A 109751-nucleotide genomic window follows, 5' to 3' on the forward strand; every position below is an offset into this window, starting at 1 on the left:
GACGGTCGGCTTCCTATGATTTCTTGGCTTCTTCTTGCCTTTCTTGAGTCAAGTATCCGCCTTGCTCTTTTTAGTCTGTGCCTACAGGAATAATTGAAGCAGATACTGAGTAGCTACAAAAATGACAAAAAAGAATTAACCTTCAACCACGAGACAAAAAAAACACCGAAAAAATTTTTTTCACCCATCCATATCATTGAGTCGCAGTAAATTCTTTAGTTGTTTGTGGTACAGTCTGAATATTGATTTATTATTAACCTGGTAAATGCAGGATACAACGGTAGGTAAATACCCTTTTTTAATATATATGTCGCAGATTCCTTTGGATTAAGATCGGGCATTACGTTATCTATCATGTTGTTTTAAGTCGATCACTGCCCACGACCGGCGCGGTCGCTAGCTTGAAGATCGAAATCGAACTCTCTAAGAATAAAGTGATTCACTCGATTGTATGAAACGTGCAGTCATTGATAGGTTTACAGATGACGGCTATTATCTTATAAAAAACCGAGAAAGCTGAAATCCACTACGTTTTATGCAACTGTCCGCTTTCAAACTTAGCCGGATTATATTTCGTCGCCAATTGCCATACTAATACTACTTTTTCACTTATGTCAAATCACTGCACGTTTCATACTAAACTTAGTTTCAATTTTTGCTCAGGCAGTCCTGCCTTTTATTTCGTAGTATTTATATCCTCTATGACTGCGGCTTCGAAAATCTAAATTAGCGCTCTACTGATGGGCAGTTATAACTTCAATCATGTCACAGACATTGAGGTATGCACACTGACCTCTACTATTTACCACTGGACTGGCGGCTGTCAAAGTGCTTTTGTGCCTGTTTGATATTTACCATTTTGGCGCTTTGGCCATGTAGCGAGAGTATGCGGTACTAAAACTAGTGATGACAACATCAGCTAAACAAACATCGATAGGAAAACTATTTACAAAAGAAATTGTGTTCTTTATTATGTTCAATCCTGAAGTATAAATAACACGGAAAACGACCGAAATTAATTCAAAATACAAAAATATTTCAGAGTATTGTACGCTCCACTCGCAGCCATTTGTATTTTACGTCAAAATTAGTTCTCTGGACGCTCGCAAGTGGCGTTTCAAAAAGGCACAGAAAATTTGCTGTCAATCATATGGAACAACCTGTCCAGTGGTATTTATAGAGGTCCAGTGGGTACGCACGAGCTTCTCTATCGGATGATGACAGTGACAGCTTCAAACTGTCCGTAACAGATGACGTTCGCCATGAGTTCAGCCACAATATAAATAATAGAATATAATCATCATATCATATTGCTAAAATATTTACATCCTCCGACATATATTTAAATGTATCTTTTGTACGTCTAGGTCAAATAATGTCTGCTGTGAAGGAAGGTTGTAGGCGGGCTTTCCAAGCACAGCCTCAGAGATTGATGGCGGCCATGTACTCCTGCGATATTGTCGTGGATCAGAAGGTGCTAGGTAAGTTCTTATTTTTTTCATCAATTGCTAGGAGTTACTCACGATTTGTTGGTGTTGGTTCCGATTAGTTTTGGACTATTGGGAGAGAGTGGTCCGAAACTATTATCCGACAACGGTGACAGACTGTAGCGGGGACGGGCCCCTAAGATGTCAGCGGGTAGCGGGTTACGGCAGCCTCACGCGTTGCCCTTCCCCGCAACAGAACCCGCTACCCGCTCATATCTTTAGTACGCCATCCCCGCCATGGTCTGTCACCCCGTAAGACGGTCGCGCACGAAGTTGTTGTCGGTGAATAAAGCCGTTTGGCTTGGCACAACATTGTGCGTTATTTAAAACTAAATAGATAAAATTTCTAGGAGTCTGTATAAGACTAATAATGGTCTTCACTATTACACGGTGTGTTTGAAGCATTTAAATAATTAATACATAAACCTTAAATAGCTTAAATTAAACTGATAGTTTTTATTGCTTTAGGCATATGCCTATTATTAAAAACAAAATCGAACTAAAAATACGTATACTTAATCGTAAGGTGCACTGAAATGTTTGCTTAACTCTCAGATTTTATAAGTTTAAAGCATAATAATGTAGTAATTTATTTCCACGATTATGTCCTTCACATTTTAGGGTTCCTCACACGAAGAGTAACCGGCAGGTTTCCTATTTATTACTCTTTGTATGCCCAAAAACGTACTATATTACCTTATTTTGTCACTTAAGCTGTAATGCTCGATTATCTTGGGTATATTAGGTATATTGCATAGGTAGTATTTAAAATACTTTGAAAAATGATGGAAATGTAAATATTGATTTCAAATAGTGACATTATTTAACCGATATGTATAAATGAATTTTAAACTTGACTGTTTGATATTTTGAAGTGATAGCCCAGAAGTGTGCTTCTGGGATTAAAATTTAAAAATTTAATTTATACCGAAATAAATGGACAACGGGACTCGAACCCGCGCCTCTCGGGTTCTGACAAGCGCTCCTACCAAGTCAGCCAACCATCAGAGTTGCATCGACCAAAATTTTTGGGTATGTCTTGTTCAACTCTCAGCCACTCTCTCACAAGGCTCCAGGATCTACTTAACTCTTGATACCCTGCTCAACCCCAATAATTGCATAATATTAGGAAATTGACTTGAGACGTCGCACTTGCAAACACCTTTCTTGATAAAATTTTAGCAGATATAAACCGATTGAAACCACTTCGTTTTTTCTAGTCAAATTTAATCTCTCCTAATTACAAATATTGTAATTAACTTGCATATTTACACGGCAATTTCTCTAAATAAGTTTAACATAAATACTGCATAAAATTAACTTAAAGTACTATAAATGCAACGAACTACATCGTAAACCCTCCGTACACTTATCACATCGTTTGTGTAAATTTCACCTCAATATTATCTTAAAACTATTGGCTATTTCTAGATCTGGCAAACAGTAAATATTATAGTCTTACTTTTACATTAAATGCATTATTAAGTATGCAATAAGTATAACAACTGTGTATTAGATCATCCGGGTACCAAAAATGTAAAGCGTACATAACCAAAAGCACATCTACTGTGCTATTAATAAACGCCAAGTAAAGTTACTTCAAATTTTAAACCTGTACGGCCTCACAAATAAACCTCGTAGTAAGTTATACCTGAGAATAAACCAAGAATATACAAAATGTTGACTATATCATTGACAACGCTGTCTATACCGAATGTCAGGCAGCCTTGCAAATAAACGCACGAAACATTATACGTCCGAATAAACCAATCATAAGCAAAATGTCTATTTGTAAACATTTTGCATATTCTTGGTTTATTCTCAGTTATAACTTTATACCAAGTTTATTTGTAAGGTCGTTTGTCTTTACTTTTGTCACTACAGAATCACATGACAGGGAGAGGTAATTTTAAACTTGGAGTAACTTTACATCGCGTTTATTCATAAGACAGCTAAAGTATGTAGAACTTTTTTATGTAATGACATTATATTAGTATAAAATCATATATTATTATAGATTGATGTACCCATAGTTAGAGTTACTAGCACTTTCGGTAAGGTAAAGATCCGCCAATATTTTTAGTCTTAGCTCATGAGCTACAGAAGATAATTTATCCTGCACTAGGCCATTGAATTAAATCCGCTCTAAGTTTTATGAAAAATCAATAATTTTATGTTTCCCTAGGCTTTGATTAACATTAAACTGTATAATTTTAAATGTTTATAATCTTTTCGTCCTGGGCTATAGATACTATTCCCCTATGGTCCTTTTTGCGGAGTATGTCCAGAATAAGGTAGTATTTTGTTGAAATATTTTTAGCTTTATATGATAAAACAAGGGCTTAGTTGTTCATTCAATTATTTTGTTTACTATGGATTTTTTTCAGAACGGAGTTACCGTTTTCAAGTTTCAAATGATATTTGAGTTGGTATTGTTTGAATATGTCGATAACGTATCGTGGTACAATTTTAAATAATGTTTTTGCTAGAACAACTAACCGCTATAAATATTTATCAGAATTCATAATTGGAAACATTTTAACAACTATCATTTTACACCCGGTACAATGTCCTGGCCCAAGATCGACATAAATCGAGAGCGGATTTCACGAGAAATTTTATATTTTCTGTGCAACATTTCTAAACGAATAAAGTCTATTTGGAAGTGGCCCATGATCGTTGAATATCATAAATTTTATATTTTCATCTTGCTAATTTCGTACATGAATAGGCTTATGACTGTATTTAAATAAAAATGCATACTGAACATCTCATAAGTAATGATGTGATTAACATTAAACTAAATACTGGTACATGAAAGCTATAGCATTATTTATTACATCTAGTTAAAGTTTGCGTTGAATTCAATAAGGCGGATTTCACTAACAAGATAAGGCCTGCTTGAACCCAACATACTTTTCTTACAATACGGCTATTAGTCTTAATTGATCCAGTGTAAAGATCGCGCTAATTCAATTACTTTGTACCATGGGAAAGGGGGGTATTCCGAAGGTGCTCGACGAATGCGTGCCGCTCTTGTTCGCCTGTTGTAGTAGTTGTTGTCTAAATAGCTGTGGGTTTGAAATCGGTTGTAGGCAGGCTTGTCGACGTACGAGTGGGCTTGAGAATAGTCCACTTTGTAGGAATTCGTTGTGCTTTGAACTATGTTAGAGAATCGATTTGTGTTGAAACCTGTGAACAATACTATATTTAGTTTGCTGCTACGTATACGCAGACTACGTTGGTACACATTTCTAGCCTTACAAATAAATTTGGTATTAAGTTATACCTTAGAATAAACCAAGAATATGCAAAATTTGGCTATATCGCTGACAACACAGTCAATACAATTATAATTCTAAAGATTCAAGCAGCCTTGCAAATAAACATGGGAAGCGTTCCACAAAACCAATCCTACGTCTATTTGTAAGAATTTTGCATATTCTTGGTTTATTCTCTGGTGTAACATTATACCAATTTTATTTGTTAGGCCGATAGTATACAATTTATCTTTATTTCTTTGTTTTCGTTGGCTCTTGTTGGCGTATACTTATTTGATGAATATTGTGATTATATTTCAACTGCTTTTTAGATAATTTATACGTCTAGATAGTCTCTTGCTGTTATACAATCAACAAAAACAGGCCAGGAATATTAGTTTAGTGTCCGTGACAAGCTACGTCTTACACTCGCGATTTACAAATCGCGACGTTTTCAGAGCTTTTTTCGACGTTTTCAGAGCTGTCATAGTCTATCTAGACGTATAAATGATCTTCGATGAAAAATATTAGAACCTCTAACGGTTTAAGAATTTAATCATTTTTGTTTCGTCTGCTATAGCGGTGTTGGTTTTTAAAAGATATATTTAGTCACCTGAATGGTATGCCGTGGTGGGTCGATTGCACATCATTCCGTACACCCTAATGCCGGGTACGGAAGCGTACGTTGGTTGGTCGTGCGTCATTGGACCTTCTGAAAATGAAATGAAAAGTATTTAAAAAAAAATGAAAGTATAAAAAATATTTATTTCAGTAACAAAAAGGGTACAACCATATCAGTACGCATTACATTAATAGATGGCGTTACTAGTACACTTTTGTCACTATAACTTAATAACACTTGTGGCGGCGTCTCGTGCGGTAGGTTGTTCCCTTATCTAAAATGTGGTCGAGGGAGGCGATTGCTGGTCCATACGTCATGATCGTGATCGGGCGCAACTTGTTGTGGCTGGATGATCGAGTTATCGGATACTCTGCTCTTAATATTTGATATACTTATAGTTTTATATATTTTAATACAATAACTTCTGCGTTTGTATTTATAAATTAAAAATTTATTTTTTTAGCCGTAATCGGGAGATATACCCAATTCAAGCTTTCAACTTTTTTTGGGATTGAATGAACATGAATATTCCAAAACTCTGGAACAACGGTGTATTCCAGAAAGCGTAAATGGCTTCTTATGGGTGTAAAACAGAGACACAAATACACTCGCCATTTGACAGAGTGTGAGGATTTCACTGTAAATAGGATTAGGTTCATAGCAATACGAACACGTTTTCAGGTTAATCTTACAAAGTGTACATCTTCCAATAAAGCCGACAACACACGTCTTGTACCTGATGTCTGCAAGTGTGTGTCGGCGATTTAATCACTTAACACATTTTGAAAAAGATTGTTATTCGTTTTATACGATAGATATAGAGAATATTAAAAAATTGTCGACAGATGTGAAACCTGCATTGTGCATCTAAACTGCATGACACTTGATTTCAACCGCTATAAAATACATTACTATTCCATTACATTACATTCCACCTTCGCACGACACACCACAAGTTAGGATATCATCCTCACCATCTGGATGTGTGGCGGTCCTCCACAGTGCGGTTTTCAAGGAGCTTTCTTCCACGTACTACAAAGGGTGTTGTGTAGGTCGTTCGTCACATACAGGAGATATTAATTGCCTTACCGACTGAATCACAGTGTGATACAAGTATGTATATATTACTAGCTGACCCAGCAAACGTTGTATTGCCATATAAAATTAAAAAAAAAATTGGGGTATAAAAAATAGATGCAACCGATTCTCAGACTTACCAAATATATCGAACTACAATTATTGTATTCGATTGCGTTATGCCTCCTGCAACCTTATAGCGGATTTGTGGATGGAACAGAATAATAAAAATATGGCGATACAAAAATAGGTGTTGATCGTAGACGGATGAAAATTTGATGTTTGTTTTTTGGAATGCCGAATCATAATATTATAAAAAAAATATATACACGGGTGGGTAACCCTTATCATTTAGGGGTATGAAAAATAGATGCTGGCCGATTCTCAGACCTACCCGATATACACACAAATCTTCAAACTAATTGGTTTAGCTGTTTCGGAAGATTTTGGTAACAAACACCGGGATACGAGAATTTTATATACAAGCTTTTGCTAAGAAAGATCTTATCAATATCTTATATATAAAATTCTCGCAGCTCTGCGTAATTTCGCTTAAGATAAGGTAATTTCAGCAAATATTAACATAAACAATGAAAAATATACGTTGCATTACAGTAATGAAAACAGCAGATGCGTCAAAATTAATTTGCATGTTGAAAGAACCTGGATTATAAATTGAGATTTATACCGATTTACGTAATCCGTGTAATCGTTAGACCATTTCTTATACAGTTAAATACCAGTTTGAAGGCATGCTGAAAGCCTGTTCTAATACAAGTTGTAGTAATAATAACTGTACACTGGTAGACCTGGGATGTTATTTTAATTTCATTAAACCGCTTCTGTGTACGGATGCAAAAATAGGCTAATAGTTAGATCGATTTGCATTCTAGGACTGTTGTCATTTTTAATCAATTAGATTTTTTTTTATGAAAATAAGGGACGAGACGAGCAGGACGTTCAGCTGATGGTAATTGATACGCCCTGCCCATTACAAATGCAGAGCCGCTGCAGGATTCTTGAAAGACCCAAAAATTCTGAGCGGCACTACAATTGCGCTCGTCACCTTGACACATAAGGTGTTAAGTCTCATTTGCCCATTAATTTCACTAGCTACGGCGCCCTTCAGACCGAAACACGGAAGCAATAATGTGTAAGCATTACTGCTTCCCGGCAGATATAGGCGCCGTTGTGGTACCCATAATCTAGCCGCATCCTGTGCTAAGGAGCCTCACACCGGTAATATCTTTATTATATATAAAAATGCCTTTAAATTTTTTTTTTAAACTCTGTGCATAGGCTTGCGCTTCGAAATCCTGACATAAAAACGACATGCTCTCCACACGGAGTCATTTTTCGGAATATATAGGTAATTCCCGTGAGGATTCAAAATTTCCCCATGGATTTGTTAGCTTCATAGAATCAGTTGGTGTAGGTATGACGCTGATGGAGATCGGCGCTATAATAGTTAAGTTAGCTGTCTGTAAGGACAATTCTCCTTTAGGCCTAAAAAATATGCGCGCATATAACTATTTTATTATACTGCTATTAGCCGTACCTAGTATATGGTTTTCCGGACATCTGCTGATGACCAAGTAGTGCGATTTGCCAGTCCGTATGTTCTGCAACGCTAACAGGGACCAATCGAGTGGTGCTCCACATATTCTCACCTCGGATACTGTTTAACTATTATGTAACTGGAATTAGTCGTACCTAGTATATGGCTTTCCGGACATCTGCAGATGACCAAGTAGTGCGATTTGCCGGTCCGTATGTTCTGCAACGCTAACAGGGACCAATCGCGTGGTGCTCGACATTCTCTCATCTCGGATACTGCTTCGCACGTCTTCACTAATGTAACAGCTTTTTTTGCATACTGAAAATTAAATATCATGTATTTAATATACAAGAACTAGAGTTGGATTCAACGACTTAAGATGGTAAGATTAATTTTTTTAAATAAGAAATGGCTTAATCTGCTGTTTGTGGTTTGAGGTTTTTTATCCTATCACAACGAAATGCTTCTTAAAGTAAGCAAAATAAATTTAAAACATTCCATTTGATTCTATTTTTTTATTTAACTAATGCATAATTTTGTTTTCATTTGTCTAAACATCTATATTCAAAATTATACCAAATCGAAAGAACAAACTTTCACTTTTGATATTAAACTCTAGTACGCCTCTGTGGTCAAATTTAATTATAAATTCCTTAGAGCCGTTGAAAAGTACCTTCTTTTTGGAATCTGTGGTGAGCCTTGTGGTATGGAGGTCGTCGGCATTGAGACTAGCCGAGCACGGGTCGCGGTATCTGGCGGGACACGCGCACAGCGGCTGAGTGTAATTCAAACGTACGTAAACTGCATTACACACCTGGAAATTGAAATTCATTCAGAGGCCGTTGGACGCCATTAATCATTCTGACGCAGGAATTGCACGCTCATTCCGTACATAAACTATGAAATTGACGAGTGGAATGATGGTCTGACAGCCTCTCGCATTACCTCGCTCTTCGTATTGTGTTTAATTTCAAGCATTTTTTTTTATTCCAACTTAATCCAATAGTAAGTTTAAATTTTCATCCCCATCTTAATGAAATTCAACATTAGAACATTATAACCTTAATTAATTTCAAATTTATTGCAGTACTTTTGCGGAAATCCATAATTATCCAAATGTTTTGAGTGTTCATTAGTTCGAGTCTCGTGCCAGAGTTTGGCGAGTCAACATCTCCCGAGGATGCCTCGTGTAGAGGCGAAACACGTGTCGAATTGCTTAAAGACAAATATTGGCGGAATTAACACTAAAGAAAACTCAAACATTTAGATAATTAATTTCCCAAATCGTAGTAAACAAATATTTAACTTTTACGTGCAAATAATTCGAACGACGTTCAACAAGCATGAAATATGCTTGCACGATTCAGATACGAAGACAAAGTAGGAAACATTTAAACGAGTTTACCTGTTGAATGGCACATTCAGGCAGCAAATAAATGTGTTGATTGTGAGGATAATAGTGGTACTTCGTCGGCTTGGCTAATACTGAAGTGGAGCCGGCTGGCAACGGCACAGTCTGAAAGCAAAGACATAGAATGATTGATAGTCCCTTACTGAGAAACAATTTATTATTGGAATAACGTTGTTACTTTTGTCAGTATTCTTAATCACGTTGAAAAAGTTTATGGAGTTATTGAAAGAGCATTTGCTCAGCTCGCTATTAATTATGTGCACAATGATGGGAAAGTCGAGGTCGGCTGCGAACAAAGTCTCATTTGTCTCCCCTCTGAGAATTTTAAAAGTATGTCCTACTCAGCTTATTTTCCTTTGATGTTGAGTGCTTGACAACTTTTCTGTTATTGCATTTACTCTCTAGAGATCTTTGAGTGAGGCAATATCTTTTATCATAAATTCGGTTGGATGAACTTGAAATATGTTCGACATTTATTACGTATTCAGATAATTTGTAAATTAAAGACTGTCGGATTGAAAAGTTTCATAATTATATTTTTTGATTTGTGCTGATGGCATGGGGATTTTTATATAATAGCCTCAAGTTTTTTTATTTTTTAATTAGTGATTTAGCAGGTTAGATTTATTCGTTCTCCTTTCAAATGAATTTAAACTACTGTTTGCAAATTTAGTTTCTTAGCACAGTTTTCTCTATTTAATATTCAGCTGTGCAACCACATCACCACATTAACTTCTACGCAAATTAATTGTAAAGCCCAAAAATTTGTTGCTAGTCATTCCTTGGGACCTTGTGAAAAATCCAATAACTTCCAATCCAGATTTTTTTATGGAAGATAAGAACAATGTACTAGTGACTACGGTTATGCGAAATATTATATTATATTTATTGTAGGTAAATTTTTGATATAGTATAGTTAAAATTACATCTTCTACTAACAATTCCAACGTATTGTGCCCTTTGTCGCAGGCATCCGGTATAGTAGGCGTGAAGAGTAATTACGCCGCGCTACCGCCAACACTACAGAATGTCGTTTAATGAATTGAAGCGTAACCGTTACCAGAGCTAACTCTCGTTAACATTGCTGCAATTACTACATTTACCCGCAGCGAGGTTTAATTTTGATAAAAATCTACTCTCGACTCAAGCAATCACCGCAACTGCTCTAGTGACCCGTATCTTGACACCAATGGTCGTTCACAACAATGGAGTTTTTGTCAGCGTGCCGCTATTTTTTTCAATTATGTTTTTTTCACTTAAGCCTACAAATAACTTTATCATAAGATAAATATAGGATTATAGTTTTTGATTTTAATTCCAATATTACTCTTGCTTAGTTAATACCAAAAAGGCATAAAAGGCATTTATTTTCCCTGATTTGTTTAGAATTGATGTCATTTCTAATACTACTACTGCTTCGGAAACAAATGGCGCACTGATAGAGAAGAGGCGGCGCAAGAAATCCTCCCCGCATACTTATTTTGCTCTCTTTTTAATAAAATATACAATATTGTAATATCATTCTTATTGCCATAAAATCATCATCTAATCTCAGGCTGTCCGATCACTTAGATATTCAACTGTAGAGTAGTAGGCTTTAAGACAGAGCCATTTTTTTAACAAAACATTTAAATTTATTTATAGATAACGCCTGAACAGTGGCTGGAGCTATATAATTATAAAAGTGTTTAAAAAAAAACAAAACACTACACTTGTAACAGCTTTTAAATGTTTCAAAAATGTGCATGAAATTCAATATTTATTTTCTGTTTAACTGATTTGTTTTATTAAATGAAACTCCTGTACATTATTTGCATCAGTAATTTCGTTTCTACAATCAATACTACGAAGCCAGGTGAAACGTTAAGTACGTATTTAAGATTTCAATTACAAACCTCATCAGTTTATTTTTGTTTGCACCGTTTCTTAGAATCGTCTCATTCAGTTACTTTTTTGTATCCAGTTGGTCTCATTAACTTTTGCTTTTAAAATCTGATTGACCAAAAAGAAACCCGCTCTCTCTCCACTTTATCACATTTATCTGTTTGAAGTTACTTCCATTGTTCCACGCTTATTAAATCTTTCGCATGACAATTGATTTAGTTAATCAAGCTTTAAATAGAGCGTTAGGCGGGAAATTCGGCCCTACTTAAAATAATTGGCGTCACAGAATTGTATGGTTATAAAGACGCAGAGGTGTATAATGATGATCCTCCGTTTATGGTTTTTAGAAAATCTGCCGGATGTCACGTTTGAAGTTGAACGTTCTCTCGTTCGATGATTCCAGTTGAAATCCATCGATACCCTTAAACACAATCAAATGCCGTTTAGATATTAAATTTTATAAGTTGTCATTTTCTGTGAAGAAGTCTACGTTCCTATTACTTTGTAGACATGTTGGTGCAAATTTTGAGTCTGTTTATATTGTTGTCTAAGGCAATAAGTATGATTTGTTATACAGGCTGTTCTTTTGAGAAGGGCGGTGATGGCCAAGTCGGAAACTACGAGTCTTACAGAAAAGTCGTAATACATTTCTTTGCAAAGATTGATCCCTATCAGCAACAAAGTCCATTGGTCCAATAATACAGAATGTAATTTTTTTGAAAAATTATTTGGGTTGATTTTCGTCAAAAGTTCAAGAATTTTTAAAAAACTAAATATGCAGTTAATGTTTTCTTAAATAAGTCTAGGGCATGACTCCTTTCACGACTTTTCTCTAATACTCTTAGTTTCCGACTTGGCCATCACCATCCATCATAAAAAATTACCCTGTATATACACTATTTTAATTTGTCATGCATTTCTATAACACTCAGTATATCGTCTGAGATGTGCACCTTTTGAAAGCTCCCATTCATCATCATCATATCAGAAAGAAGACGTTAACTGCTGCACAAAGGCCTCCCCCAGAAAGCTCCCGATATTTCGCCGCTATTGACCATACACTCGAAAATATTATTGAAATTATTAAAAAGTATGAATGTCAAAATTATAAATGTTGAATTTACAAACAATACGCGATTGCTTGACTTACATGTAAAGAGGTGGCAAGAAACTCCTTGCCACCCTTTTAAATCATCCAATTGATATATTAAGAACAAACATTTCTGTTTTGCTATGGTTACTATTGGAACCCAAACTCGAATGGAAGTCACTGAAAAAAACAATAATAATTGATGTACTTGCTACATACAAATTACTGCTTTATACCTGAAGAAACATGATGTTATGTCTAGTTTATAATCAATTCTATCGCCAAAATGTTTACATTGTTAAATGAACAAATTTGCTCCCTTCACCATTGTTACGTATCTCTTCCGGGGGTAATACGTCATAACAGCCGACCAATCACTGCGCGTCATTTCATGGGACGAGGGTAAAAAAGAGCGGTTTCCAGCTCATTTAATTCAATCTCATGCCAGAGTTTGGCGAGTCAACATGTCCTGAGGATGCCTCGTGTAGAGGCGAAACACGTGTCGAATTGTTTAAAGACAAATATTGGTGGTATTAAAACTTAAGAAAACTTAAAACATTTGGATAATAATGGATTTCCGCAAAGTAGCGTCTACTTCAATAAATTTTGTTAATAATAGCTTTCGCCTATATATCTACACTGATGTGTTTATCACAGGTGCTTGATGCTTATAAAATGATGGTCCGACCGCGAAGCGAGGCGAATCGATTCCCCCGAAGCCCCGTTACGTAGCAAGGTCATGCAATGGAGTCAGATTCTACGATATGTTTACCTAAAATGTTAATCTCCAGTTTGCGATCTTGACATGATCTGAACTTCGTGCAACCTGTAACATCACGATAGTTGGGTTCGATGAACCCGCATTGTCTATGTAATATTTACGACGCTAAAATTTTGTAGCGCATTGAAACTTTAATAAATTTTACGTAAGGCGAGGAGGTTCATAGAAATGTAGTATCTTTGGGATGCACAGTTAGGGTATCTTATATAACTAACGTTCATTGACTAGGGTTTATAATAAGTATTAAAATTAATTAAATGAAATTGAAATGAAATGAAATTATTTTATTTGCGAGAAACATTGTACCTAGGTACTTAAGATATTAGCATAATATTATTAATAATCTAATACGTTTCGTCGATTGACAATCAAAATATGTTATAGAGTTGTCTACATGATAATTATTGACCCAGAATACCTACTTCCCTTTTTTGTAAAATTTCGCTAACTAGGTACATATTATGCTCAAAGTACCAACACACTACTGTCATACTGAAACATGTCGGATTTCACAATGCTATCATTAATATTAATAAATCGGTCCATAATCTGATTTTTTTTTGAATGAATAAAAGTGAACAACAAGGGAAAAAGGTAATAAAAATAAAAATAAATGGTCGAAATAAGAAGCTCCTTTTTCAGTTGAACATAAAAATAACGGAATGCCGGCTGATGAAGTGATAACGTGAACATTAACATTTTTGAATATTTGGGAATAATTAAAAAAAGTAATATCTAATAAGATTAATTTCATTACACTATCGTACACAAAAATGACAATTTGTATTACCCAATAAATTTAACACTTCGGAACTATTACAATTATTTTAAATTAAAAAGTTTATCTATTCAACGACTGTCTTACAAATTTTCGATCAGACCACGTGTCCTGACGCGAGTTTATCATTTTATACCCAACCCAAGAAAAGTGCTTAACGCCGCTAAAGAAGTTTTCACTTTAAGATTACGAAAGTATGTTATGCACCAAATGTAGGTAGGTATGTACGAATGAAAATATATTTCAAATCTGTGGCAAATAGAAATAGTGTTTCGTTATGTCACAAACAGCGCCTTCCGTGTTATTTCGATAAAGCTGGAACAACAATTTGTTCGTTGAAATGAAATGAGTTTTCGCTGATCGAAATCCAAAACGTGAAACCTGTCAGAATAGTTGAAATAGGATAAATGACACTGTAGCTTTTGAATGACACAGCCATCTAGCCAGCCAGAATGCATTTTAAATGATAAAAACAAATATTTCAACCAACAAATGAGCATAATGTGTTAGTATCAAATTCAAATATATTTATTCAAAATAGGATGTGATATGACTTATTAAAAGTCAAAAACTACCACCCATTCCAACATGAAGGCCTCAGACCTGAGAAGAATGGGCACAACAAACTCAGCGGGCTTTGTTTTCATCGAAATAATATGTTTACACAGTAATATTGTACAATTAAACTTATTATTTAATAGCCTGAGGGCGGTCACTCCATTCCCAATCTGTGGTTAATTAAGAAAGTAAATTAAAACCTAATGTTAGTACAAGATATCTTATAATCTAAGCCTTCCTAATCTAGGACAGGACCGACTGGATACGCAGTGGTTCAGGTACTGACAGTTGAAACTGAGCGAAAATGTCCTCTGAATACCATAATGCAATATTATTATATTTACAAGTGGAAGGCTCCTTTGTACAGGATGCCGGATGGATTATGGGTACCACAACGGCGCCTATTTCTGCCGTGAAGCAGTAATTTGTAAACATTACTGTGTTTCGGTTGTTGCTAGTGAAATTACTGGGCAAATGAGACTTAAGGCGACACTAAATGCCAGCGACCTTGAGCGATATGAGTTCACGGCTGCCGGCCCGCCATCTATGTAACAAAGCCAATATTTTCAAAATTCTTGCGTGGAAAATAGTTTATATGCTTACAATCCTCGTTGTTCACTAATAATCTGAATAAATTAACCTACACAAAAAGTACAAGCTATAAGAATAACTTTTCTGAGAGAAGTACCAAAAAAATGCGTCATGCCATGCCAAAAAACTTGTTAAACTTCAAAGAAAAGTGGTAGTTCAAAAAGGCTCGGCAGTGTTAACTATATTCAACAGCAAGCATTAGCAACCTACAAATAAGACTTAAGGATATTTGTAACAGGATTAAGTAAGTGTTCATATCTCGAAATGCTATACTTTCACCACAAAACTTGTCTAAAAACACCATGTTTGCGTGTTTTCTGCTTACTCTTCGCCTTAACACCTTATGTCTCAAGGTGACATCGCAATTTTAGTGCCGCTCAAAATTTTTGGGCTTTTTAAGAACCCTGAGTGGCACTGCATTGTAATGGGCAGTCTAGTGCCATATTTTCACTAAAAAAAAATTATATCAACCAACAATGCTTCAAGTTTGACTCGATTTGTTTGTTTCGATGGTGATCCAGGATATTTCAATAAACACGAAAGATGATATGTTTTATATCATTTAGATTACTGTTCGTTCACACAACGTTAGCAATAGGCGGGATACTTGTACAGGTTCAAAGTTATGCGCTGTAATAGCTTCCGACAATTTCATGATTTATTTGCAACAGATATAATGCTCTCCGACATAGCTTGTTACATTGAATCGCTGATGATACTAATAGGATGAGAGGCACTATCGGTATTTATTAACAGTCTCCTGTTTTCCTATAATATGATATTGTGGAATAAAATTTGTGCTAAGTTTAATTAATATTATGACGAAGCATATGTTTAATTAATGATTATTAGAATTATTGTGTCTAGAACAGCTGTAGGGTAGTTCAATATGTAATACGAGGCTAGAGAAGTAATGAAATTTAATCAAGTACAAAACATTTATAATAGTTAATTCCGTTGAGACACAATATCAGTTGGGTTATTTTTAATCGTGATTTTGTAAAGTACTTTACTTAGATACGCCTAGGTAGAGTCTCTTGCTGTTACACAACCGATTAAATCAGGCCAGGTTTAATACCTTAGTGTGCGTGACAAGCTACGTCTTACACTTGCAAAATTTGTTTGCCATTTTGTCTTAGTGTGAGTGCATTGCTCATAATAGAGTTTAGTTCTAAACTCAATTTTGTTCGACGTTTTAACAGCTGTCATAGTCTATGTAGATGTATTAATGAACTAAGGTACTTTAGAGCCTTATTTAACAACTTAAATTTTTCCAAGTATTTAATAATAAACGGATCAACCAATACATTAGGAGAGTTGGTAATACATTTATTATCGTCAAACTTGTAAGGTGTGATTTGAGTTGTTTCGTTTTAAAATCTTCTAATTAGCTGTGTGTTAGTTTTAATATGTTCAACCTATACGCAGTTTGGATGAACCTTCTGAAGGCTCAAGAAATGTAAATCAAAATCAGTTTATTCACGTAGGTCACGGAAATGACACTTGTGAATGTCAAAAAAAAATAGTTTTCTTATTGAATCTACCGCTACTTCGTAAAGGGTTGAGCTAATGAGAAGAAGTAACTCTTTTATATCAAGATTTACAAATCATTTCAATTACAATATAATATGTAAAATGATGCAACAAACATACTTAAACGTCAAATAGTCAATGTCTTCCACGAGTAAGTCAAAAAAGTAAATGTAAAGAAATGTATCCTACATTTGTCTGAATTGTAACTTAATCATTTGCAATGTGATGCTAATTGATGAGAGTATTCACAGAGTAGTTCGACGTAGACACTAACAAGGGAATTGTAACCTATCTATATGTGTAATATATAATTTGTAAGTATGTACTAATTGGGTTGTAGCGAGCCAAAGCAATAGTGCACTTTGGTTGAAACGAGGCGAAACTATTTCGGTATATTCTGACTCTTGATCATATATTCACTTGGTACTGATTTTAGTTCGATTTCATTTAGAATTTAGTTTGGAATACTTGGTAACGTTAGGAAGGACAGACGGGTGTTTCATAAGTTATAAATATCTTTTTTTTATGTTAATGAGGGACGAGACGACTGCGCTGGTCACCTTGAGACATAAGATGTTATGTCTCATTTGCCCAGTAATTTCACTAGCTACGGCGCCGACCGAAACACAGTTATGCTTACATATAACTGCATCACGGCAGAAATAGACGCCGTTGTGGTAACGATACTCTAGCCGGCATCCTGTGCAAAGGAGCCTCCCACTGGTAGCTTAGTATTAGAATCTTATATTATGTGCTTTTCTAAATGGCGAAAGAAGAACGCCTAATTACGTATGAAATTGAAGATTGAAGAGGTATGGCAAAATTAAAATTGCAATTTTGGTTTCATATTGTGAGCGCGCGACACTGAGCCATTAAACACAGTTAAATGGTGAATATTGTAGTTTTTGTTGGATATAAAATAATTAGAATTTGTTGACTTAATAGCCCAATGGAAGACCATCTCGTGACGTATTTAAACAATTTTGCACAGTTTGTTTTTTATGTTACCTACCCTTTATTTTCACATCATATTGTAATACTATAAAAATAACAATAATTCATTCACCAGTGGGAGGCTCCTTTGCACAGGATGCCGGCTAGATTATGGGTACCACAACGGCGCCTATTTCTACAGTGAAGCAGTAATGTGTAAACATTATTGTGTTTCGGTCTGATGCGCGCCGTAGCTAGTGAAATTACTGAGCAAATGAGACTTAACATCTTATGTCTCAAGGTGACGAGCGCAATTGTAGTGCTGCTCAGAATTTTTGGGCTTTTCAAGTATACTGAACGACACTGCATTGTTATGAGCAGGGTGCAGGAGGAACGTCCAGCTGGTCTTGTCCCTTATTTTCATAAAAAAAAAAACAACAAGTATTGCAAAAATTAAAAAAAGTATTGATCAAATGTGAACATGGAAGTTTTTAAATAGTTATATAATTCTATGCAATAATGTGTACCTAATCTAGCATGCATTTTCATGCACCCTTCGATACTCATAAACTTTTTTTTTTCCTTTTTACAAATTGAGTATATCAACGTGAACTACAAGTTTAACAGGTTTCTCTAGCGGTTCTGTAATTCAATAGTTGAGCTTCTGGTTCCGGCCTATTTGCAACTGGATAAATATTTTATACGTAGGCGCTAGATAGAAATATTGTTGCATACTTATGGTTGCCTTGTTATTTGATCAATTTACTACCTTTTTTTTTATGAAAATAAGGGACGAGACGGGCAGGACGTCCAGCTGATGGTAATTGATACGCCCTGCCAATTACAATGCAGTGCCGCTCAGGATTCTTGAAAAACCCCAAAAATTCTGAGCGGCACTACAACTGCGCTCGATACCTTGAGACATAGGATGTTAAGTCCCATTGCCCAGTAATTTCACTAGCTACGGCGCCCTTCAGACCGAAACACAGTAATGCTTACACATTACTGCTTCACGGTAGAAATAGGCGCCGTTGTGGTACCCATAATCTAGCCGGCATCCTGTGCAAAGGAGCCTCCCACTTCCTACATCTCTCTGATACTGGGACGCTTAGACATATTACTAATAATTATAAAATCTGATTTTAAAAAGTTTTAGATGTCAGGATTACAAATTATGAGCTTCGGCACGTAACATGGGATTCCGTAATATTATATATAGTGTTCCTTGAAGTCTTCACACTTTCAAAAATTTTATTGGGTTAAGACTAACCACGATTATATTTATTCTTTTGAATGTTAAGAAAGACTTCTCTGGTACTTAGAGAGACGGACATTAAGGTTTATTGATGTTGTTTTATAAAAACTTGACGAGACGTGCAGGACGTTCAGCTGATGGTAAAGATGGCCTTGCCCATTACAATGCAGTGTCGCTCAGGATTCTTGAAAAGCTCAAACATTCTGAGCGGTACTACAATTGCGCTCGTCACCTTGAGACATAAGATGTTAAGTCTCATTTGCCCAGTAATTTCACTAGCAACAACTGAAACACAGTAATGTTTACACATCACTGCTTCACGGCAGAAATAGGCGCCGTTGTGGTACCCATAATCTAGCCGGCATCCTGTGCAAAGGAGCCTCCCACTGGTAATTGATCATTATTAGTCTTTTTCTTTGTAAATACAAGAGAAGAAATGACAATGTTTTAATGATTGTAGGTTTAATGCTATATTTTAATATGGAAAGGCAGGAGTACTCTAGTTTATATAAATTCGCATTTGGAATGCTTTGTAAGATATGTTACATTGTTTACGATGATGTCAATAAAAATCGCGTGTTACCTTTGTTAAACATTGTAAGCGCTGGATAAGAGCTATATGCATATCTACAGTATACGACCGATACAAAACATGGTGTTTGCAGGCATAAATCTAATATTTTGACGTCTTCATACTGGGAAACTTGTACGTGAAGATAAGGTAACGATAACAATGAAGTACTCAATTTATGCGGTTATTTATTGTTACATAGGTACCTATTTATCTGCCTCGTGAAGACTTAGAACACCGTAAGAATATATACACCGTAAGATATAATGATGTATATTCCAAATTTAAATATTTTTATTCAAAATAGGATGTGACATCACTTATTAAGTGTCAAAAACTACCACCCATTCCAAAACGAATGCCTCAGACCTGAGAAGAATGGGCACAAAAAACGTCAGCGGGCTTTTATCAAAAAAAATATGTTTACAAAGTAACATTGTACAATTAAGCTTATTATTTAATAGCCTGAGGGCGGTCACTCCCCTCCCAATCTGTGGTATCATTAAGAAAGTCATTTATGTTATAGTATAGTAAGTAATTTTACCACACAAAAGTTTTTTAACAATTCTTTTGAATAACGTAATACTTTTGTTTGAACATTTTGAGGAATCTTGTTGTTAAAGCATATACATCGCCCCACAAAAGACTTACTAACTCGACTTAGCCGAGAAGTGGAGATATGCTTAAAAATAATATTAGAAAATTTCAACTCAGTCTGATTTTGTATCACTTCATAATTAAATTAGAATTTTGAAGATATTTATTTTCTTATAATATAATATATATAAATATAACAGGCACTAACGGTGGAGCCTCATGGATCGTGATAGGTGATCACTCCGATATATTATAACTTTGAATCCTGAGATTATTTACAATGTAAGGCTGAATATTATATATACACAGTTCACTGACATTCTTATTCGATTCGCGACGAAAACGTCATGTTTGAGTTTTTTCCAGTGCTATATCGTGATTAGGTAAATAGATTTTAGAAAGTTTAGGTCTTGATTTAGTGCACTACAGATTAAAAATATATTATAATTTGAACCTATTTACTTATTTTGCACAATTGTTTTTAAAACAGCGCGCCCGGCCACCGGCACCATCATTTGCTGATCAGTACTTTTTCCTGCCGCTTGTTTGTAAACATCGACAGCGTGAGCGACTCATACCGTTCAATTTTGTACTTACACAAAAAACGGAATACGCACTCGATAAATTTCTTAATAATCTTAAAGGTTGAAGATTTTCTTGTCTTGATGTTGCAAGAGAGTTTGATCAGCATTGAAGACTCGCCAACTCCCATCATATTATGTTCAGAAGATAGGGTTCAATAAAACCAGTTCAATTTCAAATGAAAATTCAATTTACACCACTATTACTAAGCCGCATAGTCTAGAACTTCACATCGTAAGTACTAAAATTAATTATGTTACGTAAAAGCATAGCAGTGCTGGATTTTAATATAACTCAAATGCCCTATAAGCTTAGTAGGAAGCAATTAATGGATTACATCGTATCTTGTACCGTAAGCGATTCAAACTAACGCGAACACTTCTAAAACTGGCGACAAGCGATGAGACTCTGATTACCACTTAGTTGCATACTGCTAATTAATTATCTACCGATATATCCGTACGTCCCGGAATTCTAATTAGTCCTGCAAATCATGCTCTTGATAAGCGCAACTACGATTTAAATTAATGAAGCAATTACTGAATTCGATGTTGCCGCAAGATGAATATGTTTTTATGTTTTAATTAGTAAAATACTAGTATTCAAATATCTTAGTACTACTATATTTATTCGTACATTCTATTTTCCTAAGCTGTCTGAGATAGTATAGGTGTTCTGTTTTCGTTTTTATAAATTTGTTTCATGCTCAATGGCTCGCCTATAAATATACTGATTTTTTTTTATGGAATAGGAGGACAAACGAGCGTACGGGTCACCTGTTGTTAGGTGATCACCGCCGCCCACAATCTCTGGCAACACCAGAGGATTCACAGGAGCGTTGCCGACCTTTAAGGAAGGTGTACGCGCTTTTTTTTAAGGTATTGAAGGATGATATCCTAACTTGTGGCGTGTCGTGTCGAAGGTGGAATTTGGCGGCAGGAATCAGGTTAAACAGCTCTATTAACAAATAACTCTAACAAATTAAATTATAACCGTCATTGAATTCGGAATATCCATTTTTTTATAATTCCATCCGATTGTTTACAAATCGCTAAATATATCATGATCATCATCTGCTGGAAGACGTCCACTGCTGGACGAAGGCCTCCCCCAAAGATCTCCACGACGATCGGTCCTGCGCTGCCTGAAGGATGAGTCCAATGTACTGACCAGATCGTCGATCCATCTTGTGGACTAAATGTATAATTATGAAAAAATAAAATAGTCAACCGAATCTAAACGCCTTGGTGAACGCGAAAATTTACGTCACAACGTCAAATAAACACACGAAGGGGATTGGTTGAATATGGACATTATCTTACTTCGTATTGGCTCTGACCAATGGGTTCGATTTTCAAATATTTGAGTTACTAAGAAATTGTTGCACTTTTTAAAAGTTAATTTTTCCTCTTGAAATCATTCAATAAAAAATGATATTAAAAAAATACTTATGTAAATCATAAGCATTTTATTGTTCAAATAAATTTTAACTCAGTCTGATTTTGGCGCACTCACGCCCATAATATCATACAACAAATAAGTCAACTATGATTTAACATTTAAGTAATCCTGAGCGAATATTTGTTTAAACAAATAAGCTGTTCCAATTGTTAAAAATAACGTTATAATAGTAGCGAGAAAAGTAACAAGCACTAAGCAATTCTACGATTATATGAGTCAGAATTTCCAGAGAAATACTGTATGCAATTACTCGACGAAGCCTTTGAGCATGAGCGAGTGTTGTCATAAATCTTAATATGCGAAATAGTCCTTAAAGAGCAGCGGTAAAATATAATAGATATTAAAACTTGCATAGACATCTCCGTAGTCTGCTAGACTTCGGGACTTAGTAATTGTGTTCGTTAATGGAAACGAAGTTGAGCTGAGACGTTGATCTTTATCCGGTCACGACTTATAGCCTCCGAACGGAGGAGAGCCTTAATAGTATTATTTCACATACTGTGGAAATGTTCGTATTATGATTAATACTCGGTAGAAATTGAGTTATCAAATCTCGGAACGGGCGGGCCAGGCTTGCTTGAATTTAAATTGAGAATTATTTATTGAAAGAACTGGATGAGAAAGTACTTGTTTGTTATTTTTATGTATATCTGGATCTAGATGTTATTATGTTATGAATATAGAACTCTTCAAATAAGGGACGAGACGAGCAAGACTGAGCGGCATTGCAACTGCGCTCGTCACTTTGAGACATAAGATGTTAAGTCTCATTTGCCCAGTAATTTCACTAGCTACTGCGCCCTTCAGACCGAAACACAATAATGCTTACACATTGCTGCTCACGGCAGAAATATGCGTCATTGTGGTGCCCATGATCTAGACGGCACCCTGGATAAAGGAGTCTCCCACTGGTAAAAAACTGGTCGTCTTCGTCCCAATGAAGTTCTTACTCTTGTTGTGTTGTAATAAGAAAACCGTTTTCTTAGTATCTTTGCACTCGACTATGATGAGAATATAATAGCGTATTAAATTAAATCACACCTTCATAATTGAGTATTATAAATCAAGGGTTATATCTTGTAATGCCTCCTTCCTTATTGAACAAATATCTTTCATAAGTATTTAAATAAATTTGCTACATAATATTGTTATTAAGTATCGACATCTTTATTGTTTTTTTTTTTTGTAGAAAATATGCCAATTGAGAGATAAAATTTAGATGTCTGTGTCTGATCCGTTTTCATTTTTTTCTTAAACGTTATTTTTATAGTTTTGCGAATAAATTGTAAGTTTTTCGCAGTTCTTTCTTTTGCAGCTTCAAACGTTATATCATATTCAGTAATATCTTCAAATTGAATAATTTCAGAGATAAACACCTGCACACTTACAATTTAAACATTTTCTTCGTGCAAAAGCAATTTTCTAGATTCCGCTGAAATATTTTTAATGTCACGATGAAGAATATATCTGTCGTAAATTATTTGTGTGGGCGCCCTACAAGCACAGGGAACGACATATTTCAAACAAATGACACCCACATAGAAATAGAATTGCAGACTAGCTATTACTCTAAACATTATAAGCGGTCGCTAATAAGATAGATTGAATGTTCTCTCTATGATCAAATGCTTTCCCCGTATCACGGCTATAACTTATTTAATCTCACATAAATAGAACTTCTCCTTGTAGATCTACTCTTATTCAATGAATAACAATGTTTCGGGTGTTTCCTACTACGGTTCCATTCTTTCCGAAGTATCGTCCCGAACGTCATTGTTTGACATTTCGAATTTCTAAACCTGAGAACTATTCTTAAACTTTTTTCAGAACTAAAACAAAATATCTTATGTACTAAGTTAACATGTTTCCCTTGCATTTGTAATACAGATAATTTTAGTTGTCATTAGTTACTGCCCATCGTTGACATGAAATAGAAGTCTTCAAATTAGTTTTTCGTTTCAATCGTTCATCATTCGTTCACGGATATTGTCTATGGTTCCGAACTTCGTCGATGTGTTTAAAATTATCTTGCCTAAAACTACGCATAGCCTGTACTATGGGTACAAGACAACGATATATTTAATACAATATACTTATTTAAACATACATTTATACATATAAACATCCATGACTCGCAAAGAAACATCCATTTTCATCATATAATTGATTCCACCTACCGGGATGCGAACCCGGGACCTCTTAGCTTAGTAGTCAGGGTCACTAATCATTCGGCTATATCGGTCGTCGAAGAGTAGGTAATTTTAAAATAATCATATTTCACACGACTCGATTCAATTGATAATATTTAGACATCGAATCAAATGATGGAAGAATGCAATGGTTTCCAGTAAGTAACTCAGAGATCAGTACAAGCTGGTACGCAAGGCATGACTTGTGCTTGATAGGGCGTAACTGATCGTATATCACGCCTATCCGAGTACCAGTCGCACCTTCAGATTTTGCCCGGCATCTCCCGTCTAATGAATACTTCGACTGTCCGTAATTGCCTTGCGACGTCGAATACTGGCCGTAAACGACGGCGTTTGATGGGGAATAATAAAGCCCCCGTTGTCTAGCAGATCCAATTTCATTCTGGATTGGATTTCTTTGTTAGAAATGGTTTGTGCCGGTTGGTCGTACTCTTACGGGAATCGATTGTTTTTATTGAAGCGGTTTTGGTTGGTTTTTATTAAAATTGACTGTTTACGCCTGCTTTGAAATAATTGTATTGATTTTTACGGATAATTACTAAGTTTTGAATACCAGTGGGAGGCTCCACAAAGTCCACAAAGGCGCCTATTTCTGCCGCGAAGTAGTAATGTGTCAGCATTACTTAGTTTCGGTCTGAAGGGCGCCGTAGATAGTGAAATTACTGAGGCTTAACATCTAATGTCTCAAGGTGACGCAATTGTAGTGCCTCTCAGAATTATTGGGTTTTTCAAGAATCCCGAGCGGCACTGCTTTGTAATGGACAGGGCGTGTCGGTTACCATCAGCATTACGACCTGCTCATCTCGTCATGGGACATAGGACGGGTCGTCCCCTTCCCTAAAATATGGTTGAGGAAAGCGATGGCTGGCTTATGCGTCATGCTCGTGAACGGGCGCTCCTTGTGGTGGCAGGATGATCTTGTTGCCGGAGGCTCGGCATCAGATTCTCAAAAATTATCTGAATATATTTACTTTTTTGCCTTACTCTATTAAGGCATTGACTATTTGACGTTTGAGTTTTTTTGTTGCATCACTTTACATATTATATTGTAATTGAAATGATTTTTAAATCATAGTAAATCATGGTATAAAAGAGTGGCAATGAGTTTCTTGCTACTTCTTCTCATTAGCTCAACCCTTTACGAAGTAGCGGTAGATTCAATAAGAAAAAATATTTTATTGACATTCATAAGTGTCATTTCCGTGACCTACATGAATGAAGTGATTTTGTTTTGATTTGATTGGACAGCTAGGACGAAAGGACGGCATCTTTAAAATCCTTTGCAATGATTAAAAGATGTTAAAGGGATTTATATCATATTAGTATAGTATAGTAGAATAGTGCCCTTAGGTATCCCGACGAAGCTCTTTGCAAATCCTCTATTTTAATGGCAGTACCAACATTTAATGCATTGTATGTTAATTTATTAATAGAAAGGCTCGTATGTACGCATGCATTGTACTACAGGTTGGCAGATAGTTTGTTATATCTGGCAACATCGATCCCTTTATTATTTGCAACAACAATAATTCTTATAGAATAAATTTATCCGCCTAAGCAATCTTCCAACACCAGGAAATTCTAAGAAGCGTTGCCTGCATTTATTTCGAGGAAAAAATATCTCGTACTTATGTTGTGGCTTAATCTTTACATGTAAATAAAATTGGAGTGTCTGTTTGTAATATTCAAATAACCGTTTCTTACTACATGTATATGAATATATCTACAGTACATACACCAAAATAACATTTTCTACAATTTTGTCTGTCTGTTTGTCTCGGCTGATCTCTGAAATGGCTGGACTGATTTTGACGGGGCTTTTATTGCCAGGTAGCTAATGTAATAAGGAGTGACTTAGGCTACGTTTACTTTAGAAAAATTCTTTTATTTTAGAAAAATAAAGTAATGTTGCAATGTCCAAGAAACGGTCTAACTCTAAAAATAATTTATATGGCAAAACAAAGTTTGCCGGGTGAGCTAGCAAAATATAAATCAATGACATAATTACAGCCGTTTTCAATAACATGTCTATCCTTAGTCTAACTTACTAGAGGTAGACAAATCTGTCCTCTTACGCTTACTTACATTTCAATAACCTGACGACATAAAGCATTGGACTATAACTATATTGGACATAACTATGGATAGATAAGATCTTGTCATTAAACGATGACAGCAATGTATCTGTAACTAGAGGTACGTTATTGAAAACGGCCATTAGTATGTTTAGAATACCCATAACTTATGATGAATTTTTATCTAGTTACTTAAGTTGTAAACTAAGCGATTTGTAGAATTATCATTGCCTGCATCAAATTGACATTGTTAGTGTAAAAGCTTTCATACCGCTAGTGCTTAAATTGGTTAAGCCCGGGTTTGAGATGAGAATTCTTGGAATGATATAGATGTGAATCTTCACGTTCCATCCATTTTGAGAGTTTATCTCAAATCTAGTTGGAAGCGTACGTAACTCACACGAATAGATCTCTGAGGTACAGACGCGTACTATTGATTATAAATTAGTTAAAAGTACATTAAAGACCATTCATTACGTTCTATCACGCCTGTCTCTCAGAAGATCGCCAATCGATAACGGACTTACAATTGCCACAGTCCTGACTATAGACTTAGAAAAACCGGTGTATAGACGACCCGATGATACTTGATTTTATTTTTCAATGTATGCGTAAAAAAAAACTAACAATATAACAACCGACTCCAAAAACACTATTCCAAAACAATAGATATAATGTGCACTATAAAGTATAAAAATTATTGCGTATTTTTATACAATCTAATTAATTAAACTAATTCTTGTAACGATTATTGTTATTTTTGGAATAGAAAAAAGATTATCGGTTTAATAATCACCAACTTATAAAGACCAAATTATAATAATGGGACCACACGGGAAGCACCAGCTTTCAATATAAAATAGTTCTGAGGTAACAGACATAAAAAGAAATACCGTCGAATTGAGAAACTCCTCCTTTTTGAAGTCGGTTAAAAAATTTAAAGAGCTAATTTCAAACGTGGCTGACTTCTTACGACTTGTCAATTAAATTCGGCTACAGTAATAATAGATCCGCTTTACTATTCTATCTTTCTCTATCTTTGTTAGAGATTTTCTTCTCTCCCGTGAGCTTTTTTATTCTGTACGCTAGTATATTTTAAGACTATTGTCCTCAAATACTTTTCTAGCTTCTTCCACTAACATCAATCTTTGTATACATGCTGCCTTGTTCTTGACACATTTGAACTGGCTCGATTTTGATCCATCTCCGACTTGGTCGTAGATTGTACGTTCGACCTAGACCTTTCCCATCATATCCATTATTTTCCTCATAAAGTTATGGAGTGATGAGTAGTAAAAAATATGACCTTCTATTTAAGATGTAAATATTTTTTGTATGATTTGCTTGAATATAAACTTATATACTTCCATAGAAAAAAAATGCCTTCAACGCCAAATACCATTGATAAGGCTAATTATTAGATTTAAAAAAAATATTACATTTGGTTGGCATTTTTACTTCAGCCATCAACGGACAAAATATGGCAGGCATGTGACCCTCTTCCAATATAACACAAAGCTTTTCGTTTCCCACTTTTTCCTGTACTATAGTCAATTATTTTATTTCCGTATGCTCTGTAAAATTACTTCTATAAAGTTTTCGAGGAATAACAAAATAGAAAGAGAAAATTTTAAGCGATATCCTACTGCTGTTTAGTTCACGTACATCCCGAGGTCGCTACACTTAGTAAAATAGACCAAAGCAAGTTCCGGAATTTATATTTACTCCCATCTCAGTTCGCCCCTATAAATTGTTCTCTACATACATCTTAAGATAGCGTTAGCTTTGTTTTTACATTGGTATTTCACTGGCCGCTCTTTGTATGGACCATCTCGTTGAGAGTTCTATAATGGAGCGTGCTTCTGCAAACTCGGGTATTGTTGAGAAAGTATTTCCAAGGCTAATGTAGGCGGTAACATTGTACAAAGCGGAATGTGTTCTTGCTAAGGAAATATATATGTCGGTAGAAAAGTTCCCCTTTCAAGATAGCTGTAGGCATGTATATATAAAATAGAGGTGTGTCCATATATTTAACTTTGCAGCTAAAACTGTACGTCGGAGAAGCATAGTGTTTGTATGTCGCAATAGGTACAAGGCTCCCATCGTGCACCATGGTAGTTGCTAGTTGATGATACCTATAAGGGTGTAGGAGATACGGGGGATGCAAAAAATATCTAGAATGATTTAGAGATTTCTAGAATTATTTGGAAAGTTTCCCAATGTAAGGCTATATTGTAATGAAATGAAAATTTTTTTTAGTAGAAATTTTGTATATGAAAAAATTGTGAAGTATATTGTGATAGATTATTAACATTAACAAATAACTATACAGTCAAAATGACCCAGCAAAGCGGGTATTCATTCTTACTTATACTTTTGCAATAGATGTATCATCGCGAGTTAAATTTACGTGATCAGGATTCCGTTTTTCAAAAAAAACAAAAAATAACGGAATGATCATCGAGTTGACTTTGAAAACATTATTTCTGCAACTAGCATTTCTATACTAGATGTATACGAGCATATGTTAAGCGAAGTCTATAACCTGCTTGCATAAATATCGAAAGCCTTGCGTATCTAACCTATCCATTACCCGTAGCACTTAGATGAAATCTGCACGCGTGGGGTCGGTACTGACCAGGTGAAGGCAGAGAAAATGTACCGATATATTACTAACGTTTTTGTTGAATATAGTTGGGAGTTCATAGTTTGAGTAGTACTATAATATAGTTTTTCTTTATATCAATCATCAAGCGATGAACATGGATCGTTTGATACTAGGTGATATAATTGAGAGAGATAATACCGAGTTCAGATCTTATTCTTTGTTACACTCTTGGCAGAGCGGTCGTGGTCATCACGAAGTGACATCTTTTGGGGCAGATGTGATTCGCCCCACGAGCAACCGCCACTTTTCCCTGCTGGCCGACAGGCTGGTACAGATACATATTCGAAAACTCATGGCGAAGTACCCAAACTCCAAACCGTTGAAAAATATTTTGGTAATTGGTAATAGTCATAGTATAGTAATATACTCCGCCTGGTATTCTCTTCTCACGATAGCCTTACGGCCGTTTTCAATAACCTATCTATCCTTAGTTTAACTTATGGATACATTGCTGTCACCGTTTAATGACAAGATCTTATCTATCAATAGTTATGTAAAATATAGTTATAGTCCAATGCTATCTGTCAATAAGTCATTGAAATGTAAGTCAGCGTAAAAGGATAGATTTGTCTACCTCTACTAAGTTAAACTAAGGATAGATAGGTTATTGAAAACGGCCGTAAGACTACGTCCCGATATAATATTTAATGTCATACTGACAGCTCGTCATTTCATCGCTATTGTCGTGTCGGTCACATCTATAGCAAGCCTATAGCGTTGTTTCACTCGGTAATAGTTTTAGAACAGTCATCGCAACTGATGACGTATTCTTAGGCCAATCACGTGACCCAAGCGGAGCTTCGAAACTGCATCCCTTAACTAAGTTATGGTATTACTAATATAAATTTATAATTGACATATATAGTTTATTGAAATTTGCTTTTATGCCTTAGTAATTAAATTTCCGCGCTATTTCTTTCACTATACACTAAATCCTTTTTACGCACTCTTTGGAATGTATCTGGACAAAATGATATCAAGTCTCCGACCTATACTATCATTTGCCAGTAATCGAATATTCGTGCGTGGCAAACCCGCGTCTGACGCAACATTATACCATAGAGTGCCGACCTATAACTAAAGCCCCTCGTGATATTGAAAATACAATCGCTTCAACTCTTTTTCTTGTCACCTAACATTATACACTAACTTTAGATTTTTGCTAAATAAATAACATTTTTGAAGGATTTAGTCGCGTACCATTAAAAAAAACAATGAATTTAAGTTATACTTCTTTAGGCGCGTTATGAAAAAATGATGAGAGTGAAATTGTAAGATGCGCGCGCATCACTGTAAAACATTTTCTGACGTTTGCGTCATTTGTTATTTTTTCTTAGTTTCTTCGTCCATTATTAGGACAGGCAAAGGGTTCAAGCCCATACAGCCGTATTCATTATTTAATAATTAATTGTCAAAGCCACCTTTGCAAGATTTTTACAAAATTGTTCTTTCTAAAAACGTAGAATAGCACGAGGAATAAATAAATCATTTTAATTATTTTTGCTTCGTTAGGCCAAAGAAGTATAACTTCTTGCGGGCATACATAAGTACACACACACTTTTTTCTTTATTCATCCCGACACTTTGCAGAGCCTGCTTTGGTATATTAGCCCGTATAAAGTTTTATATTTACATATGTGATGGTCGGATCAAATAAAGAAAATACTAGCTCTTCAGACAGTTACCTTTGCATTTGGATTTTTTTGAAGCATTGTGTCGTGAGCTTCAAATTCGTCTCGTGTAAGGAGCAAGTTTAATTTATTTAGAAGCAAATGCTAATAATATTAATATTAAAGTACAAAATGTGAATCTACCTAAAAGTGAACCTTATGCTCATATATTAGTGTCTCATATAAAAGATAAAACAACTGAGAAAGAAGCGCTCATAATGTATTACGTTGTCCCAGAGGACTCATAGCTACTTACCTGCCAAAGTAAGGACGAAGGTCGGCTCGGAAAGGTATTTTAATAAAGTCCTTTGTATTTGTGGAACAATGCAATTATAAACGTGTTTATTATTATAACGGCACGATTGTTGGGGCTAGAATTACCTAGTCTAATCATAAGTTCTGTTACAAATAAATATTACATACTTATTTAATTAAAGTCGCAGTTATAAATAAAAAATAGAAATCTATTAGAAATGGCTACCTTTAAGCTTTACTGTAGGCCCTTAATCAGTTTGGCCAAGAATGTATGGATTTACGCACTCTGATGTTGAGTCAAGCAGAACAACCTAGAGATTTCTTTATACGATTCAAAATATCGGCATATTGTTAAAAGCAAGCTATATCTTCTAAAACTGACCATAATTTGTAGTGAGAGGTTCAGATCTGAGCAAGATGAAGGCCAAGCCTCTTATGATTAAGCCAATCTTGAAGGTTGGGTATTTGGTGCCTTCAAAACGACAACGTTGCATTTTTCCCACGGCTTGAAAGCTTTGGAGCTATGAGAGAACACTATCATTCGCTTGTTTTATGTTCGTATGATAAATTTACGAGGCTTTGCAAACATCTAGGCGATGCAACTGAGTTTGTTGGTATTGATTTTTAAAAAAGCATCGCACTTATATTGTGATAATCGATGTGTTCCACGTCTGAATTAATTATTATAAATTACAAAAATATAAAGGAAACCCACTTAGACCAAATTGATGAACGGAATCGTCAAATTAATGAGACTATTAGTAATCATTAACCAGTGTTAGTATTTTTAAGATATTTCGTTATGTTTTGTTGGTAGACCAAAATTATAACATTAACTTCCGTTTGTTCACTTGTGTAAGTGTGATAAACTCCAACAGAAAGTAATAAACCCAAGCTAAATTAAAAAAGTTACATAATCCCGATATAATATTTCCTCATATTAAATTACTGCTGAGGAAGGGCTGATTAATTGATTCTGCGATGAGCGCACACTCTGTTGCCATTCTATCTTTATTTATTTAAGTTGTTAGAAACTGAAGCGATAGCTGTAATTCATGCTGCCAGCTCTGAAGTGCAATAAGTAACTAGATCCAATTCTCGCTCGACATTAAGTGCTAACGCCTTAAATAATTGACGGCGGAAAGGTTGCGGGATTGTTCTTTTAAAATGTACAATCGCAATAATGGAGGCAATTCCTCCAAGAAAATTATTACTCCCTAAGAATCTTGTAGCCCGTTTAAGTGTTTTAAACTTTGCTGCTATCGCCGGTTTTAAATTAGTTCGTAGCAAAACAAAATCGCCGCAAAAAACATTTTTTACAATCACCTACCACGTAATTTCGTTTTCGCTATTCTAAAATCTAGGCATAGTTTCTGTAGTAAATTACATACATTTGCACTCGCTAATATTCAGTTTGTTTAAATAACCGAGGCAGTGACATCCGCAGAGTCTTTTAGATAAATCGATACTTCCTGGAACTTTTCCTAGTCGTTAAGTCCCGTGTCGAGCTACCCGACGATGTCATTTGTGAAACAATTCTTCGACGTTCACTCGCTATCCGGACTTGATTTATTATGAAATCTTTGCTTTTGTTCAAAGTATAAATTTCTTATCGTAGATGACAAATGATCTTAAAAACAAATTAAATTTAGCTATTGTTTTTATTAAACTAACTATTAGAAAATGATTCGCGGATGTAATATAACCGTAATTATTATAAGTGCTATTTATAATCTAGGTCCTTAAGAATAATTGAGAGCAAAATTCAAAGAAATTAACATCTTGACTGCTGCTTCTCTCAGGCTACTAAATAATAATTTTGTACAATATTACTTAGTAAACATATTTTTTCGTTGAAATTAAAAAGCGCGCTGAGTTTGTTGCGCCCGTTCTCGGGTCTGAGGCATTCGTTTTGGAATGAGTGGTAGAATTTGACTTTCAATAAGTGACGTCACATCCTATTTTGAATAAAAATATTTGAAATAGTCCAACATATAGAATATTTATTCTCACTCACTCTATCTCACTCAGATTGTAACCCGCGGTTGTATTGTAGTAAGTGATATGGTGTGTCAAATTAAATACTATCAAATCCTACGTATACATAAAACACTCGATCTGGTATTATATTGTGCATAATATATGCGGTCGCTCTATCTTACGACGACTGGTAGCTACGGAACAAAAGCAAATAAAAATGAATGAAGTGTGGCTCAGCTTTGCATAGATGGGTATTGTAATGTTATTATTGTCACGAGAACTTCGTTATTGTGAATATGCTGCGCTAGAATCGTGTGAAATATTGTTATTTCACTCCGCCCCAGGAAACGGTCGTATTTCCACTGCTTCAAGTAAAAGTAGGGATAGGACTTCGCAATGTATTGTTTGTTACTCTTTAAAGTTTTGTTGTCTTTAAATGTATAATGTTCATTTCGTAAATTCAACCAAAATTTTTACATATTTTCTTGTGAATCACACCCTCACACTAATTGTATAGCCATCTTAACTTACATTACAACTTTAAGAGCTATGAAGTTTTATATTCCTATTATTTTACTTACTTATCTATACCTTTAAAAAATAAGTAGTCGCTCAGTGTTCAACATCAACATAATTTTGAGGGTTTGGAATTAATCATAACAATCTAATTTTATTTGATGACCAACAAGCCTCTGGTCATTTAGTGGGACAGTGAAAAGGAAACCAATTAAATAATCTAAGGCATTAAATAAACTTGTAACAGAACTAATGTTTATATTGTGTTTGCATTTTTTTTCTCTCTTCGTTAGGTAATTATTCAAAATATGGAACTCTTCTTTTCTCGCAGTACGATTAAACAGTTGTTAGATAGAGAGAACTGTTTTGCTTTTGGCTATTTATGCATATATTATGGGGTTTTTTGGTTACATTTAATATATATTAATTTATAGGTGTGGGATAACTATCAAATTAAGGTCCGTACATAGTTATTTTCTTGGTTACAAAAGGAGTAAATTCAACAAATCTATTCGCATTTTGTACAAAATCCTTCCCTTTTTGCAGCTTAATCTTGCACCTATCCAACGCCAGAGTTCCTCGTTACTTTAAGGAATACTTGTTGTTGATTGTATCTTAAGACTTTATAATGACAGTATTAGCGATTAAGTACCTTGGAGGTGAAAATGCGTTTTGTTTTCTTTCTATTTATTGGTGTCGTTAGTTTAAGGAATAAACGGGTTTCTAACATCCTCAAATGATCCTCATAAAAAATTAAAATGATTGTCTCCTTGATTCCGATTTGATTGATAAAAAACACTTCATTTTATATTGCATCGATTTAGCGATACTTTTCTCGTTTCGGGGTGAATTTAATAATTTTGCCTACTTCAGATAATTTAAAGTGTATGAAAACTAATTTTGACTTAACGGCTTACACTTTAGATAATTTTCTGTAACACATATTAATAACTAATATACATAACCGTATTAAAATACTAAAGCCAACAATTCTCTCAAATCATTCTTGTTCTCCCGAAACTTTTGAAATTAATATAGAAAATGAATGATGAACTAAAACTATATGAATAGCAGATTGTAATGAATATTGGTATTTCGGACGTGTGTAAACAGTTCTTTTTTCACGAAAGCTAATGAAGATAAAAGGGAATGTTTACTTTCTATACGATCCCTTATAATGGCGATCGCGGCACGTAAGTTGTACGTGCTTGCGTCTGAGTATTTACCGACGTACCTACATTTGGTGGTTTCATCTGACCCACTCGGCTTGCTGTTCGTTACGTGATGGAATTTGTTCTACATTGACAGAAATCACATTGTGAACCTATATCTTTTTTGCCAACTTCATGTTAATTCGGACATAAACTGTGATATTGGTTTTGGATCGTGTGAAGAAAATACTAGCTTCTCTTTATCAAACAAAGCTTTCTGTATAAAACTATTAATTATGCTTATGTTTATCTGACAGTATATTGTAAATTTGGAATCATCATCATCAGCCGGAGGATGTCCACTGCTGGACAAAGGCCTCCCCCAAAGATTTCCACGACGATCGGTCCTGTGCTGCCCTCACCCAACGTATTCTGGCGATCTCGACAAGATTGTCGGTCCATTTTGTGGGGGGCCTACCAACACTACGGCTTACGGTAGGTGGTCGCCATTCGAGGACTTTACTGCCCCAACGGCCATCTATCCGTCGAAATATGTGCTCTGTCAACTGCCGCTTCATTCTCGTAATCATGTGGGCTTTGTCGGTGACTTTGGTTCTTTTGCGGATCTCCTCATTTGATCTCGCAGGGAAAGTCCGAGCATAGCTCTCTCCATTGCCTGTTCTTCCATCCACTGTCTGTTGCCATATCAAATTGATACTCCTCTATTATGATTTCAGTTTTCATCTACGTCATAGGTCCTATTGTAATCTCCATCCATCAAACTGACTTCAATAGTTGGTTGTACAATTGACGATTTTAACTTTTTTGGAAAAAGCGCCAGTTTTTGATCCTGTATATTCTTGATCGTATCAAAAATTTACTAGCCATTATAGAGATGCGGACAGTTGCCGTCACTGTTATAGGCCGATCGTGCCTAACTGAGTAAGACAATACTAAGAGCAAAAACTAGGTCAAATACTTAAAACAGATATAAGTAAGAAATACAAAACATTTGTGTTCGACATTATGCATTCCTTTTACTCCTAATTTGATCAGATATTATCACAAAGGTAGCCGACTTAGCCCATTATATATACCTTTAAAGACACAGCTTTACTCCTATCAACAACATAAAATATTCATTATAAATGCTCTTACTACCGATACATTTTACTTTCTTTAACCAATTTATAGATATATTTTAAAACAATATCAGAGGGAAAGTTTACATAAGAGAAAGGGCATTCAATTACAGACTCGATACAATAAATATGAAAACGTGTTACACTCATTTGCTTCTACTAGACTATCATTTGTAATATCGAGTGTAAAATGGATATTCATTTAATTCTACTCAATTATATTAATAGAATATATTTAGATTTTAGAATTTCTTTGCTCATGTTACCGACGAGCGAAATCCAGCAGACCCGTTTTCTGATATCGATTAGCCGATTCAATTCCTACTGTGACATTTTACTATGTCGTTTTTTTTTTAAATTTGAAGTAATGTAGACATAGTAATTAGACATTAGAACAAAACCAAATATTTTTAGGTTGAAATTTCAGGTTCTACAAAAATCGCTTAAAAAAAGGATTTTCTTCCTCCACCTCTTAAAACTTTGATTATCTGTATCGAGTTTTCTATCACCTATATTTTACATAGTCACTCGTCAATACAAAGCATTCATTTGTATCAATAAGTTGAGTTTTAGGCATATGTTTATTCATTCGAATATTTTACCATTGTTGCAAAGGGTCCTTGTCTAGACGTGAAACAACTCTGCTTGTTGGAATTTTGTATTACTTCGATCCTCTAAATTTTACTTGTACAATTTTCAGAAACAGAATATAATAAAATATCTTCTTTATCGGGACTTTCGTTGTTATGATTTATAATGTATTAGTAGTTCAATACATTAAGTTATAACAAAGTCGAAGGAATTATTTTTACAAGGAAAACGATATCAAGACGAGCTTAAATATTTAGTTCAACCATTTGATTATTTTAAAAATACACAAAATGAGGCCATTTCCAGCTAGATTCATTAATTATTATAACTGTTTTGCATCAACTAACTTTAGCAATAACAAACATGTTAATGTACCGGTTAAGCAAAAAATATGTTGCAACCCATGATAATTTTTAGATGACGTCATTACTATGACTGTTAACCGTAACCGTCCAATCTTCGCCGGTTAAATTTATTGTTAATGTTAAATAGCTAAATAGTGACCTGTCAAAAGTTTCAAATTCTATATTGTCTTCATATTTCACTTTTTAACTTTAACTTTGCCAAGGAATACGATGGTGCAACACATTCCGCAGTCAATGTTAAAGTCAGCGTTACTGTTAACGTTAAATTTGACTTTAAACTTAACTATAACAGCTAATATGTTACAACCCAGGCTAAATATTCGTACGAACCAAAAAACTACTTAAATGTCATTTCAAACACCCATAGAAAGAGAATAATGCCTTATATTGTAATACATATATAATATGTTTGTCCCCAAATTATAGGTCCTACGAATACTAACCGACAGTGACAGAGTGCTCTTCATCTATTCTAACATACGTTATTACCCTCGCTTCTAGCATTTAGTCAACAAATTTAATTAATCTGCCACAACTAGAGATTTGAACAAACACACCAAGAATCATGCGTTATCCGTTGAGGGTTCGAGGGATATTGATTCGAACCATGCATCGTACACATATTTTGCTACAAATAAAAATTTTATACCTATACACTCACCATATAACTAAAGAGTTTATTAACATGCCAATATCAGGAAACGCTAGTCCAACGTTGAAAAATCCAATAAGCACATTTTGTGCCAAATATAACTAAAAACCTTAGTCGCTTAGGTATAGGTATACATAGGTGAAACCGCAGCGCAAGACAAGAGAAATATTAAAACTTTTAGCAGAAGTATTGTGAAATTAATCAATTTGCACTCGGATATTCATTTTTCCGCTTAAAATTAACGCTCGATTTTCGGTAGCCAAAAGTGAGAACTTTCTATGACGTGACGACTTCAACAATGCCAACTGACAAATTGCATTATAATGGTCCCTAATTGATGAACGCTCAACCACCGCGCTTCTTTCAATTATCCACGCTGTTAATATTACAATGATTGAGATGTGTTGTTCCCTCTGTTCGTATTTGTTATTTTGTGCTTCAAATTTTGTGGTTTTAAAACATTTTATAGCGATGTTGTGCTATTTTGACTTTGTTTTATTTAAATCTGGTGAGCTAAAGTCTTATTGGTCCTCTTTTACAAATAAATTTATTTTAACTTCTCAAAACATTTAATCATTTAAGACATACCAAAGTCTTATATATGTAGATGTAATGTCTTTAATTACTTTTGAACCTCGGTCGATATTAAATGGACGTAAATCCAGAAAAAACGTTCCAAACCAGCATCAAGAACTAAAAATTGGTCACGTGATTCATATCAACGGACAGACAAAAATGGCAGCCCTACTGTCACTCTATAAATTACATCATGACTTAGTAGCACAACCCACATGTATGGAATACACTAATATTTATTAAACTTTAAACACGAATTCCTTAAAATGTGATTATTGTGGCTTGGAACGTTTTTCAGGAACTACGTCCAAATATATTATTATAATAATTAAAGCTCCGGTTCTTATTAGCTTAATTGCCCCTTACTGAATCGCAATGGAGATGTTTTCTTTTTAGCTTTGTTTACTAAACAGCTGATTCACAGAACATCGAAAGTAATTAATGGTACGATCAATCAATTTAATAGCCTGATATTTGGTCTCATATACTTTTTAGTTACAGCGACATCGTACAAATAATTTGAAAGGGTATCTGGTTATGGCTGTTTGTTTTTATAGATCACTTATAGTAATTGCTCATAAACAGCCCGACTGTTAGGACATGTAGAATAATTAGAGATCTTAAATACGCAGTAAATTTTTTATACTGGGAAATAAAAGAATTTATACATATTGAACTTTTAAAATATTCAGCCTAAAATTATGGAAAAAAAAATTATTGATAAAAGTTTATCGATGTAGGAAGACTATCGGTAGCAGGGCAGGGGTGAGTAGCGCTGGGCCAGGAAAAAGCGATTAATTAATGAAATTCAGAACGAAAATGTTACACTGTAAGTAAATCAATGAAAGCAATGAGTTATTATTTTCATAGAATAATGTCTTATTAATAATAATTTTTGCTGTTCAGTAAATGTACTTAAAAACTAGTTTTTTTGGACATTTTCAAGTAACGGTAAATACTATCGAGGCTACCTGCAACTTTGTTAACAAATAAATGGGACCTCTCTATTCGAACCTAATTATAGGGCATTTAGAAATCGATCGTTATAATTTAACTACCTCCAAGGTTCGACAAAAAATAAGTTACAAAAAAAAAATTTGTCGACAATTTAACGTAATTCATCATTTTCAACCAAAAGACGTTCTCTGCTGGACAAAGTCCTCCGCCAATGATCAGCACGATGATGGATTCTGCGCTGCCTCCGTCTGACTTCTATCTGTCCTTGGAGCTATATGCCCCGCCCACTGCCACTTCAGTTTCGCTATCATGAGGGCTATATCGGTGACTTGGTTCTCTTACAGATCTCCTCAAGATATCAAATCAGTAATGTTATATGAGCGTAAAGCCCTCTTCATGGCCCTCTGAGTGAACATGATCGTTTTCACAAGGCCCATAGTTAGCGACCACGTGTGCGTTCCGTATGTAATCACTGGAAAGACATACTGGTAAAAAAACCTTCAATTTGAGACACTGTGGTATTTGAGACGAAAGATTTAACGAGCTTCTCGAAAGCTGACCCATTCAAGTTTGGTTCGATAAGTGACCTCTTTCGCGAAATTTGACCTGCCTAACTGGATTATTTGTCCAAAGTAGGCGTACTCGTCAACTATTTCGATAGTACAGTAGATACAACTGTTAAAGGAGTAGGTGCGACATGGACATTAGACATGATCTTCGTCTTATCCATGTTAATTTTGAGACTTACTGCTTGGGAAGCTGTATTGAGGCCATCGAGCATATGGCTTAAGTCTTCCATGGTCTCAGCCATGATTACGATATCGTCATTAACATTGACGTCCGGTCCATCGCAGTCAGAAGCTTAAATACTTCCAATGCAGCGGTGAACAGCTTTGGCGCTATGACTTTCAATTTCACTTAAATTCACTCAAATTATCATTGTCGTATAACGTTCACACTTATAACGTTTTAATCCACAATCGGTTGTTCCACATCCATCGAAGCGTAGACACAAGACAATGCAATTAAATATCAATCCCGCTGAATACAGTTTCATTTCCTGCCGCGTGGCAATAATGCTATTATTGACGGCACAGCCGATTGCTCATTGTAAGTATTTATTATCATCATAGGAACCTGTGGGAACAACTACAACAGCTAGTACAGTGAACTTGGCCTTACGTTTTTCTGCGCGGGATTCCTGTGTGACTGCTTTTTGTTCGTCAATATTACAACAGAGATTTGTTTTGCACAATTTACGCTAATAACATAATACTGAGGTTTTTTTTTAAATATTTTTGTTTTAATTAGTTTCACTTTATTAAACATTAACTAGACCTTTCGCTATTATACATCTAATGTTACCAGTGTAAATATGAGTATATTATTTGACGAGCCACATAGCCCTTTGGCTAGTGACTGCGCGCACGCAGCTAGAGATCCCGGCTTCGAATCCCGATAGTCACTTATTTGATGAATATGTATATATCGTATTAATTATTTAGTATCGTATTAATTTTCGGGGTATAAAAAATAGGTGACGATCGATTCTCAGACCTACCAACTATATCGTACATAAAATTTATCGTACTACAATAATTATTGTATTCGATTGCCATCTTGCAACGAGAATTTTATATATTAGATGATGTGCCTAGTTTTGGACAAGATAAATCATCTAATTGTGTCAGTATTATTATTATTATCTTCGGCTGTATAGGTAATTATGTAACGAGATCTTTGAACGTGATTTTCTTTAACTTCCAGACGTCTGTTGTACTTTATAATTTGCACAACGTATCGAGCACCGATCATTTGGTCTTGATATAACTTTAATTATTTTAATTATTATACGCGGTCGAATCTACGGGGAACAGCTAGTTCATAATATAATACAGTCTATCAACGATGATAACGCCAATAGAACTCTCTCTGCCTTGATAAATTCTTCGCAGATCGTTTTCAATCTCATTACCTATTCATGTAAATCCCACAGCGGCCGTTAGACCGTTTTTCATTTCATCGTTAAATAATGCGGTTTTCTTGCATCTCTTATCGCCTTTTTTTCCAACTTTCTGCAGATTATCGCAATTATCTGCTTCAGTCCAATCACTTTTTATTGCGCTGACCTTATTAATAGATGCCTTTTGTTGTTCAAAATGCTTGAAAATGTGATTGAAATTTTAGCATTGTGCATTAAGTTGTATTTGAAAATCTATCGTTATATAATGCTTATCAGGATTGGGACTACATATATATGTCAAGTATTTATATTTTGTTAGATATAATACTCAGCGTGACTTTTTTTTTAGCAACATTGTATTACAATGAATGAATGAGTCTTGTGGTGATCGCCAAGATATCATTTATGTTCTAATTACCTTTGGCAAACTATCGTTTATCTCTTCAGAGTTCCTAATTATTTTTAATTTCACAACGTAGCACTCCCAGTTTGCCCATTTTCTAGAATCTAGTTAATTATATTAAGATAATCCCTGAAAACGCGATCTGGGATAGTGCCGAAGCGTCGGGTTATCTAAAATAATAATAAAAATATAACTTCTACGCAAAAATCTAATGTAATATGATAATCTAAGTTAGTAAAACTTTGCAAATTAATTTTTGTGTGATGTGAAATAAAAATATGTCTATGTAGTAGCAAACTTTCACAATTACACGCATTTTAATCCTTCAAAAAGTGTTATATTTAAATTTTCTTTATTTTTATTTCACTCATTAACAGTTTAGCCTGGGGTTTCCATCTAGATGGTCCAGTTTTTTATAATGTATTATAATAATGGGAACTTTATTAAAAAAAGGCCAAAAACATCAAATATACACTTCGAGATATTTGCAATTTGCAACAGTTTTAATCCGTTGCGTCGTATTTTTGTTTTTATCTAGAATATACTCGAGTGCGTAAAATAATATCTCGATGGGTGGTGCATAATTAGCTTGCCAACCACTAAGCCCTATGCTTGTATCTGTTATACAATATGTTCAATTATAAAGAAAAACGTATAAATTACCTATGGCTACTATGCTATTAACTGGGTGTGAATAATCTCAGGAGGTTTTTCTTTATAATTTGCATAAGGTATCGATAAATCGGTTGGCACTACACAACAATGTTCCCATGCAGCAACCATATGAAGCTTCTAAAAGCGCATTTGCGTATATCGCAAAGGTCATCAGAAGTGTATGTTTCGTCGTAAGTCATTTAAAAGTAGCTAGGCATTGTATGTGGGTCGGTTCATTGTGGGTTAATGGGACGTTGCATCGTGAACTGCGCTTTCTTGCAGCGCAATGATCTGCCTCATTATATGATTTTGAGCTACTGTTAGGAATTATTACTTTTACTGCTTCATCTACAGGATCTACTTTACTGTTGATAACCTGCTCAAACCCAATATTTTCATATCAGGAAATTGATTTAAGAGGTCGTTCTTGCAAATCTAAACAATTTGTTATATTTTTAAAGTGATAACCCTCACTCATGAAGCAACAACCTGAGAGGTGAACAAAGCATACTAGATTTTATGACGATACGTGACTCGAATGGGTAGCAGTTGGAAGAGCACTCGCACGGAACTCGAGAGGTCGTGGGTTCGAGTCCCGCATCTTTCATAAAATTTTGTTTTCAAAGTTTATTTGTGTATTAATCCTAGAAGTGGAGGTTTTCACTTTAAAAACATAAATTGTTTAGACAAAGAATGTTTTATTTTATTGGAATTCTTACTTTTCTTTAGTAATTAAAAACTGTCGATCTATTCTTAAGTAACATTGTCATAAATCATAGAAGTGAACATTATTACAAGAATAAATTACCTTAAGGTACAGGCTCTTGCTCTTTACTACAATTAGTGCAACTGACTAGTAGAAGACCATTACAAATTATATTATTATAAACAATTTGTTATGTTTTGAAAGTGATAACCCTCACTTCTAGGATTAAGAAACAAATAAAATTTTGCCAATTTACAAATAAAAGCCACAACGTGAGAGTTGAACAAAGCATACAAGATTTTACGACGATACGTCACTCGAACGGTTAACTCAGTTGGCAAAGCACTGGCACGGAACGCCAGAGGTCGTGGGTTCGAGTCCCGAATCGTTCATAAAATTTTGTTTTCAAGTTTTATTTGTTATATTACTATGTTACTAACAACTGGCCACAGTCGAATTTGGATGATAAAAACAGTAATTCGCCAAATATGATGTCGCGGATACTTTGAGTAGGTTCTATAAGACCTGTTATTATCCGTGTCCTACATGAATTTGAAAAAAGTTTGTTGCATTTTCCCAATTGTATTTAATATCATCGAATTATAATTGTTATACACAATATAATATTGTAATTATTGTGACGGGTACTCACTATATATATTTTATTAATTTGATGCTCATGAACGGCAATACATCCCGCGGCTTGTTAGAGAAGTCGAAATTAAAAAGCATCCTAACAATTTTAATAGGGAGGATGGTTATAGTTTTAGCAAACATGGAATCCCGTGGTCTCTCTCTGCAGTACAAATGCAATAAAATATCCGAAAGTATGGACGTCGTCAGTAGAGTGTGTCGTGAATTAGGCAATCAGAGACCAAAACAAATTAGGCGCCAAATGGACAGATTGATGTACTATTAGTCTCAATTGTCAATGTGTCAAGAGTTTCTCGCCGTCTCCGCAGTCCCCCCGCGACCACGATACATGCAATTGGATCGAAATATAGGCATCAAATTAATAAAAGTTCCGCCATGATAAAAGTTTAAAAACACACAATAAAATATTTTTTGTAAATAACAGATATAGCTCTGACTGATCTGCGAGCTGACTTTACCCGAAATAGCGTTACATAGCCGAGCATTACAGCGCAGTCTCACTAAATAACCACAAAATAAAGTGTTCAGTTTGCCTAAAGAAGTTCACACTTCAATCATAATCTCTGGCTGTGAGAATAGAGATTCCTGCTCACAATTCTGGTGTAGAGATTTTTCCACATCTTAACCATAGAAATTATAGATTACAGATAAAGATAATTTCTATGTGCGCATTCTCACCTTACTTCTCGGCGAATTGGCACTCAAATTATTTGTACTGTTACGCATTGTGTTCAATGTAATTATTTGAATGGTATTGTGTAAGACCCTGCTAATCTATATATAGATTTATATTAAACATTTACTCGTAAAAATTTCAGATGTGTGTGTGTTTGTTTACTACACACAATATGATTTATGGCAATATTCAAATAAGGGGTTTTATGATTTTGTTTGTCAGGATGAAGACGTAACATTTGAACTTTTATATATGTATATTAGTGTATAGTGTTATGTCATACAAAGTATTCTATACATTATATCTGGAGGGTCTGTTTGTAATATTGAAATAACAATTTTTTACTACATGTATATGATTATATATACGGTACCTACACCAAAATAATATTTTTAACAATTTTTGTCTGTCTGTTTGTTCCGGCTAATCTCAGAAATGGCTGGACCGATTTTGACGGGACTTTTATTGGCAACTTAGGCTACGTGTATTCGAGAAAAATTCTTTTATTTTAGAAAAATAAATTCATGTTGCAATGTCCAAGAAACGCTCTAACTCTAAAAATAATTTATATGGCAAAACAACGTTTGCCGGGTCAGCTAGTAAATAAGACCGATAGTTGGTAATTAAAGCTATACAGTAACGGCCGATCCCAATATACTATCTACAGATAGAGATAAATTACTACCTTCTACTGTCAGTAATTAGCTGTCAATAATCTGAAGCTGTCCCAATATACCCGATAAGTCATTCTTATCGCCTAATATTGGGACGCGTGAATTGAAATTTCCATACAAATTTCTATCCCTGGTAAGCTATACGTCGTCAAATTGACAGACAGCGTGTATGGATAAGGTGAGTTAACGTCGATAAGTTTATTGGGACAGAAAAGTCCACGATAGTTACGATTTTTATCTCAATTAATAGACTGATTATTGGCAACGGCTGTAAGTTTGTCATATTTGTATCACTGTTAATTGTGCTCGAATATGACCTACCAATTCGTCTGTCATAATTACAGTGTTAATGCTCTCTTGTCAGAAAGAGATAGTTTAATTATATTTGCAAGTCTCCGATATTGATCTACAAGTATTGTTTGCTCATTATTTATAACTTACATCCGATTTATTGCTTTCGAATCGCGATTATATCGATTGGCGATACTTTCATTTCATCTGGAATTCGATTTATCTCAAAGGCTTTCATTGTTCGTATAGTTTTAGTTTACTATAAGTAAGCGACTAATATACATAACGATTGATTCGACAGTAAGAGACTAATCAAAAGCATATCTTATAAAAATATTCGTCATATGAATGAAATGCTTCTTAATGTATTTTCTTTTGACAAACATCTTATTGTGAATAGTTTTATATTGATTTGAAGAGTAGCATGATGTATTATGTATTTATATATTTTCTGTTCATATAAGACTACGATTTAAAATCACTTATTGAACGTCAAAAACTACCACCCATTCAAAAGAGACTGCCTCAGACCTGAGAAGAATGGGCGCAAGAAACTCAGCGGACTTTTTTATATAAAAACATGGATTAGAATGTGATATCGTACAATAAACATTTATAATTAAAGAGCCTGAGGGTGTTCGCTTTATTCCCAGTCCGTGGTGTCATTAAGAAAATCGTTTATGCTATAGTAACCTTTCCCACACAAACGTTTTTTAACAATTCTTTTAAATTTCGTAAACATTTGTTTTGTTCATTTTCTGGGATCATATTGTAGAAGCCTATATACATCGCTCAACAAAAGACTTACTAACTCGACCCAACCGAGTAGTAGGCATAACAAGTTTATGTTTGTTCCTCGTGTATGGCTTTAATTCCCATGTAACACTGGCAGTAATCTATTCATATAAATAAAATTGAAGTTTTTCGTACCTTTTAAGTAGGTAGGTATTTGAATTAACCAAATTTGAAAAATATATTCTCCTGTTTGTACTGGCTTATTTCTGAAACACTTCTATTATTTTAACTGTAATTTTACTGTTAGATAGCTGATACAAAGGCAAATATACCAGTGGAAGGCTCCTTTGCACATGATGCCGGCTAGATTTTAAGTACCACAACGGTGCCTATTTCTTCCGTGAAGCAGTAATGTGTTATCATTACTGTGTTTCGGTCTGAAATGCGCCGTAGCTAGTGAAATTACTGGGCAAATGAGACTTAACATCATATGTCTCAAGGTGACGAGCGCAATTGTAGTGCCGCTCAGAATTTTTGGGTTATTCAAGAATCCTGAGTGGCACTGCATTGTAATGGGCAGGACGTATCAATGGTAATTGATACGCCCTGCCCATTATGAAGGTAATCAGCTGAATGTTTTTCTCGTTTTTCCCCTTATTTTCATAAAAAAAAAAAAACTATTTTAATGGTCAGGTAGCAACGTAAACTAAATCGGGTGCGTGCATGCGTGTGACGTCGCTGGCGCCCACTAGTATAAAACACTTTGAAAAATTCTCAGATTATTTTATAAAAATAGCATAGTTACTTTATCAAACTAAAGTGTAGAATATTTTGTTATAATTAAACTTCCATTTAAGCCTGCAAATAAAGCCTCGTTAAACAGTTCATACAATGTCAATGACAAAGGTTTTTACGGTTTTATTGCTCACAAACAAATCTATTACAAGCAGTACTCATAGAACATCTGGGTCGCTTTTTAGCTGCGTAATTCTTCTAACTGGACTGTTTACCAGATTTTTACAGTTTTCTTTGTGGAATATTGAATCTTTTTAAAGCAAATCTTTCGGTATTCCGAAATCCGCTATTTTATTACGATTCACATCAAGGAGCCAGTCTCATGAAGTTTCTTAAAAGTTTGAATCCAAGAGAGTTTGTGGAAGTTTGATTCGTGTCATATTGAATTTAGAGGTGTTTGATTTTGGAAACGAAAAGGAGATCTGTCTAAGTAGTTATAGGGGTACTTTTGCTTTACACTATCAGTTACAATCACGCTAAAAATCAAATCTTTAAAAGTAATATTGAATATAGTTTATTGTAACGGAGTAGTATTTTTTTTTATGACACTTTCGGAGATAGGTTAAGTGTGTCCTAAAATCTATGGTAATATAAGTTATAGTAATAGCTACACTAGAACCAGGAAATTATTACTTTCTTTACTTAAATATATTTTCCAAATTTCCGTCAAACTGTTGCTAAAAATAATTCCATAAAACTAATTTTACAACGGAAATTTGGTAATGTAATCTGCTTAAGTGTCACCTAATCGTACATAAAGCGAGCAAATCGTTGTAAATATGTTATATTCTATACGTTGCGTGATTTAGTTGGGCGTGACGAGCGTTTTGTCGACTGCTCTGGCCGATACGGTCTACATGCTCGCGAGTATCCGTCTTAACCTTTGGTTTCGTCTGTGAGTTTTCTTCTCGCTGGCGAAAGTACGATTTTCTATCTCCACGTGCATGTAATTTGATCGCAATTACGCAATTTGAAAGGTTTGTAATAGATATTTCTTTCACTTATTATGTGACATCCTTTACAGGGAGCAAAGGCTAAGTTTATTCCTTTAACAATCTGTTGACTTGAAATGAAATTTATTTATGCGTCGAATACAGTATACATTATAGATCTTAAATTTATTGTAGTGTCTTCTATTCGGCTAATTTAAATTAGCATGCAAAATGTTTACTTAAGTCTAAAAAATCCTTAACACTATTAAATTTTTGTCGATTAACCATTTACACAGGAGTCCAGTCAATCGTTGCTGTGGTAAGTTTTTTATTTCTAGAAGTAGATGATTAACTAATTTTATACACATTGCGTCGCACTATTTAGGTATAATGGCTTGAAGATTGGTAATTATTACATCAATGCAAAAGTAAAAAACTATCTGTTCTTTGACGCCTTTTTTTTTTATTTGTTATCTTGAACTATAGTAATTAATTATTATTTTGCTACAGGTAAAAATCTTCCTCCAACGAAACCTAATCGGTCCTAAAACAATATCATCCATTGAAACCACATCTCAAATATTATGTATTGGTACAAAATTATGTTTTACGTGAGGATTAGCTTTATATTATATTTAACTTTTATCGTGGGTTAACTTATCATTATTAATTCCTTGTTCTTATCAAATAGCTTCGCTTGTGTGTAGAGTTCAAATATTTAGAAACGCAGGTCGCAATTCTTCAATTATGTCTCACATGTGAGGAATTCTGTTATATTCCGATTACTCTCCCAAACAATTATATACGTCGGACAATGCCTGTTATGTAAGTATAATTTGGCTCGTAATTTTTAACGATTGTTCACGTTATCTCGGTCCAATATCGAAGGTAATTTTGTTGATAATAATGATCTTGCAAATTGTGCTACTGTAATGAAAGCAACGATATTCAGGTTTGTTCTATAAATTGGTTTTTATCAATGGCAATATTTTGAATTAAAAAAAACTTATACAATGTAGTAGGTACCTATCCCATTTCATGTAATTCCATTCATCGAGTAAAAACCCGTCATTATTCTTTGTGATTTTGTTTGATCTCCGTCGTGTGGTTGATGTTGAGTATTATTACTCTTGCCCATGGAAATGCTATAGAAAGTATATTATAAATAATTCCTGTATTATAACTGAGGTTTTTGTTTAATTCTTGGACTTTATATCGCCATAGTACGAACCTGCTTGTAGTTAAAATAATTTTCTACTTTGAAAAGTACTTATATGTTTTTAATCATTAATTTTTGATGTATAAGAAAACGTATTAATAGTACTTACTTATAATTTAAAATTCTACTCTTACATCGCTTGATTTATAAATTTTAATTTGACTTGAATACTTCTTCCAAGCCATACCATACTTATAATATAATAAGCTATAAGTATCGTTATAAATTACTGTGTCGTCGAAGGAGTTTGTAACTATTGTTTGAATCAAAAGGCTTTTTGGATCGGTCAGTTACGATTCATTGTGGAATCATGACGGTACTCAGAACGGTATTACACCGTGCTTTGTGCCACGATTTAACCTAATTTCAAGGTCGCATTATTGTGGACACAGCGACGTCGATAATTTTATTTGAGCCGTGCTTTTGTTCGAGTAAAAGCAGATATTTATAATAAAATCGAACCTCGGTTCTAATTCTTATGTCGGTTCTGGTCATTGTTCTTTATAGACAAACTAGCTTACCCGGCAGACTTAGTACTGCCTAAATAAACTTAAATCAAAATGCAATACTTAGTACATTAATTTTATAAATCTCGTAGGGTTAAGCCTGCGTTTGCAATGTAAGCGGAAAAAATGTAATTATTTACGACATCACATTAGAAACCTCAAATATAACAGCATTTCTCGACCATTTAATGGATGTTATTATACATATAAACCTTCTTGTTCAATCACTCTATGTATTAAAAAAAACCGCGTCAAAATCCGTTGCGTAGTTTTAAAGATTTAAGCATACATAGGGATACTCGTATAGGGACAGAGAAAGCGACTTTGTTTTATACTATGTAGTGATTCTGTCTCGGAATTAAATCTGCAACGTTTTAGTTATTACTTGTACGGAGACACTTGGTCATCATGTCATAGTAGAACACCTCATAGCTTGGCATCACTCCTGAAAGAGATATTGGGTGGCGGTAGCCGGTAATCATTTACCATCATCTGACCCGGATACTCGGTAGTCTTCCTAATTCCAAAAAAGGTATTCTATGATCACGATAAAGATCACATCATTATCATCATCATTTCAACCGGAAGACGTCCACTGCTGGACAAAGGCCTCCCCCAAAGATCGCTTGACGATCGGTCCTGCGCTGCCCTCATCCATCCTATTCTGGCGATCTTGATCAGATCACTCTAAATAATAATAAAGAACACTTAAAGAAAGAAAATTTAAAATCTTAACATCCTATCTATTTTTTTTCTTGTTTTTTTTTTATGGAATAGGAGGACAAACGAGCGTACGGGTCACCCGGTGGTAAGTGATCACCGCCGCTCACATTCTCTTGCAACACCAGAGGAATCACAAGAGCGTTGCCGGCCTACCCATGTCGTATCGTCCCGGAAACGCCGCAATGTTTATCCAATGACAAGTTGTAAGTCTTGTATGATATAATAATATATACAGGTAGGTATTACAATTATTGAAATGGTCTCATTGTGCTTCGACTTATCCCAATACAAAACGTCAATAATTCAAACGGTACACCTGCATTTCTCGGCAAACATAAAATAGTCGAATACAAGTGCGAAGTCTGCGGTTTGCTTCAAAATCATTCTGGAAATGAGCTAGCTGTTAGCGTTCGCATTTTGCGAGCTTAGAGTAACGTCACACGTGATTCAAAACACGCGACGAATTTCGGAGTGATTACGGCTGCTTCGTCAAGTCGAGTAATTTATATTCCAAGGAACTGAATATATTGCTTGGGTTGTACAATGTAGATAAACACTTATGTATGTGTGCAGGAGACAATAGATGCAGACAATGAGTACATAATATACAATAGTTTATTGAAAAAAAACGATATACAGTTGCAAAATAAAGACTTAATATTAATTGATATAAAGGCATTAAACTTGTGTTATTAAAAAATGGCTCTGTCGTAAATCCTACTACTCCACAGCTGAATATCTAAGTGATCAAAAAGCCTGGGACTAGATTGCGATTATTTTATAGCTACAGCAATGACAGTACAGTATTGTATTTTTTTATTAAAAATAGCGCAAAAAAAGAATGCTGGGAGAGTTTCTTACGACGCTTCTTCTCTCTCAGAGCGCCATTTGTTTCCAATGCGGTAGAAGTATCTAGTATATTAGAAATGGCATCAATAAATTTTAATTAAATAAATGCCTTTTATGCCTTTAAACGTTTGGAACTATTTTCTTTGTAATCAACAATTGATATCTTCTTAAGCTTTATCTAACAATTTTTACAACACATCGAGTTCAATTAAAACGTTTACTATTTGCCCCGAGATGTTATTCGGCATATGTTAGTGTCATCTTAGGATTAGTTTAACAATTTTCGTTAAGTAATTGTAGTCTAATTAATCCCGAGTATTTCTTTAGCTCATCTCTGTGTCATTTTTTTTACATAACATACGGCATGCACATAAGCACCGTAAGCGATCATTAATTCATCAATGCTGTTTCACGTGTGTCTGCGTAACTAGGATCGCGTGTTTTCCCCAAGTGTGGCGATACACTTAAACCACAAAATCGCCAGTATGCTTCATGTCTTTATGATCGCGAATCGTTGCCGGTATCCGACACGGATGGTTGGTGTCACCTGTCGCGTCCCGTTACGATATTATCTAAAAGCTGTTACTCTATATTATTTATGGAAATAACTGCGCTAGATGATATTGCATAGGAAATGATAAGAATGACTGGACATCGCCGGTTATTACATACTTTAGATAATAGATGATATGATGAGCTATGGTTACAGCTATTATTCAACCGCATTTTGCCTCGAGCACGTTAGCGCTCTTCAAACGACTTCAAAAAAGGTGGAGGTTTTCGAATGGTGTGTACTTTTGAAGTAAAATGTTTAACCACGTTGCACACGTTTGAGATGGGGAAAAAGCACTGAATTCGCGCGATCGTCACGCGATTTAATATTTGATAGGAACTTGGATCATAATTGTTTGTTTCTTACATCAGTTACCTTGTGCGTATAGTATCAGTTTCTAAAATTGATTATAAATAAGAGAATAGTCGAAATGGTGGACGAAAATTTATGACGGTAATTTCGAAAATTCAGTAAATTGTATTCAATACATTGATAATGTATGATTTTGTTTGCATTATAGAGATATATCATTCTTTTTCGTTTAAAACAGCGCAATAAATGAAAATTTTATTACTATTTAACCGTTCATAAAATGAATTTCTAATAAAAAATCCTCAGAATTTTGCACTTCTGGCATGGGGTTGTGCGGCTGACAGTTTTTTTTATCATATTATTTTTCAAATTATTTATCAGATAAATGATGCAGACATTGTTTGCTTGTTGTATTAATGTTCGATTAATATATATATATATATAAATATATAACTAGAGAGCTGGCTCAAAATAGCGATATTGTTCTCAGGTTACTATATTAAGTACTATATTAGTTTTAGTTATTTGTGTAATTCATCCCAGAAATGAGGGTAATCACTTTAAAACATCACAAATTGAGTTACTATATTTTATTAGGGCTGTACAACTTATGTTGGCTCCACTAATTTTTGAATACATTCCGACTGTCATGCTACAAAAGAAATCAGATAGGGCTTCAAATATTACCCGGACATCTAATAAAAATAACTGACAAATAATCCTGTTTAAGAGCAAATATAGGATTTAAGGAACTTACAAGTTCACCCCGTAATTCAGACGTATTCACGTAACAGGTGATTATATAAGTAAACCAACTAGAGAAACAGCGATTCATTATCAGCTAAAAAATATATTTTATGCAGTTACAACGATAAACTTGCTTTGCTTTTCACTCGGTACATTTTATACACAATAACGGTTTCCAGGGTACCAACAGCCGTATAAGGTCGTGTTGAAAATCGAATGTAGTGATCGACACCCATCTTACCGTGCGAACGTACAACGGCGTCTCTTGAATTACTATAACCTTATGGCATAGTTATTGCGCTTCGCAACAAATTGATTCCCTACATTGAGCCCTTTGTGGGGCGCTGCGAATTACGTTGTTGAGTTGAGTGCTTTGAAATTCTCGTACAGATTATTATTGTCTTGATAATAATGCTAGTCTTTACTGTGTAAAGGTTACATTTGAAATCTAACGTCGATCTGTGGGTTGCCCCACATAGATATGCCTTACAATTTTCGAACTGCGTTACGAGAAAGAAGTATGCTTTGTAATAAATTATCACGCGACGGATAACGTTTCGTAAAATTTTCCATTTCCTATAAGAAAATGACAAGATTTTTTCACCCGGCTTACATTTGATGTTTTTGTCCTACATAGGAGGACATACGAGCGTACGGGTCACCTGGGGTTATGTGATCACCGCCGCCCACATTCCCTTGCAACACCATAGGAATCACAGGAGCGTTGCCGGGCTTTAAGGAAGGTGAACGCGCTTTTTTTTGAAGGTACCCGTGTCGTATCGTCCCGGAAACACCGCACAAGGAAGCTTATTCCACAGCTTTGTGTACTACAAAGTGGAAGAAAGCTCCTTGAAAACCGCATTACATTGGCAAAACTTGAAGAATTACAAATATAAAAAATATATGTACAAAAATTGTAGTTCAAAAATCTTTATGTTCTCTGTGACAGTACAGACATTATAATATGTATCTCTTCGTACGTCCTCTTAAATAAAATGTGTTCATACTGTGTAACGAAAAGCTAAGAACACAAGAAATGTCACATTTATCAAGGATTTTTTCTAAATTACTCCAATACAAAGGCGGGGTAAATTGCTAGTATTTATATCATTTTGGAAGAGACACATTTTTAAAAGAACATCTCTATAGGCGCCCTGAGCGTGTTGTTGAATGAGACTGAGCCATTACGCTCGGCAACGTAACGCTCGTTCCGGTGGGCTGGAGTCGACTGACATTCATAGTATAGCAGCTATGAGTATGGAGGGCTCTCTTTGGCTAGCTATTAAAATTCGAGGATGTCTGAGGAGGCTTTCCCTCTGCAAGCGAATGTAATATCTCAATTGCTTTTGTTGCTGGCACATGTTCACTAGTGGGAGGCTCCTTTGCACAGGATGCCGGCTATATTATGGGTACCACAACGGCGCCCATTTCTGCCGTGAAACAATAATGTGTTAGCAATACTGTGTTACGGTCTGAAGGGTGCCGTAGGTAATGAAATTACTGGGCAATTGAAGGTGACGGGCGCAATTGTAGTGCCGCTCAGAACTTTTGGGGTTTTTCAAGAGTCCTAAGCGCCACTGCATTGTAATGAGCAGGGCGTAACAATTACCATCAGCAGAGCGTCCTGCTCGTCTCGTGCCTTCATAAAAAAAGATATCTACAAGTTGTCCCAAATTCAAAAATAAACCGGAACCCACCCTAACAAAAAATTGGAATCCTTTTCTTTCAAACTGTTACATTTTTCAAAAATACTTCAAATGACAATGTATTTTTGAAGTCTTTTGTTTAAAGTTGGTAACACGGCTTTAATTAATGTAAATAATTATAATCTATTTATTAATTATAATCTATTTATTAATTATTATCTGTTAATTAATGTTAATAATTATAATCTATTTAATAATTATAATCTATTTATTAATTATTATCTGTTAATTTTTTTAATACAATATTGTTCTTTCTACCAACGTAAAATAGCACGAGAAATCAAAACTTTTAAGAATTTTTTATTGGTTTCATAGAAAGTTCTAATGTCGGTACATAATAATAATAATAATATTGACACACTTTTACAAAAATTATCTTGCCCCAAACTAGGCATAGCCTTGTACTATGGGTACAAGACAACGATATGTTTAATACAATATACTTACTTAAACATACATATAAACATCCACGACTCGGAAACAAACATCCACATTCATCATATAAATGATTGCACCTACAGGGATTCGAACCCGGGACCTCTAGCTTAGTAGTCAGGGTTACTAACCATTCGGCTGAATGGGTCGTCATACATATGTATCTACACATTTTTTTTGTATGGGTCAACAAACACTACAATGGCAAAATTAGTACACCTACTCAGGAGTGTGCATTAGATAGAGGCAATAGAGGCAATTCGGCAATGCCTACTTTAATAAGAACCTAAATTAATATAATAAATACATATATATATAGTGTGAAAGTTAATTTAGTTACGGTATTCTATAGCCAAATTTCTATTGAACACTCTCCTTGTACTTATTTATGTGTGCAATAATAGCTAAATTTCTTGCTATTATATTATTAGTTACTTGTAGCTACATGCACGCCCCTGCACCTACTCAAGATTCGAAAACGCTACAATATACTAACGGCCTTACAAATAAACTTGGTATAAAGTAATAACTGATGATAAACAAAGAAAATACTGTCAATACAATGATAATTCTGAAGTTTTCCGAATGACAAGCTGCCTTGCAAATAAACGCGGGAAACGTTATACGTCCGAACAAACCATTCGTAAGCAAAATGTCTATTTGTAAACATTTTACATATTCTTGGTTTAGGCTTAGTTATAACTTTATGCCAATTTTATTTGTAAGGCCGTAATAGTCTTTTCATAAACGGCAAAACATAGGTAGAATTGGTATGACGTATTTTGTTAATCTAATGCAAACTTTCACGTGCAGTTTTCTATTTTGTTAAATATTTTCACCCACACGGCAGATACCATCCGAGTGCTCTTAACCTTACTGCCCCTTTGCCCTCAAATGTACATCTCGATCTCGATTCGCTCCTCCCACAAACTTTCGCTTTGCATATTTACTTATATATTCTTTTGTTTGGGCATCCGAACTAACTTCATACGCCCTTCTTATAGAATTATCTCATCTAAATGCAATTGTTCACACGATGTAAAAGAGACGTGGACTGAAGGTATGATAATTGAATCCTTAGCGATAGTAACAATTAGTCGTACTACAACGATAATAAAATTATTTGTATATTTAAAATATAATTTAAGAACGACCTATAACCAATTATACTTATTAACACAGAAATTTGTTTACAAATAAACTAAAATCCAATTACCCATCAAATTTAAACAATGTCAAAACAAAAATGAAAGATGTCAACATCTTTGTATTTATATATTTTATTTTTTGTCTCAAGACAATACGCAAATCATACACGAATTAAGGTCGTCTCAACCGTTGTCAATCGTCGTCTTAAAAAATTACATAATGGATGAGTTAAATAAAACAATTCTTAATGATAATAATAATCATAAATCCTATTTGTAACATTGTAAATGTTGTCAAAGTGTCTCTCTGAACCTAAGGCAAACATTCAACACTTCCTTCAATCCATCCGCAAATAAGTCGAAATCTGGAAAGGCTTCTGTCTGGAAAGAAGAAATAGCGCATTGAGAGCAGAGAGGGTTATGGCTCGTCTAATGTCTAAACTAAGTAAGCATCAAATTATCTAATTAGATATTACAAATGTACAATATATATTTTTATCTACACCCATGCTTTAAATCCTCTATTAAAGATTTTAAAACAGTTAGCTTATTGCCAACATTAAAACACCCAATGTTCTAATAACCATTACATCATCCTAACGAGTGTTGTAATGTTGTACTGAATTTCATAACAACACTCCTTTTTTTTCGATCCCTTCATGCGCAAAGAGTTTCAACAGATAGCCACATTCTTATTGCTCGATGCTTGGTATCTGTATGAATTTAAAAAAAAATAACATTTTCGTTTACGCGCTTTTCATACTACCAGAACGTCGAGCGCCGTAAAAAAAAAGTAGGTTATTCGAATCCCCGCCATTTTTCTTCGATATTTTTATTGTTTTGTTTACAAAAAATGAGCGATTGATTTTAAACGCTGCAAAAGAATATTATATTCGAGTGTAATTAATTATTGCACTATACAAAATTTAAATTACTACTAATATAAATAATTATTTCATTAATACTTAGTTTATTTGTATATAGTCAATTATGAATGATATTAGGTTACTACTAGGACTGGTGTTATAATGTTAGCAGGTAAGATAACTGTTCCAGAATCTTTTAGAGGATTCGTATTCTGGGTGTAGATAAAGTCTTGTATGCAACTGTTGATAATTAGGTATTAAAACACTCATGTGATACTATTACCACAAATTCATATTCGTGTTTTAATACCCCTTATTACACAACAGTTGCATAAATAACTTTTTAACAACTAAACATTAAATTCTAACTCTTACATAATTATTATATTCTTATTTTTTCTAACTTATCACTTCTAATAATTTTTCTGTCTGTGTGTCTTGTGAAATGCGCGGTATTGAAATGCCAAAATAAACGTGTTGTGAGCGTTATATCGAAATTTGACGTAGTGTTCGTTGAATTTTGGCTGCTGATATTTAAATCCTGAACACATCTGAGCACTTCTGATATTTCGATAGTCCACCCGCTCTTCACTGTATGTAGTCAAATGGAAGAAGCTGATTTTGGGGAGTGCCGCGTGGGAAGTGTTATAAAACATTACAAAATTCTCTAATTTATATTATTGAATAAATTAATTTGAAGTGTTTGTTTGACTGTCTGCTTTCTACCAAAATACCAATTTATTTAAGTCTCTGTTCTTGTAATTTATCCGACTAATCTCCGAAATAGCTGAACCTAATTTTAGGGGCTCATTTTTTAAGGAGTAACTAAGGCCACTAAATAAATTTATAAATATTGATTAGGGCTTCGCGAAATTGTGGAGAAAATCCTATGGCGAAGAAACAGATCGTAACACTAAGTGTTTAACTTACATTATATTGGACAAGCAATTTAAACCCATAACTAAGTCGTAACTTCCGAAACTTAATATTAAAACGTCAACATAATGAACTTTGGCACACTTAACTGACATTCAATTAACACCCCAATAGCCTGTCGGTACATAAGTATCCGATCTATGCGAAATGCATTTACTTATTGACGGCCACTCGTGACTCATACTAGTTGTGCCTTGGGGGGCTCCCAAGCCCACTTTGGCTCACAGCTTTGTACGTGGATTATTAACTCTGTCAAAGCCTTTACATATGTGATTTCTATTTGCACGAGAGTGGTTTACGTCTAAATTATGTTCGGTTCGAGGTGAAAATGTTCTATCACCTTATGGATTTAGAAAAACTAAGTAAGTATAATAATAATATAAGCCTTTATTTAGATTTTAGAAATATATATTTACATACTATCCTCAAAAAATTTTTTATCACTATGTGTTTGTCTATTGACAAAGGCCTCTTCCAACTTCTTCCCCTCCAAGATAGAAAATATCTTTAGCTATCCTAGACCATGCTTAGGTTAGTATAGACTACTTATATTCAGAAATTTATTTATTCTAGAGCTTGAAGTGTACGCATGCGATAAAATGTACGAAATAAACATAGGCTGTCAAAGGCCACATTCGCGCGTGAGCCTTCTAGCGTTTGCCAAAATCTTTGTAATGAACTCTGGCTTTCAGTGCTCTCCGAGGCCCGATAAAAAACACACGAAAAACACAGTTTAGTAGAAAGCGTGGCCTTTTAAAAGCGCTGATACGTATTTGCGAACATATAATTACATTCGGATGCATTTTCATTCAGGCCTTTGACTTCGCTATGTTATTTCGTACATTTTATCGCGTATAAGCGTACCATACAAGCCCTAGAATAAATAAATTTCTAAAACCGACCTTAGACTTTAACTGTCAATAACAAAAACATAAAATGCAATAATTTCTTATGTTTTTAACAGTGATAACCCTCACTTCTAGGATTAATACGCACATAAAATTTGAAACCAAAATTGTATGTACGATGCGGGGCTCGAACCCACGACCTCTGGCGTTCCGTGCCAGTGCTCTCCCAACTGATTTAATTTATAGTTGAGCGAAGCATACAAGATTTATGACGATACGTCACTCGAACGGTTAGCTCAGCCCCGCATCGTTCATAAAATTTTGTTTTCAAATTTTCTTTGTGTATTAAAATACAATATCTAAGGGATAAAATCATTAGACAAAAAGACATTGTATTTTAAGATTTTTTTATCCTACAGACGGGTCAAATGAACATCCATGTCATCTCATAGTTGGTAATTACCGTCACCTATGCTTGATCTTATAAGCTTCAGAGACACGTTAATATCCCTCAATGTGAACACGTCTAAACAGCCATGTCAAATTTTTGAATTCATAATAAAGTACAATATCAACCCCCTTAAATAGACAACACAATCTACATATAGGTATACTCGTATATAGTGAAAATTTTCTTTGTTTGAGGCTCAATCACGCCTGAACCATTGATGGCATCGACATGAAACTACCACCATTCGATGCGAAATTTATCCTAGATGGTTTATGGCTACTTATTTTTTTATTGTATTTGTAATAAGATGAATAATAGTTAATTTATTTCATTGTTAAATTCGCCCAGTGCAGCGGGCGGGACTGGCTAGTGATGTAATAAAAGTATTTTAAAATTCAATTTAAATAGCAGATTTATAATTGTTCGATGAAACAAATGTACGTTTTAGAAGTAAGTGCATGTCTTGAAGTCATAATATTATTGAAGTTACACGAACAAAGAACATTTCCATTATCAGGAAATATGCGATGGTCTAATCAGAGACTCGCACATTCCCCGGATAGCGTTGGTACTGCACGCGTTGTATTTTACAGCACATTTACTTACAATAGAGATAAAACTCCAGATAAACCATTGCATATGGCACGGAAATTAAATAAATACTTGGTGTCCGAGTAGAATGTGTTCGTTTTGAAATAAAAAGAAGAATCCTATATAAACTGAACTAGCTCTTAAATATTATATAGAAATTGCAATAGCACTGTGAGTGGTGACATTAAGAATCAAGGAAACTATTTTTTTAAGACAAGCAGGACGTTGAGCTGGTAGTAATTGATACGCACTGCCCATTACAACGCAGTGCCGCTCAGGATTCCCGAAAAACCCAAAAATTCTGAGCGGCAATATATTTGCGCTCGTCACCTTGAGATATAAGATGTTAAGTCTTATTTGTCGAGTAATTCACTACCTGCGGCGCCCTTCAGACCCAAACACAGTAATGTTTACACACTACTGCTTCATGGCAGAAATAGGCGCCGTTGTGGTACCCATAATCTAGACAGCGTCCTGTGCAAAGGAGCCTCCCACTAAACCAAAACATTTCAATGGCATAGCCTTCAATACAGCCAAGTAACCCTGACGGTTAATTGATTGCCATAAATATTTCGTATCACAACGTAATACAATTTAGCATACACCCATGGCTGTGACTACTTATTTTTTATGGAGTAGGAAAACATACGTGAATGCTAGTTGGTAAATGTCTACCGCCGCCCAGTCTATGATGGTAATGTATTAATTTCTATAGTGCTTTGATTTTTTTCCACAAAAGGCTTCCTAGTAGACCAACTTAGTTTTATGGAGTGTCATACTTATGCTTCTCGATCTCCTATATGTCTCCACTCATGATCTTCCCAGTATTCTTTGCTTGTGCAAAGATCGTTATAGCTAGGCATGTTAAGGACGGCCACTTTAACGTTTACCTTGGGGATTCCAATCTAGGGCTTGCTTTGATCAGAATGCCTTCGGAGTGTGTGGTCCATCCAGTATGATCTGCTATTGGAACGGCCTGTCATTGTTTTTCCACATATAAATCTTTGAGATTTTTTATCGCGTTTATATTGAGACTACGTGGAAGGCAGCGGTTGCTTTTTAAACTGATCAAAAATCGCATATTATCTTGGATCTTTCTTACTATATCGACGATAGAAATGTCACATAAAAGCTGCCCTGGAGCAATATGTGTGGTGTGGCATGACTTAAATAAATCATTCATTCATTCATTCAATAATGTACCACTGTAGTGTCGATCTTTATAATAGGAAATAGTAACACTTCTGCCTCGAGCGCACTGGTGATATATGGCGCTATGGCATAGCTATGAATAGTTTTATGCGGTGTATACACCTTGTTTTTTTTATTAAAACTAAACAGATTTTAATCTTCGATATATATCATAATCTATGTAGTGTAACAAAATCATTAACTAGCTTATAATGTGCCCAAAGCTTAAATTGTTACAATTTAGATTTCAATTTACTTACGCGCCGCGACAAATAAAAAAAGTCCCTTCGAAGCGAAGTGATTTGACTCATTTCACCTATCATGGTATTTTTTATCTATTTGTAATTTAAGTAAGGCTGTAAGTTGTCGCTGTTTTTATTGTACACAGAAACTTCATTAGAAAGAGTCCCTTTGTATAATTTTATTCTGAGAAAGTAACGGTTGCTTTAGTTTTTTTTTCTTTAACACGGGGAGATGAATTTAGACTGATTTCAGATTACATTGGTGCTAGGCTGTTTGGCTAAAATTTATCATTTGTCATTGCGTGCTGTTTATATGAAGTCCTCTTGTTTATAATAAAGCTGCCTCGATTTTGTCCGCTTAGTTTTCGTTTCCTTCCGCAGATTATAATTTTTAAACATCGGCTTTCAAATGGTGTAAACAAAGTACAGTAACATAAAAAAAGTGTGTGTTCTTATGTATGCACGCAAGAAGTTCTTTGACGTAACGAAGCAAAAATCATGAAAATGATTTATGCCTCGTGTTATTCTACGTTTTTAGAAAGAACAATTTTGTAAAAATCTTGCAAAGATGACAATTAATTATTAAATAATGAATACGGCTCTATGGGCTTGAACCCTTTGCCTGTATTAATAATGGACGACGAAGCAAAAAAAAAATAATGAATGACGCAAACGTCAGAAAACTTTAGGAACCAACTTCAACCTGTTACTTTTGTGTTACAGTGATGCGCGTATATCTTAAAATTTCACTCTCATCACTTTTTCATAACGCGCCTAAAGAAGTATAACTATATTAAATGTGTAAGTCTAGATGACTAAACCACAGTCTCAATAGAAGCAAATGCTGATGTTTTGTGGAAGTTTGTAGTAATGATTATGAATAAGTCACGAACTGTGTATAAGTGTGGATTCGCCAATGAGGTCTGAGGTGAAGGGTTTGTGTGTCGATGGAAGCTTGATGCAAGTGGCAATGGTGCTAGTGACCAGGTCGTTCACAGATTGCCTACAGAACCGATAATAATTCCTTTATACGTCTCTTGATGTGGGAATTCTTAAACAGAAATGTTACTTGGCATAAAAGGCATTTATTTTCTCGAAATCGATTCCTTTATAATTCTTTTTGATGTCGGAAGGAAATGGCGCTCTAATGGAGAAGACGATCTCCCAGCATTTTTTTGCGCTCTTTTTAATCAAATATACAATATTGTATTGTTATTGCAATAAAATAATCATAATCTAGTCCCAGGCTGTCGGATGACTTAGATATTCAGCTGTGGAGTAGTACTTAGGATGACGTAGGATTTACGACAGAGCAATTTTTTAATAAAAGATTTAAATTATTTATTGATTATGCCTAAACATCCAGCATCCTTAGAATTTTAATCGCTTACTAATCGAAAAAGAAACTCATTAAATTAGTTAAAATATCCTTTTCCTGCTCAATTCAAATTCAAATGTTTTTATTCAAAATAGGATTGTTTAATTAAAATTACTTATTGAACGTCAAAAACTACAACCCATCCAAAAATTTATTCCTCAGACTTGAAAAGAACCGTCGAAAGATAATCAGCGGGCTTCTTCATTTTTTTAACAAAAATTCGTCACTATGTAATTTTGTACAATAAAATAGTTATTATTGAATAGCCTTAGGGCGGTCACTCCATTTCGAATCTGTGATATCATTGAGAAAGGCACTAACGTTATAGCAACCTTTACAACATAAACGATTTTTAACAATTTCTTTGAATTTCGTAACACATTCTTTTCTGGGATCCTGTTGTAACATCGCCCAAAAAAAACTTACAAACCTAGAATAGTAGGCTAGTAAGTTTATGTTTCTTCCTTGTTAACATTATGTTCTATATATCTTTCACTCAGAACATCCGCAGGGTTCTTAGATAAAGTTCCTTAAACGTTTCGATCCACTGATAATATTTCACATACTTTACAATTATTGGTGACGTGAAATAGATTTTCAGAGCCTGAGTTTTTTTTTTTATGATAATGAGGGACGAGACGAGCAGGACGTTCAGCTGATGGTTATTGATACGCCATGCCCATTACAACGCAGTGCCGCTCAGGCTTCCCGAAAAACCCAAAAATTCTAAGCGGCACTACAATTGCGCTCGTCACCTTGAGACCTAAGATGTTAAGCCTCATTTGCCCAGTAATTTCACTAGCCACGGCGCCCTTCAGACCGAAACACAGTAATGCTTACACATTACTGCTTCACGGCAGAAATAGGCGACGTTGTGGTACCCATAATCTATGTTAAAAATTCTTTTTATGTTGCGTTGCGTTTTTATTTTATTATAACTTTTAACAATTATAAGTTATACAGAATAGACACATGATTAACAAAAATTTTCCCCGACGAAAAAACACCAGTCGAGTAAAATATTGTTTTAGTAAAATTTATTACTGTACCTTCTAATTTTTTCCAAACTAATTTAGTTTAAATTAGTTTATTTCGTCACTTCGGTTGGCATATAGTATTGTTTGTAGGATAAGTTATGGCGATTCATAAGTTAAATTATACCTTCAACAAGTTATCTTTATCAATTCAAATGTATTCGTAGAAGTTTGATTAATGATTTTGATTACGAAGCATACTACTCATTAATTTAACTCAATATTCAATCAATTTGTCAGAAATTGCATGTTATTAATTAATTATAAATAATCATTGACTGAATAGCTCGCTAACTGAATGTCATTAATAACAGATCGTGTATCGGCCGTTTTCAATAACGTATCTCTAGTTACGGATACATTGCTGTCACCGTTTAATGACAAGATCTTATCTATCCATAGTTATGTCCAATATAGTTATAGTCCAATGTTTTTACGGTCGTTCCCAATATAGTATCTACAGATAGAGATAAATTGCTACCTTCTACTGTCAGTAATTAGCTGTCAATAATCTGAATCTGTCCCAATAAAGTCATTCTTATCGCCTTATATTGGGACATGTGAATTGTAATTTCCATACAAACTTCAATCGGTGGTAAACTATAAGTCCTTCCATTGACAGACAGCGTGCACGGATAAGGTGAGCTACCGTCGATAAGTTTATTGGGACAGAAAAGTCAACGATAGTTACGATTTTTATCTCAAGTAGGCCACAACCGGACATAGACTGAATATTGGGAACGGCTGTATGTCGATAGGTTATTGAAATGTAAGTAAGCGTAAAAGAATAGATTTGTCTACCTCTACAAGTTAAACTAAGGATAGATAGGTTATTGAAAACGGCCGTATATAAATTTTAGAATTCTTCGAACTCGACTCACGTAGTTATGTTAAAAGTATATCAAATATAAAAACAACATTCTTATAGTAACAATATATGAATCTTGTACGGCGTGAACATCTCAATCAATTATGTGTGGCAAATCGAAAGAGAACAAATACCTTCTTATAACACAATAATGTGTTTATTCATGACACAAAAGGCGAGAAAGTGACCATTATACTAGTGGTCATTAAAGTCTCGTAGATGGCTACTGACAACATATGAGATGCGAGTGGCAACTCATTTAGTAAAATGAAGAGGCTGTTTCTTGCGCGCGTCGGTTTTTTTTTTATTGTTCGTCGACAATAGCTTCAAAGGTTATCAGACCGAATGATGAAGCTTCTGGTCCGATACAGCTTTCACCGATTACCAATTTTGTGTGGATATGGCTATTGTTATGTAACTCTCTAATTTTACATGCGGTTATTGGTTGTTCCTGATTATCTGAATATGGGGAATTTTTAGTTTTGTATATTCCAGTGTGTTTATTTTTCGGTTGTGATATTTTTTGAAGTTAGCGAACGAACATTCTGGTCATTTGGTGGTAAGTAATCACCGCTGCACACACCATTTTGCAACACTATAGAAATTATCGCAGATTCTTTGCAGGTACACATACCGTCCTGGAATCACCATAGAATGAAGATAATCATATTACTATATTTTTTATTTTATTTCTTAGGGACAACAAACAGTTCACACAATACATGTTACAATTTCAAGGATAGTAGATATTAAATTAATTTTAGTGAGAACCCACACCGTTATCCACAGGTTAATTTTATAGTTACTAGTATCTTACATGATGAATAACAAAGTTTAACATTAATTAAAGTAATAATTAGATACGAAAAGAGGAAAGAAATATAAAATTAGATGTCTTAAAACTAAGTTATTTACAAAATTACATTACATTTAAACAAAAGAGTTACCTAATGAGATTTTATATAAAATAATTAAATTAATATAGATAATTGTTGTCCCGTTAGAATTCTAATATATATTTTTTTATAATTATAAAAAACAATAAGATATGCTTAAATGTCCCTTAGATGGGAAAACTGAATATACATCTGAATAACATACAAAAGTACTATACGTAAACTACTATATAAGTAATTAGTAAAATCCTAAACCATAGTATACTTACATATTACTTAAATATTACTTATATTATACTAAGAGCAAACTGCAGTCCAAATAGTATATAATATATTCCGTAAAGTTTATTGTGTGGCAAAGATAGCTGAGATTATTCTAATTTCAGCTTATAGCAACTTTATAACTACTAATTGCAATCCCTGGAGCGGATTAAGGTAGCCATTAAAATTAAATTGGATTATCATCTACTGCGGCGTCGTACGATTATTGTTTTTATATCATTTTTAAAACATTTAATTATAAGAAGCGAGAAATATATCAAAGAAAATTAACATAAAGGCCTGTTTCATAATTTACAAGTAAAGTAGCGAATTGTCATAGGCTAAATAATTTGGTTACCAAATAAAAGTTCCGAGTAAACATTAAAGTACGATAAACAATGCCTTTTAGGCCATAGAGTAAAGACTTTTTCAAAGACAATGTACTTATATTAGATATCGGGGTTGTATAAATAACAGATAAAAGTAGAGGATTAGAAAAAATACATTATTTACGTCCCACTTACGTAAAAGTATAGGACTTTGTTTTATAATTACGCAGAAAAAGATGTGCGATGCAATAAAAGTCGTATTCTACTATCTAACTATATAATCCTCAGATGTTGTTTGGAATAAGCTTGTTAGAAATAACAATTTATTCTGATTGAAGATGTAAATGTGTTATTCTCTTTCCGGATAGACAAACAAACCATTAGTAGTCCGAGGATCTTGATGGCACGGGCCGATAGTGTGCGAATTTCGCTTTGTGCGTGAATAGAATGCGAAGGCAGATAATTTGCGGCCGAGCTTTGCATTCATTCCGGCCACAGATTCATGAATAGAGTTTGACCCGCGTCAAACCATGGAAATTGTCAGTCAAGTGATACATATGTACTCGATTATACATGTCAGCTGACTTTCCAGCTTAGGGCCATTGTATACAGGACACACAAGAGGACAATACCGTTCGGAATATTAACGGTTTTATTTTACAACGACCCGGATTAACCAAGTAACTGAATGAACGAGGGAATAATTAATGATTTAGAAACGTTGTCAACAAAATTTTAGCAAAACTTTAATGAAAAAACTATAACGTGCAAGTAGATAATACTGTGATACTTCGTCTAGTCATTTGAGTTGGAACTCTTAGAATTTGTGCATAAATTTTTACCGATTTGTTCATAATATTTAAACATTATAATATATATACCTATATCTATAGTCGGCCACTCCATACATTGAATTATCCATTGTCATAAACGGCAAAACCCCTGCGCCGCGGTATGCCCTAGATCAGGGGTGCTCAAACGGTCGATCGAGATCGACTGCTCGATCGCGAGTGCTTTTTGAGTCGATCTCGAGAAAAAATCCAGTATGATAAACCAAAATCGGTAATTACGTACCATCTTATGAAAAATATGCTCAGGACATGCAGTGTCATGCAGATTCAACATCCAAAGTCGCTCTTTAGTTAAGCTTAGAACTTTAGAACGCGTTTGTTTTGTAAGAATAAACTCTTTTGAATTATAATTATGAGATTTTTCATTGACATTTAAGAGCAGACCAAAAAAATGCATATAATGCGCAATACTAATATCTAATGTATATATCTAATGTGTATGTATACTAATATCTATGTCATCGTGACACTCTACCTAGACGACAATCCTACATCACACATACTTGAAGCCTCTCAGAGCCGATCGATCGTAGTCTAACAATTTTGAGGTAGATCGCCAGCAGTTCAAGCTTGAGCACCCTTGCCCTAGATCGACGCGATTTCGGCGCGCGCGCAGCGGCCTGTCAATGCGTATTATTTTACGTGTATTAATAGATTGCTTATAATTAGGATGATATGAGAGAATTTATAAGAAAGCTATTGAAACAAGCTATAAGACTATGCAAAATAAACTGTGTTATAAAAAAAAGGGGGGTCAGAACTTGGTCAGGGCGTAGTGTGCCGTACGGTACTTTCGATTTTGGTGTATGTGAAAGATCTAGTGTCAGAGGGCACTTATCGATTTTGGAAAGTCAATCTTTTAAAAAATTCTTTGCTTTAACATTATAATAATTCGTATGAAAACATTATTGATATTGTGTGAAATGTGTCCTCATACGTCCCTATTTCACTTTTCCTGTCTCTTGTTGCTATTTCTATCAGTTCCTTTTCCCGATCTATCATCCGAGCTTTCCATTATTTTCCCTATTTTAATATAGGAATATCTAATACTTATAAGAATTATGTTTTCCTTGGATCACTTCTGTTGATAGTTACTGATATGAAAATAATATCTTTACGCTGGATTATGAAACTTCGTAACTAAAGTTCGTTGAATGACAGTATTCATCGAGATTATACCTTTTTTCTCAAAACACAGACAAATGCCGAGTTTTGTTAAGTTATGTATGTCTCGTTTATGTAATTTTGTTGATATTCTTTCACCAGATCCCAACGGAAATTGAACTTGCAGCCCAATGCTCGCAAGATACCGGTAGTGGGCTCGTCAGAATCGTATCCAATTTATTTTATTAGTTTCGGTCGATGTGCGCGGGCCCTTACATCGATGACCTTATTCGTATGTGGGACCGCAATACAAACAGCAGCGGTCACGTTTTCGAGATTATTGTGAAGCGGATCATTGATATCGTGATCTATCAACGATAATTACTTGCGGTGAAAGAAACTGGGTCCGGGCCACATATAATAGGAAATTATGTAGATTCCACTTGACTCTAATATTAATTGTCTTCCGCGGTCTCACGGTCATGTGCTCTTAATAATCTTGTAGTTTCTATTTGAGTGTAACGATTGTAGGTTAGTTTAAACTATAAAATGGTTTCGCGATTACTTGGTTCTAGACATAGCTATCCCGCTCAAAGTCACGCGTTACGAGTGTAGGTACATACTATTTACATTTGGCTTGGCTCCGACTTCAAACCTATGAACAGGTATTACATACAAATAATAGTATTTAATTAATATTAAAGGTATATGATTTGCATAAGAGATGTATTACATTAAATCTCTGTTAAGTTATTTTTTATATATATATTATTTTTTAAAATATTCATAAAAAATGTTCATAAAATGAAAACTGCGGGGCCAAACTATGTCAAATTTTTTAAGAAACCCAATTTATTCCCATACCAAATTATTCTTTAGTTTGATGTGTGAAATGTTTGCCACATTCCGCATCAAACTAAAGAATAATCACAATACAAATAAAAAAAAATACTAATCGAATTGAGAACCTCCTCCTATTCAAAAATCCGGTTAAAAATATCCGACAAAAGAGAGTCCCGCTATTCAAAACATAAATAGTTATGGTCAGGTTGGTATCCCATACCGTCTCAATCAGTGGTTCCATACAGTTATAGTTGCAGTGAGTGGGGCTCATACCAAGTACGTACGCACCAATGGCTTTTTGTGGCTCAACTGCCTGTTGGTGAGCTCCGACACTACATTATAACATTGAAACGAAAAGCGATATAGCCTTTTTGCAAACTACTACAGTTACTCTTACTTCCAAATGAGCCTTAATAAAAGTTCGGTTTACGACCCATATGAAGTTTACGATTTCACGCGAATGTTTTATTGAAAGAAACGTCACGGTATTGAAGTTATAATAAATACAATTCTGAAATGGAATTAAATTTTCATTTCTGGTTTCAAAAGCGGTTTTGTTGTTTTTATTTCCTTTGAACTATTTTATTATAGATACCTCACATTTTCATGAAGCGATGTGTATCAATATTTTGTTACAAGTAATAAAAGGTAGGTTTTTGTTATAAGTAATTATAGTTAATAATATTTATTATAATTAATATTATACGAGTGCCTGCTCGCAGATTCGCCGTCGATTTCCTTTGCGTGGAAATCAGATCATAGTAGCGGATTTTGCTACCGGATGAACAGGTAGACAGACAAACAAAATTGTATATAAAGCACAACCACGACCGCTACGCAATATGAGGCGAGCAAAAACGGTACGTGCTTAAGACGACAAGATATAAGTGAAAACAGTCATCAAGAATCATTATCTAGGTTAATAATACGAAAAAACAACATTTTTTTAATTCTATATTCCTAAATAATAGCACTTAGAGTATATATTTATAATTGTGTACTCTAATAAATTTTGCTTTGAGTTATCGTTCTCCTTTTGTTCACTCTAGCCGACTTAATACAAACAATCGATACGTAGCCGATCGTTACAGCTCAGACTTATTCAGTTAATATTCAAATTCAATATATTTATTCAAAACAGGAACTGATATCACTTATTCAAAGTCAAAAACTAGCAGCCATTCGAAAAAGTATGCCTCATACTCAAACTCAGCGGGCCTTAAATAATAAAAAATTAATTTCTGGTATTGCTTCATTGTAAACACAAAAGCCTTTTACAACAGATACTTTAAATCTATTCACCTATTTGTTTGTGAGATTCGCTATTAAATTGGTATGTACTTACGTCTCTTAACTTCAGTTTTTTGACGATGCCATATGCTAGAAGCGTTAATGCTTTTGAGATTTTTTTCAGCTTAATACCCATCCTGATTACAATAATTGTTGCAGTAAGTAAGAATGGCGCCACGTTCGTTCACGCTGCGGTAATTGCAACGCCTAACGAATGCAACTGGTTTAATAAAACAGTAAAAAGCCCAGTCAAGTGCGAGTCGATCTCTTGCACTAGGTAATAATAAGCCATTTATTACACATCCCGTATTTTACATTTTAAATGTTGGTAGTAAATTGAAGTGCTTAAAATTTAGTGTTAGTTTAATTAATATAAAAAAAATAATATTTTTTTCTATTTAATTTTGGTAAAGGACCCCATTTTGGGTATAGTATGTAACCTTATCTACTATTCCCTATCCTTGCCCTGATCGATTCAATTTCTCTGCCATCATCATCTGCCCATCGTTGCTTTGGTCTACCGATGCTTCGTTTGCCTGGTGGTCCTTTCCATTTGGTGGTCTCTTATGTCCACCTCCACCACCAATATTAGTGCGTGTGTTAGTGCATCGGTAATCTTGGTTTTCTTTCTCATATCATCGTTACGTCCTTTTTCTACTTTCCTCATTCGAGCGAAGCATAATGCTTCTCTCCATTTCTTTTTGTGTCTTGTTCAATTTTTCTTTTTCTTCTTCAATTTTTTGTTTTATTACACTTTTGAATGCCTAGGTTTGACAGCCCTATAATAGGCATGACATAATACAACTGTCCATCACAATTTTTTTCATGTTGCCTTTTAATATTTCTTTAAGCGATATTTTCCAATGTTATTCACCGCCTTGCACTAAATACATAAACAACATCAAAAGATCATATAATGTAATGTTCCATAATATAATGTTCTTTCTTTAAACTTAAAATATTCTTGCTATATTTTGATTTGCTTTGTTGTATTCATGGCCGACTTATCTTTCGTTTTGTACACTTGCGTAAGGAGCGTGTCAGTGATTTTTGATTTCCTTTGCAGTTGATTGCGGTTGTATAACTTTATTTGTATTTCTTTCGCATAATCATTGAGTCTTCTTTTATTTATTTTTTATGGTTGTGGAGCATAAACGAGTCTAACTCAAGTGCTGTAATCGTTCTTTTTATTATATCGTTAAGTATCGATCTTTATTCAATAATAATAATATAGACGCACTTTTACACACATTATCTAGCTCCAAACTAGGCATAACCTGTACTATCGTCAAAATATACATAAATATATAAAAATATCCATGACTCAGACACAAATATCTAGATTCATCTCATCAGACTAGCTTATTTAGAAACCAACCACTGGGCTATATAGGTCTTTAAACTGTTCGGTTTTTGTTTATTCTTTTAAGTTCCACTAAATTACACCTTTGTTTTAATTAAAACTGTAATGTTTAAGTCATTTTATTTAATGTAAGTATTTACTATTTGAGTTCTGTTTACTATCCTTACTTAAATAAACAAATGATTGGTAAATTTTCAGTTATAGTAGCTTTCAAGTAACGTTTAAGTCTATAATATCCGGACGACCGAGCCTTGCTCGGATTTTTAAGAATGTACAAAACCTGAACAAAAATACACTAATAGGACATCTGGATTCGAACCGGGGTCTTCTGCTTTCTGGATCACCCAATGTCCGATCTGAGCTATTATAGTCCTGTATATAGTGAAGAAATTTACCTTTTTATTCTAATGTTATTGTAGCTGTTTTTTCATTAAAACACGTATAAAAATACATTCTTTTCAAATAGAAACCTAGCTAGATCGATTTATTGCCCCCGAAATCCCCTGTATACTAAGTTTTATAAAAATCGTTGGAGCTGTTTCCGAGATTCAGATTTTATATATATATATATATATATATATATATATTTATACAAGAATTGCTAGTTTAAAGATTTAAGATAAAATTGATAGAATTCAGAAAACTTAACATGCATGAGTACTTTGTTTCATATCAGTGAGATAGTTGTAAAGAAGGCTTATCGAATTACGATTCCGTGGGGCACGTTGCACAAGATATGAGAAAAACTGAACCGCTAGTCGGGTACTGCCGGCGCCGTTGACATAATTCTGTCGGTGACTTTTATTTGTAACGCCGTCATCTTTTAAGTCATTTTACAGTTTTTGGATTGATGTCAGTGTTATAACAGCAGATCGTGCTGTATAATATTCGTGAAGACTCGCACGAGAATTGTTACACGATCGTTACCGACCGTTTTTTAGATTTGCGCAAAATAAATTAAATAATAAAATTCGCGTAGTCATCGATCCCAAACGAAGGATAACGTTGCAGAAATATACTCGTAACATAAGAATATCAGAATAACAATTGGGTGGTTCCATTGCACAGGATGTCGGCTAGATTATGGGTATCACAACGGCGCCTATATCTGCCGTGAAGTAATAATGTGTAAGCATTATTGTGTTTCGGTCTGAAGGGCGCCGTAGCTAGTGAAATTACTGGGCAAATGAGACTTAACATATTGTGTCTCAAGGTGACGAGCGCAATTGAAGTGCTGCTCAGAATTATTGCAGGAATCTTGAGCGGCACTGCATTGTAATGATCAGGGCGTTTGACTAACCATCAGCTGAACGTCATGCTCGTCTCATCCCTTAATATCATAAAAAAATTCTTGTTGTCTTCTTTTGTCATAAAAAAATGTTTCATTAATGAAACATTTTATTATATTGCATGAGCCGCCACGTAAATTATAAGAAGAGGTTTTTTGCCACGCTACAACTTATAATCGACAGGTTTGCCAATGCTTGTATTTTCAATATTGACTGCAATTTTGCCAGAGCCCGTTTTACTTGCTTATCCCTTTGTTTGTTATTCTACATATGTGAGCCTTTCACCAGCCAAACTACTCCAGCTTTGATAGTAACTAATCACTTCATCTCGTAGAAGTGTCCTTTTACCTTGCAAGACCATCTTCTGTTGAATGATTAAATATTCAAATGTTAAAAAAAGGTAAAATTTTAATTCCTAATAAAAATAATACAATTTAAATAATTATAAAATATTTAAAGCCATGGTGTTACGAGCATACTAAAGTATCAAATGCATAAACTTATTCATAGGCATACGCTCCCTGACTATTAAATACCTAATATTTAAATTAATTACCAATAAATATGTAGGAAGCCATCGAAAGAGCATTACACATATATCTGTTGATTCAATCTTATCGTTGCACTTCAATCGCGTAAAATTTTACTGCTTTCTTGAAATTCGTCGGAGAGATAATAAAATCCTTAAACCACTTTTACTGATATCGTAAAGAGAAAGTACATTTCTCTTGTCATATCACCTTTCATATCGTTCCTATCCTTAACCGTATTTTATTTAACAAGATCTGTTTATGACTTTGTTGAACTAGTTCGGATTCGTATTGTTTTTAGTTAGTCTCATCGCCCTAAATAGGCCCTAGGTTCACTACGAACTTTTCACTTGGTCTAGGAGCTGATATATGGCATGCCGTAACTTCGAAAAATCGCGCAAACCCACCGCCATATATATAACCCATCCGCAACGCACCTGTGATTCTTCTGCTGTTGCAATAGTACTGAACAATAGTGCTGAACTTTTTACAGTCAGGTATAAATACAAAAATTCCAATATTGACAATCAAATATTTGTTTGTCGACATATTGGCGAATTGTGTTGTGCATCTGGCAATTGTTAAGAACTATGTTTTCGATTCATACAAATAAATTAATTTCATTTCACAATTGCCAATTTTATCCTAAATTGTTCCCAACGTTTCGCTATTTCATGTTCATTCACGTGTTAATTGAAGAAGAAATGTGGCATAGGTATTGATTTGATACTCGGGTTGCAGTAAGAGCCATACATTTTATTAATCTGCAACGCACTGCTCATAAAATATACACAACATCCGCTTAACCGGCTCAACATTACCCTTGATACGCAGAATTTCGTGTTTGACCTGTAACGGTGTGTACGAGAAAAACAGCATAGCATCGCATTAGATGTGCTAAGAGTATCAGATACAAAATAACAGATGCCTGTTTTTGTAGGGAAATTGATTATTATATTATTTTTCGGCTAGAATGAAAACTTAATAAAAATATGTAACAGTAACTTACGAGTATATTCTTCGCTTTATGTCTTGCTCTTTTAATACATACTATATAATCTACTGGGGTAAGGTGTACTAGACAGAGATTCGATCAGGTCGGAGATGTATGAAAGACGAGCTATTTCAAGAGTTTTGGTACTCTTATAAGTACTCGTATAAGAAAGCATGTATGAAAGGATTGATGGCAGTGGAAGAAGCCAGGGAAGTGTGTAAGGGTCGTGGCAATTGGAATTATTTAACCTCTGTCTACTCGGCAATACGGAGTCTGAATTGATTTATGTTATTTTGGATAGATATCCTTAATTACTTTTGGGCTCGGCATCTGTTTTAAATATCTGAAGCCGTTTATTTATAATCTTGCTTCGAGAAGTTCTTCTTTTGCAGCGAGCAGTCATTCGGTCGATGTACTAGAATTTCGCTGATGCACTTTTATGTAATTTTTCCCGTTCGCTGGTCCCTTAAAGGGAGAATCTCACACTCCGTATATATATTTACCGCTTGTCAGTTTGTTCTCGCTAAACGAGGCAACCGTTTCGAGGTAAATAGATTTTCGTTGAAATCATTTAAGTTTTAAGATGTTCTAGTCGAATAGATGGAGAGCGATCATAAGAGAGAAAGTGATACAGAAGTGTGATCACGACCCTCAGTACTGAGGATTACGACGCAGGGAGGAGGAGGAGTCGAATTTATCTTGAATTCGACATACATGCGACGTAAGATGAAATTAAGTCTTTAGTCATTGTAGATTTTTGATGGTTTTATTACTAAAAAGAAGAAAATAATTGTTAAATGTGGAGATACTATAGATTTAGCAATATTTAATTTGTGTGAAATAATTGAAGAATTTCTTTTAATTTGTCTCAGTTTTTTAACTTTAGAATATCAAAGTGTTAATAATGTCTAATGGAAGCTGCCACGATGGAATAGTGAAGAAAGCGCTTTAGAGAATCACTTATGACATTACATTTTTTATTATTTCGTTGTTACTTTCAAAGACATAATATTGCCAGACTAATTAAGTGACAAGCGGATGTGAAAAAACTTATGATGTAATTCTTAATTATAATATTATAACAATCGCTTTACCAGCTAATGAAATAATAAGTGGTATTTAACGCTTATAATATTAGATAATTTGAATAAAAAGCGAATAGAATAAGATATTCGGATCCATTTGAATCCACTCGAAAAGCAATTAGGAGACTTAGGGGAGGGAGAAATCAATTTGATTTCACTTAATTACCAAGTTTGTACAATTTTTGTTTGTTTCAAACCGTTGGCGATTTGGCGAAATTGTTATTAAATATTTCAGTTTTCATTTCATTTGTACCATTGCCTGAATCTAACAATAACTATTATCTAATTTTATTATAATCTACCCAATCATATTACTGACTAATTCTTTCTTTACTTTGAGTTATTTACTTGTAAGATGAAATTTAAGATTTATATTGATTTTTGTGTAAGTATTAGTCTTTTGCTATGAATATGTAATGAGTTTTAAATCTTATATATTAAATTCTCGTGTTCCGCAGTTTGTTACCAAACTCCTCTGAAACGGCTAAACAACAAGCAATTTGTGTGTATATCGGGTAGGTCTGAGAATCGGCCAACATCTATTCTTCATACCCCTAAATGATAAGGGTCACCCAACAACAAATATTTTTGTGTGTTCCATCCACAAATCCGCTATAAGGTTGTAAGATAGCATTCGAATACAATAATTATATAACTATGTATTTGGTAGGTGTGAGAATCGGTGGCATCTATCTTTATATCCCAAAAATTTTAATTATTGTTTTTTCTTTTATTTCTTTATATGGCATTCAGCGTTTGCTGTGTTACCTAGTATCATATAAAGGTTAAATACACGAACATATCGATCATCAATTCTATACCTATCAATTAATTTCGCTTTCGACAACTAATGAATGGATGGTGAGGTCAGATCGAGTCAGATATCACTAATACCGAGCTTATAACTTTATTGCATCAATTATGTCATATCTGTGCGTACTATAATTCATTTTTATTTTGTTTCAGGTAAGATCTCGATACCGAGTTTTGATGTGCATTAAGAGTAGGCAAGTATAATTATTATTTAGTTTCAGTTATTTTATAATTGGTTATGTTTTTTATGTCAGGTACCAGCAGTCGGGACTAGGGCTAAGATCTATAGAGCGTACTTGACTTTGCTCAGACTTTTCTTACGTAAAGCTTAGCTGAGTGTAAGCTTAGCAGAATCTTTCATTTCCTTTTTACTATCATTTGACAGCTGAAATTATGCTCAGCTTAAGCTAAAACAGCAAAATGCAATAATCAATTTCGCGTTTCATCACACTCAGCTAAGTTTTATGTAAGTAAAGGCTGAGCAAAGTCTAAGTATGTTCTTTATCGAATCCTAGGGCTCTTTTGTTGGTGTTATGTCATTAATTATTAATGGGCTGCCGATTGTAAGATTATTTTTGCTTCGAGAATGTTCCAGGAAGATTTCCATCTATACTAGACGGCGGTCACATTAAGTACTTGTCAAACGTGATTCATTGCTCTTTGGAATTTATTAGTTAAGCGTTCCTATTACATAATTTACAATTACATATTAGTAATTTACAATTGTAATAATTTGGTTATGAAAGAATCTGGATGGTAGTTCAACTGCCTCTTGACTTCAATAACAGTAACAGTGTGAAATACTTTCTCCTCGCATTTTTAAGTTTGAGTGACGTTAAGGGCTCGTAAGAGTAAACTTTCTTGTTTTGCTTAAAATACCATAAGTAACCTATGATTAATTTTACTTTCATAAATATATATGGGATTGTTAACTAGTTATTGCAAATTATATTCCGTGTGACATAATTTAGTAAGTTGTCAAACCATACTTTCAACAATAATAATATTCCTTAATTAGTGATAATTACGACCTATCAGACATTTGTAAGAGTGATTCTTCAGACCTTAGAAAGAGAAGAACGGCCTCAAAGAATTGGTTCCGTTCTATTTTTTAACATTGTAGTGGAAATTAAACTATTTCATGACACAGACAAGTGGTGATCACTCTATGCGGTGTATGTGTTGTCGCTTAGAATGTATGCTGCCTTTGCCACACAAACGCTTTTAAACAGTTATTTTAAATTTCCCAATGCGGTTATAGTTAAAATTATCTAGGATCACGTTGTAGTCACATAAACTTTCCAATTCAAATGAGAAACTTTAAAACTATACTTAGCCAAGTACCTAGTTACTAGTCGTCGTAGATATCACTACAAATGACTGCTTACATTTCTAGAGTGAAGAACTTTATAGGTGGGAGTTTATTGTCCCTCAAATTATTTTCTCTAATGAATGCATTGTAACTTTCAATTTCTTGCAAGCGTTAGTTGCAGAGTTATATATATTCCGTGCGCGTTTGACACATGGCTCTACGTTGGTCTAGATACATGGTTAATGGTTGTGTTCACGATTTGCCGAGAGTGAAAATGTCTTCTAACAGCTCTGTCAGTCAACTTCAACATTAATTAACATACATTCATACTTTCTTTTGCGATTGGCATGGCTATCATATGAGGTCCTGGTATCTGTTAGCAAAGTATACCATTAGCTTTATACTTTAGTTAAATTGATGAGGAATGCAAGAGATAGATATTTGTGGAGAACACTAGGGTCGGGGGGAGAGGGAAATTTTTACATAGGTACTTTTACATAAATTAGTAAAACTATACTTTGTGGGTTTCGTGTTACAAATGCTTGAAAAGTCATCCTGGTAAAATGGTAGAATTAATTTCCAATGACTGCAATTCAAGATACGTTCTTCAAGGTACAAACAAATTATCAAACGAAATTATTATCGCGAAGCTTCCTGGTCGATATTACATGAATGCGATCGATGAGCTTATAATATCTGGGTGTGAATCATCTAAAAATTTTAAACTCGTTTGCATTATCACATGTTAAATAAGTCCAATATAAGCTCGAACCATTTGAACGCGTGGAAAGCAGAGCTGCTCGAATTGTAGAGGATTCATTGCGCTGTGATGCGGTGCTAGATCTCTTCCGTTGCGTAGAGACGAATTTATTACGGGGGTGCAAATAGCTGTTTGACCTGATTCCTATCTCCAAAATCCATCTTAGCACGACACGCCACAATCTAGAATACTTATAATCCTTACCGTCATGACGTTATTTGACGTTCCTATATAGTATTGTTTTCAAGGAACTGTCTTCCACGCAGAATCAAACTATACAATTAGCGTACATGAGTGGTATTTCCAGGACGTTACAACATGGGTAAGGAACCCAAAAAAAACGCGTACACTTTTCTTAAAGGCCGGCAAGGCACCAGATGAATCACAGGAGAACGGGGGCGTCGGTGATCACTTAACATCAGCTGACCGGACTCCCGTTTGTCCTCCTCTTTGATAAAAAAAAATTCCAACGATCCTTCAATCCTTCATTTTAGTTGTCATTGGATAATTAGCTACTACATTATTTTTGTTTCATTTGTTTCACGTTATATTGAATATAAGTGTATACCGAGAGGTTCATAAGTATTGTGATGAATATATTATATTAGATTCATATGCAAGAAACTATTTGAAAACTGTTAAATAGATAGGTTGTTAACCAAATAGGAATAGTGTACCGTGCGTGACTGGAGCATGTGTAAAATAGCAAGTCAAACTAATTAGCTAAATTAGAACCGGATAATCTGGCTCTAAGCCTGTGTATACCGCAATTAGTGCTTAGGCTACATTTACACTGGAACCATTCAAATAACTGGGCAAAGAGCAGAGGCTGTACGTGGCTAATTATCTACCATTATTTGTACTCCCAGTACTAGTTTTGGTTGTTTGGTTTAAGAACTGACAAACGCTGGGATTTGGTAAAACAAATTTTATCTAGAGATGCATAAGTAATAGAAATTTAAGTAAGCAAAAATCTACAATTATACAAACTCATATATAAAATACAAAGTAATGATTGTCTTTAAAGATGTGATATAACATGCCTGTTGATATTTTATTTACTTATAAGCAAAGTTAAAAACCGATAAATAGAATAATTTTGTATAAATCTCTTAACACAAGTAGTAAGATATCAACAATAAAAAATTGTAAAATATATATCTATACAAACGGCAGTCACCAAACCGTCACAACGTTCTTCTACGAGTGCGAGAGAGCGCAAGATATCGGCAATACCGCTCCCTCGTTTTATTGAGTTTCCTTAGCTCGCTTCGTGCAAGCACGGATGTCCGAGTTATCGATCAATAATTGATGCATAAATTACTTTAGCGAAAGTATGCATTAATTTACATAAATGATCGTTATTGTAACAATATGACGGCATCTAATAGACCCATCACATCGTAATGAGTATTTTGTATCGGAACTTTTACTGATCAATATGGCATTACCACAAGCATTCTCTAAATTACACGTCATTCATAAAACGTAATTACTACTCAGCTTTCAGGGTAGCTAGGAAAGGTGATTATTAAAAATCGTTCACTCACGCCTAAGTTAATCGTCGAAGAACGGTGTTTGTACGGAGCTAAAGTAAGTCTTGATCAGTGATGCGATTGTGCCAACATCTCGTGACTGCAAAAACGTGTTTATTATTCTTTTTTACCGCTTTCCAGTGAATCTACCGGTTTCTATTTATGGGAATGTACAGCCCGTGCGCTTTATCAATGACATTACAAAATACCGATCCGTTTGTATAATCCAATACAATTATAACAGATAGTGATGTTATATATTAACAATCGTAAAAATTTACCGTTCTGGATTAATAATGTAAAAATGTAAGTAACATTTGGGTGTTTGTCTGTAATATCAAAATGATTTCGACGGGACTTTCATTGGCGTGATAGATGTTTTAAGAAGTACCTAACTGAAGGTAATTTAAAAATAAATAATGATACTGTGCATATAAAACTTGTGAAATCGTTAACGATTCAATGATTGCGTTGTATGATCTTCCAAACGGCCGGCGAACAGTCAGTAATGTAAAATAAATAAAATTACTTATGTTTCTGACGATCTATACATTTCAAAATCTGTCGTGTTTATATTTAATAATTTATCTTATATATAAGAAGTAATTGTATGTTCAATAATAGTTTACAATACAAAGAGGGATGAATTGAAAAAAATATATATATAAAATCGCTTTTCGCAAGTTCGTTTCCGTGATATTGTGTCGAGCCAATGGAGTTGAAAGTTTTGTTATGGAATTTATTTTCTAAGCCTTCTTTGAACATTTTCTAAGTCGTTGGTACGTAAAGATATTAAAAAACCGCTGAGTATTATTTATTTTCGTACATATTGGCACAACTATTTTTATAATCAATTATTTGGATTCGACTAGTCAAGTAAAGTTGGTATTTCAGTTACTAACTCTATTTAATCATAGGATATATGTAAATATTATATTATTCTTTTTAAATGAGCATAGATAGTTGATAAATGGTACGCCAAAACAGAGTCCCCATTTAAAAATGTTTTTTACAGAAGAGTTGTTTTTTCTTCCAAGTCTTGTGTACAATAATGAAGAGCGATGTCAGTATAAATTTTAACGGCCTTACAAATAAACTTGGTATAAAATATACCTGAAAATAAACAAAGAATATGCAAAATTTTTACTATGTTGCTGACAACACTGTCAATACAATGATAATTCTGAAGTTTTCCGAATGTCCCTGCATATAAACGTGGGAAAAGTTATACATCCGAATAAACCAATCATAAGCAAAGTGTCTATTTGTAAACATTTTGCATAATCTTGGTTTATTCTCAGTTATAACTCTATACCAAGTTAATTGTAAGGCCGTTACAGTTTCACATATTTTGTATTGGCAATGTCTCGAAACTGTTCTAATACATGCAAGATGATGAAACATGAAACACAGTACTGAATTGTTGTAGAATCATCGAATAAGTCAAACGTTTTATCTGTATATACTGTATACTTGGTAATGTTATTGAGGTACCTGTCTAAGGATATTGTCTTCATTTAGAATTTCGATTTGCAATTATACTTCAACCCTTACAAGGAGCTTAAGTAGTGAAGGTACGCTTCAGTTCAGTAATCTGACGATTATGTATTTCACTTGAAACGCGCCGAATCTATTACAATTGTAATCATCTTATTGGTTTATCAAGTTTGAGTTGGCGAATAAATTGATTCCATACACTTTCTGCAATTAGATTTAGTTTCGCTTTCGTGAGACGTATCTGTATATGATTTGATTTGTTTTACACCATTTAATGCAGGTCAAAGCAGTTAGTAGTTAGTGTCATTTTCAGTATACATTTAACGCCATAACTAACCTTTAATAATTTTTATTGCTTACTATTTCTCTTCTATTATTGGTAAGTTTTATTATGATACGAACTATTCTAACTATATTTTCTTTATAATAATATTTTTCGCCAAAATTTCGCCGTCGTACGGCATGCCACTAACTTGGATCCTCCGCACCATCTGGATGTGTGGCGTTTCTCCAAAGTGCGATTTTCAAAGAAATTTCTGCTGCATACAACCATAACTGTGGTGATCACTTAACATTAGGTGACCCGTACGAATCTTTGTCCTCCTCTTCCATAAAAAAACCACTTAATGACTTATTATGAATTGCCAACGGATAGTTAGACAATTATAATGCAATAAGCGGTTGTTACTACAGCAATCGAGTCTCTAGCAAACCATAAAATCAAAACTTACGCAGTTCTTTTAAAGTTTTAAATATACGTTTTTATTATAGCATTAAAAATACATTTCAACATGAAACATAATAAAAGCAATGCTTGAAAGATAGAAGTAAATAAATATATGAAAATAAATGAAAAAGATCTGTACAGTCGAGGCCGTGCTACTAGTAAATAAATCAAACAGTGTAACACTTACTGACGTGAACCGCTACGAGAAAATAAATACAAGATTACGTGTTTGATTTAAACTAATAGGAACGTTACATAGTCTCGAAGAGCAGTCGCTAGTTTTTCCTTTTTCGTAAAGAGAGTACCGTATCAAGACTCTGTTTTTCCTACAATTCTGGTCGAATGTGTAATGGAAACGTGGACTACGATACGGCATAATACCGCTGCATATTTATCTGTTACGAGGTTATTGACGCAATCTTTTCCAGAGGGTTGCTTCAATGCACAGGATGCCGGCTAGATTATGGGTACCACAACGGCGCCTAATTCTGCCGTGAAGCAGTAATATGTAAGCATTATTGTGCTTCGGTCTGAAGGGCGCCGTAGCTAGTGAAATTACAGGGCAAATGAGACTGATATCTTATGCTTCATGAGCGCAAATTTTTGGGTTTTTTAATGATCCTGAGTGGTACTACAGGGTAATGGGCAGGATGTATCAAATATCATCAGCTGCACGTCCTACTCGTCCCGTCCCTTATTGTAATTAAAGATAAAAATTACACGACTCCTCTTATTCTGTTTGTAGAAATTTTGCGTCGAGTCTTGCCATCAAACAGAAAAATATGTGTATTTTTGAATGGTTCATTATATACAATGTTACATGTGCCGGAACAGCAAATCGACTTGAATACTGCTGGCAAATTCCAACACCAGACGAAAAATTCAAATACTAATCAGGTGCTGAAGGTTAATAATGGTTCCAAAAAACGATCCTCAATGACGGTTCGGTTGCTTCGTAGTTCGATTATCGGCCGTTTTCATAACGTATTTCTAGTTACGGATTCATTGCTGTCACCGTTTAATGACAAGATCTTATCTAGCATGCTTTTCATCAATGCTTTATGTCGATAGGTCATTGAAATGTCAGTAAGCTTAAAACAATATATTTGTCTACCTCTAGTAACTTAAACTAAGGATATTGAAAACGGCCATTAATCGTCAAAAGTTGGCTGTCAAATACTTGTTGTTCATATATGGTAGTTACTGCGCAGCCTTATTAGTTAAACAATAGAAAAATAGTGAACAAACCAATTTTGAAATACTCCCCGTAATAAATAATCACAATGAAGTCTCTACACAACCCCGAAGCGATCGTACCGTTTCCTGTACTGGGTCTCTGATGATTCCAGCAGGAGAATCTAAATGAATCCTATAAATATAATAACAGGCATTATTGGAATCTAACCAGACACAATTCTCTTACAAACAATAGTCATATTTGTACAAGAATCAAAGTTAACATAATCTCCGCTAGCAATTACACAGTATCTTATAACGTAGCAAGCGGCTTCCACTTGTTATTTATATAAAGGGACATAAACGTGATTGATCGTAATGGCAAGGCTACTGCAGAAAACTAAATAATATAAATAGATTACACGTTGAGACTGGTTCAATGAACCTAGTTTTATATCTGAAGATTGGAAACGCTATCATAATAATAAAGCTATTTTAAGCTCTTGTATTTTCATTGAATACATTGCGCTTTGACGAGAGGCTTCTGCTAATTGGTAATAATATACTCTTAGTTATATTCTAATTAAAAAAATCAACTTTTAGCTTAATTAATTTAATTTTTAACAGATATTAGTATCCTTGATAATTATGCTCCTTTGTAAAATGTTACATTTTAAAGTTGCGTAAAAAAATGATCAAATTTTCCTATGTTATAATTTTTATATATATGTTTATCGAAACCCTTACTGATATATTATCACTTTCGCCATTTATTACTTCATTTTGGTTTAATTTGGGATAGCTGAGCTAGACGTTCCGTGTTATATAAATGAATATGGATGTTTAAGTAAGTATTAACTATATCGTTGTCTTGTACCCATAGTACAGGCTATGCCTAGTTTGGGAAAAGATAATTTGTGTAAAAAGTGTGTCAATATTATTATTATTATTTTATGGTTTTTAACAATACAGTGGGAGGCTCCTTTGCACAGGAAGCCGACTAGATTATGGATACCATAACGGCGCCTATTTCTGCCGTGAAGGAGTAATGTGTAAATATTTACTTCGAGAAATTACTGGGCAAATGATACTCTCAAGGTGACGAGCGCAATTGTAGTGCTGCTCAGAATTTTTGGGTTTTTTAAAAATTCTGAGCGGCACTGCATTGTAATGGGTAGGGTGTATCAATTACCATCAGCTGAAAGTCCTGCTCGTCTTGTCCCTTATTTTCATAACATACACACTTCACTTGCAACCAGTGTTATTCTGAACAAATAATGTAAACGTTAAAAGCTCTTGTTTATATTATAATCGAGCAACCTGTCACGAATCATACAGCTGTGAAACAAGTTCTCACATCCGAACTGAATCAGATCATTTGTCACGTTTATGAATGAAATTATGCAATAATGGAGGCCTTGAACGAATGATTGAGGAGTCGGTCGTACGAGAACACCGCACACTAATCGTTGTGAATCACGACACAACTGTTTTTCTGGTTAGCTGTTCCTAAACATATGTGTTTTTTTATTATTGAATCTTTAAGAACCAGTGTGAGGCTCCTTTGCATCGGATGCCGGCTAGATTATGGGTACCACAACGGCGCCTATTTCTGCCGTGAAGCAGTAATGTGTAAGCATTACTGTGTTTCGACCTGAAGGGTGCCGTAGCTAGTGAAATCACTGGGCAAATGAGACTTGACATCTTATGTCTCAAGGTGACGAGCGCAGTTGTTGTGCCGCTTAGAATATTTGGTTTTTTCAATAATCTTGAGCGGCGCTGCATTATAGTGGGCAGGGCGTCTCAGTTACCAACAGCTGAACGTCTTGCTCGTCTCGTCCCTTATTTTCATTAAAACAAAGAAATAAATTTTATAAAAAAATTCAGTAAGTAGACTCTTTATATGCACAAAATTTTTATAGATCTATATTTAGCAAAATTAATGTAATAAATGAACAGTCTTTTGATTGTTATTTGTTTTTTATTATAAAATTGTTTAGTTTTTAAAATTATTATATGCAGCAGGTTTAATAGCAATACACATTTTTTTTATGACAGTAAAGGACGAGACGAGCAGGTCGTTTAGCTGATGGTAATTGATACGCTTTACCCATAACAATGCAATGCCGCTCAGGATTCTTGAAAATCTCAAAAATTCTGAGGGGCACTATAATTGCGCTCGTCACCTTGAGACATAATATGTTAAGTCTCATGTACCCAGTAATTTCACTTGCTATGGCGCCCTTCAGACCGAAACACAGTTATGCTTAAACATTACTGCTTCACGGCAGAAATATGACTGTTGTGGTACCCATAATCTAGCCGGCATTCTGTGCAATGGAGCCTCTCACTGGTGATAGTAAAATATAATAAAATATACGCTGTATATCTATGTGAATATGTTTAAATGTATTCGTCTTAATTACTCCTGATCGTAGGAATAAGTGTCATTTCCGTGACCTACATGAATGAAGCGATTTTGATTTGATTGCTAACTCTTCAGTGCTCTCATATTTCAACTTAATGAATGAATATTTCTATTTGAAATGTAAATCGCCTATAACCGATGATCAAGCGACTAATCAATATAACGTTTTATATCGAACGTGATGTCATTGCGGCTTCTTTAATGACATGGCGGATGTAAATCAGGCTAGCACACTGTTTGTCCTGTCCCATAGACATACATATCTCGTACCGCAATCTCGCACGTTCGCCAACAGTTAACTTTGGTACAACGTCGTAAGATTGCCGAGTATACGATATAATTCACGCATTTTAATCACAGCCTATAAAACAGATAGATGCTAGAAATTTGTTGTTAAATCTAATAGTCCAAATATGATGTTGTTATGGTGGAATAGAACAGATAAGTTGGTTGCTGTATTTTATAATAACGAGAGTTCATTTTTTTTAATGAAATAAGGGACGAGACGAGCAGCACTTCATTACAATGGAGTGCAATGGAGTTCTTGAAAGACCCAAAACTTCTGAGTGGCAGTACAATTGCGCTCGTCACCTTGAAACAAGATGTTAAGTCTCATTTGCCTAGCAATTTCACTAGCTACGGCGCTCCAGACCGAAACACAGTAATGCTTACACATTAATGCTTCAAGGCAGAAATAGACGCCGTTTTGATACCCATAATCTAGCCTGCATCCTGTCCAAAGGAGCCTCCCACTGGTACTGGTATTATTAGTAAATTGTTGTTATTAGAATGAATCTTTCTCATTATCTTTTCGTTTTGCTGACTTACCCAAAAAATATATAATAAAAATAATACAAATTAACATTTAAGAACAGTACAAAATCTTTCTACTTTAAATAACTTCGTCTGTAGCTAGCTAGTATCGGCTGATGCCAACTTTATAATAAACTTTAGAATGTCTTGTTTCTTATTATTAAAATTAGCCAGTTGGTGGGGTTAATATACAGAGTTGCGGCGCGTCTCTTCGGAACACTTGCCGTGATAAATGCGGTAGATTAAATCATCATCATCAGCCGGAAGACGTCCACTGATGGACAAAGGCCTCCCCTAAAGATTTCCACCACGATCGGTCCTGCGCTGCCCTCATCCAACGTATTCCGGCGATCTTGACCAGATCCTCTGTCCATGTTGTAGGGAGGCCTACCAAGACTGCGTAGATTAATTAACTTGTTATTATTAATAGAACCTTGTTAAATCCATAACTTAAAATTAACACTATAGCCCAATGACGATTTAAGGTACCAATGTCCAAGTGATACCTCGATACACACCTTTTCCAATCCCAATCGAAAGCGTTGTTGTCGTTTTAGATAGAGAATGTAATTAACTGCAAATGATTCAAGTGACTCCGATTATGTTATGCAATGTATTATTTAACTAGCTGCTACCTGCGACTTCGTTCGTATTTACCAGTGTTACCATATTCGTTGGTATTTCAATGCTGAAACATTATACAAAACAATCATATGAGAGCAGGGGCGTGCATTGATTTTCTAGCAAGGTAGGCACTGTAGATCTAACTAGTCTTAATTAAGCTTTGGGATATGCAATCTGGAGATTGATACATACATACATATATACATATATACATATAATCACGCCTCTTTCCCGTAGAGGTAGGCAGAGACCATTTCTTTCCACTTGCTACGATCCTTACGTACTTGTTTCGCTTCGTATACTTTCATTTTGAGATTGATTATCGTAGGTATTTAGTATCTATCGTAAGGAAATATTTTATGAGTGGATGTTCAATAGAAGTTTGGTTATAACGGAACCAAATTAAACTAAATTTACTTTAACACTATATTTATTTAGGTTCTTAACGAGGTAGACACTTCCTTATTGCCTGTATGATATGCACGCCCCTGTATGAGAGATATAGTATGATAGTTAAGGCGGCATTCGTTCGACTACTTTTTCACAGACTTACTTCGCAATTCCGACTACCACGAAAAAGTCTTTTCCTTTTTCGGTGTAATATATTATAGTCTATGACATTCACAAATAATGTGGCATTCTATTGGTAAGATAATTTTCAAAATCGGCTCAATAGATCCAGAGATTATTATCCCCTACGAACTCACTAACTTTACTTTTGTATAATAATATCTTGACGACCGAGCCTTGTTTGGATTTTTAACAATGTACAAAACTTGAACAAAAATAAATCTAATAGGACATCTGGATTCGAACCGGGGTCTTCTGCTTTCCGGATCATCCAATGTGCCATCTGAGCTATTATAGTCTTGTATATAGTGGCGAAATTTACCTTTGTATTCAAATGGTATTGTAGCTGTTTCTCATTAAAACACGGATAAAACTACATTTTTAAAATTGAAACTGATTTCTCGCTCCCGAAACTACCTGTATACTGAACTTTATGAAAATCGTTGGTTCGTGTCCGAGATTCAGATTATATATATACTGGCTGACCCGACCGACGTTGTTCTGTAGATAATAAAAAGAAAATACTGTTTTAAAGCAATTTGCCAATAATATTTCAAAACATCAAGAATTATTTCGTAACGTATGCTCCATGTTGTTATTGAAATTGTTTCCAGCAGAACTGTCAAAGCGCGCGTCACTAAATTGTCTCAAAGAAAATATGTCCATACAAAACAATTATTGGAAATAAAAAAAATTATGGGTCCCAAATCGAAATAAAAAGTATCCTTTCTCTCAAGTTGGACTAAACTGCACTCCATGAAGTAATCCCCATTAAAATCCATTCATCAGTTTAGGAGTCCATCGCGGACAACGTGTCACGCAATTTATATATATTAAAATATACAAGAATTGCTCTTTTAAATATATAAAATAAGTATAGATAGTCAAAAGAGCGCAAATGAAAGTGCGCTGTGTCTGTGCCAAACGTAAATTGATTTGGCAGATGTTACGAACAAATTAAACTGATCTGCAGCGTTTCGTAATCGGCGAACAACTAGTGACCTGGCTTTTATTGTTCCGAATTTGAAAAGTATGACTGATTCTTATTTTTAATGGTTCAATTCCGTTTTAAGAAATTTCTCATTAGTGCTTCGTTAAGCTCGTTATTTAGATTTTAATGTATTAAAGTGGTTGTGTAAGATCTACTCGCCTGCCTATTTCTGGTATATATGTAGATATTATGCATTGGTCAGTTGTTAAATAGAATAGTCACGGCTGCTAAATACATAGCCAATGCAACTGAGTTAATTAAAACGAACGGTCTGTAACTCAACGTATACATCCACACCTACTCCTGTGTCCGAGCTCGGATACAATTTACCGAAACGTGATTGGAGTTTAGATCAAAAGCCTCGACGCTCGTACACGCCAAGCCACACATCACCTAAGACAAATTAAAATGTTTCAACTCAGACCATTCGATATGATTAATCAGTACGCAATACGGATAGAAAGCCGATAGTAGTATTTATATTACAAGTAAGAGAAAGGAGTACTTAAGGTACACGGTAATAAACTAGGTTGAAGTAAACCGAGTGCTTTAAATGTCTGCATTAAATTCTTAATTATTTGTTACGGCAATATGACACGTATCAGTCACACTTTTAGAAATTTCGAAAGGCCTTGTGTAATCAAAAATATTTCAAATAAATTTTAAATTAACAATATTTAATGTTATCCTGAAATTCCGTCAATTTTTTCGAACAGAATCGCCCCTGAACGCGCGAAATATTTATTTTTTAAATACAGGTATAATTTATGTGATGGGAGTCGTTAATTATTTTAGGAATATTTTATTTAAATGTGAATGGAACAAAATACTAGAAACAGAATGCGATTACATAATCAAAAAAAAAAGTATTTACTTGCATAATGATAATATATTATTGAATATTGACAAAAATTTACAGCCTTTGCTACGAGTTGCAAGATAACGATATATTTGATACGATATACTTACTTAAACATACATAAATACAAATATACATCCATGACTCGGAAACAAACATCCGTATTATTCATATAAATATTTGCACTAAAAGAGCTTCGAACCCGGGACTAAGAGGTCTTTTGGTGCAGGGTCATTAACCACTGGGCTATATGGGTCGTCAAAAAAATATAGCACTTGTTGATACTTCTTCTACTCATAATATTCAAATATTAACTTTACCTCATAATCAGTCTCTAGGTTTGTTCTTTACGACAATAAGGAACTAAACGATACGCCCAAAAATTCTGAGCGGCACTACAATTGCGCTCATCACCTTGAGACATGAAATGTTAATCTTACATGCCCTACTAGCTACGGCGCCCTTCAGACTGAAACATCAATAATGCAGATCACAATAATCATAATCACGGCAGAAAAAGGCGCCGAAAATTATCTAGGTTTTTTCTTTTTATGGTCTACAAGTAAAATAAACTAAAACTTTCGCATGTTTTATATAGCTTATGGCAATCTTTTGTTATAACATATTAGAAAAGATTACAACAAGCTAGTATGCATTCGTATCAACAATAATTTTAATCCAGTTCTAAACTCCAATTTTTTTTATGAAAATAAGGGACGAGACGAGCAGGACGTTTGGCCGATGGTAATAGATACGCCGTGCCCATTACAACGCAGTGCCGCTCAGAAATTTTAGCGCTTTGCAAGAATACTGAGCGGCACTGCATAGTAATGGGCAGGGCGTATCAATTACCATCAGCTGGACGTCCTGCTCGTCTCGTCCCTTATTTTCATAAAAAAAATATGCAAAGTGATGCAACAAAATACCTGTTCTTTATGTAACTATCTGCTTCAACTGTGTTCTTTACGTATCTGTTGTTATGAAGAGATAGTAATTATAAAACTGAAGTGTATCTGATCTCCGAAAGCAATAGGCCCCAACGATCTATAGCAATGGTCTTTTATTGGCATATTCTAAGCCCCGTATCGTATGTTTTAATATTTGCTTTCGCAGTTATCACTCCCATTATGGCATGATGGAGCCCAAAACATAAAATTTAACGATCAGAACGAAATGAAATGGCTTAAAATCTATGTTCGAGTTAACAATGTAAAGAAAACTTATTACGGCGATTAGCTGCGGCTATTACAAATGTTTTATTACGATGGTTCAGTTTTAATTGTTAATTGAAATATAATTTGATATAGCGATAATTTGAGAATTGGTGGAAATTTTTTAATAGTTTCTTAAAGCAATGTGTTAGAGTTGGTATGTATGTTTTTGAAGTGAAAACTGTTTGAGAGTACTGAATTAGACTGAGCTGTCACGCCCGGATATGTAACGGTCGTTCGGGTAGAATTTACTTAAGTCGACCAACGGCCGTTTTCAATAACCTATCTACCCTTACTTTAACTTACTAGAGGTAGACAAATGTATCATTTTACTCTAACTTACATTTCAATAACCTATCGACACATGGCATTGGACTATAACTATATTGGACATAACTTTGTATAGATAAGATCTTGTCATTAAACGGTGATAGCAATATATCCGTAACTAGAGATACGTTATTGAAAACGGCCGTAAGAAAGCGCGACTAGTCAGATCAAAATCACCAGAGTAATTTCCCCACAATGATTATTATATCTATGCATATATTGTAAATTTAAATAAAACACTTTTTAATAGATTTAAACGCGTGTAGTTGAAGCTGTGTTGTTACATTATATTTTGCAGTCCCTCAGAAAACGTGGTCTGGAAAGGTCACGAAACCTCGCGGTGACTTCTTCGCGTTCTTCAAATTTTGCTTTCAAATTTTATTTGTGTATTAATCCTAGAAGTGAGAGTTATGACTTTAAAAACATGACAAATTGTTTAGATTTACAAGAGCGACATCTCAAGTCAATTTCCTAATATGCGAATATTGGGGTTGAGCAGGTTATCAACTGTAAAGTGGATCCTGTAGATCAAGCCACAACCTAAAAGTTGAACAAAGCATACAATTTTTTATGACGATATGTCACTCGAACGGTTAGATCAGTTGGCAGACCACTGGCACGGAGCGCTGGAGGTGGTGGGTTCGAGTCCCGCAATTTTATTTGTGTATTTATCCTAGAAGTGAGAGTTATCACTTTAAAAAACTAACAAATTGATCATAAAAAAGATATTTTAAATGCAGCGGTTGTAATTCTCAATTTGATTCCTCTTCCTTCTAGATTACAAATTTACATTGATAATTTAATTGATTACTATAATATCGAAATACTAGAAAGATTTCAGAACAAAACTTTAAGAACCATGTCCAGTATCCTATAGTGTATTAGTAACAAATACATGTACCTAGAACTCGGCATGAAATAACCCAAACTAGCCTGAAATACCAGGACAAACTAACAACACATGTCAACGAGCTAGCCAAGTCTTTGAGCGGAAAGGGTGGCATCCAGTTCACCAGGCTTAAGAGACATGATATCACAAATCTGAGTAAAAGATATCAATAATAAATAAATAAATGGAGAGTTTGATGCAAAGTAATTTTACATCAATTTCGGGCTCTCGACGATGACTCTTTCAGCAGTTTTTTTTTATGGAATAGGATGACATACGAGCGTACGGGTCGCCTGGTGTTAAGTGATCACTGCCGCCCACATTCTCTTGCAACACCAGAGGAATCACAAGCGCGTTGTCGGCCTTTAAGGAAGGTGTAAGCGCTTTTTTTGAAGGTACCCATGTCGTATCGTCCCGGAAACACCGCACAAGGAAGCTCATTCCACAGCTTTGTAGTACGTGGAAGAAAGCTCCTTGAAAACCGCACTGTGGAGGACCGCCACACATCCAGATGGTGGGGATGATATCCTAATTTGTGGCGTGTCGTGCGAAGGTGGAAGGTGGCAGCAGGAATAATATATATATGCAGCCAAAACAGTGGCTCATTATTTGAAGTAACAGATTGCCACGACGCAGAAAACCAAAAAAGATCAGAGTGCTAATCTTTCTAATGCTAGACGTCGGTTGCTAATTTCAAACAAATTTTCGAGCGACGCATATATAATAGAATGTCTCAAAACAGTGAAAGTTGAATTTGTATTGTTTCAAAGAAAAAATTGACTCCTATCCTAAGTCGCAGTTCCGTTGCGGTAAGCGCTTAGCGTTAATGAGAGGAAAGTGTTGGCCTCCATGGAGTTTTGCATTTGCTTTTTGACCTTTTGTTTTTCTTTTTTTCTCTGTGCGCGCTAATTTCGTATGCGATTTGAATTTCGAAGAGCGGTCTCTTCCACGTGAATTACTTTTTTAATAATTAGTGAGGCGGTTTTTGTTCTATGCGTTTGAATTTTTATCTTTATCATTTGTTACATACTTTAAAAGCGGTCTATTTTAATTGATACGCTTAATTTTATGCCATTGTATTTGTTATGGTGAAAAGTTTTTTTTAGGACATCTGTCATCTGTCACTTTTACGTATATGTGATGTTCTTTTTAATAATCAAAAATAAAAACGAAAAAGAATATACTTTAAAAAGTAGAAACTTATTTTTAGATATATAGAGAGAGAATGTATTTTTTTGACTAAAGCGAGTGTTATACTTTTAAATAAAACACTTTTTAAAGAATTAAAACGCGTGTAATTGTCACCGTGTTTTTACATTTTATTATGTGTAACAGTTATATTTTTATTATTATTTATATTATTTATTTAAAAGTCCCCCTGAAAACGTGCTCTGGAAAGGTTATGAATCGTCGGGCTAGCTAAAATAATACTAAAAATATAACTTTACTAATTTAATGTTAAAACACAGTTACAATTACACGCGTTTTAATCCTTTAAAAAGTGTTTTATTAAAATATAATAAATGTTTCATAGATTCATAGATTGTCTGTTATGCAAAGTTTACGGACTCTGAATAATTCCACCAAAACTCCGGTCGTATGAAATTGATATAAAAAGCATTATAAGAAGCGGTCATCTATCATCCCTCCCTCATCAGAAAATTAATATTTCCGTGGCTTTTTGTGGTTTTTGTCCCGAGTTCACTCACAAATGAGCTTCACTGTTAAACGTGGATAATTCACAAAGATAATTATCTTTTTGCGGACCCTACTAATGTACTATTGTGATTGAGTCTTTGCTAAAATTAGTTATTGTCATTTTTAAATTTCTTTAATACGCAATATGATAAGGTAGAGTTGTTAAAACGAGATTTTTTTAGCTTTACCATTCACTCTGTATGCAATGGGAATACTCAATTTCATTTTCTTTACCCTTTAAATCGGGCAAATAACATGAAAATTTGCACACATATAATTGAGGACCGGTGGAAAACAATATGACAGTACAATAATTTTATCGTATAGCTTTGTCCTTACAATATTCACTCATTCTTAAATACTCTAGAACATTTTGTTTATTTGCATGGATTTATTGTTCTCAATATTACAGCGGTACAACTATTACTGTTGATAACCCTTCGGGTATGAAACCTTATAAAAAGTTTATATTTACAGTTAAGGCTTCAGTGAGTTTGCTATTAAAGTGTGTTGATATATTCATGTCCCCCAACGGCCTACTGTATTAATTTCCTGGGTAATTTTTATATTTTTTATTTCAGTTTTTAAAGAGTCGGCTTAATGCATCGATTATTAACGTTCCGATGCGCTATTAGGGACGATGATGGTGTTTTTTCTAATTATTAGTTACAACTCTATTCAACCAGTTCAGTTAATACGTCTCACATGAATATGGAAAAAAGTGCTCATACACACAGGAATTACGTGGTATAACGAAGATAATTTATGTACTCTGTTAGTTAATAAACTGACAGGTGGCAGTTTTTAATCAACATTGTTCTCCGGAGTCATTATTTAGAGGTAAAATAAAGATTAAATTAGTTATTGAATGAACTGACCTCTTTTTTAGTTTCTTCATTGATTTTGACTTGAGTTTGTTGTGGCTTGTCCCGGAGCGGCAGATACCCTTCGCGACTGTCCGCTGGCTCGGTGGTGGTGCTGTCTTGAATCGTCGTCGAGTCCGTCGTCGTGCTCGCCTCAGTGGAATGACCCTCGGCAGTACTGGTCGTCGGCACTCCTGTGTCTTTGACGATGTCGCTAGTCGTCCCCAACGTCTCCAAACCCACTGTCTCTGTACTGTCCATGTTCGTATTCATAGTCGATGCCGTGTCTTGCGTCGTCTCCGTGGTTCTCACCGGCTTTATTGAATAGTGTTTAGTCGGGCGCGACGTTACCGGTACCTTTGTAGTCGTTATCTCGAGTTTTGGTGATTGCGTGGTTTTAGATTGCGTTGTCGTGTCCGTTGGGGTGGTTTTGTGGGATTTTTTAGTTTTAGGAGGCACAGTGGCTGTGGGACGGGGCGCTGGGACAGTGGTTTTGATTTTATTATGGATACGTCTTGAAAGAGTCGTCTGTCGACCGTTGATAGTCGTCATCGCATCGTCCATGGTTGTTTGTACAGTCGGGGGCTGTCTGTCAGCTGGCGGGTCCAAGTTGGACTGCTTTGGTGTTCGGGACGGTGGGAAGAAGTAGTCCATGATAAATGGGGATTTATTGCGACTGCTGGGGAGCCACGACCAAGGGTTGAAGTCTATTAGACGGGGTGACGGCGGGTCAACAGCCGAAGCGAGAGCGGCGAGCGCAAATAATACGATCAGAAGTCGAGACATGTCGCGGCGTTGCGCGTGCGGCCGCGATCGATCCACGAGCGGTACTGAGACTGCGCCTGCGCAGAGTAACATCTACTAGCCATCAAGCCTCCGTTCACTCGCTCCGAAGGGTCGACTTGCAAATGCAGTCCGCAGGGATTGCATACGATGAAAGTTGTTAACGCTATCCCTTGTCTTGTGTGGAAGAAGTTATCTACTTATAATGATGCTATTGCAATTTTATGCTTCATAAATTTGTGAACATAAATTATTTTAAGCATCATTTACGCCATTCTACGAATATTTATGCTTACAATATACATAACGAAAACGCATAAATAACAGTTCTAATATAATCTACACTAATGTAATAACAGTTACAATTTTACGCGTTTTAATTCCTTAAAAAATGATTTATTTAGATATCTTACACTAGCGTGAATCAAAAAAATACTAAATTAACTGCCAGATTAATATAATGCTAGTAGCTTTGTCTATTATCACCTTTTCACGTTTTAAGCCCGCTGAAATAATTTAGATGAAACGTGAAGGATGGTTATAGAATAGTTCACAGTTATTTAATGAAAAATGAGGCCACTCAAATTGTTGCGCCCGTTCTTTTAAGATCTGATGCACATCTTTCCGAATGAATGAGTGGTAGATCTAGAGCAGGGGTGCTCAAGTTTGAACTGCTGGCGATCTACCTCAAAATTGTTAGACTACGATCGATCGGCTCTGAGAGGCTTCAAGTATGTGTGATGTAGGATTGTCGTCTAGGTAGAGTGTCACGATGACATAGATATTAGTATTGCGCATAATATGCATTTTTTTAGTGTCTGCTCTTAAATGTCAATGAAAAAACTCATAATTATTATTCAAAATTGCGAGTTTATTGGTTCTTACAAAACAAACGCGTTCTAAAGTTCTAAGCTTAACTAAAGTGACTTTGGATGTTGAAGCGTGACACTGCATGTCCTGAGCATACTTTTCATAAGATGGTACGTAATTACCGATTTTTCAAGAACGGCTGGACCGATTTGGCTAATTTTGGTCTTGAATTATTTGTGGAAGTCCAGGGAAGGTTTAAAAGGTGAATAAATATGAAAGTGTTCGGAATTATATAAAAACATCAATTTTGTTTCTCCTTCGATGTGTCCCCCGTCGTCCGATATTTGTTTTGTATGGACATATTTTCTATGAGAGAATTTATTGACGCACGGTTTGACAGTTTTGCTGTGAAACAATTTCATTACAACAACAGGGAGCATATTTTACGAAATAATTCTTGATGTTATGATATATTATTGACAAATTCATAAAAAAACAGTATTTTATTTATTATATACAGAACGGGTCAACTAGTATAGAATATAATATAATATAACTACGACTAATATATGTAACTATAATATACCTTTATTTATTTTTTATTTTTTTTATTTTAAATATAATATTTTCGTGTGAAATTACTTGTATCAATATGGACCAATTAAGTTAAATATCATTTTTATGTCTACCGTCTTATGATCCGAGAAAGTGATTTCAATATTTATGTAACGATGATGGTATGTACCAGAAATAATATTATTGCGATCGGAAAGAATGTGAAATAACTCAATGACACTTAAGATGATTATGAAAATTAGTTTGTTATATTATTTTATTTCATCAAATACATATTTTTTTATGACAATACCGGACGAGACGAGCAGGACGTTCAGCCGATGGTATACACGCCCTGCCCATTACAATACAGTGCCGCAAAGAATTTTTATAAACTCAAAAGTTTTGAGCGGCACTACAATTGCGCTCGTCACCTTGAGACATTAGATGTTAAGTCTCATTTGCCCAGTAATTTCACTAGCTATGGCGCACACATAGCAAATCGAAACACAGTAATGTTTCCACATTACTGCTTCACGGCAGAAATAAGCGCCATTGTGGTACTCATAATCTAGCCAGCATCCTGTGCATAGGAGCCTCCCACTGGGAAATAATATAAATAGTATAATATTTCACAATTGACATATTACATAAGTCACTAAACTCCGATTAACCGATAGTGTCTTTGTACCAAAAGCCAAGGCGTCATCGCTCACCAAAAAATTAAGTAGTCTTTGCCATGAAATTGTCATTGTTTCAAGACAAAGTTAAAACAATAAGAAAACACCCTGTTATTGTATAAAAGATCCCAATTTCCTAATGACTCTACGTTTAGATATGAAGTAAATATTTATAGTAACTTAGATTAAGGATTGGTCACCGCTGCGCTCCAACTAGATACCGCAGGCGTAGTCAAAAGTGCGGCAATTAATTATACGCCCAAGTGGGCGTACTCGAGCCAGTGTCGAACAATAATAATAATCATTTATTGTCAGGCAATTCACCCATAGATTTACAAACAATATTAACTTAAATTACATTACATTGTTGAGTTTGATTTCATTTTAATTAAATTACAGATAAAATTACTGATAAAAATTTAAGATTATCACAATTAAAATGATAATAATTTATAATAATAATTTACATCAGAGAAAAAAAAAATCCATAATAATTGTTAGTACAATGTCCTATATTATGTTAGCATAATTATAACTAAACAGGCACATGAAGCCGCATAAATGTGTAATGTTTGACGTTGACGTGTCACATGTTCTGTTAAACTTTGCGCTACGAATTGAAACTAAAATGCCGGGTTCCATAGTAAAACCTGCAAAATTACTACAAGAAATAAGAAAGACACTGGGATCACATATCATCAGTAAGTATTTTGTAATTTATTAATTTCAATGTAAAATAACACGAAATGTATAAGTATTACAAAATTTGAAAGATGCCATTGAGTGTCAAGATGCCACGCACACAAGCATCTTTACTAATATAATATAAATTTGCCGTACTTAATTAAAAATAGAAAAAAAAACAATCAATTTTGGGAGTTCCCTATACTTTTCATCAAACCCATACGTGTAAAATGTGTCCCTGCCCCCCTTTAACTTCTAAAATAAGCGAATGATAAAAAAAAAATATGATGTTATTACCATGCAAATTCCACCGAAAATTGGTTTCAACGAGATGTAGTAAGTAGTTTTTTTTTAAATACACTATTATTAAAACATCGGTCAAAGTTACAACGAACTACAAGAACTTTTAATATTTTCGGTTGCTTGCTGCTACGGAACCCTTTGTGGGCGACTCCGGCTTGTACTTGGCCGCTTTATATTAAAATATTTAACATAACACTTTTAAAGGATTCAGACGATTTTTATTTTAGTTAACCCCAGTCCCCCTGAAACGGGATCTGGTAAGGTCTTGAAACGTCAGGTTAACTAAAATAAAAAGGTAACTTTTACGCAAAAATCTAATGTAAAACCGTTACAATTACACGTGTTTTAATCCTTTAAAAGTGTTTTATTTAAATGTGCAACACTCGCGTTAATCAAAGAAAATACTATATTTAACCACAGACTAGTAAAAAAATGAGGACTCCGTGTCACCTTACATAACAGTGTAGCAACAAAACAAGCCTATTAACGTGTAAATATATAGCCTCACGCACACACTTACACTACTACAGGCCGATAGGCGGCCATTATGAGAATTGTCATCGTCTGTGACAGATCAGTTTGCGTCTCAATAAAATATTTTAAAAATGCCGTCGTGCGTTGTGTAAATGTGTTAAAACGATACTACATAAGTATTTGATGCCACAATATATGATAATTTAAGGGAGAAAGAATTGTGTAACTAGTATCCCCTGTAACCGCACACACACCAGCATATCGGTGCTTCACTTGCTAATATCACGGCCTTCTTTTTTTTCTCGTCCGTGTATTTAACATAGACTCAACACCCGAACCGGCGGTGCGAGAAAAAATGTAAATATTGTTAGAAATAGAGCGTGTTAAATGATCAGAGTGAACATTACACGGTTTGCGGTGCCGCTTGAGTTTATCAATTCTGGGTGACAGACGTGGCTCCGTAGACGGTGCCTGATGCTAAGCAAATTTATAACGCTTATGATTGGATAGCGGTAAACCTATCGCTGGCGAATCATACGAGTTGCACCAGATTTTTCATCATAAATAAATGTTCAATTATTATCTTTCTTAGAATCTACTCAGACTTAACTCTACGTGAGTGGGAGGCTCCTTTGCACCGGATGCCGGCTAGATTATGGGTACCACAACGGTGCCTATTTCTGCCGTGAAACAGTAATGTGTAAGCATTACTGTTTTTGGTCTGATAAGCGCCGTAGCTAGTGAAATTACTGGGCATATGAGACTTGACATCTTATGTCTCGAGGTGACGAGCACAATTGTAGTGGCGCTCAAAATTTTTAGGTTTTTGAAGAGTCCTGAGCGGCACTGCATTGTAATGGGCTGGGCGTATCAATTAACATCAGTTGAACGTCCTGCTTGTCTCGTCCATTATTGTCATAAACAAAAAAAATCCGAGAACAGAGAGAGGGATATCATTTTAAAATTAACGAGTTGTTTATACTGCATTATGCTATGAACTCCAAGCATTAAACACTATACTCCACTCAAAGGTAATGTTAAGTCAGCAGACCGCTATGATAGTACTTTTGACGTTCACCAGCTCATGAAGCTTCGTAGAAATTAACACCTACGCTTGAAGGAACATATGCCTATTATTTACTTAGAGAAGTGGGTACCGCGTTATATAATATAACTAGCTGAACCGGCAAACGTTGTTTTGCCATATAAATTATTTTTAGAGTTAAACCGTTTCTTGGATATTGCAACATTACTTTATTTTTTATAAAAGAATTTTTCTAAAATAAAAGCTATTACATCAGCTACTTGCAAATAAAAGTCCCGTCAAAATCGGTCCAGCCATTCCAGAGATTAGCCGGAACAAACAGACAGAGTGTAAAAATTTTTATTTTGGTGTATATACATTCATATACATGTAGTAAAAAACGGTTATTTCAATATTACGAACAGACACTCCAATTTAATTTATATATATAGACTTTGTAAAAGAGATGAACCTGTTACAGTATGTAAAAAAGTACATATATTATATAGTACATGTATTTATGTAAAGACTTACCCCCTTATTCATAATGGTCCGCTAACTTTAAACAGCCGCTTAGGAGTGTTTTTTCTCATTCTGACTAAGGTCAAGAAGAAGACAGAGTGAGAATTAGCAATGCTTTAAGTTAGCAGACTATTATGAATAAGGGGGTTAATAAGTGACAAACAATAAACAAAAAATCTAGAATATTATTTCTACTTTGCATTACAAAGTGGTCGAAACGTACCATGTTTGCTGTTTGAAAACCAGTGTCGGTGTTCTATTGAGTTAATTATATAAATTAAATTGCTAACCAAAATTTATGAACGCTACGAGCGAGAGTCGGAAATTTTGGTCGATGCGTCACTCGAAGGGTTGGCTCAGTTGGCAAGAGTGCTCAGACGGTACCCGAGAGGCGCGGGTTCGAGTCCCACATCGTTCATAAATTTTGCTTACAAATTTAATTTATATAAATAATCCCAGAAGTGAGGAATAACTTTTAAATAACATATTGTTTGGAATTGAAAGAGCTACATCTCACATCAATTTCCTTATATTCAATAATTGGGATTGAGCAGATTAACTATAAATTAGATCCTGTAGATGGATCCACAACTTGAGAGTTGAACATGACATACCAAAATTTCGGTCGATGCGCCACTCGAACGGTTGGCTCAGTTGGTAAGAGCGCTCTGACGGAGCCGGAGAGGTGCGGGTTCGTGTCCCGTATTGTTCATAAAGTTTGATTACAAATTTAATTTGTGTAAATCATATGATGACAAATATTACCATAACCCAGACGTTTATATTAAAGACAAATCACAACAGATTTAAGATAGACGCAATTTAATGACTATGCTATGAATGATTTGATGAATTAATAAAACTGCATCGTGTCAAGCCTGTAATTGCTTTTAAAATGAAAAGTCCCATTATCTTAGTCAAGTGCGAATCATTCGCATAATTATAATTGTTAATAATAGCTCTATCGACGGCTGGGTCAAGATAATAGGTTTCTATTTGGTATTCTAAAATCGGTCTTATTACTTGAACGTGATATTTATCTTTTAAGATGCAATGATGCTCTATACGCATATAAGGACATAACATTCGCAGTCTGATAGTGAAATGGTAAAAGTTGTGCTTAATAAAATGTAAGCACACTTAGTCGTGCGTCAACTGTCACTGTCCGAATTAAACCTGAATTGAATAAATGTTTTACATTGCTTCTTATTGAGCAAGAATATTTTAAATAACTGGAGTAAATACGGCAATGTATAGATATGGCAGTCGAAGCTTATTATGATGTAATTTATGGCATGTTCCATTGTTTGTTTTTATACGACGTGATTAGCTTATATTATGTACAGCCTGACCTGTTTTGTTAAGTTTTATAATTTATTTATACGGAATACAATCTATTTCACATTGTTTACAATAGCAAAATCTAAATGAGAGAGGAAAGGTAAATCTGCCATAGATGAAGTTGTAACAAGATAATACACTGTAAACTTACGCAAAAGATTTCATGGAGTTGGTTTCAAAAGGCGTGCCCCTCGCGCTATCAAGGAAGTGTGTAAATTTGCGGAAAAACAAATGGGCACACTAGGTTGAACAAATACTTGTGGTCCAAAGGTGTCAGAAATGTACCATTCCGAGTTCGAGTTAGGCTTTCCTGCAGACGTAATGATGATGAAGATTCAGCACACAAACTGTTCACACTGGTAAAATATGTTCCAGTTGCATCAATCTAATTTTTTTTTTTATGGAATAGGAGGACAAACGAGCGTACGGGTCACCTGTTTTTAAGTGATCACCGCCGCCCACAATCTCTTGCAACACAGGATTGTTGCCGGCCTTTGAGGAAGATGTACGCGCTTTTTTTGAAGGTACCCATGTCGTATCGTCCCGGAAACACCGCACAAGGAAGCTCATTCCACAGGTTTGTAGTACGTGGAAAAAAGCTCCTTGAAAACCGCACTGTGGAGGACCGCCACACATCCAGATGGTGAGGATGATATCCTAACTTGTGGCGTGTCGTGCGAAGGTGGAATTCGGCGGCAGGAATCAGGTTAAATAGCTCTTCGGAACTTTCCCCGTGATTAATGCGGTAGAAGACACACAATGAAGCGACTTCTCTACGCAACGCCAAGTGATCCAGCCGTTCACAGAGCACTGGGTCTCCCACAATACGAGCTGCTCTACGTTGCACGCGGTCAAATGAATCGAGCTTATACTGGGGTGCGCCAGACCAGAGATGACAGCAATACTCCATGTGTGGCCGGACCTGCGCTTTTTAGAGCGCTTGAATGTGGGCCGGCTTGAAGTATTGCCGTGCTCTATTATATCAATTATTATCAAATGCTTACAAACAAAAAACGTTGATGCCAGTCAAGAATAAAAATAATAGTTAATAGTATAGAACGTTATTGGTTAAATTGTTAACGAAATCTAGGCGGGCGAGGTCGCGGCTTGCTTCTTGTTATGAATAAAATTATACATTGACGGCCGACAATGGGCGGCGACAAAAGAAGTCCACTTTGTTCTCAGTGTATCTATCATATGATTAGCGGAGTTTCTCTCGAGTAATTGAATGATCGTTAAAACGAAAAGCAGCATCGTGACATTCACAAAGATCGAAGAAATGGACAGTGGTGTGAAAGGTTCGTGCGAGGACAATAGTAATGATTTGAAAGACAATTCGGTATGAAATGTAGGTCCGCGCACTTAAGCATTATGTGAATTCCGCTCGGCCCATGCCATTATCGCTATTCACCGTCGGCCAAATGTATTTTTATGCCAGTGGGTAACTAATGTTTTTATTGCGGATATTGGTTCTACGTGATCGTGTTGATGGTGGTGCGTTTGGACTTTCGCTCGAATTTTTACCGTCGAGTCTGATAGTGTTTTCGACTATAACATTGTCAGTATCAGCTCGAACCATTATTGGCCGCATGCAAATTCTTGGGAATCCAGTTATCTATGAAGATCTCGATCGCTTGGCGTTTCATAGACGCTTTGTTGTGTACTACCGCAAGTTGAACTTAAGTTAGGTTCATAATAATACTATTTTAGAATTTACTTCTAATAACGGATTTACAATATTTATAATAAGACGTGGTATTTGTGCGTGTGTGTGTGAAATAGTTTTAATTTATACCTTCCTTTACATTTTATTAACAGTCCTGTTCACCTGATTGCTCTCGTCGCCTGACACCTTCTCACCTTCCGCCATGTGTGGCGTTCTCTTCAGTGAGCTTTTCATGATACTTTCTTCCACATACAACCAAACTATAGAATGACGTTCTTTGCGCCTTGCATAGGACGATACGACGTGGGTAACTTCATAAAAAGCTCTTACACTATTCCAAAAGCCCGACAACCCTTCTGTGACTCATTGGGTGCTGCAGGTGAAAGCAGGCGGTGTTATTAAGCTGAGGCTAATATAATACGAAATACAACTATTTGTGACCATTGAGTCTCATTAAATCCACGAAACAAAGTTTTCAGTATGTCCTGATAAATTTTCACTTCAAAGATGAATAATTAAAGCCCGTGAACAAAATAATAATTAAAAGGTACGTTATATTGCCTCATAACTGAGTTAAGCTCCACGAAAGCGGAGTCTCGCGGCGGCTGCTGTCATACTTCCGTAACTTACTAATGATCATTATTATTGTTTTGCATGAAGCGCATCAATCATTGCGATTCATTAAAATACACGTCTCTGACATCTTTAGCCCTTTTCAATTTATCTAACTCTGGATTGATTTATTGATCGATTGTGGATTGAACTTGGTCGATTGTTTAGTCTAAGGCTGAGATCCATAGAGCGGAACTAGACTTTGCTCAGACTTACCTAGCGATTTTAAATCACAACAGCTGTTGTTTTAAAACTCCCGTATAATAACACTGTGTGCTGCACTGACCTCTACTATATACCACTGGTCTGGCGGCTGTCAAAGTGGTTTTGTGCCTGTTTGATATTCGCCATTTTGGCGCTGTTGGCCATGTTGCAAAAGTTAGTGGTACTGAAATCGTGGGAAATAATTTACAAAAAAAATGTGTACTTTATTACGTTGATTCTTAAACTATAAATATCACGGAAAACGAATGAAATTAATTCAAAATGCAAAAATACTTCAGAGTAGTATACGTTCCTTAGCAGCCATTTCTATTATACGTCAAAATTAGTTCTCTGGACGCTCGCGAGTGGCGATTCAAATGGGCACAACAAATTTGCTACCAAGCATATGGAACAGCTGTCCAGTGGTATTTATACTGGTCACTGGTCTGCTGTCACCCATAGCTGTCACGCATCTGACAAAATCCATTTTTCATTCCAAATAAATTATCAAGTCCGCATTTGTTATAAGTCATTCATATATTTCCACTTATCTCAATAAAACTAATAATCAGACTTGGATACTGTTATAATTTAGTATACTTTCTATTGTAAAACTATGTTTAATAATAATAGACAATGTACTGTGTATACTGAAGCGCACGCTTGACCTTTATATTGGTCAGTATAAATACCAAATCAAAGATTGCGGTAAGCTTGAACACAGCTGAGTTTTTCGTAAGAAAAGTCTGAGTATTCTCTCAAGATTTATTTATCTATCTCTATTATAGATAGCCTTAGTTTCAATCCTCGCTAGGGTCAGATGCATAACGCATTTACTCCTCATATTGTTCGCTAACTATGGGCCTTATAAGGAAGCTCATTGTCGCTCAGCGGGCATGCAAAGGGCTATGCTCGGTGTTTCCCTACAAGATCGAATCAGAAATGAGGAGATCCGTTGGAGAACCAAAGTGACCGACATAGCCCAAATGATTGCGAAACTGAAGTGGCAGTAGGCAGGGCACATAGCTCGACGAACAGATGGCCGTTGGGGCAGTAAGATCCTCGAATGGCGACCACGTACCGGAAGACGTAGTGTTGGTAGGCCCCCACAAGATGGACCGACGATCTGGTCAAGATTACCGGAATAGATGAAATGAATGATGAATGAACTGTTCGCTGTCTGTGTTATTTGATTTTTGAATCTTAAGTAATATTTTAAGTGAGTTGTTCTTTTTATAGCTATGTAAGAGGCTCGAGTCCACAAAGGGAGCGCAATCATATACAGTAAAATTTAGTAAAGTGAAAAACACTAGTTTTAATTTGTATTGTTTACCCCACCTTTATGTAGTTTAAACTTATTTCGTGTGGTCACATAGTAGATTTCGGCAGTAGTTTCCGAAGCGGTAGTAGTATCTAGTATATTAGAAATGACATCAAAAAGAATTCTAAAGGAATCAATTTTGAGAAAATAAACATGCCTTTTATGCCAGACACTGTATTTTTGGCAAACGTTCACGGTTGCAAGGAACATCACAAAATTTGCCAGAAAATGACGTTCTAATCTTTCCATCCTGAAAAAAAACAATGTTTTTATTTGTCTAAAGACATAACGTCGTTGATATAATAGTTCGGTTCGGATTACTAGCATGAATAATTTGCGTTGTGGGTCTAAACTGTGGTTTGGACACGTGTGGAGCGAATGAGTGAAGAAATAACGAAGCATCAAATATATAGGCAAATGTGTGTAGGCAAATCGGTCGCGGGATACCTCGTAGAACAGTCGTCGACTAAATTGTGGACGTTTTGAGTAAAGTATAGTTCCGAAGCACCCGCAACCGGCGAGCATGTATGAAAAGAGTAATAATGAATGTCGAGGAAGCGCGTGAGTTTTGTAAGGATAGAAGCAAGTGGCAGTCTACTGTCTCTGCCTATCCCGACAGGAACAAGGTGTGAGTATATGAGTATGTGTGTGTGTGTGTGTGTGTGTGTGTGTGTGTGTGGATCTATAGTACAGAGAGAAAAGGCTATTTATTTGTACTGGAAGACAGTATGATAGCACGATATTATTTAAAGAAAAAAATAAGATATCGTAGAACCAATGTGGAAGAGCTAAACTTTGCTTGTAAATCAACTTAAGGCGTTAAGCGCCTGGAGTAGACGAGCAACCATGAGCTTTTTTAAGAGGATGTAACTATTATAAAGAGTAGGTACCTAGTATAAAACGAACGATTCTTATCTATATTACGAGTAAATAAGAGATTTCCACCTATGTATTGACTCATCACGATATCTCTGGAACCATATGGCCTAGAGGTATGATTGGTCGAAATATTTCTTTCTTCGAGTAGAGGTCAGCTTAAAACTGAGTTTTTATTTTAATTCATCACACTTATATACATTTGTTGTATGCAAAAATACTACAACTTTTAGTATTAAAATATTAAATTTCATAATGCTTAAAAACAAGGAAATTATTAAACAAAAAAATTATTTCAACAATATACACATTGAACTTTACACTGAATCCATTCAATCTCACTTATAAGATATAACATAGTACTAATGTCGCTCATGACGTCACCTGTATAACTACAGATATACTGCTATAAGCATTTCGGTGACGCGTACTGCCCAAAGTGCCCAATACACCAGTATTTCTACAGTGCAAGAATTAGCTCGGAGTACACAGTGACGAATCCCCTAGAAAGTATGGTTTAATTCGAAACTTCTAGTGTTTGCTGTATTTGCGATTTCTCACGATAACCGACGAACGTAATTATTTTCTTACAACAAGGAAGGCGGTACTAAAAAATAATTTTCACGTCGTGTATGTTAGCGATGTGTTTCTTTGACGCCCGAGTTGACTCCCGGGTGGTCTTACCATTAGGGATTCCATCACAGCAGCGGGATACGTCGAACAAGTGACAATTACCCTGCGCAGATCACTTATAAACTTATGATTTAATATAATTACTATTAATTATTGTAATTACATAGTTAAGGCCGGCCTCGCTTCACTGTGGTTTCTTTCTTCTGTTTCTTATCTTATAGCTGCCAAACTACAGATTCTTAACATCCCGCTAAGAAAATTGAAAATTTTACCCCGTTTTTCCAAAATCGAGTTTTTATCAGATATCGACGCTTAGGTCCTAGGAAGCGTTCCTGACGATTTTTAGATGTGTGTGTGTGTGTGTATGTGTTGCCTGAGACTTTTAATACAATTTGGACCTGTAGATTTTAAAACAAATACGAAAATAAATTCTAAATGTTTTGTTTTGGAATAGTTTTTAAACGGCTTTAAGGATCGACTGAAAACTGCGTGAAAATCGGTGTATTCATTCAAAGGTAATTGCGATTTAAACATTAATAAAATAGAGTTTTATTTAACTTTTAACAGACTTTTGAGCTCAAAAACATTTTAAAATGTATAAAAACTTTATGAGAAATTTTTAAAAAATGAAAATTTTCGGTGACTTACATTGACCTATGAAAGATTTATTTTTTTCCAAATTTTAAATAAATTTTATATTTTAATTTTTTTACATACGACGTGTTGGTTTTACATAGGTACTATTTTTAATTGTCAAGTGGTAGTAGTACTACCATCAATTTACGCAACAGTTTTTAGGTACGATATCGTACTCAAAGTTCTACGCGAAAAGCGAAATAAGCGTGTAGTCCATCAGCTTAAATTCGAAGTTTGTGATGTTATTGTGTTTAGTCAACATGAAACTGATTTTTACAAAAAAAGGCTTAAATAAACAAAATGCAACGATTTATTCACGATGACCAGTATCCACATTTAACGCACGTACCAACTGTCGCCGACGTCGTATATCATATCTTTAAACGAGCAATCTTGAATATATATAATCTGAATCTCGGAAACGACTCCAACGATTTTCATTAAATTTAGTATACAGGGGATTTCGGGGGCGATAAATCGATCTGGCTAGGTTTCAATTATAAAAAATTTAGTTGTGTCCGTTTTTTACTGAGAAACAGCTACAAGAACATTAGAATACAAAGGTAAATTTCGCCACTATATGCAAGACATTGAGTGTGATCCGGAAAGCAGAAGACCCCGGTTCGAATCCAGATGTCCTATTAGATTTTTTTTTGTTCAAGTTTTGTACATTCTTAAAAATCCGAGCAAGGCTCGGTTGTCCGGACATTAATATTTAAGAGCAGAGCCCCGGCATACGACTTTGCCTCGAGCTATGGCATCTATTAAGTAATTAAATTACCATTTTGCTCACTTGATACAAATCTATAATGGAGAAATTAGGTGAAATAATGACCTCTGCTAATGAATCCCAGTTGGGAACCGCAATCCGCTCTTGTTCATGATGCCTTCACCACAAGGAGATTACTTACAAACGTCAATATAAATGTATCTGTTTCAGAGAAATTTTACCGGAGCCTTTGAGAAATCAACCTTTCGATTTATGTTAGTGCTAGCTTTGTTCTCAACTTGGAATACGTGCAGTCGAATATTATTTAACCTTTTCGTTTTTATAATAACCTTCGACTTTTGATCTTGGGTTTTACTTCATTTTTGTGATCACCCACATCCTCTTAGAGTTTTTTTTTAAGTTAAGCTCTTGTCAAGTGTCGTATTATACTGAGTCAGAAAGGTGCAAATTGCATTTCTGGGTGTTTAAATATTCAAATGGTGATTTGTTTCGTCGGAATTCAATATATGGCATTCCAATTTTTTTTTTTTGAATATTATTACTACACCCACCCAGACATTTCACTCGCGACCTAATCTACCTCGTATTTGGCCGCTTATTCGGTTTCAGCGCAATTAATAATATGTACTTATCGATTCACAAAATTACTAGGACTTAAAATGACACCAGTGTTCTTTATATTATTTGGTGGCTATGAAAAATAATTTAGTTTATTAACCCTATTTAGTTTTTCGCTTGTTAGTTGATTGGTTTAAGTGTCTGATGATGGCTTCTCTTATAATTCGTTAGTCGTCAATTGTAACGACGTTATTAATCAAAATGAATCGACCTCGAATCGAGTCAAAGCTGTGCCTATTAAACGATGTTACTCGCAACTTATAAGACCTTTGTTAAATTAAAAACAGGATATGATAAAAAAGTTAATCTTGATGAGAGATAATCCTTAAAAGAATCATTGATAGGCACACTTTAAAAGACTTATTATTTAAATTTGATGACGTCATTGCAATTCCACAATGTTTCACAAATATCACTAGGACTCGTGCTTTTCCTCTACGCGATACAGTTTTTGGAGCTGATGACTAGCCGAATTAAGAGCTGGAATAAGATAATTTAAATGATTTGTTTTTTGTGTTTTTAAGGGACGACATGAACAGGACGTTCAGCTGATGGTTATTGATACCTGCCCATTACAATGAAGTACCGGTCAGGATTCTTGAAAAATCAAAAAATTCCGAGCGTCACCACAATTGAGCTCGTTACCTTGAGACATAAGATGTTGTCTCATTTGCCCAGTAATTTCACTAGCTATGGCGCCCTTCAGACCGAAACAGAGTAATTCTTACACATTACTGCTTCACCGCAGAAATAAGTGCCGTTGTGGTACCCATAATCTAGCCGACATCCTGTGCAAAGAAGACTCACTCAGAAGGCAACGAAAGCAACGGGAGTCATATAAATTTAAACTGAAAATAATTTTATTTATATTTAGAGATACAATAAATTTATAAAACAACACTGAAATAGATTCATCAATTAATTTAATTACTCCCAATGCAAATTTTACTTTAAATAATGGGTAATGGCAGTATACTCACCTTTTTAGTTATAAAATGCTCATTAAAAACAAATCATTTGGCTTCTCTTTTAACTTAATAAGCAAACAGAAACGTCTAGAAATGAACGGGAAAACTTTTCATCGCGAGTTTTAAAATCATTGATAAAACTAATAAGACGCGAACCGAGTATTCTGAGTCGTCGCTTGATAAATGCTCCATTATTCAGCGAAGAAGCTCAAATATTGCACACAAATAAATATGCTTTGAGGAAGGCGTAACTGCTGCTTGCAAACGAAAATAACCTTTATATATACGTTATATAAGGAATATAATAAAAATGTTAGAGGGAAATGACACCGGTATAGTAGATGCGAAAATCGCGAGCTTGTAGACGTAACGTTTGTGAGATTATAGAGATGAATTCTGTACAATCGTGGGGTCCTCTAACTGTATCGATTGTTATGGAAACCTAAATTTAAACAAT

At 34.9% G+C, this 109751-nt stretch overlaps 1 protein-coding gene and 1 pseudogene across 1 annotated transcript; one reads left to right on the top strand and one right to left on the bottom strand.

Moving 5' to 3' along the window:
- Positions 1 to 2535: 2535 nt before the first annotated feature.
- Positions 2536 to 94708, bottom strand: LOC126980147 (mucin-5AC). The gene is made up of 6 exons (XM_050829729.1): positions 93870 to 94708; positions 9410 to 9520; positions 8678 to 8818; positions 8160 to 8322; positions 5361 to 5459; positions 2536 to 4679 (listed from the first exon to the last, which is right to left on the bottom strand). The coding sequence occupies exons 1-6, from the start codon at positions 94638 to 94640 to the stop codon at positions 4429 to 4431; spliced, it is 1536 nt and encodes a 511-aa protein (XP_050685686.1). The 5' UTR covers positions 94641 to 94708; the 3' UTR covers positions 2536 to 4428.
- A 6240-nt stretch (positions 94709 to 100948) lies between these two features.
- On the top strand, positions 100949 to 102066 carry LOC126964732 (60S ribosomal protein L31-like; annotated as a pseudogene).
- Positions 102067 to 109751: the final 7685 nt, after the last annotated feature.

Source organism: Leptidea sinapis, chromosome 5 (genome assembly GCF_905404315.1).
Source record: "Leptidea sinapis chromosome 5, ilLepSina1.1, whole genome shotgun sequence".
Lineage (NCBI taxonomy): Eukaryota > Metazoa > Arthropoda > Insecta > Lepidoptera > Pieridae > Leptidea > Leptidea sinapis.

Excerpts from the sequence above, each read along its gene's own strand:
- LOC126980147 (XM_050829729.1), bottom strand. The coding sequence starts at position 94,640 with ATGTCTCGACTTCTGATCGTATTATTTGCGCTCGCCGCTCTCGCTTCG. Across the intron at positions 9,521-93,869 it reads ATGAAGAAACTAAAAAAGAG|ACTGTGCCGTTGCCAGCCGG; the intron begins GTCAGTTCATTC and ends CTTTGCTTTCAG. Across the intron at positions 5,460-8,159 it reads TCCGGAAAGCCATATACTAG|AAGGTCCAATGACGCACGAC; the intron begins GTACGACTAATT and ends TTTCATTTTCAG.